The sequence below is a fragment of the Lithobates pipiens genome, unplaced genomic scaffold (genome assembly GCF_037356315.1).
Source record: "Lithobates pipiens isolate NorthernLeopardFrog02 unplaced genomic scaffold, aLitPip1_a1.2 Scaffold_19, whole genome shotgun sequence".
In the NCBI taxonomy this organism is placed as follows: Eukaryota; Metazoa; Chordata; class Amphibia; order Anura; family Ranidae; genus Lithobates; species Lithobates pipiens.
In genome coordinates, this window is record NW_027507764.1 from 472,413,345 (window position 1) to 472,557,523 (window position 144,179).

The 144,179-nt window shown below is 44.0% G+C and overlaps 1 protein-coding gene across 1 annotated transcript; it reads right to left on the reverse strand.

Annotated features, from left to right (window-relative positions):
• Positions 1-10,597: 10,597 nt before the first annotated feature.
• UBE2W (ubiquitin conjugating enzyme E2 W) lies at positions 10,598-80,404 on the reverse strand. The gene is made up of 6 exons (XM_077492881.1): positions 80,321-80,404; positions 57,720-57,811; positions 33,595-33,697; positions 32,119-32,274; positions 23,392-23,467; positions 10,598-16,188 (listed from the first exon to the last, which is right to left on the reverse strand). The coding sequence occupies exons 1-6, from the start codon at positions 80,333-80,335 to the stop codon at positions 16,175-16,177; spliced, it is 456 nt and encodes a 151-aa protein (XP_077349007.1). The 5' UTR covers positions 80,336-80,404; the 3' UTR covers positions 10,598-16,174.
• Between the last annotated feature and the right edge of the window lie 63,775 nt (positions 80,405-144,179).

A 144,179-nucleotide genomic window follows, 5' to 3' on the forward strand; every position in this document is an offset into this window, starting at 1 on the left:
CCATCAACAGTGTTGATGGGGGAATGCCTCCCGCAGGGCTATTACGTTCTACTTTTGGAAAAGACAGTAAAAGGTTAAAATATCAAGAAATTTCTCTCTCTCATATATAAACATAAACATACACACACTCACGGGCCACTGCATTAGGTACACCTGTTCAATTGCTTGGCAAATTGCAAATCAGTCAATCACATGGCAACAACTCAAGTTTAAACTGAGCATCAGAATGCGGAAGAAAGGGGATTTGTGACTAAACATGGCATGGTTGTCGTTTCCAGACAGGCTGGTCTGAGTGGACTATATGTTATGGTTTTTATATTTCTTCCTTGTTATTCCAATAAAGTCTGTATGCAAGTACCTTCCGACTCAAAATATTGTATAAATTTACTATATAATACTACTTGCTTCTATATATTACTGCACATATATTAGTTATATTTATGTTGAAGATAAAGTCATCCAAAGTACATCCCCCCAGATGAAGACAAATATGTACCAATAAAAATTTCCGAAAACATGTCGGGATGTATGCTACAAATCTGTATGGACTGACCTCAGCTCGACTCTGGCAGTGCCTAGATTATCAGCCTTGGGTTTGATGTATATCTATGTATAATTAATTCAATTGGTGTAATTTGCATATACTTTTTAACAAATTACTGTTTTTTGAGGGTAAGACTTACCTTTTTGTATCTCAATAAAAGTAGCACTTGGTTGCCCTTTATATACTTCTCTACCTTTAAAGTCCAAAGGGGCGGCTCCTATTGCACTAGCTGCATATTCTCTTTGTCTATACTCAAAGATGTTGGCAGTCCCTCACATTCAATTCCCTTACCAACTTTTTTCGCTGGTCTGAGTATTTAAAAAAATTGAAGATCTTCTGGGATTTTCATGCAAAATTATCTCTAGGGTTTACAGAGAATGGCCTAAAAAAGAGAAAATATCCAGTGAGCGCCAGTTGCGTGGACAAAAAGTATGTCAGAGGAGAATGGGCAGATGATAAAAAGGCAACAGTAAGGCAAATAACCACTTGTTACAACCAAGGTATGCAGAATACTATCTCTGTATGCACAACACATCGAAACTTGAAGCAGATGGGCTACAGCAACAGAAGACCACACCGGGTGTGACTCCAGTCAGCTAAGAACAGGAAACAGAGGCTACAATTCACACTGGCTCACCAAAATTGGACAAGATTGGAAAAACATTGCCTGGTCAGATGAGTTTCGACCTCAGCTGCGACATTCAGGTGGTAGGGTCAGAATTTCCCATACACATGAAAGCATGGATCCACCCTGCCTTGTATCAATGGTTCAGGCTGGTGATGGTGGTGTAGTGGTGTGGGGGATATTTTCCTGGCACACTTTGGGCCCCTTAGTACCAATTGAGCATTGTTTAAACACCATGTCCTACCTGAGTATTGCTGCTGACCATGTCCATCCCTTTAAGGCTACAGTGTACCCATCTTCTGGAGGCTACTTCCAGCAGGATAATGCACCATGTCACAAAGCTCAAAATCATCTCACCACTGGTTTCTTGAACATGACAATGAGTTCATTGCACTCCAATGTCCTCCACAATCACCAGATCTCAATCCACTAGAGCACCTCTGGGATGTGGTGGGATGGGAGATTTGCATCATGAATGTGCAGCGGACAAATCTGAAGCAACTGCGTGATGCTAAATCTCTGGAAAACAATTTTTCCAACACCTTGTTGAATCTATGCAACAAAGAATTAGGACAGTTCTGAAGGCAAAAGGGGGTCCAACCCAGTACTAGCAAGGTGTAAATAATAAAGTGTCTGGTTAGTGTATATGTATGTATATATACATACATATATACACACACACACATTATACCATTTAAAAGAACTCAATTGTTAAGATTACCATGTTTATCTGTTTTACCTGTAATCTGTATGATAAAAAAATGTGGTTCATAATCATAAAAATGTTTTCAGTAGTAAGTTGGAAAATGTGTACAAAATTTTAAAAGGGAGAATTATTAAAATTTTAAATGGATCGCTGGATAAAAAATAAAAATAAAAATTACCTCTTTAGCCAGGGTTTCATGATTATGATGCATAAAGCCAAAAACACCCCAGTGGGATATAGTTATATACCCTATAAATAAAGTGACATATTTAAATTAATCTAGAGAAAAACTATTTTATCCGCTCTAGATTGAATTAAATAAATCTACTTTGATTCCAAGAAAACCCAATATAGGGATTCTAGTCTTAAGAGTGGCATCTGCTGGATAGGGTATTCGATTGGCTGTGCAAATAATTAATTAGTTAATTGGTATTATAACCCTTCAATCTGAGGTGAGTAAATAGTCCAAACTACACCCTCTGGGATGATCCCTAGTTACAGAGTTATTGGGAATAAAAGGAGATGCTCAGTGAAAATGGATCCCCGGCTTGAACTATCTTGAGGCAGATCATCGTCCATCTTGATTCCTTTGATCTCAAGCTCCATCTTGAATCGTATTCCACATCCTCTTCCTCATCAGCACACTATCCTACAGCTTGCCCCCTTAGTTTAAGACACTCAATCGATTACCTGGAAGGCCCTACCAGGATGTGGCACTTACCTCAACACCAATAACTCCTTGGGTATAGTATAATTTGCTCACTATTTTAGAAATTCCATTTTACTCCTGAATGCAAATATTCTAGATATATTGCCTTATTTGCGTGATAGATTTTGGCGTGTTTGATATGATATTCTACCCACAATATCATAATCTGTAGGGATTATATTTAAACTGTGTTAGCACAGTTTGTAGATAGACTCTGCCCCTTTATTCTGCTGCAGGGAAATAAAGAAGACAGTCTGAAATGCAGACATAGTTGTCATATATGAATATAGTCATTAGAGCCATTGTGCTGACTGGACCGAAGAACACAGTGCAGTACATATGGACAAGGCCAGTGGCGATTAGAAGCCTCTAGTGTAAGATGTATAATTAGATGCAACTCCTCTAAAATTTAGGTGGAGTTCAGCTGGAAGCTGCTGGTGGGAGATGAACTGTCAGACTTCTAGCTAGCATGCAGGCAGCAGCAGTTTTTGGGTATACCAAGATGGCTGCAGCTCCAATCGGCACACTAAATGGCTGAGGACCAAAATATGGCTTGCTAATGGGGTGGTGATCTTTTCGGGCTACCGATGTCAAGTTTTTAACCTCTTTTATTCAGTGAGTGTATTTTGACTGTATTCCACTTCTTATTAAATTTCTACACTGAGCTGGTGGCACCCTCTTGTTTTAACTTTGTATAATTGTCTGCTAGGTTAGTTATATTAATAATACTCGGTTATGATATCCAAGAGCGGAAAGTAAAAATGTTCACCTCACTTTAGTTCCCAGGCATATCTACAGTATATTTTAGCCATGTAAGTTAGGGTATTTCTTTGTGAATTATCAATTTTACATGTCTACATCATACTAATTTTTTACTTGAAAGGTGTTTATTTTAGTTTTCAAAACAAAAGATACAAAGAAAATAGAATCACATTACAGGCACACGTAAGGTACTTATGGGCATACCAAGTCATGTATCCACTGATGTTCGACAAACAGGCAGCACATGCTAAAAACAAAGAAAACCCCAACCAACATTCACATTCATACCTGCACCACATACGACCCCCTATCAAAGCCACATTCTCAAAGACCCCTTACGTATCAGAGTTCCGCGCAAAACAGTACCCGGCCAATGTATAGCCATCCATCAGATCATTGCTACTGAGCTACATTAGTGGAAAGAACTCATTGAGTAAGTTGCGAAGAAAAGACATTCCCCAAGAAATCCTCAGAGACATCCAACCATCGTTGCCATATTTTAGTAAATTTCTTAGGGCATGCCCTACTCATATATCAACTTAAATTTGAGTAGAACCCCATGGACAACATGAAAGAAGGCATGGGCCAAAAGGGGGCCCACATTCTTCCAATACAATAAGATGGTTTTACGTGCATAAAATAACAGTATATGTAACAAAGTCCTAGCATGTGTACAAGGAAAATAATCATTGAGAACCCCTAAAAGTCCAGCTTCCAGTGTATGAGTTATCGGCAGATGAAGCTTGTGTTAAAAAAAGGCAAACAGATCCTTCCAGTAAGTTAAGAGTCCAGGACAGCTCCAAAACATATGAAAAAAAAATTCAGCAATCAAATCACATCTAGAACAAGCAATATCCTGACCCAATCCCATCTGAACCAGCGGGGCTGGTGTGTAGTGTAAATAATGTATAAACTTAAGTTGAATCAATTGGTTGGCAGTGCTGATTATGATCCGAAAGCATATCTCAGTAGTCTCCCAGTCCTCCTCAGAAGGCTCAGTTAGCAATAGCTATTTGCAATGAGAGTTCTGGAAAGGATCATCAAGCTCCAGGCGACCATAAAAGGTCGTCACCAACTTGGCGATTTCTGGAAATGACAAGAAGTTCTCTATAGAGGATTCCAGGAGCTCAATGGTCAATGACTCAAACTGCACCCAAATGGCATGTCGCAGTAATAGAGATTTCAAGAAAAACGTATTTTCAAGGCCATATTTACATTTAAGTGTGTCAGAGGGTACTAAGGTATTGTCCTCAACAATATGAGAGAGGTGAGTAACTCCAATTTGACCCCACCAGGGTGAATACAGGTGACCAAAGAGCTCAGGGAGATGAGGATTCCTCCACAAGGGGTTCTGTGGCAGCATACCCAGAGGGACCTGTGTCAAAATCCCCCCCTTCCAAGTCACAAAACTAACATCAACAGGAGAAAATCTAGAGCCACCAGATCTCTTTGACCTATGTAGCTCATCCCTGAGAGAGGTGGAGGGTCCAAAGAAGGCTGAAAAAAGCACTATGGAGGGAGTCTGGGGGTCAGAGTGTAACCAAGCATTGACATAGCTGTGCTGGGAAGCAATAAAGTAATGCTTTAGGTTTGGATATGTGAGACCTCCCGCGGCCTTGGCCGCCTGCAATGAGAACCTGGCTATACGAGGCTGGCAACCAATCCAGAAAAAGGAGGAGAGGGCAGAGTCCACTTGTACAAAAAATGTCTTTGGTCTACACCATATTATTAATTCTGTCTTAAATGTTTATAACAAAAACCACCGCCCAGTTCTCTTTATAAACACAAGCGCTCACACACCAAAAAAGTATGCATATACTGGGGGCTGTGTAATTTCAGCACAATCTCAATCTATTCCAGCAGCTGCTTTAAATCTATTCAAGCATGAATAAAAAAAAACAATTGTTATCTAAAAGGATCTATAAAACAAATAGTTGTATACAGATATAGCAGCGCTAATCAATTAACAAACTCCAATGTTTGTTGTATATAATAATTTTCATATCAAGCGTGTATAAAAATCCACAGTTTAAAAAGTCCACATCTAATCAATATATTTGTCCATCAATTATATACTGAACGACGAGTCTTTTCGTGTTACAAGATGTGTTTTGCGCCACAGCCCATCAATCCAATTCACCTCCACACGTGCAGAAAAAACACACACAAGGGGATGTGTAATATAGAAGACTCCCCTTTGGTACTGCTCTTACCAGAACCAGCCGGTCAATTAGGCATATCAAAAATTCCTGTGAACTGAACTTTTTAAACTGTGAATTTTTATACACGCTTGATATGAAAATTATTATATACAACAAACATTGGAGTTTATGTTAATTGATTAGCACTGCTAGATCTGTATACAACTATTCATATTATTAATTATGTTGCTATTTATGATTGTTAGTGACTCAATTGTAAAAAAAAAAATGTTTATTGATCTGGTTCCATAGTCCATACTGTCACCTAATTTTATTGTGCTTATAAATATTTAATTTATTTTATATTGGAGACACATGTCAAATTGGAGTCAAATATATTGATAGATTAAATTATTGATATTGCTGACCTAATAATTCATTCAAACTTCCTGATAGAGCACCTACTACTTATTGTGAGGAGAATTTGCCTCTGGACTTTGGAGTTCGGGGCTTACAGTGGAACTTGACTTTGCAAGTCTAAAATAAAAAGGTGCTCTTTTTAGTTTCAGGAATGTGCTTTAGCCATCAGAGTTTTTCTGTTTTCTGGGGCAAAATGGATTCACTGAAAATATATTACAAGGTGAAAGTCATCCTTCAGAGATGAGTCTTGCACTAAATCTCCCCAGCAAGAGTTTGGCAGATGGGCATGGTTGTAGTAGCAGGCTGCATGGCAGGGCTTACAAGGGAGAACAGTTTTAGAAAGGACTTCAAATCATTTATCCACAGGTTCCTCGAATACCAGCATATCCTCAACAGGGACAGTTTTTTTTTTTTCTCTTGAAGAGAAAGGAAATACTAGGTCCACAAAAGGGACAGGTCACACTTTTTAGGAAACCGAGGAGTGCCTCCTAACCAACTAAATAAATCCTAAAACCTGCACCACCATGCTACAACTACATGCATTGTACGTGGTTGCAGGGAAGCACCATTCGGTGGAATTGGTCAAGTTCAGCATCAGAATGTGACAGCGGGGATCAATTTTGCCATGCCGCAATGCAAAGTATCACAGCATGTGTATACCGCCTCCTAACTCTTGCACCCTGTACGTTACATACTTCCGAACTATGTATATTACACATTCCTCACCCCTGCACACTGGTACCTACTGCTGACCCCTGAACTATGTACATTACCCATTCCTGACCTCTGAACTATGTACATTTCACATTCTTGACCACTTCACTCTATGCATAACCCATGCCTGATCCCTAACTATGTACGTTACCCACTTCTGACCCCTGCACACTGTATAGTACATACTCCTGACCCATGTACAATGCTCACTCCTGAACCCAGTACATAACTCTTGCCTGACCCCTTCACGCTATGCATTACCCACTGCTGACCCATGAACTATATGCATTACACATTCATGACCCCTGCATTCTGAGCATTACCCCTACACACTGTAAAGTACATACACCTTACCCCTGAACACTGTACATTAAACAAGCTCTAAATTATGTACGTTAACCAACCCTGGCCCCTGGGGTAGGCTGTACACAGGCTCCATGATTTTTAACGACAGCCTTGGTGGTCATACATGCTTCAATTTCATTATCCAATTGAAGTGTGAGTCAATCAAAATAATTTAAACTGCAAACAACTGAATAATCATAACTTTTTCTTCTGATTGATTTAGATAGGATTCGACCAGTGCAGAAATCTTTTGATTGCGTTGCATCAGCCAGCAGCACTAAGATGCTTTGCCCATGAATTCAATCATATTTCCATTGATCAGATGAGACTACAATATAAAAAAAGGGATGCAATCAAAAATTATCACATCTTCAAACCATCAATCAAAACCCACTTCCTTTAAGCGTGGGGCATACCCCCCTTAGGAATCTTCAGGGATTGGGTTCCACCACATGGCTTTACCTCAGCCCCAGATTTCTAGAGCACCCTGCGGCTAACATATTGCACAACATACCTAAGTACCAAATGCAGGATCGAGTGTCCAGAGGGCGACATTGCAGGCTGGACTTCGTGGCAGGGTCCAGGCATAGTCCCTCAGGGAAAAGCTGTGAAGTAACTGTTCCAGAAGAGGAGCCCCAGTGGCTCTGCAGCAACTGAAGAATCTTTCTAGAAGAAAATGTGTCTTGATTAAAAGTGAAAAGGATTTGATTTATCTTTTCCTGGAGTACAGGGTTTTCTGGAAATTCTTGCACTGCACTTGGTTCTGATCAGATCTGTTCAACAATGGTAAAAACAATGAGGCCCCAAAATGGAACCAGTGTATAGTCAGAAGAGGCATTCATTAACTTGGAAGCACCTTTTTGTTTACAGAGTGCATCTGCTGACACATCATTTTAAGTGGCAAGCACTAGGCCATAGTGAAAAAAATATTTAAAAGTGTCTCAGAAGCCCTGGTACACACTGCTCCATGACTATAGTGCTCTTGCCACTTACACCTTAAAGTCCAGTGTCTAGGCTAGAGGGACACCCCAGACTCACCACACCATGGTACAGGCACCTTCCCATTAAAAAGACCACTAGGTAGAGATTCTCTGTTTTGCCCACTTCGGAAAGGTTTCCTCCACAAGACGGTTTTCAGGGACTGGAACTACCTAGATTTTTAATGGCCACTGTATATGAACATAAACAGCATACTGCAGCTAACTACACCGCATTGCACTGCTGTACTGAGAGTGAGCACTAAATGCAAAGTCCATTGCTGGAGGCAACATTACAGGCCAGCCCCGCATCTACCATGTGGTAGGGTCTGAGTTCAGTCCTCTGAGATGAATGTTGCTGAGGGGTGACTGATCCAAAAGTTGCAATCGTATTACCGCAGTGAGGTTGATGCAGCCAGGGGGACAAGAGATTTCTTTGTGTGAATAACCTAAGGACACTAGCAAAAAACGAGGATTGCTGGCAGTGGGTATATGGGCTACCGTTAAGAACTTTGTTTGACAGTGTCCTTACCTGAAGGTTGCAGCATATAGCCCATTGTCAAGATTTAAAAGAGTCTGTGTCATGTACGCTAGGATTGTGAAATGCTGTTTCTGCCAGAGATATGCTTCATGAAACTAAAAAGCCAGACTTACTGACATCATTACTTACAGCGGCTGGGAGATTGGAGCCTTTGGATTAAGTGATATATACAGAGATAAACAGTACCTAATCATTTATAATTGTGAGTGGGCACTTTATACAAACCGGTTTTATCCAAATATTTTACTATGGAGGTTTCTTTTTTTGCTATACTTTTTTCCAGAGAGGAACAGAGGCTATTCCTATTTCCTAGGTGCAAGGTCCATACACCTTCCGCAGCTTCTTTGACGGCTCATTAGTTGGGAATGAAATATCTTAACCATAGCGGAAAGTTCCTTATTGGATACACCGGATACATTTGCAATTTGCACTAAAACATTACAGTACACTAGGACTGTTTTGAGTGCATTTATCATACCACTTAGAATTGATGGAGTATGAGCAATTGTTCACCTTGAATTATTCCAGTTTCATGAATTTATTTGGATTTTTGAACTGTCACACAGGATTGTACATTTTTAACAACGTGTGCAATTATTGTATAAATTTGCACTTGGTTTTGTAAGCACCTTTTGTTTCTAGTTGTGTTTGGAAAACATTACTTATTTAAAGTGGTTGTAAAGACAGAAGGTATTTTTACTATCTTAAGTGGTTCCCGACCAGGGTTGGCTCCCCTGGGTGAGTTGTCATAGCTGTACGTCAGCCCTTTAAGATGCTGCAGGAGGTGCGAGCGCCCGCATCGTGTCCCCGGAGCCGATGCGAGTGCCTGGCAGGATATTTATTATAGCAAAAAATAAAAGATATTTTTTTCAAAATTGTCACTCTTTTTATAGAGCAAAAAATAAAAACCGCAGAGGTAATCAAAGACCACCAAAAGAAAGCTCTATTTGTGGGGGGAAAAAATGAAATAAATTTTGTTTAGGTACAGCATCGCATGACCGCGCAATTGTCTGTTAACAACGCAGTGCCGTATCGCAAAAAATGGCCTGGTCGGGAAGGGGGTAAATTCTTTTGGGGCAAAAAAATTATAATTTCTGTGTGCAGCAACCCCCCTTAGACCCCATAATAATTACCTGAGCCCCATCGAGGTCCGAGTCTTCAGGAGTGTTTCAGCTGCCCAGGACTCCCCTCCTCATTGGCTGAGACAGCAGCGTGGCACCATTGGCTCCTGCTGCTGTCAAAGTCAGTCAGCCAATGAGGAGAGAAAGGGGCGGGAGGGGGGGTGGGTCCACAGCTCTATGTCTAAATGGACACATGGAGCTCGGCTCGAGTGCCCCCATAGCAAGCTGCATGCTGTGGGGGCACTCAACAGGAGGGAGGGGTCAGGAGCACCAAAGAGGGACCCAAGAAAAGGAGGATCTGGGCTGCTCTGTGCAAAATCAATACACAGGGCAGGTAAGTATAACAGGTTTGTTATTTTTACCTAAAAAAAAAACCAAGACTTTAGTATCACTTTAATATGTGATTAGCACAGCTCTTTGATGGTTTTAAATGTGCAAGGAAAAGCCAATCTGACAGATTGCCTTTAAGGAGATCCTGTCACAAACTTATAATACTGCAGATATCAGCACAGGAAAATTATTTTAAAAGCTGACTTTCAGTGTTTTTTTTTTATGTATTTATTCATTTGCAATGTGCCTTTGGAATTTCTGGATAAATTGACTACTTCAGAATGAGTCAATTTCCTAGCATAGCTCCCCATCTCCTTGGACGTCATTGCCCCCCCACCTCCTCCAGAAGAGTCTATAATTAGTCTTTGTGCTGGCCTAGCTTTTTCTATATACCTTTTATGTAGCTGCCAAGGGAGCAGCAAAGGGGAATACCATAGAGTGTCATTTGAATGACAGCGCTGAGTTTTTTGGGGCTGCTATCACATCCAAGCAGGCTCAGGGATTTTCTGTTTACATAAGGGAGGCTTCCACAGGTAAACAAAGTGCATAAAATGTTAAAAGTGCATAAATAACGTGAATATTTTTGTTGAAATCAATGGTCTGGCAAAAGGGTCTATCTCAGTAGAATTTATACATTTTAGGCAACAATAAACCAATCCCAGTAAGTGTTTGCATTTTTTAATAGAATGTATCACAGATGTAAAAAGCACTTTAACCTATCCATACACAGAGCAAATGATAGCCAGTTCCTGATGAACTGGGCAAAAATCAGACGGTTGTCTGGTCAACAAAAAATTGCTGGCTGAACAACAGTTGCATTCAATCAGATACAGGCACTCTTTGGGCATTCTGAAAGCCGTCAGCGCTGGTGGTCAGAACACAGCCACAGTGGGAGATCTGCGGATGGAGGAACCTCTCTTTTTTTTTATTGTTTAGCCCTCAGGCTGATCAACAAAACTGAGTGTGAGTGCATGTGTGTGCGTGCGCGTGAGTGTGTGCGCGTGAGTGTGTGCGCGTGAGTGTGTGCGCGTGAGTGTGTGCGCGTGAGTGTGTGCGCGTGAGTGTGTGCGCGTGAGTGTGTGCGCGTGAGTGTGTGCGCATGAGTGTGTGCGCATGAGTGTGCAAGTGTTAGTGTGAATGAGTGTGGCCAGCTCTAGCCAAGTTTTAATGAAGCCGGAGCAAGCTATTGTACCAAAAACAAAACCACTGTGACCAATGTATGAAGTCCTGAACCTTTTTGAAGGGGGGGATTCAGGGCGCTCAAAGAAGAATACCGATTGACTGTTCAAAGCTGTACTGCCCTATGGAAAAAAGGCTATTATAGTAAATATTAACAAAACATAAAGCAGTAATAACATATGGAAAATAATTTATTTGACCAAGAATATTCCATAAAACCCAACAATTAGTTGGATTAGAGCAACAGCATTTTCTGGAGACTTTCATAGCTGCCAGCTCTGCTCTGCCTCCTTCATTCAAAGTCTAAACATCACTCAATAGCCTGGACAAGACAATAACTGGTCACAGTGTTTCAATTCAGAGTGTTCTGCATATTGTGTAAAGAAGCAGTACAACTTCTATACTACAGAATCACAGATACAACTGTGTCACATTCAGACGTCTGTGAACAAATATTAATTTATAATAAATATATTTTCATTTTCTTTACATACAAGGAGAATGGAGCCTATATACTACAGAATGAGGGCAGATGTCCAGTGGAGGATGAGTGGTGATACATCTTGCTGTCCCTCAATGGCTTGCCAAGACTCACCTGTGACTACTCTGCTGACAGATAAGTTCCATTTCCATTTTCAACCAAAAGAAAAGCGCAATCAACTAGGAAACTTAACAAAAAATTTGAAATCACAATTATAATAGTGTCCAGTTAGGGAAGGTTTTTTTTATCCCACTTGTACAATCTGATTGTTTCTAACAGATGTACAAATTGGTGGTTTTGTAGTCTTATATTAGGTCGTGCATATCTTAAGCAGGCAGATAGTGATAAAATATACTCCTGATTTTGAGTATCTCCTGTTGGAAAATCTCATGTCAAGTAGGCCCATAGCTAGAAGAGTATTGATGCAAAGTGCACTGTGTGTGGCACTTTAATAGCCAGGGAAGAATTGTACCAGGTCACAGTGCTACACAGATTTGTTTAAGGACAGATAGGGGCCACCTATCATTCTAGAAAACATCCCTGCCAATGCAGATATATTTTTGGTAACTAATTTAAGGAGTACAGAAGAGTAAGACTGCTGTTGTGCAAAACTACAAGTTTTAGCATTATCTAAGCAGAAGTAAGATCAAAGCAGTTCCATTTGAGGGGCTGACTTTGCAAAGGCCAAAAATGCTTAACAGTCATAACCCTTTTTCCTTTCAACAGCCTGTCAACAAAGAGACCTGGTTTAGAATACTTTTTTACTGATAAGTTAGCCAATGAAAAGGCAGCAGTTTAAGGCCACATTTGTGAATGGCTAACATGGTGCAAGACTAGACACTGATGACTAATTATTAGCTAATCTAAATAACTGGAATAAAAGTAGTGTACTGTATTCCTGAAGCCCTACAGCAGGGGTGCCCAACCTTTTGAAGAGCGAGGGACACTTAAGTGACTTGGTAACTGGTCGCGGGCCACAATAAGTGGAGCAGAATGGAAGACCGATCCGTGTCCGCGATGTGGGCCCCCCTATCTGATCCAACCAGATGGAAGGGGATCCCCTTCTGTTTTTTTTTTTTTTGTGGATCGGATTGGAGGTAGGTGGGTGCAAATGGACACAAGCCCGTCCATAGAGGTGAATGGAGGGTCCGCATGGGTTGAACCGATCATGTGAAAGGGGCCTAAGGCTGCTTTCACACTGATGTGTGGCAGTTTACCTGCACAGCGGGTGCAGTACATCCATGCACTTTCTGAAAGCACATCAAACCCGCAGATAATAACAGAAGTCTATGGCTCAGTGCAGGTAACCCAAAAGGTGCAATGTGCTGCACCTGCGGAACAGTTTGAAAGCAGCCCAGTAACCACTGCAGAACAGATATGCCCATATATACACTGCTTTTAGTAATAAACGTACCTTTAATAACAGTCTTCCATTCAGGTATCGCCGGCTGTTGCCGTCACAGGCAGAATGCATTTGGTATCACGCTGCTTGGGACAGGAGCCGTCGCTATACAGGAAGCATCGGCAAATGCGGCTCTGCTCCCTCTGCAGCCGCTTGCTTCCTCTACTGCTGGCTTCATTTAAAACACTGATGCTCTGGGATGGTGGGTCGGCAACCCATGATCAGGGCTTGAGAACCTGCTATTCCAAAGCAGGAGGTTGCGGGCCACATCAGAAGGCTCCGCGGGCCACTGGTTGGGCACCCCTGCCCTACAGTCTCTTTCAGACAATCCACTTTCAATAAAAAGTTGGAAAGTCTAATACAATCTGAACACTTTAATAAATGGTGGTAACGGAGCATGACAGGTTTTCATTGCGTAAGTAAAATTAGTTATTTTACATCCAACCAATAACATTTTATAGGAGCTTGCATCCAGCAACCACAATTGATACGTGGCATCTTCATTAAAGCTGAACTCCAGCTTTTAATACACGTTACATAGTAGGTTTGGGCCAAGCTGGCCCAAACAAACGATGTCCCTCACTAACATGTGAGGCCGCTGGATATGTGGTATATACTGTAAGTAGCTGAAGCTACATACAGCATACGGCGATGTATTCTAGGTTTGGGCTGAGACCTTCTTGTCTTATGGCCCGAACACAATAGAGTGTGTCTGAGCAAAGCTCAGCCATTCATAGAAAGTGATGTATTCAAGCAATAAATACACAGCTTCCTCTGATTGGCTAAGTCAGAGCTTGTGACATCATTTAGGCTCTCTGATTCAGTCAGAGGAAGCTTTGAATACATAGTTTTCTCTGAATGGCTGAGCGCCGATCAGATAGACTAATGTGTTTTGGGTATGAGACAGGAAGGTCTCGGCTCGAACACAGCGGTCTCACCTGTTAGTGAGGGACATAAATCATTTTGGCCTATGTAATGTGTAGCAAAAGCTGGTGTTCAGCTTTAAAGTGACTAAAGAGCCAAAACATTTTTTTTGGATAGAATGTAGAAGGGTTAAAAAGCCCATCAGATTATTTTTTTTTATTTTTTTTGCAGTTTGCGTCTTGCTGGGGATATTCAGTATACCTCAACTTCCTCCAAACACAACAGGAAGTTAAAGAGAATCCTATCTTGAACAACTGTCAATAGAACATTTGTCTCCTTTGGAAGACTTCCCCTCATCTATTGCTTTAATAACTCTGAAATTAAGGATTTCCATTTCGTTTCAGTCACAATGGTCATCAAGACAAATAGGGAGGGGTGAATCGCCACATCATGGACACAGACTGCAATGCAAACTTGGTAGATGGTCTAACGGTTCTTCATTCCATTCAAAGTTAAAACCTTGCCTTTACACACACTACAATTATTTTAAATAATGGCTCTGCAAATATAATCACTAAACATCACTAACAGCCTTGGTATTATATACATCAATGTAAGCCATAGACTGCTTTCTTGCTGTAAGAGCTGAACTAAGTCAGTACTGTATAAAAACATTTTTTTTGTGTGTGAAAACAACTATAAACCGATTTAAAAAATGAGAAAGAGTTGGCTGAATTTCTTAGGTTAAAAAGAAAAAATTCATCTAATTTCTCAAGAAATATACCTCGATTTGACTTTATGGGTTCTACTGTTTTAGGAATGAAGACAAAAAAAATTATATATGACAAGGTTCTCTCTCTAAATAAGATTTTGTATTACATTAATCATGACTTACAACAATGACCAGAAAAAAAAAAGACAAATGTATTTTTTTCCAACAAATACTTGACCGAGCAGGGCTCAAGCTGATGAAAACATAACTAAACATTAACTAAAAGAAAAAGCTAGATTTGGTACGCAGGCCTAGGTAAGTCTGCCAACATTTCTCATATAAAGCCCTGAATAGTGTTACTCTCACCTATATACAATGGTGCCACCTTTTTGTAGGCCCAAATTGTGTATCAAATTGCAGCCTGCCAATTCACCCATGCCTCCTGCTCCCTACTGTGCCGAAAGGCTGAGGGTAAAGAGCAACTCTGCCTAAAATTAATGCTCTGTTTTGGATGGAATGAGACGGGATTAAAAAAAAAAAAAAAAAAAAAAAAAGGTCTATCCATAGCAACCGGAGACATCTTTCCACACTCCCATACTAAAGAGGGAAATAAAATGTTTACTATGGATAACACAGACAATAGCTTCTTCACCAGACACTTTGATAACGGAGGCTCATGACCAAACAGGATGTGAGTGATAACAGTAGCATCACTGGCCCACTACTAGACTCTCCATTGGAGTATATGGAGAAATAGGTGGGCCGAAGTAACAAAGCTGGCTTACAGAAAACAAAATAAGCCTCGTCACACCCACAGTAGAAGTAATGGAGACCTTCCCAGTGGAGTTTTGTGGACTGTTCTGGAACTCAACACTGCCTCTTTCCCCCACCAAAAAAAAAAGGAACCAAGGATCGTGGGTGGTGTCCGAGCCCACAAAATGACTGTGTCAGGTGTGCACAGGCAAGTCGTCCACTTAATGTTATCTAGAACCTAGCATATCTCACACACTATACTCTAAACTGCATCAACAGCTATATACAGTTATATACTTTACTGCATGGGATTGATATTTTTGTACCTGTCCATTCACAAAGCCACCTGACATAAAGGAAACAAGGTAATAAATATACAGAGTTCCTGTTTCGCAGTCCTTGAGGTCAAACATGTTCAACCATGGAGCCATTTTCACAATCACAGTGCAAGGTATCCCGGTGTCATGGATGGCAATGTAATGTTGGAAGCCTTCTTATCCCGATGCATTTGGTAAACATATCCAGTAGTCCCGCTCATGCATTTATCATCGTTATTGCACAATACATGAGGACCTGGGAAATCTTGGAAAGCGTAAGAGAAAGTAAAATGGAATTTTGTCCTGACATCTGCATTTATCCAGTATGACTAACAAAGCATGTCAGCTGCATGTGCTGAGACAGCTATCAACATGCGCCACAATGCACACTAGTAAAAATGCAGTAAAAAGGAAGTAGTCTTCATTTCATTCAGTCACCTTCAGTCAAAGTTTAAAGTTCAAAGACCTGAAGGATCAAAGTGCTCATGTATTCAGTAGGATATCTTCTTCTAGGGGAGCTTGAAACTGGCATCAACATGTGTCATCTTTCAACAAAAAAAAAAACAAGACAATATAATGTGCAGTCATAAAAACCAATGCACAAGCAGAAGTAATACAGTTTTGGCTATAATGTACATATATTAAAAACTGTATGAAATACTGGTTTTGAGTGGATTATAGGAGCAGTATGGAAATTAGGAAAAAATAAAAATAAAATTTAAACTCACCTAGGTGGATGCGGCTTCAATCCAATGCTGCAGTTGTCCTCCGCCGGCTCTGCACTGAGAACTGAGCGATCAAAGACTGCTGATCGTTCTGTCATGTTTCTGTGTTATGTGAGCAGAGAGCCGGGGACTTTCAGTCAGTGGCTCTCTGCTCTGCAGATTGCTGAGAGGCTGAGAAAGTTGCCGATTCAGGCAATTTAGAGCTTGGACCGGCTATGTGACATCAGCCCATTGTTGGCTGAAAACAGATCACAGGAGTGCAGAACAAACTGCACTCCTGTGATCCATTAGAGAATTACAGTCAAAATAGCTTTGGCTATACTTCTCCTTTAATCCTCTTCAATATGAAGCCACTACCCCCTCTACCAGCCAGGTCTGCTAGTTTAAAGCCGAATTCCAAGTATAGCAATTTTTACATAGTTACATTGGTCCAAAAGTATGTATGTGCTATACCTGTAAGATCCCCCAAAAGATGTAAATCACTGCAGTAGGCACCACTACTACAGCAGTTGCTACTAGCTTCCAGGTCCTTGCTGAGCAGCTGCACTGCTGCTTACTGAACAGAGGAGGTGCCATTTCGCAAACACTCTGCATCTTCTCAATAAATGCAAATCATTCCATTTGCATGAGGTGGAGAGGCGGGGTATCACAATTGTTACTTTATACAATCAGAGAACACTTTGCTTCATTGTGGGAATGCAAAAGGTTCTCTGGACGGGGCCTGGGCCGAGCCAGTGACCTCCTGTGCTCACAACGCAGCAGGGAAGCCCCTCGGCACAAGACCCAGAAGCTAGTGGAGAACACTGTAGTAGTGGTGCCTTCTACAGTGTTTTCCAGCTTCCATGGGGATCTCATACGTATGGCACATACATACTTGATTGATCTAATCTTGATCAAGGTAACTATGTAAAAACTGTCATACCTGAAATTCATCTTTAAAGAAAAACAGTTGATCATTTTTTTTATATTTCAATCTGTTTATTAAAAGGAGAACTCGTACAATTTGAGCCAAAGTACACAATCACCATAACATCTGAGAGATATCCAGCAAAAAAGAAAAAAAAATTACCTTCTGAACATATACAACAATCATATACTGTATGTAGTGATAGAAAGTATTATAAAGTATCACAGATAGAATAGAGATAACAGTGTTAACTCACAGAATCCAATGCTAATAACTTAAAGAGGTTGTAAACCTAAAAAAAAATAAAAACAAAAAAAACCTGCAAGACAAAGGGCATAATGAGCTAGTATACATCTTATACTAGGCTTACCTGTAGGTACAATTTAAGAGGAAGACTTTACTTCTTTACTACTCTTTAATGGCTTTGAGTGATACATAGTTCTCGTCTCAGAAGAAGGAATAGGGCAAACTCCTGAAATATTATGGTAAGACCTTCAGGAGAACCGTATGTAATAAAAAATAACCTAATTGTGAACAGCACTTAACATGTCCACTTGGACAGCAAGTATTAAAGAACCATAAAAGGGAAGAGGAAAAAAAAAAAGGTGGACTAGCGGGTTTAACCACCTGTCGACCAGCCGCCGTCATTATACTGCGACAGGATGGCTTGTTCCCGCAAATTGCTGCACTGGTACAGCGTTTCCTTTAACAGCTATAGCAGGTACGCGCCCGCTGCACACCGGGGGAGCTGATGCATGTGGCTGGTGTCCGCTGGCCACCAGAAATCGCTCCACGGAGAGCCATAACGGGGATCTGTCAATGTAAACAAACAGATCCCCGTTCTGACAGAAAAGTGCAGGGTGATCGTCTGTTTCTAGTGATCAGATACAGCGACCTCTCTGTACTCCCAGTCGGTCCCATCCCCCACAGTTAAAAACACCTCCCTAGGGAACACATAACCCACTGGTCGCCCCCTAGTGTTAACTCCATGCCAGTGTCATTTATACAGTAATCAATGCATTTTTATAGCACTGATTGCTGTATAAATGTCACTGGTCCCAAAAAAAGTGTCCAATCTGTCCGCCACAATGTTGCAGTCCTGCTAAAGATCACTGATCACCGCAATTACTAGTAAAAAGACTAAATTTGTATTAAAAATATTCACTATTTTGTAGACAATATAACTTTTAGACAAAACAACCGATATACGCCAATTGCGATTTTTTTTTTTTTTTACCAAAAATAGGTAGAAGAATACATATTGGCCTAAACCGATGAAGAAATTTGTTTTTTTTATTTGTTTTTGGCGATTATAGCAAAAAGTTAAAGATAGGATTTTTATAACAGCTTACCTGTAAAATCCTTTTCTTGGAGTACATCATGGGACACAGAGCCACAGTAATTACTGCATAGGTTCTATGGCAACTTCAGGTGATGGACACTGGCACACTCTAGACAGGAAGTTTGATTCCCCATATAACCCCTCCCCTTACTGGGAGTACTTCAGTTTTGTAGCAAAGCAATACACATGTAACCAAAGAGGGGAGGGACCTCTGTGTCCCGTGATGTACTCCAAAAAAAGGATTTTACAGGTAAGCTCTTATAAAAATCCTATTTTCTTTATCGTACATCACGGGACAGAGCCATAGTAATTACTATATGGGATGTCCTAGAGCAATGCCACCTGAGCGGTGTGGACACAAACAAAAGTAGGGTGCAATCAGACCTATACTGCTGCCTGCAGTACACTGTGCCAAAAGGCGATTTCCTCATGCCTTCTTACATCCACCTGATAGAATCTGGTGAATGTATGGACTGATGACCAAGTTGCGGTCTTGCAGATTTGAGCCATGGAGGCTTGGTGATGCACTGCCCATGAAGCACTAACAGCCCCGGTTGAGTGCGCTTTGATTTGAAAAGGTGGAACTTTCCTCTTCAAACCATAAGCTTGAATAATTACTTGCCAAATCCATATGGCAATAGTGGATTTCGTGGCGGTCTGTCCTTTCCTAGGACCTTCAAGCTACCGTCTATCAAGAGCAGGTCATCTAGGTATGCAATTATCATTATAACTCGGGTCCTTAATCTGGCCAGAGGAAGGGCCAGAAGTTTGCTAAACACCGTACAAGTAGCTAGACCAAAAGGCAACGCTACAAACTGAAAACGTTTTTTCTACTTCGAAACACAGATAATTCTGGTGAGCAGGAAAATAGTTACATGCAGTCATACATCCTTGCTGTCAATTGATGCCAGAAGTTCTCCTCCTTGTAGGGCAGAGACAACTGATCGGATTAACTCCATGCGAAAAGAGCAAATTTTCAGGAACTGGTTAGGATCTTTCAGATCTAGAATAGGCCTGACATCTCCATTTGGTTTTGGCACCATGAAAAGGTTTGAACAAAACCACAACCCCTGCTCTTCCATGGGGACCATCATGATCACTTTTTGTGACAATAGTCGTTCTAAACCTAGAAAGAGAGACCTCTTTTTCTCTGGATCTTTGGGGACATTTGCCCTGAGGAAACAGGGAGACAGGAATTCTCGAAACTCTAGTTTGTAACCTAGAGCTATATGTGGAGACCACCCATCTGTCTTGAAACTCTTCCTGCCGGACCCTTGAGAACTGCAGAAGTCTTCCCCCAACTCGAACGAGCAGGGGCGTCCCTTCATAAAGAGGCTTTAGGGGTTTGTCTTGTGGGTTTCCTCCCCCAGGACTTCTTTTGTCCCTGGAGTTGACCCGAGGTTTACCTTTTGAACCGGACGGTGGAGGCCGTCAAGACTGCCTGGAGGCTGATGCCCCTGTCACTGGAGAAAGAGCGCATTTGATGAGAGATGTTTACTTCTTTTCTTAACTGGCAAATGGGTACTTCTCCCACTTGATATTTTTTGGATATATTTGACCAAATCATCCCCAAAAAGCTTTTCACCAGCCAGCCAAGAGCTTTTTGCATGGTGCTCCGGCTGACCAACTTTTTAACCATAAGATTCTACGCATATGCATCAACCCAAGCGTAAGGCGAGAGGTTTGAAGAATAGAATCTCTGATTGCGTAAATGGCAAAACACAAAGCTATTGGCAGCTCAGCTAACTCCTGGACCTGCTGGTCAGGGAAAACGTTGAGCACCTGTTTCATATGGTCTCTCAAGGATTGACATAACCCAATTGCCACCACTGCAGGTTGAGCCACTGAACCTGCCAAGGAAAAAATATCTTAACAGGAATAAACATTTGCGCATTGTGAACCGGACAAGTCAAACTTTTATTCACAGAGGATATAGCAGCATCAATTGCTGGTATACTCCACATCTTAGTGAATTGTTCCTCCATAGGATAAAGTGTTGAAAACTTTTTAGGAGGGAAAAAATGCTTTTCTGGGTGATCCCACTCAGAATATATAAAAGTTTTTCCAGAAATGAATGTACAGGAAAGGCATGCAAGGCTTGAGGAGGCTTTAGTGAACCCAAACAAGAAGTGGGCTCTTCAACCGACTCAGTTAAGAGGAGCTTAAATGTGGAACAGACCATTTCAGTAAAGCCCCATACACACTATCAGATTGTCTGCTGATTTTTTCCTTCAGATTTACCAAAACCATATAAAATGAGGTCAAACCTTAGGCGTTTCAATTCGTATGCAATCAGGCAGGCCCTTGCACTACATGGTTTTGGCAAATCTGAAGACAAAAATAAGCAGAAAATCTGATAGTGTGTATGGGGCTTAAGACCCCATTCACACCTGAGCGTTTTGTAGCTTGAAGCCCGAAGCTACAAAACGCTGGAGGGGAAAAAATTTATTATTCTCAATGGAGATGGTTTACATCTCCACTCCATGTCGCCTGAAGCCGAACGCCTGAAGCTCAAACAAGTTCCGGACCCTTTTTTGTCACTCGAATTGAGCAGATTTGGGCGTTTCTCTTCTTTTAACATTGGTGACCTTTTGTCCTGCACAAAATCGCGGTAAAAAAGCCGCAAATTGCGGTAAAAAACGTTGCAAAATCGCACGATTTTCTGCTTGAAAACGCTACGCTCAGGTGTGAATGCAGCCTAAGAGAATGCACTATCAACTTCTCAGCATGTGAAGCTGAAGAAGGTTCTTCCCCACTTAATCCATCAGAAGAGGAGTAAATCTCTCCATGGTCCCCTGAGGGGGAATAATTTTCCCCCTCCCACTGTTCCTCTGTTTGAGGATCCTGGGTGGTAGAAGGGGACCTAATGCGCTTTCTTCCACTCTGTGAAGATGCGATTAAAGTCGCTAACTTTTCCTCTAATGCACTGATAGTTGAGGAAAAAAACCTCCTCAGTTACATAGACAGGGGCTGAAGTGTCGAAAGCAATTGCAACCCCTGATGACCCTGATGGCTCCCTGCTGCTGCTATTAAGCTCAACCTGATTCAAAGTAAACGTGTCCTGGGAATGTCTGTGTCAACCAACACTCACATGCGACTCGTCTGCTTTGTGTCCCTCCTTTAGCTGTATGCACCTGAAAAAAGGTGCACTTTATAGTTGCACAGCCTGCGTTGTGGGCGCTGAAGCATGCCGATGCCGCTAAGCCCCGCCCCCTTCCTCCAACCACCCACCGTGCCCCCTCGCTCATCTTTTTCAAAGATACAGCTTTCCCGCGTGAGCGGGCTTCAATCTGCCGGATCGTATATGGAGGGCTGGGGTGGAAAAGAGGAGTAGAGCCGCCAGATGGATGACCGCCGCAATGGCAGCGAGAGCTCTTGACAGCCCCCAGTGGTGACTATAGAACTACCCACAAGAATTGAAATTACTTGGTTCCCCTATTCACACCCCCGATGTGGCTGGGGGTAATCTTCCCTGCTAAGCTACTGTATTTTGACAGCACAGAGACTCCCCCACCATTAGAACACAGCGATCAGCACTGATGGCTATAGCCAGTGGTAGTGGTGTTCCAGTGGACAAAATCCAACAGGCTGGTTGCACAGAAGTTGAGCATGCCCATACATGAATAGAAATTTGGCCTGTCCCTACTGAACCAGCTGAATTTAGATCCATGTATGGCCAGCTTAACTGCATGCAAGCTGGGGAAACGGTTTAAATTAGCAGAGTTTAATCTTAGCTTTATCGTCTTGGCTCTGTAAGAATTTTTCTTCTTCTAAGCAAAGCAGTTAAAGTGTTACTAAAGCCAAGGCACTGCATTCACCATATCTGGTCTCCCACAGAACATGGAAATGCCATTATTTTAGTAAATATAAACTGCTAAATAACCAAATACCTTTTCTCATCAGAAGTATATAGCAGTCTTGTGACTTCTATCAGTGTCTAGTTAAAGCTTGTAGAAGTTTTCATTCTTCTCTGACTGTCCTATGAGGCTGCAGGGTGCCTGACCCTCTGTCTAGACAGTGCTAAAAATGGTCCTCCCAAAAAAACAAAAACTCTTTAGAAATACACACCAAACTGAGCATGTGCAGAGTGTCCCCAAGGCACTGTATTATTACAGATGGATTGGAGACTGTGGAAAAAGGAGGGCATCAGAGAAGACAGGATCAAACAGCCTTTTTACACAATGTGGAGGATTAACCCTTTAGGTTCCACAGTGAGTATAACAAGCATGCGTTACTGCATATACAGAATAATTTTACGGTTGTGGGTTTAGTAACACTTTAAGCTTAAAGAGAATCTTTAGGTTGTATGAAAAAAAAATTAAAAGTCAGCAGCTTCAAATACTGTAGCTGCTGACTTTTAATAAAGGTCTACTTACCTGTCCAAGGATCCAGCTCTGTCCTTACTGGGCCAGTTCTTCACCGGTCTTTGTGTCCCTGGCACCGGCATGTTTACTACTTCACAGCGAGCCACACTGCGCTTTGTACATAGCTCCTATACATACAAAAGGGGTGGGGGCGGTTGGGAGAAAAGCAGAACTTTCCTTTTTGGGTGTTCTGCTTTAACCTGGTAAACATGAGAAAGGGAACCTAGAGTTCCACCTGCTGGCTCAAAAAGCAAAACTCATATGCATTATTGCATGTGTACTAAACAGAAAAAGAAAATATTTATACATTTTCTAAGAAAAATATACCTTAACTTATACATTACATTTAAGCAAAAGGCATTTGTGTTTTTAAATAAAAAGATTATGATGTAAATCACGTATACACTTACCATGGTACCACCATTTTGTTTTCTTTGGATTTTTGTTGCACGTTCTTACATAAAAGGAATTATCTGGAGGTCTTCTCTAAGGAAAAAGGGGGGAAATAATAAAATAGACAAAAATAAAAATGTTTAACACAAGCAAAAAGAGAATCCACCTCTTTTGCCTAATAAATATTAAAAGCATTTAGTTTGTAAGTTCTTACCTATTACCTGTAATGTCTGTTCCTATTGTAAAAACAAAAAAAACTACTAACATTCAAGACGCTTTATAGTTTAATGGATGTGCTTGCACCTGTTATCTATAGATTGCATTCCAGTAATGATCAAGTATCCTGACAGCGCTGGTCTAATACTGCAGATCAGAAAGCACTCTGATTAGCTTTCCATCATGTGGTCATCATAACAACCAATCATAGTGATCACATGGGTTTGCTTACAGTACAAAACTGCCAGCTCAGCTGTCACAGAGCTGTGCCCGTCACAGAGTCACACCGACAGCTGCCTCAAGCATGCTGCAGAATTTTTATCAAAATACACAGTAAAAAATACAATAATAATAAAAAAAAAACTTTAAAACGGTATTACTACTATGTAGGTGTTAAAGTGATTGTAAATAGAAAAAAAAAAAATTTTTTAAGCACTTCCGGACCGTTCGCCGTGGATATACGTCACTACTTTGACATTAAATACTCTTGTTATGACAGCATATAGCTGCCAAAAACCACTGTATCTTTATCCATGGCCGACAATTCTCTTGCACATAAAAGTGGTCTCAGCAGCAGATTTACCACGAGATCACTTTTATGGGCGGGGGGAGAGGTGCCCCCCCCCTTCCGGGCGTCTCCGCCACTTGCCGGTGCCTTTGGAAATGGCGGAAATTATACGATCACCGGCCTTAAAAGGGAAAGAAAAATGTATTTGCCTTTAAGGATAAATTTGAGATCTGAGTTCTTTGTGACCCCAGATCTCACATTAAAGAGGCCCTGTCATGTTTTTTTTTTCTCTATTACAAAGGATGTTCACAATAGTAATAAAAGTAATCCAAAAACATTTTTTTAACCACCTTCAGACCGGACCATTTTGCTGGTAAATGACCAGAGGTCTTTTTACAATTTGGCACTGTGCTGTTTTAACTGGTAATTGCGCGGTCATGCAATGTTGTACCCAAACAAAATTTGCGTCCTTTTCTTCCCACAAATAGAGCTTTCTTTTGATGGTATTTGATTGCCTCTGCGATTTTTATTTTTTGCGATATAAACGTAAAAAGACCGCAAATTTTGAAAAAAAATGATATTTTCTACTTTTTGTTATTAGAAAAATCCAATAAACTCAATTTTAGTCATACATTTAGGCCAAAATGTATTCAGCCACATGTCTTTGGTAAAAAAAAAAGTCAATAATTGTATATTTATTGGTTTGCGCAAAAGTTGTCACATCTACAAACTAAGGTACGTTTTCTGGAATTTACGCAGCTTTTAGTTTACGACTGCCTATCTCATTTCTTGAGGTGCTAAAATGGCAGGGCAGTACAAAACCCCCCCAAATGACCCCATTTTGGAAAGTAGACCCCCTAAGGAAATTGATAAGTGGCATGTTGAGCCCATTGAATATTTTATTTTTTTGCCTCAAGCGATTGAATAATGACAAAAAATATTTTTTTTTTTTTTTTTTTTTACACAAAGTTGTCACTAAATGATATATTGCTCACACATGCTATGTGATATGTGAAATGACACCCCAAAATAAATTCTGCTGCTTCTCCTGAGTACGGGGATACCACATATGTGGGACTTTTTGGGAGCCTAGCCGCGTACGGGGCCCCGAAAACCAAGCACCGCCTTCAGGCTTTCTAAGGGCGTAAATTTTTGATTTCACTTCTCACTACCTATTACAGTTTTGAAGGCCATAAAATGCCAAGATGGCACAAAACCCCCACAAATGACCCCATTTTAGAAAGTAGACACCCCAAGCTATTTGCTGAGAGGCATTTTGAGTCCATGGAATATTTTATATTTTGCCACAAGTTGCGGGAAAATTACAAACTTTTTTTTTTTTTTTTCACAAAGTTGTCACTAAATGATATATTGCTCACGCATGCCATGGGCATATGTGAAATGACACCCCAAAATAAATTCTGCTGCTTCTCCTGAGTACGGGGATACCACATATGTGGGACTTTTTGGGAGCCTAGCCGCGTACGGGGCCCCGAAAACCAAGCACCGCCTTCAGGCTTTCTAAGGGCGTTACAGTTTTGAAGGCCATAAAATGCCAAGATGGCACAAACCCCCCCCCAAATGACCCCATTTTGGAAAGTAGACACCCCTAAATTTAGGGGTACACTAGTGAGACTAGGTAATAAATGGCGGGTGCCCTGAAACTATAAAAAAAATAACTAACCAACCAGCGTCACCTGTAACAGTTATATGGTGATCACTGGTGAAAGGGTTAACTAGGGGGCAATCAGGGGGCTTTATGCGGTAGTATATGGGGGTCCCTGGCGCTATAAAAAGCTGCGGCGAACCTAAATACCTACCTGCCTAACTAGCGTCACCTGTGACACTAATACAGTGATCAGAAAAACGATGGCTTATTAGGCTGGGTTCACACTGGAGCGATGTGGGAACGCCACGAATGCGCGGCGGGTTCCCGCATCGCATGCCTCCCGGCGGCAGTTCACACTGCCCTATGCGAACTGCTGGGAGTGTCAGTGAAATGTTAATGACACCCCCAGATCAGTTCGCATATCGCAGTGCGATCTGCAAACACGGATCGCATGGTGTGAACACCCATGCGATCCGATTCTGCTGCGGACCAAAAAAAGGGTTCCGTGCGAGTTTGCGGCGGGTGCGGCGCGAATTCAGCCATACTATCTGTATGGCTGAATTCGAATCGCACAGAGATCGGATGTGATTTGCACTGCAGTGCGGTGCGAATCACATCCGTTCTCATAAACCGCTGCAATGTGAACCCAGCCTTAGTGACACTGGCGACGGGGGGTGATCACGGGGTTAAACCTTTATTGGGGGGGTTAGGGGGGTACCTTAGAACTAAAGGGGGCTAACCCTAACTGCCCTAACAGTTATTACAGTCACAAATGACACCCGCTGGGTGAACAGGGGGTTAAACCTTTATTAGGTAATAAATGGCGGGTGCCCTGAAACTATAAAAAAATAACTAACCAACCAGCGTCACCTGTAACAGTTATATGGTGATCACTGGTGAAAGGGTTAACTAGGGGGAAATCAGGGGGCTTTATGCGGTAGTATATGGGGGTCCCTGGCGCTATAAAAAGCTGCGGCGAACCTAAATACCTACCTGCCTAACTAGCGTCACCTGTGACACTAATACAGCGATCAGAAAAATGATCGCTTATTAGGCTGGGTTCACACTGGAGCGATGCGGGAACGCCACGAATCCGCGGCGGGTTCCCGCATCGCATGCCTCCCGGCGGCAGTTCAAACTGCCCTATGCGAACTGCTTGGAGTGTCAGTGAAATGTTAATGACACCCCCAGATCAGTTCGCATATCGTAGTGCGATCTGCAAACTCGGATCGCATGGTGTGAACACCCATGCGATCCGATTCTGCTGCGGGCCAAAAAAAGGGTCCCGTGCGAATTTGCGGCGGGTGCGACACGAATTCAGCCATACTATCTGTATGGCTGAACTCGAATCGCACAGAGATCGGATGTGATTTGCACTGCAGTGCGGTGCGAATCACATTCGTTCTCATAAACCGCTGCAATGTGAACCCAGCCTTAGTGATACTGGCAAGGGGGGGTGATCACGGGGTTAAACCTTTATTGGGGGGGTTAGGGGGGCACATTAGAACTAAAGGGGGCTAACCCTAACTGCCCTAACAGTTATTACAGTCACAAATGACACCAATGCAAAAAAAAAAAAAAAAAGCAATTGGTGTCACTGTGACTGGGGGGGCAGGGGTAATTGGGGGGTGATCGGGGGGTAAAGGGGGGGTGTGAGTGTGCCTGGCATGTTCTACTGTGTAGTGTAGTGCTTGTGCAACTCACCGATGCTCTCTCCTCGGTGCCGGAACGAAAAATACCGACACGGAGGAGAGAATACATCACTTCCTCTCCTGTGTTTACATTACAGGAGAGGAAGTGATGTCACGGGACATTTTCATTCGTCGGGAGCGATCGCGAGGGGGTGGCCATGAACGAATGGCCGTCCCCTCGTCCGGGATCGCTCCCGAACTAATACCGACCGCCGCAGGCACCGGCCCGATCGGGCCCCCGACCCGCGGGCAGGCAAGGACGTACATGTAAGCCCTTATGCCTGCCCGTGCCATTCTGTCGACGTACATCGTCGTGCGGCGGTCGGCAAGTGGTTAAAAGGGACATTGTAAAAAAAAAAAAAAAATAAAAAAAAAAAAAATTTAAAGCCTCCCATCCCTCAGAGCTTGAACGCAGAAGCGAACACATACATAAGTTGTAACCACATATGTAAATGGTGTTAAAACTACACGTGAGGTATCACCGCGATTGTTAGATTGAGAGCAATAATTCTAGCCCAAGACCTCCTCCGTAACTCAAAACTGGTAACCTATAGAAATTTTAAACCTCACCTATGGAGATTTTCAAGTGCCAAAGTTTGTCGCCATTCCAAGAACGGGTGCAATTTTGAAGGATGACATGCTAGGTATCAATTTACTCAGCGTAACATTTGCTTATACATTATAGAATTAACTTATGTTTTCTTATGATTCAATAAAAAAAAAAAATATATATATATTTTCTGGAAAAATTGCGTTTGTAAGACCTCTGCGCAAATACGGTGTGACAAAGTATTGCAACGATCTCCATTTTATTCTCTAGGGTGTCTGCTAAAAAAATATATATAATTTTTGGTGATTCTAAGTAATTCTTGCAAAACAACAAGTGTCAAAAATAGACTCGGTCCTTAAAGTGGTTGTAAACCCTTACAAACCACTTTGACCTACAGGTAAGCCTAGATTAAGGCGAATGAAAGGACAGGTTCCCCTTGGGGTTTTCAGGCAGCCTTTGAACTAATAAAATAAATATATTTTTACAAATTTATTTCTGCTTCTTGTCGCTGCCTGAAAACCCCAAGGGGAACCTGTCCTTTCATTCTTTTTAGAATATTTAGCGGTGTGCAGCCAGCTCGTTATTTTATTTCCATGCACTCTCTCTTTTTTCTTACATTTAGCCTAGATTAAGGCTTACCTGTAGGTCCAAGAAATTTCTCCTATACAGTTTAGGAGATATTTCCAAAAAGACAGGCACCGCTGTCTACGGCGCATGCGCCGTAGACAGCGGTGCGCAGGCCGCAGCGATATGCAGCGAGTGTTGACTCCCATGTGCATGCGCGGGAGTGACGTCATCTCTGCTCCGGCGAATCACAGTGCCGGAGCAGCGAGACCCAGAAGTCACTCCAGGATCCATGCAGCGGCAGACATGAAGACAGAGGACCGCTTCGGGGGCTTTGTTCTCAGGTAAGTTATCCATAATGAGCTAGTATGCTATGCATACTAGCTCCTTATGCCTTTGCCTTGCAGGTTGCTTCCCCCCCCCCCCCCATGGGTTTACAACCACTTTAAAGAGGATGTCCAGCCCAAAAATACTGTAGCTGCTGATGTTTAATATTATGGCACTTACATGTCCACGGAGCCTGCAATGTCGGCACCCCAGCCGATCTTCAGGTCGACTCACGGGTGCCGCCGCCACTATTCCTGGTAAGGAAATCAGGCAGTGAAGCCTTTCGGCTTTACTCCTGTTCCCTACTGCGCATGCACGGAGCATGCTTTCTCATTGGCCCGGCGGCAATGGAAGGAGGATGGGGGCTAAACTAGACCTGTCATAAACGGGTCCCCATTCCCCCTCCCCTGGTGCCAAATGTGATGCCGGGGAGGAGGAAGCATATAAGCGGAAGCTGCACTTTTGGGTGGAATTCTGCTTTAAGTGGTTTTGAAGTAACAAACATGTCATACTTACCTGCTCTGTGCAATGGTTTGGTTGCTGGTGAGGGACCTCAGAAGAGGAGGGTTGCACAAGCAGCCCCAATCCTCCTCTTCTGGGGTTCTTCCCCCATACTCCTAGTTCCTTCTCCCTTCTGAATGCCCACATAGTATATGTCTCAGCCTTGCCCCCCTCCTCTCTCCTCACATGCTGTGACTGACAAAGTTTAAATTAGTATTTTGTGTAAAAGGCATGTTTTTAAAATATTTTTGACAATTCAACAGCTTAAAACAAAAAACATAAAATGATTTATTAAAACAGTGTACCAAATAAAATCTGTATATGCCTTTAAAAAAATATATATATCTTCAGTAGGTAAAATTAGTTACATCGTGAAGTTGACTGGCGCATACAGACTTTGTGAAATTTGGTTTAGCATCTAGGTTTCAAAGACCTCTGGTTACAAAAGGGTTAAGTAATATGACCATTAGAGTGGAAAAAAAATATTCTCCTGTACTATAGGATCTTAAACTACAGTATATTCTGGTAGAAATAAGGTAATAAGGTTTGCTGATAAGCAAGCAATGGCTTAGACAACTGTTCTGAGGCTGTGTGGTTAAATCTAGGTTACATTCCTGAGCCAAGAACAAAATGACCTCAATTTGATCTTTATGAAGATAATAAAGCAAACCTGCCTGCATTATACAACGCGGCCACTATAACAAGACTGATATTAAATTGTTATGTAATGAGCCCAGATGCTTCCTGATGTAGGTCTAAAGTAGATAAAGCATTATTCATTTTTTTTCTGCCTAAAAAAGAAACTAAAATGTTTTTTAGGCAGTTTTATTGTTTAAAAGCTTTTATATATTTAACATAACATTTACATAAAAAATTTAACATTCTTAATTTACAAGTAACTAATGCCGTGGAGGCTTTCAAGTCATTTGAGCAGAATTGCAGACTTTCAATAAAGCCCAGCACTAGTTTTGTATTTTTTGAATTTTAATGCAGATAAAGCATCCAGATAGCTTGTGCCTTTGAAAGAAGTGATTTAGATGACATGTACATTTGCAATATTGACCATTTCAATTGTATAGCCTGAAATACAATCCACCATGTGCATAGGGCCGCCACTAGAATGTAGCCACAGCCGCTGGTTTCCCTACTCTCTACCGTAAGGACGTAGATAAAAGGGGGGTTAGGGGGTCGGAAGCCCAAGAGCACCCTGCCCAAATGCTGTTAGTCCCTGCTGCTGCATGGAGCCACGCCGTTCAGCCTCAGTAATCAGATCTGTCAGAATATAGGCTGAGAGGCAGTGTGGTCCCCAGCCTTCCCCCTCCTCCATTCTTGCCTTCCTATTTCTCTGAAAGTCAGGACAAGCACATGATCATCTGGGGAGCCAAAAGAGATGAATTGGGGCTGCTCTGTGCAAACAATTCACTTTAAGAGCATAGGCTTGGGCAATGGTGGGGCAGGAAGCTGTTCCCCTAACAGGGACCAATGGGAACTTCCAAGACAGAGTTGGTCTTTCTAACTGAGAAAGTGGCTGAGATATAAACTCATAACATGAACAACATGCAGGCAGTGAAGGGAAATTTTCTTCTGATATAGACAGAGATGGTATAAAAGAAAATTCTAGTTCAAAAGGAAAAAGAACGAAACCACCTTAAAAAGAAAGGAGGCTCTAAGCCTCAACACCTTATAATTTCTGAAAGATCAAAAAGGAAAAAAGGCAACAAACTACACTTCTATCCTCTGTGGTCTGAATCAACAATCGTATTTACAAGTAACCCAATAAAATCTAGCATTGATGCAGAGAACTCTTCCCTGGATAAAGTGGAAGAGGGGCCACAGAGAGTTATGGTTATCTCCAAGCAGTAAGTTAACGTAAAGGATAAGTTCACCTTTGGAAACATGTTACACACTCCACCTGTTTTTAGGGTGGAACATGTAACGTTCCTGATTCTGCAGCCGCTCAGCGATATCCACACTCTCTGTGACAGCAGTACAGGGAGAAGTTCCCTGTACTAGCTGCCACTTTTTAATAAGCATCCTTTGCAGCTGTCAGCTTGTAGTTTTCAATGAACCACCACTGCTCTGTTCAGCACTGTGGTAGTTAATTGATTTTTCCCATCATTGTAAAGTGGCCTGCCTGTACAATGTACGGGGAAGACAGCTCACACTAAATCTGCAGGAGACCTGCATGGCATCATGCTTCTGCAAAAAAATAATAATAATAAAAGCTAATTTTTTTTACCTGCAAAAAAAACATGCATTTTTTTTTTTTTTAAAGTGAAATTCTCCTTTTAGAAGAGGAGCCAGCCTTAGGAGGAACATTGCAGGCTGCTCTGGAACTGTCAGTATGTTCTGCAATGTAGCATTTAAAAGGGGAATACAGTAAAACACATTCACTTTGAGCTTTGCCATTCAGCAATGTTGCAAAAAAAAACACAAATTGATTGATTTGATCTAATTTTTTTCAGCAGACTTTGTTGAATATATTTTGTGATAAATATGCAAGGGTGAGCAAATTACATAAACATTGTGCTTGCAAACAAAGAAAAATACTTATTTTCAAATTTACTATTTAAAAATAAATAACTATATATGTATACAAATTTTCTATAAAATTAAAAACCTCCCCCCTCCCCCCCCCAAAAAAAAATTCTCCGGAATTAATGGGGAGAAAATGATTCGGGAACTCAAGTGGTTTATCAAATTAAATGAAGTTTGAAGAATTTAAACAAAGGAAAACCAAAATATCTATAAAAACTAAAACTTGTTTGTGGCTTTTACCTTCTCTTTGCAGCTAGATAGCATGCTGATTATGCTAAGACACACGGATTGCACTGATAGTGCAGGAGACCAGTCCTCCGTTAAAATTGATAAACAGATATGACCATTGCTATAAACATGAGGATGGACAGGGATATTATCACCGGTGAACATAACCTGAAAGAAGAAAACAACTAAATTTAGGATCTCAGCAACAGTTTACAAATTCTATTTATCATCAGCCGTGCGGTTGCTAGTGGGAGCTACAGAACTGCATTACTCACAAATTTCTTGCAATTCCTAGAGACTCCAGTGGCAGACAGAGCCCTGCTGGTCAAAATCTGCAGCCCAAATCAAAATGTTGCAGCCGCTGTATGTAAACAGCCCCATGCAGCTGTTATTTTACAGTTGGGGTGGGTGGCAACACCACAGCTCAGTTGCCCATTTTTATCCCCCCCCACCCAAATGCCCATTTGAAAGTGACCTACTTCATGAGCAGTTGTACTCATTATTCCTAGTGCCAGACATTTGTTTTATATATGTTTATGTACTTAAAGACCTTCCCAGGTCCAAATATTATTATAATTATATCTCAAGGACACAGTGGTGACATTGTGGCTGGTGGGTAAAACTGTTCATGGTGGGGGATGCAGACATTGAATACACATGGAAATGCCAGCCAAATGCTGAAGATTCTGCCACCGCCTACAGCCTTGCAAGAGAGGGAAGACCAAGGCACAAGGGGCAGGACAGGTGACAGCTAAGTATTTTCTTCTTTGGCAAAGTGTTTTTTTTTTTAAATCATTTTAAATTCAGCAGAGTTGCTTTAAACAGGTTGCCGCCTCTTTCATGGTGTTACAAAATTCCTCGTGCATTCTCCTCTGACGCAAAACAAGCAAAACTGCAATGGGAAAATGAGACTCCCTTGAAACTGCCACGTCATAGGCTGACCTGGAAAATTAGGTGCAGAAATCTTACCGGTGAAGTAAGGTCGTATGTAATTCAGTCCACAGACCTTCTAACTTTACATGACAACAAAACAAACTTACTTTCACATAAATTACAATCTGAAGGAATCCGCAGCAATGCCACATCACCTCCTGAACTGTGGCCTGATTCATTTAGCATGGCCTAGGGAACACCAAGATTCTCTGTCATTTATGGAGCTTAGAGAGTAATCAATGATCCCGTCTCGCTAATCAGCACTCATATGCTACCGCACCACACCCTCCAACAGTTGCTCTACAAACTATTACCCATAATTATTATTATAGATACATCTACTTTGGCTTCAAGCCCAATTCAAGCCCAACTTAACTTTAGCATAGAATGAGAATGTTTTTATTGCCATCTGCCTGTATCTGTCCAGTTTGACACCCCCACCTATGTTAACTACACAGACCAAAGGCAATTCAGTTTTATGACAGCCAAGATAACATTTAGGGAGAATTTTTTTGTATTGTTTGTGGTGTTGTTTTTTTGAATTTTTAACATTACCTGAGGAGAATCAAAGGGATATCGACTGCTGAACTTAAATAAAAGTTGAAACTTCTCTCCTTCATATAATGTTCCTGGTGCCCCTTCCATATCTACGATCCACCTGTCAAAATAAAGGGAGATGAGTGAGACATGATTCAAGCATGCAGCAGAGCCAACGATATTCTTCTTCTAGATTGCATATGGGGTGGATCTGGTGGAATCCGCCTGCTCAGTGGGGGGGGGGGGGGGAGATCTCTCCACTGACCAACACTGAGCAGGCAGATGACAGGTCCGTGTCTGCCCTGTTATGCAGAGCACACAAGGACATAGCCTGCTCTCCTCTATGAGGCTGTTGGATGGAAACGGACTGCATGTCCATTTCCATCCGATTGTCATCCGATCTGACCATTGGATGGAAGGGGAACATATCGCCATATGTCTGTTTTCAGCGGATTCTGTCAGATCGGATACCCGGCAGGTGTCAGCAGACATCCGCCGCCCCATAGAGGACAATGGGTAGTCTGATTGGGTCCACCTGAAAAACGGACAGGCGGACCGATCCGTCCGCTGGTGTGAAAGGGACCTTAGGTAGTCACTTTACTGGAGCTCAGGACCACTTACTACAAGGAAGATCATTTATTATATATATATATATATATATATATATATATATATATATATATATATATACACATATACATACACACACACACATATATATACTGTTGTAGTATAGTGTGACACATCATTTAGGCTGGGTCCACACTATTGCCAATTGGATGTGGGTTTACCCGCATCCAATTTGCATAGCAGGAGATTGTGACCGGCTGTCTATGAAGCTGATTCGCACATCCCTGAAGCAAATTGTACAGGAGTCCTGTGCGTCTTTTGGTCCGTTTCAGGTACGAATTCAGCCCAAAATTTGTACTGAAATCGGACCTGAAACGGTGAATGGGGATGCACCGGACTCCTACTGTGAGCTTCTGCGTGCTGAAGTGTGAACCCGGCCTTAGTCGTGTAAAGTTAGTGATAGGTCTTTTTACATTGGGACTCCGAAGTAAGCAACCCCCCCCCCCCCCCAAAAAGGTTTCTGGATGAGAAAAGCCTAGTCACATGATGTCAAACTCCTAAGACCAACCTCTCCAAGCATATAGCACAGCGTTGTGCGGAGAACCCTCCAACAGGCGCATTTAATGAATGGCGTGAAAAATGCAGAATGTGGTGTGGCATAAATACTGAGGTGTCCATTGTAGAGTGGATAGCTGCATCTGCACTCCATTATAAATAGGGTGCCTTGTGCAATGAAAGAATGCTCTTTTCTTGTATTGCTTTATTTAGGAAACCATAAGTAAAATTGTAAAAATTCACAAGACTCGCTTCCTCTAGAAAGTGTTAGCTGTCATTTGACCCCATGACTTCCATTACTCACAGACTTAAAACAAATATGGAGATCAAATTTAAAACTTGTTCCAGGTCAGTGACCAGGGCTGTATTCACACCTGAGCGTTGCATTTTCGGGCGTTTTCATGGGCATTTTTGTACTGCATTTTTGAACTTTGTTTTTTGTTTTTTTTATTAGCCAATAGAGAAAGATATAAACTGTTTCATCATCTGTTGCTGTTATTTAGCGTTTCATCCACTATTTATTATTAATGTATTCATTTTTGTAAGGGGTTAGGCTTTAAAGGTACTGGTTAGGGATATATTTATTTTTTATTTACTGATTATTTTGTTAAGTTAGGATTAGGTTTTAATATTAGGGTTACGGGTTAATATTAAAGGGTCAATGGTTGTGGCTAGGGTTTTTTTTTTTTATTATTATTTATATTTATTATTTTTATATTTATTATTGCTTTAGGATTATTAATGTTTATGCATTTTATTTATTTCAATATTATCAATAATTTTTTTTTTTGCATTTTAGCAGAAAAACTCTCGGAAACGTGCATCAAAACACTTAAGACCGTGCAAATCAAGCATTTCTATGGAACAAAAAGCGCTTAAAAAAATGCACCAATCTGCCGATTCGAGCTACAAAAAAAGCTCCAGAACTTTGAGCTTCAGGCAAATTGTAGTTGAGACGTGAACCATTCCCTATAGAGAATAATTGATTTATTTTTTTTCTTCTCCAGCGTTTTAGAGCTTCGAACTTTAAGCCAGGGGTTGACAAATTTGCTTGGAATCTAGGAGCCAGCTAAAAAAGTTAGGAGCCGGGTCCGTGATGGCGATCCGGACCTGTCCCTGGCCTGACATGGAGACAAGTGAGGGGAAGATAGCCCCAAGCCCCCCACCTGTCTCCAAGTCATTGCCCCCCATAGCTCTTAGAGGGACATTTTTTTTTTTTTTTTCAAATGACAATTTTTTTTTTTAAATTGCATTTTAGTGTAAATATGAGATGTGAGGTCTCTCTGACCCCAGATCTCATATACAAGAGGACCTGTCATGCTTTTTTCTATTACAAGGGATTTTTACATTCCTTGTAATAGGAACAAAAGTGACACACATTTTTTTTTTTTTTTTTTAAAGAACAGTGAAAAAAATAAAAATAAAAGTTAAAATAAAAAAAAAATATTTTAAACGCGCCCTGTCCCGCCAAGCTTGCGTGCAGAAGCGAACGCATATATGAAAGCGGTGTTCAAACCACACATGTGAGGTATCGCTGCGATCGGTAGAGTGAGAGCAATAATTCTAGCCCCAGACCTCCTCTGTAACTTAAAAAGTGCAACCTGTAGAATTTTTTAAATGTCGCCTATGGAGATTTTAAAGGGTAAAAGTTTGTCGCCATTCGATGAGCGGGCGCAATTTTGAAGCATGACATGTTTGGTATCGATTTACTCGACGCAACATTATCTTTCACAATATTAAAAAAAATTGGGCTAACTTTACTGTCTTATTTTTTTTTTGTTTTTATTAAATACATTTTCCCCAAAAAAGTGCGCTTGTAAGTCCGCTGTGCAAATACGGTGTGACAAACAGTATTGCAACGACCACCATTTTATTCTCTAGGGTGTTAGAATAAAATATATATATAATTTTTAGGGGTTCTGAGTAAAGGGAAGAAAGATAGGCTGGCAGACAGGGAAAATTAGCATTACATCCATTAGCATTGCTGGTTGTAATTCCAACGGCCACCACAAGAGGGCGCCAGATTACAGAAGGAACCATAGGATCGTAGAAGGCCTCAAAGCCGGGGGCTAAATTACCGGCCGGCGGCGGCGCGGCCCGACGCGATCGCGCCGGGGGGGGCCACGGAGACAGCATACCCCCAGCTGTGCTGCCCCAGGCGCCAGGTCTGGAATTCTAGTCGCAAATGCGACCGGGCGCCCGGGTTTTGTCGAGCCCTGCTTTAAGCTACAAAAGACTGAGGTGTTAATAGGGCCTAGGTATTTTATCAAGATGGTCAGCATAAAGGCAAATATGCAAATGCAAATAGCATTTTCAGGAGGGTCTGGCAGTTGCAGCGCTCAGGATTCTTTTAATGATACTGGTGTGATTCTTCATACAGTGATGACAACATGCATTGCTCTTCCACAAATAATTTCTGGAAAAATGCTCCAATTACTGTATCTCCAGTCACAAGAATGGCTGCATGCTTTGTTCTGGGTCCTGGTCCTCCGAGTACAAAGCTCAAAGTAACTGGAGCACATAATCTTTCAACAGGCATGACATACATATCATGTGTTCATAGAAGACTGAGTAACTGGGATGGATGTGTGTTCTCAGGTCTCCAACATGAATGTGATACACAGGAACTGATGTGTGCTATGTACATTACAGCAATGCAGTGCGAGTGTGGACTGCCTACAATTGTTAACACTATACCCCTATAAATAAGAATATATGCCACATGACATTGGCAGGATTTCTGCTGGGCCCAGCCAAACCTCCAAACAACTGGAAAATATCATCTGCAGCCCTGCTCCAAACATTTCCACTAGATATTAAAGCAGGGGTTGACAAATTTGCTTTGAATTTAGGAGCCAGTTTTTTTTTTTTAAGGCCACTCATTTTCACCCCCTATCCCTAACTCACAATGGAGCACCCAGTCAATAACTCCAATGAAACGCTGTTACATCAGGGTTATGGGCTGACCAGAAAAAGTAAGGCTGGCAACAGATGGAACTGGCTGGCACTGGCAGGTGGCACTGGTTTGGAACTGGCAGGTGGCACTGGTTTGGAACTGGCAGGTGGCACTGGTTTGCAACTGGCAGGTGGCACTGGTTTGCAACTGGCAGGTGGCACTGGTTTGCAACTGGCAGGTGGCACTGGTTTGCAACTGGCAGGTGGCACTGGTTTGCAACTGGCAGGTGGCACTGGTTTGCAACTGGCAGGTGGCACTGGTTTGCAACTGGCAGGTGGCACTGGTTTGCAACTGGCAGGTGGCACTGGTTTGCAACTGGCAGGTGGCACTGGTTTGCAACTGGCAGGTGGCACTGGTTTGCAACTGGCAGGTGGCACTGGTTTGGAACTGGCAGGTGGCACTGGTTTGGAACTGGCAGGTGGCACTGGTTTGGAACTGGCAAGTGGCACTGGTTTGGAACTGGCAAGTGGCACTGGTTTGGAACTGGCAAGTGGCACTGGTTTGGAACTGGCAAGTGGCACTGGTTTGGAACTGGCAAGTGGCACTGGTTTGGAACTGGCAAGTGGCACTGGTTTGGAACTGGCAAGTGGCACTGGTTTGGAACTGGCAAGTGGCACTGGTTTGGAACTGGCAAGTGGCACTGGTTTGGAACTGGCAAGTGGCACTGGTTTGGAACTGGCAAGTGGCACTGGTTTGGAACTGGCAAGTGGCACTGGTTTGGAACTGGCAAGTGGCACTGGTTTGGAACTGGCAAGTGGCACTGGTTTGGAACTGGCAAGTGGCACTGGTTTGGAACTGGCAAGTGGCACTGGTTTGGAACTGGCAAGTGGCACTGGTTTGGAACTGGCAAGTGGCACTGGTTTGGAACTGGCAAGTGGCACTGGTTTGGAACTGGCAAGTGGCACTGGTTTGGAACTGGCAAGTGGCACTGGTTTGGAACTGGCAAGTGGCACTGGTTTGGAACTGGCAAGTGGCACTGGTTTGGAACTGGCAAGTGGCACTGGTTTGGAACTGGCAAGTGGCACTGGTTTGGAACTGGCAAGTGGCACTGGTTTGGAACTGGCAAGTGGCACTGGTTTGGAACTGGCAAGTGGCACTGGTTTGGAACTGGCAGGTGGCACTGGTTTGGAACTGGCAGGTGGCACTGGTTTGGAACTGGCAGGTGGCACTGGTTTGGAACTGGCAGGTGGCACTGGTTTGGAACTGGCAGGTGGCACTGGTTTGGAACTGGCAGGTGGCACTGGTTTGGAACTGGCAGGTGGCACTGGTTTGGAACTGGCAGGTGGCACTGGTTTGGAACTGGCAGGTGGCACTGGTTTGGAACTGGCAGGTGGCACTGGTTTGGAACTGGCAGGTGGCACTGGTTTGGAACTGGCAGGTGGCACTGGTTTGGAACTGGCAGGTGGCACTGGTTTGGAACTGGCAGGTGGCACTGGTTTGGAACTGGCAGGTGGCACTGGTTTGGAACTGGCAGGTGGCACTGGTTTGGAACTGGCAGGTGGTACTGGTTTGGAACTGGCAGGTGGCACTGATTGGCAGGTGGCACTGGTTTGGAAGTGGCAGGTAGCCCTGGTTGGTGATGGCAGGTGGCCCTGGTTGGCGATGGCACTAGTTGTCACTGGCAGATGGCACTGATTGGTGTTGGCAGGTGGCACTGGTTGGCGGTGGCACTAGTTGGCACTGATTAGCAGAGGCACTGGCAGGTGGCACTGATTGGTGGTGGCACTGGCTGGTGGCACGTTGCACTGATTGGTAGTGGCACTGGTTGGCACTGTCAGGTGGCACTGATAGGCGGTGGCAGGTGGCACTGGCTGGCGGTGGCAGGCACGTGGAACTGCCAGATGGCATTGGCAGGTGACACTGGTTTGAAACTGGCAGGTGGCACTGGCGGTGGCACTGGTTGTCACTGGCAGATGGCACTGGTTGGCGGTGGCGCTGGTTGGCGGTGGCGCTGGTTGGCACTGACTGGCGGTGGCACTGATTGGTGGTGGCAGGTGGCACTGGTTGGTGGTGGCACTGGTAGGTTGCACTGATTAGCGGTGGCAAGTGGCACTGGTTGGCGGTGGCACTGGCAGGTGGCACTGATTGGTAGTGGCAGGTGGCACTGGTTTGCACTGGTAGGTGGCCCTGATTGGTAGTGGCAGGTGGCACTGATTGTCACTATATATGTCTCATCCATGAAATTTTTGTGACTGGACTATGGGTAATGGTGGGTACCTAATGCTGTATAGGCCCCCACCATAATATTACGGTCATTTTTTCTTCCTTTGGATGGTAACCTACACGTATGTATTATGTATATATATATATTTTTTGAACCAAGCCACCCATTTTTGGGACATACATGCAGTTAGACAGCCATCATCAATGCATGTGGCCATTTGTCAAATAAAGGGGGGGATTTATCATAGGATTTAATGTTTGTATTTTTCATTGGTTATTTTTCATTAGTTATTTTTACATTTGAGTTCCACCATTATGTTATGATGGAACTCCAATTTTATTTTAACAAACTGGTCGTTGACCGTCTTTGTCCTTCTTCATCCTTTCTATTATGTGGTAATCAATCCGAAGGGACTGGTCATTTGTGGGTTAAACCGATTATGTACGGACGTTTTGGTCTGCACCTATGGCAGGGCTCCCTACCTCACCCATAGGCTATTTAAATCTTTAGCATGAGGGTGTGGGCGTACCCCTGATGACGTCAATTTGTGACGAAACGATCGTCGGGTAGATACGTCTACATCTCGTGCTATTTTTATCTGCTTGATTTTATATTTTTGCTAGCATTTTTCTTCGTTCAATTTTATGCGACTCGATCGAGTCATTTGTAGCTTTCAACGTCTATCTGGTTGAAAAATAAAGTTCACGTGTTTTAGACTTTATCACACGATTGGGCGTTTTTTTTCCTTTTTCATCCATTTGGTGACACGCCAACTTGAAATTTTCGAACTGACCGGAACGGACGACGTTCAAGGAACATCCGAAGGTGTGGGTCAGTTTTCACCTTCCTGCCCCCAAAGGTGATTCGAATCATCCATTTATACGAGGAGTGTCGGAGGAACGATCTTGTCCGATCCTACTCGTTTGGGAGTTCGTATCTGCGCACACTAATGGTTGCTCTGGTAAGCCTTTACTACTTACTTAAATTGTACAGCGAAAGAATTTACGTGGTCAAGCACCTACACCAGTGATACCTGGGACCAACTTTAAAGTTTTATTCACTTACGTTTCACTTAATGAACTTTTATCTTCACATATATGGGGCCTTGTAAATCATTTCACTCATCCAAGGCATGGGACTTGTTTTGATTTGTTTTTCAATCTTGTTGTTTATTTTTTTCACTTAATTATAAGTTTGTGCTTCATAGCAATAAGCTGTAATTTAAACAACTATTTGCCTTTTTTAAAAGAAATTTTAGATCTTTTTGGTTTAATAACCAATTTTAATTTATTGCTTCTTTGTTTATTGCACAATATGCACATTTATATTTTTTACTATTGATGTTTTACTTTTTGGAAACATTATCTTTGAAGTTTTTTCCTGATCTATTGCTTCACTGTATTCAGTCACGTGTTATATCTATACACATCAAGCGCTGCACTGTTTTTCACATTTCTGTTATTTAGACCTAGTATCTGTTTTTTTGTGCTTAGCTGCTATTTCTCTTAAATTGATTTCTTCCATATCAACTAATTTTTTACCAAGCGCAAGTTTTACTTTTTGTTTTTTACTGATTGTCACTGGCAGGTGGCACTGATTGGCGGTTGCAGGTGGTATTGATTGGCGGTGGCACTGGTTGGCACTAGCAGGTTGTACTGATTGGTGTTGGCACTGACACTGGCAGGTGGCACTGGCAGGTTTCACACGGAGCACTCTGTTACTAAAATGTAACAGAGGAGCTGTCAGAATTGAGCTTAATGTCGGAATGGGGGGGACCCGGCCGGGTGGGCGGGACTCAGCAGCTATCAAACACCAGCCAACAATTGGGCTGCTTAAGAAAAGGGGCGGGGCCACATACACGTAGCGGCCCGCCCAGATCCCATTGGCTGGTGTTTGATAGCTGCTGGGTCCCGCCCACACCGACATCAAGCTGAAATCTGACAGATCCTCCTCTCTCCGTTGCTTGTCAGTTTCACAAACTTAGCGTGGCGCCGCCGAGTGTGGAGGAGGGAGGAGGACGGCAGTCAGTGTTCATGCGCTGCATGTCTGGGGCATCAATAGTGAGTGGGCTGGTGGCAGATTAGGTGCCAGGTTGCGATTTCTGGTCGCATTGGCGACCTGGTGCCTGGGGTTTGTCGAACTCTGTATTAAAGGAACCTGTATTAAGATATATAAGCAGAAAATTTTGAAAAAGGATTCAGACTGAGAATTCCCAAGTTATTGGCTAAAAGCTTGTTCCAGGATTAGAGAAAATAGAACCTTGAAGAAAAAATTGGGAAGGAAGAAGGAAATCGCAAAGGCAACTTTTGTAAAGTTACCAATACAGGTTTTCTTTAAAGGGGTTGTAAACCCTCTGGATTTTTAACCTCAATGCATTCTATGAGTAAAGGTGAAGAACCTCTTGTAGTGCACCAGCCCCCCAGAGCCCCCCCTTTTTCTTACCTGAACCCGATCGTTCCATTGACGGGGACGAGCACAGCAGCTCCAGCCGCTGTCTCAGGTCCTCATTGGATAGATTGATAGCAGAGCAGCCACTGGCTCCCCTTACTGTCAATCAAATCCAGTGACATGGGAGTCGGGGAGTGGGGCCGAGTCCAGCTGTCAGTATCAATGGACGCAGCAGCAGGACTTGGGAGCTTGCCTGCATGGGTGCCCCCTTAGAATGCGAGTCTCTGGAGGGGCACTTGACGCGGGGAGGAGCCAGGAGCGCCATTGGGGGACACCGGAAGAGGAGAATTAGGGCCGCTGTGTGCAAAACCCTTGCACAGAGGAGGTAAGTATACCATGTTTGTCATTAAAAAAACAAACAAAAACCTTTACAACCCCTTTAAGGTAGAACTCTGGTCGCTGCGGAATAATAAATTGTCAAAATTTTGGAGAAGCTGTTTCTTGGTAACACTCACTCCCAGCCCCCCTTCCACCAGATCACACGGATGCCTTATACACACACAATGCTCCAGTTCTCTGCCCCCCACCCCACTCTGCATCATACTGCTGCCTTACACAAACTCCTCATTGTATCTCACCTCCTTATCCAGCAATGTGCTAGAGCTCCGTGCTTCCTCCCAAAGTCTGACAAGCTGCCCTTGCAAGTCGCCTCCTTCACCTCCTGCTTTCTGCACTACACCCGGCATCTCCCTCTGAGCTCAAAGAAGCCGGAACTACAGAGTATGTATTGGGTATGAATGTGTGCTGACAGTATTGACCATCAGTATGCATTGAGAACAATACTGGAAACATTGGGCGGTATTGCATCCGCCAAAATGTTGATTTGTGTCAGAACCACCAAAAGTTTCTTGTGGTCCACAGACCACTGGTTGGTGACCACTGCTCTAGAGTTCATAAAGTACAGAGGTTATTGAAGATTAGTCTAAAAACCTATATACTGCCTGTTAAAGTAGAACTATAGGCAAAACTTTTATTTCATTTTGTATTTAGTAAAGGAGGGTTATAAAAAGTCAAATTTCTTTTTTCTTTTCAGCTGTGTCCAATTGGGGAGATTTACCTTCACTTCTTGTCCCATAACTACAACAGAAAGTGGGAGGAAATCCCTGAAAATTAAGGGAAATGCCTTGGGAACCCCCAGGTCTCCAGAACTAGTCTCTCCTCTGGAAGATTTCCCCTCTATTCATTTTCTACCGACAACCCATTATCTGGCATTTTCTTTTACTTTCAAAGATAATGGTAAACAAGACAAATGTTAAAGTGTTTGTTACCCTAACCTGTTCTTTTAAAGCATTTTATACAGCACAGTGCCTGTGCTGTGTAATTTGCCCCCCTGTATTACCTGGCTAATCATGCCTGGCTATGCCCTCTCCTATGCAAACTGACTATGGTATATCATGGCTGCTCAGTCCTGACACCGTGGTCAGTTTACGTGCCTCCATCAGCCGCAGCTCTCCACTCCCTCTCCTGTCTTCTCCTCCCCCTCCCCTCCTTGCCTGTCAGCTCCCCTAATCCACTTCTCCTCGGTGCTCACATAACTGCCCTTTGGTCTCCTCCTCTCCTCATCCCAGCTGATGCCAACAGGGGGATACCCAGCACCCCCCCTGCAGCTCGGGAGAGGAGACCAGTGGGCAGTCACATGAGCAGCGCTCGTAAATAAGGTATTATACAGCATATTTTTATAAATGACATTCACTGGGAAGCTTAATGTTATCTAATAAATGAAACTATAAAAAGAGAAAAAGTGGCTCTACCACTTTAAGGATTCATCTCCCTAAAAGGGTCACAGACAGCAATAAAAACCTAATAGTTTGTCCAAAACTAAAAGCATGTTTTTCTATTAGTTATACTTTAAGAATGTGTAAATATCTGAATGTTTATAGCTTGAGCAGGGTTCTGCTTAAGGCCCCTTTCACACTGGGGCGGTGCGGGCGTCGGCGGTAAAGCGCCGCTATTTTTAGCGGCGCTTTACCGTCGTTTTAGCGGCGGTCTGCGGGCGCTAGCGGGGTGGTTTTAACCCCCGCTAGCGTCCGAAAAAGGGTTAAAACAGCCCGCAAAGCGCCGCTGCAGCGGTGCTTTGCCGGCGGTATTGCCGCGCTGTCCCATTGATTTCAATGGGTAGGAGCGGTTTAGGAGCAGTGAATACACCGATCCTTCACCGCTCCAAAGATGCGGCTAGCAGGACTTTTTTCACTGTCCTGCCAGCGCACCGCTCCAGTGTGAAAGCCCTCCGGCTTTCACACTGGAGTGAAAGGGGCCGGTTTTTTTCAGGCGCTACACAGGCGCTATTTTTAGTGCTGTAACGCATGAAAACCACCCCAGTGTGAAAGGGGCCTTAAGAAAAGTTCACTAGATGAGCATTTTCAAATCATGCCAAGTGCCCATCAACTACGGGGAATAAAACTCTAACCAGCTAAAAAGGACAGCATGAAACTCTGTGTTCTCCGGACACAACTGCATGCAAAGTTTGGGTGAAAGCAAGCAATTCCTAATTTGAAATTACAGAGAAGCACAAATCCTGAAAAAGCAAAGCAGCTTTTTGTAATGAAAAACTCGAATGAGGAACAATCAGTTTTCAAATATCATCATTGGAGAACAAGTCTTTAAAACGGTATTAAAGGATCTGCGTTTAAAAAAAAAAAAAAAAAAAAACAAGACAAAAAACAAACGAGTCATACTTACCCACGATGTGCAGTCACTTTGCCCCAATCCTCCTCTTCGAGTTCCCAGCCGGAATTTCTGGCTCCTCCCCTTGACCAGTGCCGCCAATAGCAATCCATTCACTATGGAGCACTGGTGCGCGTTCGCTGCCATGCCCTGCTCTATGTTTCTATAAGATACAGAACAGTGGCTGCCGCCCCCCCCTCACTCTCTCCTTATTGGCTCACTGGCTGTGTTTGACAGCAGTGGGAGCCAATGGCTCCCGATGCGGTCTCAGCCAACGAGGGGCGGGAGTACTGATAATATATATATATATATATATATATATATATATATATATATATATATATATATATATATATAGACACACACACCGACCACTTTATTAGGTACACAGGTAGGCATCTAGACAAGTTGAAGACGACTTGCTGAAATTCAAACAGAGCTTCAGAATGGGGAAGAATGTAGATTTAAGTGACTTTGAGCATGGCATGGTTGTTGGTGCCAGATGGTGCTGATCAAAGTATTTCAAAAACTGCCGATTTACTGGAATTTTCACACACAACCATCTCCAGGGTTTACAGAGAATGGTCGGAAAAGAGAAAATATCCAGTGAGTGGCAGTTGTGTGGATGAAAGGCCTTGTTGATGTCAGAGGTCAGAGAATAGGCAGACTGGCTCAAGATGATAGAAAGGCAACAGTAACTCAAATAACCACTTGTTTCAACCAAGGTATGCAGAATACAATTTCTGAATGCACAACACATCAAACCTTGAAGCCAATGGGCTACAGCAACAGAAGACCACACCGAGTGCCACTCCTAACACCTAAGAACAGGAAACAGGAGGCTACAATTCACACAGGCTCACCAAAATTGGACAACAGAAGATTGGAAAAACATTGCCTGGTCTGATGGGTCTCGATTTCAGCTGCAACATTCAGATGGTATGATCAGAATTTGCCATAAACAACCTGAAAGCATGAATGCACCTTTGGGATGCGGTGGAACAGGAGATTCGCATTATGGATGTGCAGCTGACAAATCTGCAGCAACTGCATGATGCTATCATGTCACTATGGACCAAACGCTCGAAGGAATGTTTCCAACACCTGGCCGGTGAGTGTATATATTATATATATATATATATATATATATATATATATATACATATATACACACACACACACACACACACACACACACATATATATATATATAGATATATACACACACACACACATTATATTTGTATGACAATTTAAAACTGTTTTTTTTTCCCTTAATTTATAGAAGCTCCTCCTGCTCATGTTTCCCTGCAGACAGGCTGGGAAAGAGCTGGGTCATGTGACCGCTGTATATGACATTGGAAAAAGGTACTTAGATTATTATTTTTTATTAAAGTGGTTGTAAACCATTACAAACCACTTTGACCTACAGGTAAGCCTAGATTAAGGCTTACCTGTAGGTCCAAGCAATATCTCCTAAACCTATATGGTTTAGGAGATATTTGCCCGAAAACGGGCACCGCTGTCTACGGCACATGCGCCGTAGACAGCGGTGCGCAGGCGCACTGAGCGCGGCAGTTCCAAGAATGGAGCTGCGGCATTTGTCGACTCCCTGCACATGCGCGGGAGTGACGTCATCGCGGCTTCGCCGAATGACAGCGGCGGAGCTGCGAGACGCCACCAGCAAGATGGATGCGGCGGACTATAGGGGACAGCGGCGACTTCGCTGGCTCCTGTGTCAGGTAAGTGACACATAATGGGCTACTATGCGATGCATAGTAGTCCATTATGCTTTACCTTTGCAGGGAAAAAAAGAGGAAGTAAACTCATCAGGGTTTACTTCCTCTTTAAATCAATAACAGTACCGTCATCCACATACAGAAATGGAAGGGACCATGTAAAGTAAGCAATGTGTGTTAGTATCACTTTAAGCAGGCAAAATAGGGTTTTCCCACAATCCCCTCAATTTAATTTTATCAGGGCCTCTCTGTTTATTTTTTGGAATGCCCCTGTCTAGAATTGCAGAAATCAGCTGGTATACTCCGCTTTTTTTCCTAAGTATGAAGAATCAATAAATACTGTATAAGAGTACGTCCCAGTAATGAATCGTGATGGATAATACGCCCAGTTTGCCCGTGCTCTTTGCGCAGTAATATATATTTCACATTGACAATCAAAAACTGAACAGATCATATAGATCATTTCATGGAATTGAAACATATCACACGGCTGAGAATGAAAAACGAACAAAGCTTCGATTATCAGAACAAACCCTGGCTGAAAATTCCAGCTTCTAGCGATGTCAGCTATAATTATTTTGTAAGAGCGTTGCGTCACTGAGTAAATGGAAGATGTTCTCTGGTGTCTGACATGTAATTAGGAGTTCCCGAGAAACCCGAATATCACTGCTACAAAACTAGCTCTGTTGTTTTTATGGACGGAAACAGTTTAATTGTGAACACGATACCCGGGCAACTCCTTTCTTGTGTTTGTTTAGGCAACCAGCAATTTGGAGCAAAGATGACTGCCGTGCATATGCACCAACGTTTGACATATTTACACTTGAAGCAATTGATTTTCTACTAGCTTTTAAAAAATGACCTAAGGCTGCGGCCTGCCAGCTCACATCAATGAGTTAAGACTGACTATTACTGGATTATACTGGGTTACAAAACTATTAGATGATGTAAAAATAAGAAGTGAACAAATGTGAAATATTAGAAAATGCCATAACAGTTTATTCCCATCATGTTAAGGCCCCATGCACACTGGGTGCTTAGTCCTATTTAATGGAGGTCTGCCATTTAACAGCGGGCACAGGTGATCTGTTCAGCCCCGTTGCTGTAGCCTGTCAAACTCTATGAGAGGATGACAGCTGCTGGTGCTGTATGGGGCTAGACTGTACACCAAGCAAGATGAAGATTTAGGGCAGTATGCCCCTAAGACAAATGCCCTGAACACAAGCAGTCTGACCACGGTGTGCATGGAGCCTAAAAGGGAAGATAATATTTCCCCTATTACTAACTTACCATGTCTTGGCCTGTACTGTGTCCCTATGTGAAGGCAGACATCCTAGTAGAGGCAGGGTTTTTCTTCCTCATGTCAGACCCTCCATCAAGGAGAACAGTGAGCAGCACAGTAGTGACGACCCCTTTCACATTGGAGGCATTGCCTCATCTGCAATCCCAGTGTGAAAGCCTGAGTGCTTTCACACTGGGGCAGTGCGCTGGCAGGATGTTAAAAAAAGTCCTGCAAGCAGCATTTTTTAGGCGCTTTTAGGAGTGGTGTATAGTCTTAGCGCCACATTACCATTGTTTTAGAGGTGCTTTTCGGTTAAAAGCACCCCAGCTAGCAGTCAAAGGGTTAAAAGTGCCGCTGCTGAGGCACTTTTCAAGTGCTGCCCATTGATTTCAATGGCCAGGGGTGCTTTAGGAGCGGTGTATACATTGCTCCTAAAGCGCCCCAAAGATGCTGCTTGCAGGACTTTTTTTCAACATCCTGCCAGCGCAGTGCCCCAGTGTGAGGGCACTTGGGCTTGCACACTGGGATTGCAGATGAGGCATTTTTTTAGGCGCTTTACATACGCTATTTTTAGCGGCCTCCGGTCTGTGCCGCCCATGGAGGAGTGTCCTCCTCCTCCTTTCTGCCAGCAAGCAAGGAGTGCCGGCAGGGGACCAAAAAAGAAGAGGAACAGGGCTGCTATGTGCAGAGCAAGTATAACACATTCAATATTAAATTAAAAAAATGTTAAAAAAACAACCTTTACAATCACTTTAGGGTACAAAGTACCTTGGTGCAGTCTCATACCAGGACCCTGCTATTGTTAAAGAAGAATTTAAAGCAAGAGTATTTTTATCTGTGTATTGACTAGACATGATTATCATATCCAAATGTTATCCAAGTTATCCTGAAACCAGTCCTAGCACCAGACATATATTCATGACTTTTAACACTTACAGGTGTTACCTCTCCAAAAGGTCATGGAACTTCTAAAACTGCCTTGCCTTCCTTGCTCCCCATAAGCTGGAACCTACAGACATCAGACAGGGCCGGCTGCTGATTTCAGGAGTGAAAGCCTCACCCCCCTTGGAATACACAGTGATGTCAATTCTGTTGCCTGTGCAAGGGTCCTATTGTTATGGGCCGTGTACAAGTTGACTCATGCAGATCAGACCCCTGCTGCTGCCAATCACCTTGTGACTTGCTGGAGTGTTACAGTGTTATGTAAGTGAAAATGTACATTAAAAGGTAGAACTCCGGCCAAAATTTTTTCCATGTCCTTGTTGCTGATCTCCTACCTTTACCAAGTTTGCCATCCATGTTCTTCTGAGCTCTGTAGTTCCTCTGTAATTGGCTGCTGAACTTGCTGAAAAACAGTTATTGCCTGGGGATTTCCTGTTTGTAAGACCGCTGGCTTCTATCCCTCTCCTCAGCTCAGCCAGCGGTCTGACAAGCCCCCTTGTAGTCCTCTGAAAGAACAACGGGGATGTCCCGCTGTGTCAGGTATAGTATACGACAGAGATATGCAATTAGTGGACCTCCAGCTGTTGCAAAACTACAAGTCCCATCATGCCTCTGCCTCTGGGTGTCATGCTTGTGGCTGTCAGAGTCTTGCTAAGCCTCAAGGGACTTGTAGTTCTGCAACAGCTGGAGGTCCGCTAATTGCATATCTCTGGTATACGAGAACGCTGCTTGCTGACGCCCCACCTCCTGCCAGTATAGAAAGAGTGCGCTTCAATCAATACCGGGGGGGGGGCTAGGCATCAGAGAGCTGCGTTCTTGTATACTATACTTGACACAGAGGGAGATCACTGCTGTTTATATACAAGTAATTACGGATGATAATCCCGCTCTGCACTGGTGATGGTCCCTGAAATTCAGCACTGGTGGTCCCTGACACGTTGTACTGCTTTGCCTTTATAAGGCTGTAACCTATCATACTGTGTGTTATCTTGGGGTGGCTGGCTGCAGAATGAGGGGTGTGATTTATGTTGAAGTGGGCGAGGTCATATTTACATGTACAAGCCTAGTGTACCTCCCACATTCACTCCCATCTCAAGGATTCATTGAAAATGTAGGCTGATTACAGTTAGAGAGAGAGAGAAGAGGATATGATGTAATCACCGTTCTTAGACCCCTTTCACACTGGGGCGCTTTGCAGGCGCCACAGCGCTAAAAATAGCGCCTGCAAAGTGCCCTGAAAGAGCCGCTGCTGTGTCTCTAGTGTGAAAGCCGAACGGTGCGCTGGCAGGGCGGTAAAAAAAGTACTGCTAGCAACATCTTTGGAGTGATGTATACACCGTTCCTGCCCATTGAAATCAATGGGGCAGCGTGGCTATACCGCTGCTGCAGCAGCACTTTGCAGTGGTTTTAACCCTTTCTCGGGAGCTAGCGGGTGGTAGAAGTGCCCCGATATCGGCCGAACAGCGGCGCAAAATTGGCGGTAAAGCTGTTTTACCACAGACGCCACCCCCACGTGAAAGGGGTCTAAGAGATCCTCCCTGTCAGAAGAGATGATGCATTTTTTAAATCAGAAAACTGACTTCCTGAAAATTCAGTCATATCTCTTAAAGTGGGAGTCCGCCGGGAGTTCCACCGTTTTTTTTTTTTTTTTTAAAGCCAGCAGCTACAAATACTGCAGCTGCTGACTTTTAAAATAAGGACACTTACCCGTCCAGCGCGCCCGCGATGTCGGCACCCGAAGCTGATCTCTCGATCGTCTCTCGGGTGCTGCCGCCGCCATCTTGGGTATGGGAATCAGGAAGTGGAGCCTTTCGGCTTCATTTCCCGGTTCCCTACTGCGCATGCGCGAGTCGCGCTGCGCAATAAGGATGGTCCCCGCTGTCTCTGGGATCTGTGTGTTTCCCAGCAGGCAGCGGGGGACTTTCGGAAAGGGGCATAGATTCTGCGGAAAGGGGCGTTCCTTTCTGCAGAATCTACGCCGTTAGTGGGTGCAGATACCTGTACAGTACAGGTATCTGCACCCCCCTCCCCCCTGAAAGGTGCCAATTGTGGTGCCTGAGGGGGGAGGATTCCAATGAGCGGAAGGTCCACTTTAGGGTGGACCTCCGCTTTAAATAGTAAGAAATTTCACAAATGTAATAACTGTTTAGTTTTTTGTGTGCATGGGGGGTGTACTAATGGGGGATTTTTTGAAAATCCCAGAGTTCTGCTTTAAGTCAAAAACTGGTTTCTAGTTTTAGAGAGAGAGGAAGGATTACATCTACCGTGGGATTTTTTTACTGCTATCCAAGGCTCCATTAGAGAGACTTTCATATTCTGAACTGCTTACCCAGATAGGAAGTGAGCTAAAAATCTGCAAAAAGAGACAAAGCGTAAAATAAAAATCTTAGGCTTCATGTACACTGTGGCAGCTCTCAGCAGCTCCTAAACCTGAGTTTAGGAGCTTTTGTCGTTTTTTGCCAAAGCTCCTAACTGAATGCCATAAAAGCCTATGTGTGTACACACAGGCTGTTAGAGTTTAGGAGCTGGCGTGTTTAAGTGATGTTAAACCTCCCTGTCCTGAATAAGGAAGAATCGTGTTCCGGATAGGAACGTTTTGACTGCGGGAAATCGCAAAATGCTTCAAAATTGCAGTAAAATCGCAGCAAAAACTTGGCCACAGTCAGGAGCTGGCAGTGTACATGAAGCCTTACAGTGGTTCTAACCAACTCTACCACAGACATTCTCTTTTATTTCTGTTGCTGTTGGAGAGTGACTCTCACTTCCTGTCCAATAAATGTTGTCGCTCTAACAAAGCCCTGATAGCAGGAAAAAACTGACAAGGGTTTTAGCCCTTCCTCACACTATCCAACAATAAAGAAATTCAATTTGGCTGGACACACACTTTTAACTTTCTGTCTAGTGCACTGCAGCTAAGCACTTGTTCTTTAGCTTCTCGTCAATTAGAGCAGTGTTTCTCAACTCCAGTCCTCCATGCGCCCCAACAGGTCATGTTTTAAGTTCTTCCATTATTTTGCACAGATGATTTGCTATACTGCAGCAGCGCTTTGCGGTGGTTTTAAACCTTTCTCGCCCGCTAGCGAGGGTGTAAGTGTCCCACTATTGGCCGAATAGTGCTGCAAAATGATGGTAAAGCGCCACTAAAATAGCGTTGTTTTATCGCTGACAGTGTGAAAGGTGCCTTTGTAATTACCACAGCAGTTTCATCTGATGGAAATCCTGAAAACATGACCTGATTCGGCACTTTAAAAACTGGAGTTGAGAAACACTGAATTGGGGGGACAAGCTAACTTGCCCCATAATGCCCCAGACTTCTATTTGCAGCAATAAATAGTCTATTCCTATTGTTATGTTCACATTCCAAACACCCTATTGAATTAACCCCTGTAGCTCTGTAGGGAATACACGGTCCTGAGTGGATAAAATCTGGGCCCCATCTAGCACCTTACAAGATTCCCCAATTCAGTTTCATTAGGACTGTTTAAATGCCAAAAAGTGAATTGAAGCAGGGAGAATCCAATGTCTTCTAGTCATTACAATATTCCTGAAGCAGTAAGGATTGTGGACTCTCTATATAGCGCAGTTTTAGCAACACCATTGGGGTTGATTTACTAAAAACTAGAGTGTGTTAAATCTGCTGAAGCTCTGCATAGAAACCAATCAGCTTCCAGGTTTTATTGTCAAAGCTTATTTGAACAAGCTGAAGTTAGAAGCTGATTGGCTACCATGCAGAGCTGCACCAGATTTTGCACTCTCCAGTTTTAGTAAATCAACCCCCTTGCCTCATATTATGAGTGTTTGGCAGTTTTGACCTTACCAATATAGTGATATCGGAGTTCAATTTTACTTCAGGACATTAACTAATGAACTGAAAATCATTTTATGAAAAATGTTAAAGCTATATTTACAACTACAAGTAATTGGTCCCAGGCTAAACATACTTAGATCAGGAAATAGATGCTTTCAGTCCTTACTGAACATGGCAACATGCCAGAGTTTCTTGAAAGTAGAATGGATGGTAACATGTCTGCAGCTGACCAATATGTAAATACAAGCTGTGAGACTACAGTATATTTGTGTACACTGGGGATATGGAATCATCATTTCAGGTTTTACCAGATTAACCAGCTCTAAAATTATTTACACGACAACAAAAGTGAAATAAAAAATAAAAAAATAAAAAACTTTAAGGAGGCCCTATGGTTTAACACAAAAGAAACGTATGTACTTTACGTTCTTATATGGACTCCCAGACGTGGTGTGAGTGCTATCTTATCCTGAATAATCCAGATAGCAATACTGGGCTACTTGAACCAATGAACCAACCTAGCTGGCCTGACCTGTAAAGCTGGCCATGGAGTAGAAGAATTTTGTTTACATTATTTTCATTTTTAGGAACGTTTGTCGGATTTTCCAATCATTATTGGGGTTGAAGCAATGTTTGCTTTCGACCACAGTGATGAGCAAATTCTAAAGGAGCAAGATGCAAATAAATTGTAGAACAAATTCATTTCTAAGCGTTTGTGGCTTTTCTTCAAAGCCTCAGTTTACATATATGCGGTGTGGGTAACGCAGCGAATCATGTGCGTTTCCCACACCGCATTGAAATCGCACAGTATTCATGCAATCTGCTGCAGGCATTAATGTTAAATTAATGACAACCCAAAAGAGCTTGCAAAACGCAGTGCGATTACCTGAATTGGATCGCACAGGTGTGAACACCTATGTGATTTGAGTCCAGTGTGGCAAAAAAAGGGTCCTGTACTATTTTGGTGCACATGCAGTACGATTTTAGCCATACAAAATAATTGCCTCAAATCGCACCACACAGGCATTGAATGTGATTTGCACAGGAATGCAGTGCGATTCTTGTGAGAATCACATGCAATGTGCCGCATAGCGGTAGTATGAACCTAGGTTGAGTGGTAAAAGCAAAAAAAATAAAAATTGAGGTACAGTACTTTCAAACATTTGTCAAGTCACTGAACCCACTGAGAATTTTCGAACATTTGCTTATAACTCTTCGTTTATGGGCAGCTTTACATAGTGACCTATTTTTACTATTACTTGCATGGAGCCACTGTGCCAACTTCAGGATCAAGCAGGGGAAAAAAATAGGAATCAAACAAGGACTGCATACATGTTAATGTGATCATGAAATCATCATGTCATCTATATTAGCTGTCCATTAGAACTACTAGTATAAGGTGGTTTAGGACATATTCACCTTGCTTGCAGCCGCTGAGGTCAGCGACATATGCGCTGTGAAGGTCCGGTGGATGCTGCCGGAAATTCCCACGTGCATGAGCCCAGAAGAAACATAGGGGAAAATGTCAGCTCCCTGGGCGTTGACTGGGATGCGATGCCGTCGCTTTGTTCTAAAGTAAGCATTTCATAATGAGCTAGCATGCAGCGCATACTAGCTCATTATGCCTTTAACTTACAGGGGGTTTTTTTGTAGGTATACAACCAGACACTGACAGAAGTCACAAGACTGCTTTATAATGCTGATGAGAAAAGATATTTAGCAGTTTATATTTACTATAAGGTCATTTGGAGACAGAATAATTGCAGCCACACAAATTTAACAAGTGATGCAGCAACAGTCACAAAAGTCAATATGAAAACTGAAGGCACCCAGTGGGTAGGATGCATCAGCTATATCTAATACAGGACCACAGTGGAATGTAAAACGGATACAATGCATGAATTGCTTTTACAGCTTCACTCCATTCTGCTATATTGAGCTAATAGAGGGCCTTTTATTTACATCTTTAAAGCTTTTGCAGAAAGCTGCAATATAATCACAATTTAAATACCAAATGTTCATAGTGGGTGTGTACCTTTAAGGGCGACTGCAAAATTGCACTCGACTGCTTTGAACAAAGATAGCTAAGCAGAAGTTCTTGGTTAGCTCCGGGAATGGTATTTTCTTGCACATAATTAGCTAGAAAATTTTATAGTATGGCTACTCTTTACTGTATTTTCTATTTGTGTACCATCTGGAATGGAGTTTAATCTACTATCCTGGCATCTGCCTAATCCAGGGAGCTCTAAAAATGGCTGTGATTTCTATTTTCAGAATCCATGCAGACACAGAAGGTTATTGTGCATTTAAAGGCCACACAGGCTCCCTATAAAGCACACCCTTACCTATTATGTTCTACCACTAACCCCTCCAGACAGGACACCTTCTCCTATTGTTTCTTGGCATTACTTAGCCTTGCTGAACAACCTTTTGAACTAGTCTTTAAAATATCTTATGTATTATGTTATATGTACAATTCTTCTTTGTTGTATCTATAACACTGTACAGGAGATAAGAGCGCTATATAAATAATAGGTATGCCAGCAGTAGGTAAAGAATATAGAAAAGGACAGCCAAATGAACACAGGAATAGCATATGGCCCCAGAGATAACATTGTATTAGACATGAAACCACAACTCCTAAAAAGGATTTGATTGGCAGCAGCAGGAGCCAATGGTTCTGCCCTGTGAGGAGGGAGAGTGGAGAGAGCTGCTGCTCTGGATCGGGCTCAAGTATAGGGGGAGGGGGGATGAATTAAACCGGTTGAAAGCCTAAGGACCCTTTCACACGTGGCTGTCTGCATTGAGCCCACAAAAAGCTCAGCGGGGATCACTCAGTTGATCCCTGCTGAGCCGGCGGATGACAAGCCCGCCTCTGCACTCTGTGCAGGGACGGACCTGTCCGAGCCCCGCCCTCCCCTATGGGGGATTGGATGATTACGGACCGCCTGTCCATTTTCATCCCATCCGATCCACCAAATGGATGAAGAATAGGGTTTGCATCCATCTGGTTTTAGCGGAGAGGATCGGATCGGGGCTGATCGGATGTCAGTGGACATGTCTCCGCTGACATTCGACGCTCCATAGAGATACATAAAAAACTGACAGGCAGATCTGAACGGTCCGCAAATGTGAAAGGGGCCTTAAGGTTTTTCACCTTAATGCAATCTATGCATTAAAGCGGGGTTCCACTTGGGTAAAGAAAAAACTGAAAGCCAGCTGCGGACTTAATTTAAGGTCACTTACCTGTCCGGGGAGCCCGTGATGTCAGCACCTCAAGGCGACCCGTCCCTCGGCTCAGAGTTCAGGCGCCAGCATCAATACTAAGGGAAACAGGAAGTGAAGCCATGGGGCGGGGGGACATTACGGAAGTGGAAGCAAATACCTGGATTTCACAGGTATCTGTTCCCCCCTGGAAGGTGTCAAATGTGGCACCTGAGGGGGGGAAGAAATCCAATCAGCGGAAGTTAAATTTATGGGTGGAACTCTGCTTTAAGGTAAAAAAAAACTTTTGTGCTGCAGATCCCCACAGAACCCCCTTATTCTTACCTTAGCCTGATCCAATCTAGCATTGTGCATGAGTCTAGTGGGCTCCCGCCGCTGTCTCCCTTCTCATTAGACAGATTGATAGCAGCGGAGCCAGTGGCTCAGGCTCCTGTCAATCAAACGCTGTGACACAGGAGAGGGGGGGCAGGACTGATTCTCGCTGTCTGCATCAATGGACGCAACAGCGGGACTCGGGAGCGAGCATGCATGGGTGCCCCTATGGAAAATGGCTTTCCGTGGTGGTACCCGCCGAAGAGAGGCCTGAAGCGCCAGAAGGGGGACCCCAGAAGAGGATCGGGGCTGTTGGGTGAAAAACCATTGCACAGAGCAGGTAAGTACAACATGTTTGTTATTAAAGCCTCTTTTTTGTGTGGTTGTATAGTCAATTGTGGGACTTTTACCTACAGGAAAGCCTATAATGAGGCTTACCTTTAGGTAAAAAAAAAATCTCCTAAACCTGAACGGTTTAGGAGATATTCCCCTCGCAATGCGTCGCTGACTGCAGTGGAGCATGCGCACAGAGGATTCTCAGCTGAAAGTCCGGCAGACGCCGGGCCCTGCCGGGAAGAAATCTCCTGTGCGCGTGCGTGACGATATCGTGGCTCCGGCCACTCACAGCGCCGGAGCCACGATACCCGGAAGAAACGCTGAGGGAACATGTCAGCTCCCTTGGCGTGGATCGGGCCAGATGTCGGGGCCTCGTTCTAAGGTATTTCATAATGAGCTAGTATGCGGTGCATACTAGCTCATTATGCCTTTTTCTTTGTGCAGGTGAGTAAAAAAAAAAAAAAAAAAACCTTCAGCGGGTTTACAACCGCTTTAAAGGTAAAAAAAAAAAAAAAAATCCTTCTGCCTGTAGAACCACTTTAAACATTTGTTTGCAGGATGGAGATAAATGCAAAACTGTATGAAGATTGAAGCAGGGTGTAGGACTGCTGATAGTAAAATCAGTGATTTAAATAGATTGAATTGGTTAAAGTATATGTAATATGTCCTATGTATACAACTGAAAGTGTTCTTTTATAGTTGTTTGTCTACATACGCAGAGCTCCCTCCAGCCTCTCTTGCCGATGATCGGCGGGTGCCGGCAACATCTGTTGGCCAGCACCGGCTGATCAGCTTCTGCTGTGACTAATCACTGCAGAAGCAGCGCGCTGGCAGTAATCATGTGTCCCCTAGGCGGATATACGCGATTCTTCACAGAACTCCCACCCTGTAGCAGTAAATCTGTTATTAAGTGCTTACATTTAAAAAAAAATTCTATTAAGTGATTTCCATTAAAACCTATTTCTCAAGTTCCTATTTCAGAGTAGATTACATTGGACACAATTTACCAGGAATGCACTTTAATGGTTTCATGACACGTGTCTCTCCCAGTCACATCAGACGTACCATTAATTTGTTACACTGTAAACTCTTTACGAATGTTTTGGTAAAAGCTCAACTTGAATTGATTTCATTTTACTCACTGCGTAATAGAATTCTGAACACTCTTTTCATTTAATGTCATTCCGGGTGGCGGCTCATTTTGTAAAGCCAACAATTCCTTCTGGAGCCGTTTCTAAAAAAAAAAAAAAAAAAAAAAAATATTAGGTGTTATTCATACATTAATATTGTGTTTTTGGTTTACAGTGCATTAGCTTTTCACCAAAATAATATCAATTCGTATCGTATATATTACTATATTATGAGAGCTTATAAACAAAATGACAATTTTCAGGCAATTTCAAACATTTATACAAGGCCATCCACAACATCGCCCTCAGCTACATCTCCAACCTCATCTGCAGATATTACCCAAATCGTCCTGATCTCGTCTCGCCCCAGTAGGTCCCAGTCAGCCCCTACCCAGTCCGCCTTTAGACAATCCCTGAAAACTCACTTATTCAGGGAAACCTACCCCACCTCCACCCAAGAACTGTACCCGAATCACCTCCATCAGATCATCCCCCGCAGCGATTACCTTTTGTACCACCTCCCCCTCCCTTTAGATTGTAAGCTCCACAAGCAGGGCACTCCCGTCCCTTCTGTATTGAACTGTATTGTAATGGTATTCCCACCACCTCTACACTGTAAAGCACAGCATAAACTGTTGGTGCTATATAACTCCAGCTTTCTATCACAGAAATGAACCACGGCAACTTATCGGAAACATTTTCTACCAATGCAATCCAAACTGCTAGTGGTGCGTTCCTTGGATACATTTAGTTACATAGTTACATAGGTTGAATAAAGACACCAGTCCATCCAGTTTAACCTGAGTGAGTGTCTACAATTGTCCCTATCCCTGTACATTGTACACTCACATCCATCCCTACCCTCAAGGAGCCCACATCGGTCCCTACCCTCAAGGAGCCCACATCGGTCCCTACCCTCAAGGAGCCCACATCGGTCCCTACCCTCAAGGAGCCCACATCGGTCCCTACCCTCAAGGAGCCCACATCGGTCCCTACCCTCAAGGAGCCCACATCGGTCCCTACCCTCAAGGAGCCCACATCAGTCCCTACCCTCAAGGAGCCCACATCAGTCCCTACCCTCAAGGAGCCCACATCGGTCCCTACCCTCAAGGAGCCCACAATCCAAAGTTCATATACTAGGGCCAGTTTAGACAGAAGCCAATTAACATACCAGCATGTCTTTGGAGTGTGGGAGGAAACCGGAGTACCCGGAGGAAACCCACATAGGCACAGGGAGAACATGCAAACTCCCAGGCAGGTAGTGAAGGGGTTGGGATTTGAACCAGTGACCCCTTTTACTGCTAGGTGAGAGAGTGCTAACCACTACACCACTGTGCCACCCATTTGCTTGTTTTTGCATTTAAAAGTTGGGTGAAAGTTCACAAAAAAGTGACTTAAGTGAGGAAAGACACAAATCAGCCCGAAAGAATCACAATACTCATTAAAGTCTTACATACGGGAGGTACAAACAATGTCAAAGTTGACAGCAAAGCAAACAGCCACAGTACACACAGAGCACTTTATACTCCTAATGGCATAGCATTATTCGCTGGCATCAGTTCAATGAATTGCACGATGGCATGTACAAGAGAAGGGTCTTATCCTAATGTAAAATATTCTAGTGAGACGAATCAGACTCTCTTTTGCTTTATTATGTCCCGCGGTAATCATACAATACTTCTTATTACACACGGGGAAGTAAGTTAGCTAAATTATTATTGATGTAACGTCTTGCAATAATGACCCCTTTGTAGCATCTGGCAATACACAGCAATATGTATAAATGAATAAAATCATCTGAGGACACAGTATGCAAATATTTCATCAGGTCATCTGAAAAGGGGCCTCTCTTCTTCACAGCTGGGAGAATGAACTGCCTATCTGGGGATTTCATCTGGTGCTCAACCTTTTCCATTCACCGGCTTTGCCATGCTGTGTAAGTTACAGGATAATTAAAGAAGTGTGCATGCAATGTAGTACAGACACTTCACATCCAAATCACAGCCTAGAAGGCTATGACTGATGGCCTAAAATAGAAATAACCTGACATTAGCTAAGAAATGACACACAGATCACATAGTATAGACAATGAAACCACGTATAACAGCAACAGAGCAACTCAACCACAATCCAATGATCACCAAGACCAGCCATTATGTACTTCACACAATGTAAGCATCAGAATGAAATCTTGGACTGTAAAGTAACACTAGCGGGCCTATGACCATCCATGTGCATTACTAGAAGAGGAAAAAAGGAGGTCATTAGAGAAGGCCTCAAAATAAAGCAGGACCCTCTTGCTTACCCTTTTAATGCTTCAAATGTAGTACTTAAAGCGCAGTTCCACCCAAAAGTGTAACTTCCATTTATTTGTCTCCTCTCCCCCTCCGGTGCTACAATTGCCACCTTTCAGGGGGAGGGGGGACTATTCCCACTTCCAGGAGTCTGAGCCACGGCCCATGACGTCACCGCAGGACTCCCTCCTCTTCCCCCTGCCGCCTTACCAGTAGGAGAGAGGAGCAGGGCCTCGCGCATGCGCAGTAGGGTTACGGGCATGAAGATGTAAGGTTACACTGCCAGGTTTCCTTACCCGCAAAGGCGGCGGCAGCACCCAACAGCTGATGGAAACATCAGCTGCGGTGCCGATATTGCTGGACTCCAGGACAGGTAAGTTTCCTATTATTAAAAGCCAGCAGCTGCAGTATGTGTAGCTGTTGGCTTTTAATTTTTTTTTTTTTTTTTTGGGGCGGACCTCCCCTTTAAAGCAGAGTCCCCCTCCCCTCAGCTTTAAACCCAACCCCAAATTTAATAGATCCACCCTTGAATTGCCACCCCCCCCCCCCCGACACCACGCACAGTAAGAGTTAAAGGCTTGTTTTGTACGCTGCTGCGAGGGCAAAGTCATGTGACTTTGCCTGCGACTTACTTCTGACTTGATCTGACTGGGATGCTATTTAGGAGCCTGTACAAGGGCTGAAATCGCACCAAAGTCAAATCTAAATAGTGCAGAAACCGTTTCTGAAGTTGGAGAGACTTGTGTAGTATCAGTGAAGACAGCTCTTATTGAGATACATTGAATTTGACATGTCATGCGACTTGGGGTCTCACAAGCCGGATCCCATTTTGGCAGCAGTGGTTGAAGGGTTTGTAACCCTTCTAAAACGGTCACTGCCAACCCCTCTTATGTAGCCATAACATACAGTTTAAATACTTGTGGAAATCAAAGCCTCTAAATACAGTTTTTTTAGATGTTTTCAGGCCAGTCACGTCACTCCTGGATGCTCTCCTAGGTATGGGCTAGAGCGGGAAGAGCCAAGCTCTCCCTCTGACATCAGCCGGGGAGGTCACGTGACCACTGTTCTGGCTGCTCAGCACCTCCCGGTGTATCCCGTAGATAGGGGAGGAGGTATGGGCGGGAGTCACGTGACTGGCCTGAGGAGCTACGAAAAACGGCATTTACAGGTTTAGTTTTGCATAAATATTTACAGCGTGTGTAATGGCTACATGAAAGCGGGACTGGCAGTGACAGTTTTTTAATACTTACTTTATAACAAACTCGCAGACACAGGAGCTGACAGGCAGGCAGGTAGGTAGGGAGGGGAGAGGGGGGAGAACACAAAGCTGTGGATGACAGAGGCATGTAAACTGACCATGGTGTCAGGGCTCAGCAAACATAACACACCGTGGTCAATTTACAGAGGGGAGGGTAGAACCAGGCAGGATCAGGTACATCAGGTGATACAGGGAGGTAAAATAGAAAGCACAAGCACTGTGCTGTATAACATGCTTTAAAGGAATTTAAAGATATGGGGAAGAGGCAAGCAGAGGACTGGAGGGTAACCAACCCCCGGGATTTTTAAGACGGTACCCAATTGTCACAAATAAAGTATAAAATCAATATAATTTTATTGAATATACAAATGTATAAAACATTTCCAGAAAGGAGAAAATTTGTGTGAACATAATATAACAAATCCAGATATACAAAAACTGGTGCAGAATCATACAAAACTCCACGTTACCACATTTGTATATTATATGTGCTGCATTTTTCTTTCTACATGTTTCGCTCTTCTGAGCTTCTTCAGGACATTGCAGCATGCACAGATGTACAGAAAGACCGTTGGGTCTGTAAGTTCATACTTTTCAGCTCAATAATTAGATCAATTGTTGATAAATGAAGAAGATCACAACATACACAGAAGATATAAGAACGCTATTGAGGAGCCTCGATGTTCCCCGGCAGTCTGAGAAATATCCCGGAAATAAGTGTGTTAGAGCCAATTTCCCAAACATCAAAGGACAAAAGTGTCTCAAAGTCACCCAAATATTGTCAGATGCAGTTGAAAATGAAATACCTTGACAGAGAACATTCACCTGTTCTCAGAGATATGTTTGAACCAGTTAGTTTAGTTCCAGTTTTCTCAAAGTGTCCGGAGGATCCCTCTCCGTCAATTGCCAGGTTTAAAGGAACAGGATCCATTTTTTTTTTTTTTTTTTAACACAAACACTTTAAGGTACAGGCTGTAGTACTTACCTTACACCAGCTGTACAGTGAGCAGGCTGGAGTGCGATCAATATTGGCCACAGCTTACAGAGGAGGCTGCTGGGGACCAATTGTAATGCTGGAGGAATCCCAAAGGAGCTAGGAATAAGGTTAGCATTTAGGGCCAGTTCACATGACTACATGCAGACCAGTGTGTTTTTTTTCCTGCCTCAGAAATGCATGGATAGTAGATCATATGATTTCCAATGGCATAGTTCACACTAGGGGTTCATAGCGGATATCAGGTGCTGATATTCTGTAGATTTAAAGTTTTAATTTTTACCCTGTCCTGTTTTTTTTTTTTTATCACTTATCGCTGTCACAAAAAATGTACACGTCTCTGGTGACTGTAATAGGCAGTAACAGGTACTCTTTATGGAGCGATCTAGGGTCTATAAAGCCCCAAACCCCTCCACTGCACTTAAAAGTCTTCAAAATGCCAAGATCTGTGTTTTTGAATACTTTCTATTTTTTTTAAACTGGCGTCTTTAGGATGAGAGTAATCCGGAAGTGATGTTATGACAGCACTTCCGGGTTACTAGATCCTAGATAGTGGATTGCTTTGTTCGAGTCTCATACCAGCTGGTCTCTCAGGCCTACCGATGGGATGGAAGACCCAGGCTGAGCGGTGGAAGATTCTCCCACTACTTGTGATAACGGGCCAAGCGGCTGCTTAGCCACATCGGTTGTTATTACAAGAAAGCCGACCGTCCGCTCTAAAGGATGGTACCGGAGTGATGCCTGCAGGTGCAAGCATCCCCCTGGTACAACCACTTGAAGCAATACCTGCAATATTGGAGTGGTCAGTTCTAGTGTGTGCCAGTAAAAAATGTAGAACATGCTGCATTTTTCCTGCACTGAACTGCAATGGAACAAAGTAAAAGACATAAAAAAAAAAAAATACAAACACACTGGAAAGCACCTAAATGCACATGTCCCCAATCTGTCACGGATTACACCCGCCCACGGTGACTAGCTAACCACGACGTGTGTTCTGTGACTGGGGTATATGAGGAACTATGGGAATAAGGGGGAACTTATACTGAGCATGTAAGACTGGCTGTGGTACTTTCACAGCCGGCACTACCTTTTGGCCACCACTAGAGGGAGACTCCACTCCAATCCAGCTAGCTGACCACACACACAGGCAGATGCGAATCTTACATACAATCTGGTGCACTCTAAGGGTTGGGGAGCAGTCTAGCCATTACTACACACTTCTAGGGTTCCACCAGCTATCCTGCAAGCTTAAACCCCAGTGTTAATCACTCTTCCAACTGTCCCCACACACCAGACACACAATAAACAATAGCCTGCCACCACCCAACAATTTGTCCGCAGACTGGGCTGCTGAGCCACCACACACACAGATCTCTGTCTGGAAGATCTGCTAGCTTATAATCTGCATGCAATCTGCCAACACGCAGTGCAATTGCATACCGATTGGCACGTAACTTAGACCGAGTACTTAACCCCCCTAGCGGTAATCCCGAATCTGGCTCGGGTTGGGAATTTACTAGCAGGAGCGGTAACCCAGAGCCAGACTCGGGATCGCTTCACTGGATGCAGGGGAGGACATAGGGAGAGGTTACTTACCTTGTCCCCTGGATCCAGCAATGTCCTCCGCGCTGTGTGATCGAGCTGTCCTCCGCTCGATTCACAGTGCCGAATGCCGCCGAGCTCCGTTCCCTGCGACGTTACGGCGCACGGGAGCGGAGAACGGCGGCAAATTCAAAAAAGTAAAGTCACAAAACACACACAGCACTGTAATCTTACAGATTACAGTACTGTATTAAAAAATTACACATCCCCTTTGTCCCTAGTGGTCTGTGCAGTGCCCTGCATGCACTTTTATATTATAAATACCTTTTTTATTTCTGCCTGAAACTTGGAGATTGTCCATAGCAACCAAAAACTGTCCCTTTTTCAGTGTTTTAAGATTTGATTACATTATTGAATAATTTTTATTATTCTTTATTATATTATAAACTTTATCATACCCGGGATGTCTGCTAGACTCTGGTTTGAACAGATTTAAGAGAGTTATTCCTAAGAATTACAGGACTACAAAATAAAACGCCAGATTTCCATGCATAATAATTGTACCGCTTTCAGCACCTAAAACCGGACTGAATCATTCCGCCAGGGAGGTTACGCACTAATATACAACAACCTATCCAGAGATATGAGTCCTAGCTTAGTACACAGAAGTAACTGAAATAAAATAAATTTAAGGTGAAGAAAAAAAAAAAAAGGAGGGAGGAAAAAAATGCACGGAAAAGCATCAGAAATACACATGCAGAAATACACGCGGACTACGTTTCTATGGTGTGAACTGGCTCTTATACCTTATTCATGCACTCCTAGTCAGAGCAATCATTTAACCCTTGTAGAGTTGAGACGGTAGGGGATAGTCAAAATTGACTCTCCTGAATGTAATTTTAGGACATTCAGAAAAAACATGCAAAAAACTCCCCTGTTTTTTTTTTAATTATGAAAGCTTTTTTTATTCAATTTTTTTTTTTAATACCCATTTCATAGTTTTTCATTTTCTATGCAGATGTTAGCATGTGCTATAAATCAGTGACAAGCTGAAGTGTCCATCAAAGGCAAGGTGGGGGAGAGGAGAGCCTCTCACAAATTCCCTTATGCCCCGTACACACGTTCCGATTATCGTAAGACAGATCGTTCACATTTTGTTGCATACAACTAAGATCGAATACAACAGTGCAAAATGTGTGTAAGATTTTTGTCCTACGATTCTGGAAAAATCTTACGTTGTGCATAGCTACGTATTTTAAACGATGTCAAATACGTGTGACCCATGTGTCCGTTTGGTTGATTTTCGCGTTTCCGACTTTTATCGGATGCATACTGTACTGACTACACGATTGTCGTACGCTGGGCTGTTTAACCCGACCAAAGTTTTCCTGTTTGTCCCTTCGGATTTGGTTGGACGGAATGTCGTGATCAGCTGTCGAAAGCTGCTTACTAACAATCACATTATCGAACGATCTGTCCGAAAGCGACTTTTGTGGCCCAATAATCGGAACGTGTGTACGGGGCATTGATCTCCTGCACTCATCTGTGTAATCTTGGGGGGACCCAACTAGCGATAGAAGCCACTACAAATACATAAGTCAGAGTGTGTTGTAAAACAAAAAACAATTGTGTGTTGGAAGGAAGAGACAGTCCACAAAATGAAAGTACAGGCAGAACAAAATGGAAGTGTATCTACACAATAACTTTTTTGATGGGTTTAGTAACACTATAAACTGCTACTGAAGCAAAAATAAATATACAATGATCCTGTTCCAGAAGCTGCAAAAAGGTTGTCCTTGTAAAGTAAATGATACAAGCGAAGATAACGAGCCTGTTGCTGTTAAAAAAAAAAATGATGAATCACCCTGGATACACAAACACTGTGCAAAATCCACAGTGACGCCAGATCCTCATGTTTGTTGTAGCCAGGCTAGAATTACGTAAATTGAAGACTGCCACATTAATAGGCTAATTTTTCATTTTGCAAAAAAAAAGAAAAGCAAAGTCCGATGAGTGGACAAAGGTCGCAGAACAGCTACCTTAAACTGGGTAGTACAAATTGAATCAATGTTCATATATTTATTTCTCTTGCTATCTGATCAATTTCTGTACTACAGTGTTCTGAACACTTCCAGCTGTGATCCAAAAAAAGGCATTTCCAGTAACAAAATAAACAAATAAAATCACCACATACTTGCATTGTGCAGCACCGCAAAGGGGGCGGCAGAATCTGCATATGTAATAAGTAAATATGCTAGCTCCCATGTACATATTTAATTACAAAACTACACAATGAAATGGCTCTTTGTCTAGGAACAATTTTGATTATAATGCCAGGCGTAAATGGAAAGCCAAAACAGCACGGCTTCCTATTGGTTCTTTTTTACACAGGCAGGATGCATGGAACCTTGCTGCCCCGTATGTGATTGCAATATACAGTGACTATAAAAAATCTACACACCCCTGTTAAAATGTCAGGCTTCTGTGATGTAAAAAAAAAATGAGACACAGATAAATCATTTCAGAACATTTTCCCACCTTTAATGTGACCTATAAAACTGTACAACTCAGATGAACAACAAACGGAAATCTTTTAGGTGGAGGGAATTTAAAGCGGGAGTCCGCCGGGACTCCGCGTTTTTTTTTTTTAAAAGCCAGCAGCTACAAATACTGCAGCTGCTGACTTTTAAAATAGTGACACTTACCTGTCCAGCGCGCCCGCGATGTCGGCACCCGAAGCCAATCTCTAGATCGTCTGTCGGGTGCTGCCGCCGCCATCTTGGGTATGGGAATCAGGAAATGGAGCCTTTCGGCTTCATTTCCCGGTTCCCTACTGCACATGCGCGAATCGCGCTGCGCAATAAGGACGGTCCCCGCTGCCTCTGGGATCTGTGTGTTTCCCAGCAGGCAGCGGGGCACTTGCGGAAAGGGGCGGGCACTTGCGGAAAGGGGCGTAATCTACGCCCCTTTCCGCAGAGAGCTATCCCGGAAGTGGGTGCAGAATACCTGTACTGTACAGGTATCTGCACCCCCCTCCCCCCTGAAAGGTGCCAATTGTGGCGCCGGAGGGGGGGAGGGTTCCGACGAGCGGAGGTCCACTTTAGGGTGGACCTCCGCTTTAAAATAAAAAGATAAAATAATATGGTTGCATAAGTGTGCACATCCTTACACTAATACTTTGTTGAAGCACCTTTTGATTTTATTACAGCACTCAGTGTTTTGGGGTATGAGTATCAGTATGGCACATCTTGACTTGGCAATATTTGCCCACTCCTCTTTGCAAAAACACTCCAAATCTGTCAGATTGTGGGGGCATCTCCTGTGCACTGCCCTCTCCAGATCACCCCACAGATTTTCAATGGGATTCAGGTCTGGGCCATTCCAAAACTTTAATCTTCTTCTGGTGAGGGCATTCCTTTGTTGATTTGAATGTATGCTTTGGGTCGTTGTCATGCCGAATGATGAAGTTCCCCTTCATGTTCAGCTTTCTAGCAGAAGCCTGAAGGTGTTGTGCCAGTATTTGGAACTGTTCATAATTCCCTCTACCTTGACTAAGGCCCCTGTCCCAGCTGCAGAAAATCAGCCCCAAAGTATGATGTTGCCACCACCATGCTTCACTGTGGGTATGGTGTTCTTTTGGTGGTGTGCAGTGAAGTTTTATTGCCAAACATATCTTTTGGAATAATGGGCAAAAGGTTCAACCTTGGTATCATCAGACCAGAACACATGCATATGGGAGACTTTGGATGTGTTTTTGCAAAATGTAGCCGTGATTGGATGTTTTCGTTTGTAAGAAAAGTCTTCCATCTTGCCACTCTACCCCATAGCCCAGACATATGAAGAATATGGGAGATTGTTGTTACATGTACCACAAAGCCAATACTTGCCAGATATTCCTGCAGCTCCTTTAATGTTGCTTTAGGCCTCTTGGCATCCTCTCTGACTAGTTTACTTCCTGTCTTTTAATACATTTTGGAGGGACGTCCAGTTCTTGGTGATGTCACTGGTGTGTGATATTTTCTCCACTTGATGATGACTGTCTTCACTGTGTTCCATGGTATATCTAATGCCTTGGAAATTTCTTTGTACCCTTCTCCTCATACCTTTTAACAATGAGAATCCTCTGATGCTTTGGAATCTCTCTGCAGACCATGGCTTTTGCTGTAGGATGCGACTAAGAAAATGTCAGGAAAGACCTACTAGAACAACTGAACTTTATTTGGGGTTAATCAGAGGCACTTTAAATGATGGCAAGTGTGTACTGACTCCCATTTAACATGCTTGAATGTGATTGCTTAACCACTTCTGGACCGCCTGCCGTCGTTTTACTTCGCTATTTTGAAGAGGAATACTGTTGTTATGGCAGCAGCTAGCTGCCATATCCCCGGTATCCTCTTCCTAAGCGGGCGGTCTGCTTCAAGATAAAAGTGGTTCACCGCAAGATCACTTTTATTGACGGCTGCTCTCCGATGCCCTCCGCCGCTTACCGGAGCCGTCGGCAGCAGCAATGGTGTCCTGTCCCTGGCTTGGCATGGAGATGAGTGAGGGGAAGATGGCCCCCACCCATCTACATACCACTGCAGGGTGAAAGCGACGACAAAACATCACTTCTACCCATAGCTCTTAAAAAGGAACTTTTTTTTTTATAGAATTTTAGTGTAAATATGAGATCTGAGGTCTTTTTGAACCCAGAGCTCATATTTAAGAGGTCCTGTCATGCTTTTTTTTCTATTACAAGGGATGTTTACACTCCTTGTAATAGGAATAAAAGGGACTTTTTTTTTTTTTAAAGAACAGTGAAAAAAAAAAAAAAAAAAAAAAAAAAAGGTAAAATAAATTAGAAAAAAAAAAAAAAAAAAATGTAAAACGCACCCCGTCCCGCCGAGTTTGCGTGCAGAAGAGAACGCATACTTGAGCAGCGCCTGCATATGAAAACGGTGTTCAAACCACACGTGAGGTATTGCCATGATCGGTAGAGCAAGATCAATAATTCTACCCCTAGACCTCCTCTAAGTCTAAACATGCAACCTGTAGAATTTTTTAAACGTCGCCTATGGAAATTTTTAATTGTAAAGTTTGTCGTCATTCCACGAGCGGGTGCAATTTTGAAGTGTGACATGTTGGGTATCAATTTACTCGGTGTAACATTATCTCTCACTACATAAGAAAAAAAATTGTGCTAACATTACTGTTGTCTTATTTTTTACATTAAAAAAACTTCCAAAAAAAAAACAAAAGTGCGATTGTAAGACCGCTGCGCAAATACGGTGTGACAAAGTATTGCAACGACCGCCATTTTATTCTCTAGGGCAGTGATGGCGAACCTTGGCACCCCAGATGTTTTGGAACTACATTTCCCATGATGCTCCACTACACTGCAGAGTGCATGAGCATCATGGGAAATGTAGTTCCAAAACATCTGGGGTGCCAAGGTTCGCCATCACTGCTCTAGGGTGTTATTAAAAAAATATATATATACCCCGTACACACGAGCGGAATTTCCGCCGGAAAAATCTTGGATGTTTTTTCCGACGGAATTCCGCTCAATTTTGGCTTGCATACACACGGTCACACAAAATTTATCTGAACTTTCGACTGTCAAGAACGCGGTGACGTACAACACTACGACGAGCCGAGAAAATGAAGTTCAATGCTTCCGAGCATGTGTGTTTTTTTTGCGCATCGGAATTGCATACAGATGAACGGAATTTCTGATAGGAACTTTTTCCGACAGAGAAATAGAGAACCTGCTCTCAATCTTTTGCTGCCGAAACAAACATTTTAATCTAAGTACAACAAACTGAAAAAACTGATGTTTAAAGAGGAAGTAAACCCTTCCAAACAACTTGGACCTATAGGTAAGCCTAGATTAAGGCTTACCTGTAGGTCCAAGCAATATCTCCTAAACCAGGGCTCGACAAAACCCGGGCGCCAGGTCGCATTTGCGACTAGAAATAGTGGGCTGGCGCCTGGGGCATCACAGCTGGGGGTATCCTGTCACCGCGGACCCCCCCCGGCGTGATCGCGTCGGGCCGCGCCGCCGGCGGCCGGGAATTGAGGCCCCGGCTTTGAGGCCTTCTACGATCCTATGGTTCCTTCTGGAATCTGGCGCCCTCTTGTGGTGGCCGTTGGAATTACAACCAGCAATGCTAATAGGCTGGCAGGCAGGGGAAGCTCCATCTCCTTCCCTTTACTCAGAACCCCCTAAACATTATATATATATTTTACTCTAACACCCTAGAGAATAAAATGGTGGTCGTTGCAATACTGTCTGTCACACTGTATTTGCACAGCGGACTTACAAGCGCACTTTTTTGGGGAAAATGTATTTAATAACAAAAAAAATAAGACAACAGTAAAGTTAGCCCAATTTTTTATATATTGTGAAACAATGTTACGTCGAGTAAATCGATACCCAACATGACATACTTCAAAATTGCGCCCGCTCATGGAATGGCGACAAACTTTTACCCTTAAAAATCTCCATAGGCGACGTTTAAAAAATTCTACAGGTTGCACGTTTTAAGTTACAGAGGAGGTCTGGGGCTAGAATTATTGCTCTCACTCTACCGATCGCAGCGATACCTCACATGTGTGGTTTGAACACCGCTTTCATATATGCGTTCGCTTCTGCACGCAAGCTTGGTGGGACAGGGCGTGTTTAAAATATTTTTTTTTTTCTTATTTTAACTTTTATTTTTATTTTTTTCAATGTTCTTAAAAAAAAAAAAAAAAAAAAGTGTGTCACTTTTATTCCCATTACAAGGAATGTAAAAATCCCTTGTAATAGAAAAAAGCATGACAGGTCCTCTTATATATGAGATCTGGGGTCAGAGACCTCACATCTCATATTTACACTAAAATGCAATTTAAAAAAAATTTGTCATTTGAAAAAAATAAAATGTCCCTCTAAGAGCTATGGGCAATGACTTGGAGACAGGTGGGGGGCTGGGGGCTATCTTCCCCTCACTCGTCTCCATGTCAGGCCAGGGACAGGTCCGAATCGCCGTCACGGACCTGGCTCCTAACTTTTTTAGCTGGCTCCTAGATTCCAAGCAAATTTGTCAACCCCTGTCCTAAACCTATATGGTTTAGGAGATATTTGCCCGAAAATGGGCACCGCTGTCTACGGCGCATGCGCCGTAGACAGCGGCGCGCAGGCGCACTAAATGCGGCAAATCCAAGAATGGATTTGCCTAATTTGTCGACTCCCGTGCGCATGCGCGGGAGTGACGTCATCGCGGCTTCGCCGTATGGCAGCGGCGGAGCTGCGAGACGCAACTCCTGTGCGCATGCGCGGGAGTGACGTCATCGCGGTTGCGCCGTTGTGATTCGTCGGAGCTGCGAGACGCCACAAGCAACATGGATGCGGCGGACTACAGGGGACAGCGGCGACTTCGCTGGCTCCTGTGTCAGGTAAGTGACACATAATGAGCTACTATGCGATGCATAGTAGTCCATTATGCTTTACCTTTGCAGGGAAAAAAAGAGGAAGTAAACCCATCAGGGTTTACTTCCTCTTTAATATTCAAAGAAAACTCACCCATCTATCCTTTATTTTGCTGAGAAATCACTTTAAGAACCCCAAGTAAATATAATATACCTTTCTATCTATTTTTACTACTGCTAGCAGCATAAAGTTTATACATAACTGACACAGAGAGAGGCTTCACACTGCACAGTGTTATTGGTCCATTAGCCTCCTGCAGAAAAGTGGAACTTTCACTTTTGGGTGGAGTTCCGCTATAAGTCATAAGCTTTACCCAGGCATATAGAAAGAAAAAAAAAAAACCTTAAAACTACAAAAAGTATCTGAATTCATCCACGTATCAGCCACTTATGACGTCCTGCAGACCAGCAGAGTGTTTAAAGATCAACTCCAAGCAGAAATTTTACAGCATCTTTACAAGTCACATTGCTCACCATAAACAACTATGGTGTCCTTTATTACAGGGCAATTGCCCCATATTACATCTGTGTTTAAGATGTAACGGTGCAAATGTCCCCCCACCCCACACAGCTTGCAGAGGTTCCTCTGCCCTGCAAAGGTTTGAACTTTTAAAAATTGTCGCAACTATGCAGAGAAACAAAATCTATGAATGGAAGAGGGTGTGTCTTTCAATCATCCAACAGTCGTTGATTGGGTTTCATTCATAGAAGCTGTAGGAACGGCTTCCACAAATGGAGAAGCGGAGCGGAAAGTGCGGGCATAGTCGGGCACTCTTGATATGAGCCTGTGACAGCACCTCAGTTCTATTAACCCCTGCCACACCAGGAGGATTACAGTAGTGGGGCGGATGGCACCGAAGGAGAAAGATTGCTACTGAACTAGAAGGCAGAAGAACATGGAATCCCTCCCTTGTGCTTATTTTGTATTGTTTTAAAGGTAAATTTAGGCTTTAAAAGAAAACAATGGATTCCTGTGGAAAAGTTCTGCCCTGTAACATTACACTGGAGGGTGATTGTTCTGTGAATGTAGGCACACTAGGGCTCTGTTCATATCTGTGCAGGTCTGTGTTCTGCGTGTAGGCAGCCTATTCATTTCAATGGACTTCCCTACCCACAGAAACACAGGGAAAAAAGACCCCAACCTTTTTTTTTTTTCTTTAAATCGCATCACACTGAATAGCTATATAAATCTTGTAGATTATTAATGGTGGTGTAACGACACATTCGGCGACCCATCACAGTTTGCTACCGAAGTGACGTTCCGCCGCTGCCATCTTGCCACAGTAAGGATACAGTAAGAAGGGGTAAAGCGGACATGTTGCTACACCCACTGGAGTTTTGAATTTTACGCGTATTAATAACAGTAAAGTGTGTTTTAGAACTCCGTCTGACTACTTAGATCTTGAACTTTAAAAGCAACAGCAACCCTGCTTATCTCACAGAAGCTTGCTGCTTTTAAAATTTAACATCTAAGTAGTCAGATGGAGTTGTAAGTCCTGTATTTCACTATATAAACTAACTTTACTGTAATAAATATGTCTAAAATGCAAAACTACGGTGGGTGTAACATGCCCGCTTTACCCCTCCTTAGTATATCCTTACTGTGGATGAGTGTGGAGTGTAGCAAGATGGCGGCGACAGAACGTCACTTCCGTAGCACACTGTGATGGGTCACCAAATATGTTGTTACACCGGTGTGGCACCATGTGGTTTAGCATGTGCGAAAATGCGCCATGGTTTCCGATGTGGGGGGTTAGATTAAGACATAATGGTACCCCCCAGTGCAGCGTGTTTTTCTGTGGGTTAGTAATGCACACAATTTTGTGTGCATTCCCCAGCCACAGACGTATGAACCTAGCCTAAAAAAATTTTCTTTAGATTGCAGTTTCTTTAAACCCCCCCCCCCCCCCCAAAAAAAGCTCAAAAACACTTGGTATTGGTAGCATTGAGGACCATTTCCTCTGGAAAAAAATGCTAATAGCTGCTTCTAGGAGCTTAATAAAACGCTAGTGTGCATGGAGCCTTAGGCTCGGTTCACACCAGACGCGGCAAGACTGACTGACAAGTCGCCCCCGTTCTGTACTACGGAACCGTTCTAATAGGAGCGACTCGAGTCGCTCCGACTTAGAAAAAAGGTTCACTACTTTTGCGGCGACCTCGGGCAACTTGCATTGACTTCTATACAGAAGTCGTTTTGCTAGTCGCCGCTGAGGTCGCGGCGCGGCAAGTTGTGCCGCGTCTGGTGTGAACCGAGCCTAAGGGCCGGTTCACACAGCGGGCGATGCGAGGCGACACGACTCGCCTCGCCTCGCTCCCGCAAGGCGCCCCCGTTCTGTACAATGGAACCGTTCTGAGAGGAGCGACTCGAGTCGCTCCGACTCAGAAAAAAGGTTCCTGTACTACTTCTGGGCGACTTCGGGGGTGACTTGCATTGACTTCTATACAGAAGTCATCTGCAAGTCGCCGCCGAGGCCGCCGCAGGTCGCGGCGAGGCAAGTCGGAGACGCCTCGCCGCGCCTGCAGTGTGAACCGGCCCTTACAATGCTAGGTCCCTTTATTTACACAACAAACTCCCCACCAGTGCAATTAGCTTGTGAAAAAAAAAATAAAACACCAAATTTTAGTGCTGAACATCACACAAAATAAATATTTTGTTAATTGGTTATATATTACGTTTTTGAGTTTTTTTAGTTTTCACATACGATCTTCAGAGTAGTTGTATATTGTCACCACCGTACTATTCTGGGAAGGGCATCAGGGCCCGATCCCAAGCACCCCAACGGCGCAGATTGTGCGGTTGCATGCTCCAGCGGGTGTGCACAGTGCCACGAATAGAGCAACGTACGGGTAAAATGTACAGGTACATCGCCGTGCCTTCTTAAGCTGCTGGCCAGGAGCAAAATTCAGTTTTGGCAAGTTGGTAAGTGTTTAAAGTAAAATTCATACAGTATTCATCTCTTTGTGAAATGACCCCAGGGTCTCTAAGACAATGTCATAGATTTCTGCTAGAGCACCAAGTCCTCTAACCTCAGAACCACAGACAATCCCAAATCTTCAGTGTAGCGTGTGAAAAGAGTATACCGTCTAAAAATATGCAGCGCAGAGACCTGATTTCTGCAGAGAACAGGAAAAAGCCTAGGTGCACCTTACACATGGATTGTCCTACTTACAGTACGGTTTCACTATAGTAATGAAGATCACGGTGTGAAGGACATTAGTGAAGACAGTTATGAAGGTTATTGTGTATTTTATAGTATTACGTCCTACTTTAGACCCCCCCACTGTGTGGCGGCTACACCTTAAACAGCTAAAACTGTGCACGGGTCACAGTAGATGTTTTTCCCCATGGATAGCAATCTTTTCACATTATTTTTAATGCGCCAGCATTCTTACTTAACCAGCCGCTAATTCTCAGTCCCAGTCTGGGTAACCGTACCCATGGGCTGTGGTAGCAACAATGCAGAATGGAACAGGAGCGATTCTGCTATTCCCGCTGGCATTACAGCTCAGAGTGTGCAGGGTGGTGGAACCCTCCAGTGACATCAGCTCCTCTACACTATTCCCTCTGTCCATAAAAGGGACGCACAGTATTTATCTCCTCCTATAAAGCCTGCTATGTTTGTGCAAGGCAAATCTCCGTCATGTCATGCAGGTACATCACATGCTACCAAATGAATCCTCTACTGTAATCTCTTCCCAGGCTGGTTTCTTTAGAAATAGGGAGGAGACGAGCAAGGCCATGAGCCTGAATGGTAGGGGATCATTTTACGTACATCATTTTAAAAGTGGTTTTTATTGCATGTAATGTAGGTTTCTCTTCTGAACTTTGTCCTGATGGCTCCTTCAGATGCAGTTAAATTCCACATCCACCTACATGCTGCATATAAACTGAACAATCGGCTGTATCCAGTTTGTGTGTGGCCTTTTGCAAACTTGTACATCATACCACCCACACAAGCCTGATATAACCCATCAATAGGGGTGGGTGCTTGCCTAGACGGTGACACCATGCAGATAAAAACATAGAAAAATATCCAGCACTCCAACTGAACTCTTTACCGAAGTCCCATATTCATCGTCACACCATAAACAATCATCTTGGAAGTTCCGTTTAAAATGCTGGCTTGTTTCTATGCCTGGATGCAAACTTTCCAGGGCCGGCCAAAGCCCTAATCGCATATAACCACTCAAATGAGAAGTTATTTGTGAACAATGGCGACACTGGACATAGATTTGTGCATGGTATAAATCTAGCTGCATGACTGCTGGCCAAGCCGTGCACACACATACTGCACATGGAGGAAGATTCTTGGCAGCAGCCATCTGTGCGAGTGGGCCCTTGTTTTGGTGTCTTGATCTTCAACTTAAAGCAGAACTGGAGTTACACCGAAGCCCCAAGTTCACTTTCCATAATGCCCATTATAGTTGCACAATATGGCAAACGGATCTCCTAGTGTGGAGTTATCAAGCAGGGACAGGTCTATGCATCCCATGGTCATTGTCCCCTTCTAGGATCATCCTTCTCCTTTCAAAGTTCTTTCTTTGGACATTGATAAAATCCTATGTGTGTGCTGAAGATACATTGACCTGCCACCTGGCTGCACTCTCAGCAAGCCCTATGTGCCATAGGCAGTGGGCACGAAAAAAAAAAAAAAAGACACATGCAAGTTGCTTCTACCAAAAAAATCTCTACCTCCTAGTATATTTTCCCCTTCACTTCTGCTTGAGATCTAAGAGTCACAATTGTTCATTTGGATGGGGTGTCAAACTCAATTTCATTGTGGGCCGCATTGGCAGTATGGTTACCCTTAAAGGGATGGTTGTATCTGGGGTGCACAACATACAGAATGCAGGGTTTAGGAGTGCACTATGTACAGAATGCACATTTCAGGGGTGTGCTATGTACAGAATACAGGGTTCAGAAGTGTATTATGTGCAGAGTGCAGGGGTATGCTATTTGCAGGGTTCAGGAGTGCATTATGTGCAAAGTACAGGGGTATGCTGTGTACAGGGTTCAGGAGTGCATTATGTACAGAGTAGAGGGGTGCATTATGTACAGAGTACAGGGGTGTGCTGTGCAGGGTTCAGGGGTGCATTATGTACATAGTATAGGGGTGTGTTGTGTGCCAGGTACAGGGGTACATTATGAGCAGAGTACAGGGGTGCATTATGTACAGAGTTCAGAGTATAGGGGCGGTCAGGGGTGTATTATGTGCAGAGTACAGGGGTGTACTGTGTACAGGGTTCAGGAGTGTATTATGTACAGAGTGAAGAGTACAGGGGTGTGCTGTGTGCAAGGTTCGGGGGTGCAATATGCATGTATGGTATGGGTGTCAGTGTATGAGATGGTGTCAGACCGTGTACGGTACGGCTGCCATGGTGCTGGGCAGTGTACGGTACAGGTGTCATGGTGTCGGGCAGTGTATGGTATGGGTGTCATGGTGCTGGGCAGTGTACGGTATCGGTGTCATGCAGTGTATGGCCCTTGTGTAAGTGGTTCGGCCTCGCCTTACAGGGAGATGGTTCTCTCTCTTGGATTCTGTCCCTGCTGCAAGTGCATACAGGGATATGTCAGCTCTGGGAGCTGCTTAAAGCAAAGCCATCCCTGATAAACACAGGTGGTTTCCGTGTTTACAAGTGACAGCAAGGAATGGGACCGGAGGGTGAGAGCCAGGAGGTGGGAGCTTCAAAACATCACTGCACCAGATTTCTCCACACCTGAAAACTGTTGTTTGCAGAATGGGTTAAATGTTACAGCCCCTACAAAATACCGTAAAGGTATTCTTTATTAATTTAAAACATGATTTTATAGAGACCAACACTGATAACTATGCAAGGGGCACTTTGCTGGAAACTGCAACAAAGCAGCAGCTAAAAGAATTATTAGTAAAGCACAGAGGTGTACATATAGCCGGAAAGTTTTATAACTATAAAGCAGCACTGTGCCCTCCTTCCCCGCCTGCCTGTCACCAGCATTCTTTTCTCCAAGACTCAGCTACACCAACCAGACTCCCCCATAGAGGAATGGTCTCTGCTGGCAGCTCTTACACACCGCACCCCGGAGGTGCTGGATGTGGAGGACGTTGGGTAATGCCGCGTACACACGGCCGGACTTTGAGGGACTAGGTCCGACGGACTTTCATCTGAGTTCTGACAGAGTTCTGACAGACTTTCCGAATGAACGGACTTGGCCAAACACAATCACACCAAAATCCAACAGATTCGAACGTGATGACGTATGCCCAAACTAGAATAAGGAAGTTCATAGCCAGTAGCCAATAGCTGCCCTCGCAACGTTTTTTGTCCGTCGGACTAACATACACACGAGCGGATTTCTCGGGGAGGAACTGGGTCCAGCGGAGTTCCGGCGGAAAAATTTGAAACATGTTCCATTTCTAAAGTCTAACGGATTTTTGCAAATCAAAAGTCCGCTGCAGCCCACACACGATCGAATGGTCTGCCAGAATCGCTCCGTCAGACCTTTGATGTCGAAAAGTCCGGTCGTGTGTACGCGGCATTACAGTCCAGCAAATACAAGTTCCAAGCAGGACCACACCAAGCTAATATCACAGTATCTGCATCAGAATACATGACTATTCACCCACAGGGAAAACAACATGTGCAGGCAGCACCTGTGAGGAGCGTCAGGGGTGCAGGCTGTGTACGGAGTGGGTGTCATGGGGTGCAGGCTGTGTACGGAGTGGGTGTCCTGGGGTGCAGGCAGCGTACGGTGATGGGGTGCAGGCTGTGTACAGAGTGGGTGTCATGGTGTCGGGCGGTGTATGGTGATGGGGTCGGGCAGTGTATGGTGATGGGGTGCAGGCTGTGTACAGAGTGTGCGGCGATGGGGGTCGGGCAGTGTGCGGCGATGGGGGTCGGGCAGTGTGCGGCGATGGGGGTCGGGCAGTGTGCGGCGACGGGGGTCGGGCAGTGTGCGGCGATGGGGGTCGGGCAGTGTGCGGCGATGGGGGTCATGGGGTGAAGGCTGTGTACGGAGTGGGTGTCATGGGTGTCATGGTGTCAGGCAGTGTACGGAGTGGGCGTCATGGTGTCAGGCAGTGTACGGTGATGGGGTTGGGCGGTGTATGGTGATGGGGTGCAGGCTGTGTACAGAGTGGGTGTCATGGGGTCGGGCAGCGTGCGGCGATGGGGGTCGGGCAGCGTGCGGCGATGGGGGTCGGGCAGTGTGCGGCGATGGGGGTCGGGCAGTGTGCGGTGAAGGGGTCGGGCAGTGTGCGGTGAAGGGGTCGGGCAGTGTGCGGTGAAGGGGTCGGGCAGTGTGCGGCAATGGGGGTCGGGCAGTGTGCGGCAATGGGGTCAGGGTCGGGCAGTGTGCGGTGAAGGGGTCGGGCAGTGTGCGGCAATGGGGTCAGGGTCGGGCAGTGTGCGGTGAAGGGGGTCGGGCAGTGTGCGGTGAAGGGGGTCGGGCAGTGTGCGGTGAAGGGGGTCGGGCAGTGTGCGGTGAAGGGGGGGTCGGGCAGTGTGCGGTGAAGGGGGGGTCGGGCAGTGTGCGGTGAAGGGGGGGTCGGGCAGTGTGCGGTGAAGGGGGGGGGTCGGGCAGTGTGCGGTGAAGGGGGGGGGGTCGGGCAGTGTGCGGTGAAGGGGGGGGGTCGGGCAGTGTGCGGTGAAGGGGGGGGGGGTCGGGCAGTGTGCGGTGAAGGGGGGGGGGGTCGGGCAGTGTGCGGTGAAGGGGGGGGGGTCGGGCAGTGTGCGGTGAAGGGGGGGGTCGGGCAGTGTGCGGTGAAGGGGGGGGGGTCGGGCAGTGTGCGGTGAAGGGGGGGGGGTCGGGCAGTGTGCGGTGAAGGGGGGGGTCGGGCAGTGTGCGGTGAAGGGGGGGGGGGGGGGGTCGGGCAGTGTGCGGTGAAGGGGGGGGGGGGGGGGTCGGGCAGTGTGCGGTGAGGGGGGGGGTCGGGCAGTGTGCGGTGAGGGGGGGGTCGGGCAGTGTGCGGTGAAGGGGGGGTCGGGCAGTGTGCGGTGAAGGGGGGGGGGTCGGGCAGTGTGCGGTGAGAGGGGGGGGTCGGGCAGTGTGCGGTGAGGGGGGGGTCGGGCAGTGTGCGGTGAAGGGGGGGTCGGGCAGTGTGCGGTGAAGGGGGGGGTCGGGCAGTGTGCGGTGAAGGGGGGGGGTCGGGCAGTGTGCGGTGAAGGGGGGGGTCGGGCAGTGTGCGGTGAAGGGGGGGGTCGGGCAGTGTGCGGTGAAGGGGGGGGTCGGGCAGTGTGCGGTGAAGGGGGGTCGGGCAGTGTGCGGTGAAGGGGGGTCGGGCAGTGTGCGGTGAAGGGGGGTCGGGCAGTGTGCGGTGAAGGGGGGGTCGGGCAGTGTGCGGTGAAGGGGGGGTCGGGCAGTGTGCGGTGAAGGGGGGTCGGGCAGTGTGCGGTGAAGGGGGGTCGGGCAGTGTGCGGTGAAGGGGGGGTCGGGCAGTGTGCGGTGAAGGGGGGTCGGGCAGTGTGCGGTGAAGGGGGGTCGGGCAGTGTGCGGTGAAGGGGGGTCGGGCAGTGTGCGGTGAAGGGGGTCGGGCAGTGTGCGGCGATGGGGGTCGGGCAGTGTGCGGCGAAGGGGGTCGGGCAGTGTGCGGCGAAGGGGGTCGGGCAGTGTGCGGCGAAGGGGTCGGGCAGTGTGCGGCGAAGGGGGTCGGGCAGTGTGCGGCGATGGGGGGGGTCGGGCAGTGTGCGGCGATGGGGGGGGTCGGGCAGTGTGCGGCGATGGGGGGGGTCGGGCAGTGTGCGGCGATGGGGGGGTCGGGCAGTGTGCGGCGATGGGGGTCGGTCACTTTACGGTGATGGGGTCGGGCAGTTTACGGTGATGGGGTCGGTCAGTGTAGGGTGATGGGGTCGGTCAGTGTAGGGTGATGGGGTTGGGCAGTTGAGATGGGGTCAGTGAGTAGCACAGAGATGATGAAGTGACAGCACGCACTCCTCCAGTATGAGGCTGTTGGAGATATAAACTCTGAGGAAACTAATAAAAGCCGCTCCCCTGACCCCCCCGCTGTACGCCCCCCGCACCCGCTCCCTGCTCCCTGCCCCCCGCTGTATTACAAGGCTCCATACGGGTCATCCGGATATACATTCGCGCAGCACTCACCTGCATTGACGCCATGATGGGAACCCGCCCCCTCCCTCCAGGGGTGACGTCACCTGTCACATGACAGAAACGAAGCCTTTCCGGGCACGCTTGCGCTCAGGCTGTGTGCGGTGTTGTGCTGCGCATGTGCCGGAGAAAAAGGAGAGGGGAGAGAGGATGGGGATGAGTGAATGTGGAGGGGATGGAGATGAGTGAATGTAGAGGATAGAGATGAGTGAATGTGGAGGGGAGGGGATGGAGATGAGTGAATGTGGAGGGGATGGGTGAATGTGGAGGAAAGAGGATGGAGATGAGTGAATGTAGAGGATGGAGATGAGTGAATGTGGAGGGGATGGAGATGAGTGAATGTGGAGGGGATGGGTGAATGTGGAGGAAAGAGGATGGAGATGAGTGAATGTAGAGGATGGAGATGAGTGAATGTGGAGGGGATGGGTGAATGTGGAGGAAAGAGGATGGAGATGAGTGAATGTAGAGGATGGAGATGAGTGAATGTGGAGGGGATGGAGATGAGTGAATGTGGAGGGGATGGGTGAACGTGGAGGGGAGAGGGTTGAATGAGGAGGGGATGGAGATGAGTGAATATGGAGATGAGTGAATCAGGATAGAATGGGGATTAGAGAGTTGTTCCCTGTGTCCCGGTGTTCACTGTCTACTTCCTTGTTCTGTCCTAATGCTGTAGACCAGTCTTAGAGACTTATTAAATCTGACCTCTGGGATAAGCACAGATTGTCTACATACAAGAGACGGGTCCTTTTAGTGTCTTTTGTGTATTACAGTCCTAAAGTTTTCCTCTGATCAGAATCTTCCTGTAATAAAGACCAGTCACTGATGCCCTCTCTCCTTGTGCAGGGTGACTGGTCTGGTCTCCGCCTCCTTCTGTAGTGGGTGGGGCCTGCTGGGTCCCTCCCACAGCTCTGTTCCGTGCACGAGATAAGTGCAGCCCAGTGATGATGTCACTGCTTCTCTTACAAAGTAATACCTAGATTTGCAAAAGCATTTTATTGCAGGCAAAGTGGATTGATGTCCTTTGTGGCTATTGAAGAATACATTAAAATGAAAGTATTTGCACCCGCAATTCAGCTTTAAAGGTGTCTGGTATGAACACAAAAGCATTCTATTGGTAGACTTAAAGTGAACCTGTCTTTTTCTATGTAGGGCAGAGCAACATGGTTCATTTATTTCACAAAACATTTTTTTTTCTTTATTAACCACTTATTAAGACCACCCCACAGAGATATGCTGCGACCCTCCTGCGCTAAATCACATACCTGTATGTGATTTCGTGCACGCGTCTGGTGCGCGCTGCTGGCAACCCGCTGTGATTGGACACAGCAGGAGCCAATCAGCCTGCCCGGTTTCCGTTGGGACATGTCAATCGTTCTGCCAGAGGGAAAAATTGAAATCTTGTATTTCTGCTAAGCAGAAACATGGATCTCTGTTTTGATTGCCCCTGATGTTAACCCCTTCCCTGCCAGTGTCGTTAGTACAATGACAGTGCATTTACTTTAGCACTGATCACTGTAATAATGTCACTCGTACTCAAAAAGTATCAGGTGTCCGATTTGTCCACCTCAATTTTGCAGTCCCGCTAAAAATCACTGATCGCCGCCATTACTAGTAATAAAAACTAAAAATTCAATAAACTATCCCATAGTTGTAGATGCTATAACTTTTAAACAACCAATCAATATACGCTTATTGGGATTTTTTTTTTACCAAAAATTTGTAGCAGAATACATATTGGCCTAAACTGATGAATACATTTGTTTATTTACATTTTTTCTATTGGATGTGTTTTCTAGCAGAAAGTAAAAAATATATTAAAAAAAATATATAGCTAGAAACTGAATTTAAAGATATGAATTTGAAGGATTATTCACGATTATTATACTGACTTAATGTATTTATCAAAAATGCATTTGCTATACTATGTAACTTTAACAGTGTGAATTCTGTTTTCTTAATGTCTTTATTTGTTATTTTATGTTCTGATAAATAAATAAAAAATTGAATGTTAAAAAATATATATTTTTTTCAAGAATGTTGGTCTTTTTTTTGTTTATAGCGCAAAAAATAAAAACCGCAGAGGTGATCAAATACCACCAAAAGAAAGCTTTATTTGTGGGGAAAAAAGAACATCAATTTTATTTGGGTACAGTATCGCACGACCGCGCAATTCTGTTAAAGTAACGCAGTGTCTCATCGCAAAAAATGGCCTGGTCAGGAAGGGGGGTGAACCTTCTGGGGCTGAAGTGGTTAAAGCAGGTCTTCTTTATAGTTCCTTTACAGGTTAATTGTCCTGGTACTGCGTGCTTTACAATCCTGTGGGGGGATGATGTCACTTTCTCTCTCTTGCCACCTTGAGTGACTCTCTTCAGTATTTATTTTAAATGATATTAATCTCTTGGATGTACCCATCTCCCACCACCATCTCTCCGCTAGGTTATCATAGAGCTGACCTAGAACGGGGTCCCCAAACCTTATAAACGAAGGGTAAGTTTACTGTCCTTCAAACTTTAGGGGGGTCAGACTGTGGTCAGTGAGAGAAAAAAATATCTTGGTGTCAGTGGTAGTAAACAGTGCCCCGCCATTGGTATTAAGGGAAGTAATACTGCCCTATCATTGGTATCAGCGGGAGATATAGTACTCCATCGTTGGTGTCAGTGGGAGGAATAGTGTCACAACGTTGATGTCAGTAATCGTTCCCCATTATTGGTATCGAAAAGAGGAATAGTGCTCCATCGTTGGTGTCAGTGGGAAAAATAGTGCCGCATTGTCAGTGTCAGTGGGAAGAATAGTGGCCCATTGTTGGTGGGAAGAATAGTGCCCCATTGTCGGTGACAGCGGGATGATAAGTGCCCCATTGTCTGTGTCAGTGAGAGAAATCGTGCCCCTTTGTCAGTGTGAGTGGGAAGAACAGTGCCCCATTGTCAGTGGGAAGAATAGTGCCCCATTGTCAGTGTCAGTAACTGTGCCCCACTGCTGACAGTTGGGGGAATAATGCCCCAAGGACCAGATAAAAGCAAGCAAATCCAGCCTCCCGGCCATAATTTGGCGACCTTTGATCTAGGAGGCTGGACGGAATGTCATTGCATTACTTTCAGTTAGGACAAATGTAGGCACTGCCATTTTTTTGGAATGCATGAGATAAAAAAAATTTTTAAATGTTTTCCAGGGTAAAGGAGAGAATCTGGGGTCTTATAGACCCTCAATGTCTCCATTAAGAGGACCTGTCATGCCTTATATCTATCACAAGCAATGTTTACATTTCTTGTAATATAAAAAAAAAAAAAAAAAGGGGACAGTGTAAAAATAAAACAAATTTAATAATATAGATTATAACAATTTTTTTTTTTGTAAAGTGCCCCGCTGTCCCTCCATGCTTGTATGCAGAAGCAAACGCATGTGTAGGTTGCTCATGCATATGTGAATGGTGTTCGCACTATACATGTAAACTATCCCCGCAAACGTTATAGCGAGAGCAATCTTTTTGCACTAGACTGTAACTGTAAACTGATAACCTGTAAAGCGTCACCTATGGGTATTTTTAAGTATAGTGGCTTGTCGCCATTCCAGGAGCGTGCGCATTTTTAAAGGTAGGTATCTATTTGCTCAGCGTAACATCATCTTTTAAATGTTAACAAAAAATTGGGTTATACATTGTGTTTTTCAAATTCATTAAATTGAAAAAACGCTGCGCAAATACTGTGCGTCATAAAAAATTGCAACGATCATCATCTTATTCTGCTAAAAAAAAGAAATATATAAAGTGACCATCAATGAAATAAAATGTGCAATAAAAGTCCCCCTGCAAAGAACTTCTCCTGCTGTCTGCATGGCACAGCACTTTAACTGTATTGTTACTTTTATGTTAGTGTTACTTTTAGGATAGAATTAAACGTGTGTCTAAATCTCCCTTTAGGCCTGGTTCACACCTATGCATTTTTTTAGTGCGTTTTCAGTTTTGCAGAAACACACTACAGTCCATTTAACATGGTTTCCTTTGGATGTAGTTCACATCTATGCATTTTATGGAAAGGGCCAGGGTTTTTGGTTCCATGGATCAAAAGCATGTATCGAAGAACACATAATGCATCTGGAATATGAAAACTGCAACCTGCATAGGTGTGAATCAGGCCTAACTCTGAAGCCTGATCTGCATTCAGATTGTGCTTCAGAGGTTACTAACGGGTAGTGGGGACACAATATGATGCCTTCTCACAACCTGTTTAACCCCATTTTTGCTGACAAATGCGCTGCAACCACATGCATTGCACGCGTTTGTGACACGTCCTTATTTGCTTGAGTGTGTGGTGTTCGCTACATGTTGGGTAAACTTTGCTGTGGAGTCATATCATGTAAACACCCCTGTCCGCTGTCTAGTGCAGCCTAAGGAGTTGTCGTTGGCGGTTGCAAAAACACGGCTCAACTGTGCATTTTTGCCACCTCCCAACTGCATATCTAAACGAAGCCTAACGTGTTTGCAAAGCACAATTGTAACCCGTATTTAAGGTGTTATGTAACATGGTACTGTGCACCTCTCCCCCTGATTCCCTGATCCCCCAACCCTCTCTCCTGTCTGTCAGACTTTTAAAACGGTACAGCTGTACTAGCAAGCGTACAGTTTTTTCTTTGGAAGACACCCCAGAGACTGGAGAAAGCAGCCAGGGATTAATTAATGATGACCTGCAACCTAGCCAGGCAGACAGGATTCAGGTGTCTATCCTCATGGCAAGGGTCAAAACAGTGGGTGGATCAGTTATTACTGAGATACAGTACTGTGCAAAAGTTTTAGGCAGGTGTAAAGAAATGCAGCGAACAGAAGAAAAATCTAAATCAAATTAATATTTGGTGTGACTACACTTTGACTTCAAACCAGCATCACTTCTTAAGCCGCGTACACACGGGCGGATTGTATGGCCTACTTAGTCCGTCATACAATCCGACGGACAGTCCGTCATACTTTCGAATGAACGGACTTGACCACACACGGATGCACAAACAGTCCGTCGAAAGCTTGCGCGATGACGTGTACAGCACGTACGACGGGACTAGAAATAGGAAGTCCAATACACAGCAATGCAACCTTCCGCCGTGTAAATCCTTTCTGAGCATGCGCCATACTTAGTCCGTCCAACTAGCCTACTCACGAGCGGATTGTCCGCTGAAACCAAAGTATGACGGACAAAATTCCGAAATACTTAGTACGCCAGACTGCACGCTGAAAAAGTCAGCTGAAGCCCACACACGAGCGGACTGTCCGCTGAAATGTGTTTCGGCGGACTAAGTAGGCCATACAGTCCGCCCGTGTGTACGCGGCTTTACACTTGCACACTGTGTACACTTGCGCAATGTCAGCTATTTTGTAGGATTAGAGTCAGGTGTATGATTTATCAATTATACCAGGCAGGTGCTCATGATCATCAATTTCATAAGTAGGTTGAAACACAGTCAATAACTGTGTAGCGGCCATAACCCTTGGCAGGGCGGTCTTAACTTTTGGGCTTACCGGTTACCTCCGCTCGGCTTGTTTTTCCATGTCTAGGGGTTCCCAGGGCTAGTAGCCAACAACTTTGGACATTGACACCATAAAAGTCCTTTAGAAAGGTTTTTATTTGCAGGGGTAACATCCAACAAACACAGTCTCGTATGGGAACAGAGGACAAGGGTGAAGAAACTCAGGCACCTTGAACTGCTAATATCAGAAAGTCTCTAGTACCACCCAGAGAGTAGCCACTCGCATTTGGGCTCTTCAAAGCTGAACAAATCTCTAGCCAGAGATTATGGCAATCAGCACTTTGATCCAGAACTTGTGAAATTTCTGACCTTGAACAAGTTGTAACTGAAGTGAACAGGAACCTTTTTCCTCTGTACCTGGAACGTTCTCTGTCTCCTTGGTAGTGCTGGAAAAAGCGTGGATTGATTAATGTCCTTCACAACCCAGCAACCAGGCACTTCTTAGGATGCCAGCTCGTTGGCCTTCCTCCAAAGAGTCCTCCCCCGGTCGCTTATACGAGCTGCGGTGCCCCTCCAAGCCGAGAGCACACCCGGACGCCTTGAATCCTCCCTCAGTTACTGTTCCGAGACTTGGGAACGAATGGATCCTCACCCCAGACCAGGCGGGTCTATCGGGCTGACCAACCGAAGCATGTTGCGGAGCGAAACACGCTCCCGTGACCGGGACCCCTCGCAGGGCTACCCCGGTCCAGAATCAGGAACAGGCCACTATGGCCTCAGGAACTCACTACAACACGTGACTTCAACATCTTACGTACCCTTCCCCAGACTCCTCAGCGGGGCCAGGCACACCCACTGATTGGTTCCCGAGGAACACTGATACCTAAAGCGTCCAACCAGACCTGGTTCTGAGCCTGTCATGTGCACTTAACTGTAGACATGACCAGGCAGAACTAACACAGCCCAGCCAAACTGATATCAAAGTTAAACCTACATAATTAACACTCAGAACACCATTACTGTTCTGAGGCAAAAAACTAAATTAGTACATGACAGACACTTTATCCAAAGTGTCATCGCTACAACTGAAACATAAACAACTGTGTAGGAGGCTTAAATTGGCTGAGGAACAGCCAAACTCTGCTACTAAGGTGAGGCTGTGGAAGAGAGTTTCATGTGACAGATCATACACCATGGCAAGACTGAGCACAAATGTGAGACATCAGAGGTTTTTTTTAGACCCTGATATTCCACCAAAGTCCCCCCAACAAGGCTGTTAGAAAATTGGAAAACAAAAAAAAGGAGGGGGCCCTGTCAGGTAGGCTGTATGGGGCCCCATGATTTCTAACAGGAGCCCTGGCAACAATACACAAGGTTTACTGTAACAGAAACATCTCTCTCAGGCAAAGATTTCAAGGCAGACTGGGGTGTACTGTTTAACCACTTGCTTACTGGGCACTTAAACCCCCCTCAGTCCCAGACCAATTTTCAGCTTTCAGCGCTGATGCACTTTGAATGACAATTGCGCGGGCATACAACACTGTACCCAAATGAAATTTTTATCATTTTTTTCCCACAAATAGAGCTTTCTTTTGGTGGTATTTAGTTACAGCTCGGAGTTTTATTTTTTGCTAAACAAACAAAAAAAGATGCAAAAAAATCATGTTTTAATAGTTTGTTATACAATTTTGCAAACGGGTCATTTTTCTCCTTCATTGAAGTGCGCTGATTAGGCGGCACTGATAGGCTGCACTGGTGGGCACTGATGGGCTGCATTGGTGGGCACTGATAGGCTGCATTGGTGGGCACTGATAGGCTGCACTGGTGGGCACTGATAGGCATAGTTAAGGCAGCACTAATAGGCACAGATAAGGCGGCACCGATGGGCACAGATAAGGCGGCACTGATGGGCAAAGATGGGCACAGATAAGATGGCACGGATGGGTGGCACGGATGGGCACTGATAGGTACCACTGATAGATGGGACTGATGGGCACTGATAGGTGGCACTGATAGGTGGCACTGCTGGGCACTGATGGGCGGCACTGCTGGGCACTGGTAGATGACACTGATGGGCACGGATATGTGGCACTGGGGTGCAGCACCTTTGAGGCAGATTGTGGGCACTGCTGGGTGGCACTGTGGGTGGCACTGTGGGCACTGCTGGGTGGCACTGTGGGCACTGCTGGGTGGCACTATGGGCACTGCTGGGTGGCACTAACGGGGGGCACTTACTTTTAGTACATGTGGCACTGCAGGGGGCAGTTGGGCACTGGCAGGGGGCAGGTGGGCACTAGCAGGGCTGGCCGTGATCGGGACTAATGTCCCGATCACAGCCACCGGTGATCGGCTTTTTTTTTTTCTCCTTGCGCTGTCAGCGCGAGGAGGAATAATAGCCGATTTCCGGCTCCGTTATATCACATGATCAGCTGTCATTGGCTGACAGCTGATTACGTGATAAGGGGTCGGGATCGACCCCTTGCACGGATCGGTGATCAGGCGAGTCTCATGGACTCGCCGATCACAGAGCGCGCCGCGCGTGCCCCTCAGGGGGCGCGCAGGCCGCTCGTACACGGGACTACGTCTATTGACGTCATCCCGGAAAAGGAGATCCGCGCTTTAGCCGTCATTTGGCTATAGCGCGGATCTCAAGTGGTTAAGCTCTTTTGAGCAAGCACAAAGAAACAGACAACAATGTTTGACCAAGGAAACTTAATGCAGCAGATAAAAGACACATCATGCTTACTTCCCTTTGACATCAGAAGATGTCCAGCAGTGCCCTCTTCACAGAATTGGCAGAAACCAGAGAAGTCTGGCCAGAGATGGTCTTCATGGAAGAAATGCGGCCAAAAAGCCTTACCTCTGATGTGGAAACAAGGCTAAGCAACTCAACTATGCACAAAAACATAGGAACTGGGGAGCAGGAAAATGGCAGAAGGTGCTCTGGACTGATAATTCAAAATGTAAAAAATATTTGGATGTGGCAGGTGGCAGTTTGTTCACGGAAGGACTGGAAAGCAGTGCAATAATGAATGTCTGCAGGCAACAGTGAAGCATTATGGAAGCTCCTTGCAAGCTTGGGGCTGCATTTCTGCAAATAGAGTTGGGGATTTGGTCAGAAATCAGGATCAATAGTGTCCTCAATGCTGAGAAATACAGGCAGATATTCAGGGCCGGACTGGGAATAAAAACCAGCCCTGGAAAAATGTCATACCAGCAGGGCAAGACTTAGGGTGGTGGGGGCCCCTGGGCTTGATTCACTTTCGGGCCCTACCTTCTATACATTACCGTATTTATCGGTGTATAACACGCGCTGGCGTATAACACGCACACCCAAGTTTAGGCAGGGAATTTTAAGGAAAAAATCTTTTAGGAGGGAAGTTTATGGAAAAAACTTATATTTAAATGCCCATCAATGCAGCCTTATCAGTGTCCATCTGCAGCCTTGCCCTTCTATCTGCAGCCTTGTCCAGTGTCATTGCAGCCTTGTCAGTGTAGCCTTGTCATTTGTAGCCTTGCCCCAGTGTTATTTGCAGCCTTGTCATTGTCATTTGCAGCCTTGTCAGTGTAGCCTTGACATTTGCAGCCTTGTCATTGCAGTCTTGAAGTTTAAAAATGGCGCCACCGAGATACAGAGTCCTGTGTATCTCTCGGCGCTGTAACAACATATTCGGCGACCCATCCCATCTTGCTGCACCCCACACTCGTCCACAGTAAGGATACACTAAGGGGGAAAGAAGACATGTTGTTACACCCACTGGAGTTTTGCATTTTACACGTATTTATAACAGTAAAGTCAGTTTATATAGGGAAATACAGGACTTACAACTCCGTCTGACTACTTAGATCTTGAATTTTAAAAGCAGCGGCATCCCTGCTCATCTCACAGGTTTGCTAATCTGACAGAAGTTCGCTGCTTTTAAAATTCAACATCTAAGCAGTCAAACGGAGTTGTAACGTGGGGGGGGGGGGGGTTACTCCCCCTCCTTTAGACTGGCGTGACGGCACTGTCACTGACCTCCTCTCAGGTGCACCGTGCAGGGCTCAGTCAGTGGGTTCCAGCTTGGTGGCTCTGATTTTATCCTATAGTCTTCTCTCCACAGTCTACACACGTCTCACTTCGCCCATGACCCCATCCGAGAGGCACTCCCACTCTTGGCTCCTCTCTATCATAACAGCCTTACTGTGCCCATCAATACGGCCTCACTGTGTCCATGAATGCAGTCTCACTGTGCCCATCAAATGCATCTTTACCGTGCCCATGAATGCAGCCCCACTGTGCCAATGAATATAGCCTCACCGTGCCCATGAATGCAGCCTCACTGCCCATCATTGCAGCCTCACTGTGCCCATCAATGCAGTCTCACTGTGCCCATCATCGCAGCCTCACTGTGCCCATCAATGTGGCTTCACTGTGCCCATCAATGCAGTCTCACTGTGCCCATCATCACAGCCCCACTGTGCCATCAATGTGGCTTCACTGTGCCTATCAATGCAGTCTTACTGTGCCCATGAATGCAGTCTCAATGTGCACATCAATGCAATCTCACTGTGCCCATTAATGCGGCTTCACTGTGCCCATGAATGCAGCCTTTACGGCCCATCAATGCAGCTTCACTGTGTCCATCAAATGCAGCCTCATCATTGCCTGCCGTGGATCACACACACAGTGAGCATCTCCCATTGTGTGTCATGGAGCTGGGTCTGTGTGTGTTGTAGGCGGTGCTGTAACAAGGTCCCGCCCCCAGACTGTCTCGCGTGATAGGCGGTCAGCGCTGCCAACAACACACACAGACCCAGCTCCGTGACACACAGCACTCCCGCTGTGTGTGATAAACAAGAGGAGGAGGTGGGAGGGGAGCGCTGCAGCCACAGATCAAAGCGGCCTAACGGGAAATTTCCCGGTAGGCCAGTCTGGCCCTGCAGATACTTATCCATCATGCCATACCATCAGGGAGGCATGTGATTGGCCCCAAATGTATTCTTCAGCAGGACAACGACCCCAAACGTACAGCCAATATCATTAAGAAATATCTTCAGTGTAAAGAAGTACAAGGAGACCTGGAAGTGATGGTTTGGCACCCACATCAACGAGTCTGTCTGGGATTACATTAAGAGACAGAAGGATTTTAGGCAGCCTACATCCACAGAAGATCTGTGGTTAGCTATCCAAGATGTTTGGAACAACCTACTGTATCTGCTGAGTTCCTGAGTTCAAAAACTGCACCTAGAAGAAATGATGCCTTATTGAAGGCAAAGGGTGGTAACACCAAATATTGATTAGATTCAGATTTCTGTTCTGTTGATTTAGGCAGGCCATAGACTAGATGAAAACTGCATGAAAATTCCTGGTCGTTCATTTTTCGCATCATTAATGTGCCAGCTGTGACACGTGTTTTTCATGTCACCATTGAAAGTGCCTGATCCAACATGCTGGACTTTGTTTAGAAAAAACTAAACAAATGATGGCACAATTGTATGCACCATTTTTGTTTTTTGATCGATAGAATGTTTGGTTTTCAACTTGCCTATGGCCTGCCTTACTTTCCATTTTAATAAACTATTATTTATTTCTGAAAGCATTCTTATTTAAAACATTTTTCATGCCTTCCTAAAACCTTTGCACAGTGCTGTATACACTATATTACCAAAAGTTTTGGGACACCTGCCTTTACATGCACATGAACGTTATTGGCATCCTGGTCTTAGTTCATAGGGTTTAATATTGAGTTGGCCTACCCTATTGCAGCTATAACAGCTTCAACTTCTCTGGGAAGGGTGTTCATAAGTTTAATGAGTGTGTCTTTGGGAAAATTTGACTATTCTTCCAGAAGCACATTTGTGATTTGGACAAGAAGGTCTGAATCACAGTCTTTGCTCTAATTCATCCTGGGCTTGAACCTGGGACCTTTTTTGTGTCTGGTATTGACTCTTCCCACTCAGCTATATTCTGGTATGCTGGACAGCTCCCTGCCTGATCTATTGGACAATCTTATCTGATCTATTGGCCAAATCTGTGTTGATTGACCCTGTCTTGATTGCTGTTGAACTTTGAACTCCTTACTCCTCCCATGAACTTCCTATATAAGCCTTGTCTCAGCACTTCCTTTTTACCAGGTTATTGTGCCTTCTCAGCCAGTGCCTTGCTCTTGTCTGCCCTGCTGCCGTCTCTATTTTGCTACCACTTGTGATTGACCCTTGGCTTGTTCCTTGACTACTCTACTGCCTGATCCCAACCTGCAACTACTCGTTACTGACCTTTTGGCTTGTTTACTGACCACGCTGCTGTTTGATCCTTATCTGCTCATGTGCTACCGGACCCCGGCTTGCTCACACCTGTTAGGTGTGACCACTGCAAGTCACCTATTCATAAGTTATGTTACCGTTTCCCAATTATTATTAGAGTCTTATCTAAGCAAGGAGACACGGAAAAAGTTCTCAGTATGTCTGCTCAGACGGTCGCACTCACTCACTCTGAGGTCCTTTATTATCACACAGGTCTTATATACACAAAGGAAAGACAGGCGTTAAAAAATGTTGAAACAAAACAACTTCTATAAAAGGCAATTTCTAAGTGTCTTCTGCTTTTTGAGCTGATGCAGCAGTTGACCCTTATGACATGGCTTCCTCTTTGTGTGTACGTGACTGCACCCATCCGGCCTTTAAGAATGATGTCTTTAAAACAACTGAAAACAGACGAGATAAGCATTTTAAAGAAATATACTGTCAACCATTTTTATTCTTATACCTTGATCCTCACAACTTCCCCCTTTGACATCACCCCTCCCTCTTACCCTGGGTCCACCTGAACAAGTTCTAGTCGGCCTATGTCCAAAGTACTCTCCCTGACCGCGAGTTGTCAGAGGGGTATACACCCATCCCCCTGGATAGTACCAACATCTAAAATTCAGGAAGAGTGGCCTTTCTGAAAGATGGGTGATGTCAAGAAACTAAATCCACCTATCTTATCCAACTTATCAACTTACAAAAGTTCCATCTTTTCTACAGCATTTACCTTGGCTTTCTTGCAAAAGCACATAAACAACTTAAAACACAAATAAATGAGAAATATGAATATAAGCACTACTATAATCGTCATTGCTGCCTTCTTGAACCAAGAAAATAACCCTGAGAAACTAAAAGTTCCACCAAAAGGATCCCAGTCACGGCCAATATTACGGGCCTTCTCCTGTAGATCCTTTACTTCCGTGCGGTGTCGTGCAATGATGTCATAATAGTCGGGTATCTCGATGCTGGTGTTATGTATCCAAGTACAACATTCATAGTCTTCTGTAGCCTCACAGAGTCCTGTTAATGCTGCACTCATACTTTCAATCGCTAACTCATGTAATTCTATTTGTTTTGTGATGGCTCTGGTCTCTAGATTTAACTTAGTAATGTCATCAGAGTTTTTCTCCAAAATATCATTAATTATTCCAGTATAGTTATTTAGTCGCTTCATTAAGTCTATACCCCATCCTGTCCAGGACGGGAACCAAGCCCATGCCATGTCCTGCTCTAAGAATATTTCTCTCTTGCTACGATATCTGAGGGGATATCTGGGGTGTATACTAGCTTCTAGTAGGTGATCACCTCGTTCATCACCCACTACTCCCATTACTGGTACCAAACTTGCGAGGTAGCACCATCCCTGAGCCCTTCTAGGTATCCAGGTATAACACTTATCCCCACAACAGATGTATATATTGTTTCCTAGAGCTACTGATCTTGAACTGATATCATTTCTATAACGAGAGGTGTATCCATAGAGGGATAAGTTGGATACTAACCACCTAACATTATTATCCACAATGTTAGTGAGGAAGTCAGATAATGTCTGGTGTGTGCTGGAATTACTGGGGTAGAAGCTTCCATTTAATACGACAATGGACAAATTAAACTTGCTGTCTTGGCATTCTCTATTTCCTCCCGTTGTGTTCCCTAAGTTGAAACACCAGGCAGGGGGAAAGGCGAGACCATTTGATTTAAACATTACTGTCTTGCTGGTATTTGTTCCAGTTATGTTAATGCTACTGTTAGCAAGGTCAGTATAATTTATAGGAACTGCCATCAGTGGTATGTTTGCTGTACTGGGGTGTAATTTACTGCAAATCCAACATTTCTCATATCCTGACTTCCGAGCATAAGCATATTTAAACTTCAGTAATAACATTTTTTTAGAAAATCCTTCATCCTTGTGAATTTCATTCTGTGAGGTAACCAAACTATTGGTCAGGATTACTGAAACAAAAAAAAATAAAAAGATACATGTTGTCATTTGCCAACTGGCTCCTTTTTACAGTGTGAAGCGTGGATCCAGGCTGCTTTACCCTCCAACTTGACCGATGTGGGAGTGGTCAGCAGTACTTGATATGGTCCTTCAAACCGTGGCTCTAAAGCTTTTCTGGTATGTTTCTTTACATAGACCCAATCTCCGGGGCTCAGCGAATGAGTACCTGCTATTGAGTTAGGGTCTGGAAGAGAAGAATACCGTATATACTCGAGTATAAGCCGAGATTTTCAGCCTCTTTTTTGAGGCTGAAAGTGCCCCCCTCGGCTTATACTCGAGTCATCGCTGTCTGCCCGCTCGATCAGCGTGTCGAGCAGACAGACAGCGGCCATTCTATAATTCAAAAGCCGCGCCTCCGGCTCCGCCTTCGCCTGTGATAGGCGGAACACTGAATTTCCCAGCAGCCTGTGTTCCGCCTATCACGGACATCGTATCATCCTCGTACTACGGACGAGGATGATACGATGTACGTGATAGGCGGAACACAGGCTGCTGGGAAATTCAGTGTTCCGCCTATCACAGGCGAAGGCGGCGGCGCAGCTTTTGAATTTTACAATGGCCGCCGAGGCGCCGACGAAGAGGGCACGGGACGGAGGCAAGGCAAGGCACGGCACGGGACGGGACGGAGGCAAGGCACGGCGGCAAGGCACGGAGGCAAGGAGGCAAGGCACGGGACGGAGGCTCGGGACAAAGGCTCGGGACACAGGTAGGCTGGACACACACACACACACACACACACACACACACACACACACACACACACACGGATGGATACACACACACACAGGGATGGATGGATGGATGGAGACACACACACACAGGGATGGATGGATGGATGGATGGAGACACACACACACAGGGATGGATGGATGGATGGACACACACACACACAGGGATGGATGGACGGACACACAGGGATGGACGGACACACAGGGATGGACGGACACACAGGGATGGACGGACACACACACAGGGATGGACAGGCATGTCTCACCCTCGGCTTATACACGAGTCAATAAGTTTGCCAGTTTTTTTGGGGGTAAATTGGGGGCCTCGGCTTATATTCGGGTCGGCCTATACTCGAGTATATACGGTACACACTTTTGTGGATCTTAGTTAGATGCTGTTGTAATTGTATCACATATGCAGTCAAACTATCACATTGCAATTGCATACTCTGTGGAAAGTATAAACCTAGTCTGGGTGCATTCCCAAAAAGTATTTCATATGGGGATAACCCTGTTTTTCCCGTTGGAGTATACCTTATGGAGAACAAAGCTAAAGGCAGACATTCTGGCCAAGGTTTATTTAACTCTTGCATAGCTTTTTGTATTTTTAACTTTATTGTCCCATTTACTCTTTCTACTGATCCTGAACTCTGTGGGTGGTAAGGGGTGTGGAAACTTTGTTGAACCCCTAACATAGCCATTACATTCTGCATGATTTCTCCTGTAAAGTGTGTTCCCCTATCTGATTCTATGGTTTCAGGAAGACCAAACCTAGGTATTAACTCTGTGATCAGTTTCTTCGCTGTGGCTTTTGCTGTAGCTGATTTCACTGGATAACTTTCTGGCCAGCCTGAAAATAAGCAGATGCACACGAGACAAAATTCAAATGGGCCGCTCTTAGGCATTTGGATATAGTCAATTTGCAGTCTCTGAAAGGGATACTGGGCCCGAACCTGATGTTTACGTGGGGTTTTCACTCTCTGTCCTGGGTTATTTAACAGACAGATTTGGCATGCAGCACAGTAGTTCCTTGCAGTACTACTGAATCCAGGGGCTAGCCATCCTTGGCTTACAATCCTATACATAGAATTGGAGCTGACATGAGTGGGCAAGTGGACAGCCGCTGCCATTGCTGGGTATAGAGAGGCAGGTAGGCATATTCTGCCTCCTTCCCTCCATATATTGTCAAGGCCTGGTGCTGCTCCCATTTTTACCCATCTATCTTTCTCGCTCTCTCCTGCTTGCTCCTGTAGTTTACTCATCTGCTGCTATGTTGGTTCTGGGATGCTCACCTTTACCGTAGCTAAGGTCTCAGGGCTTACTTCCCCTAGAGCTGCTTGTTTTGCAGTTAAATCTGCAAATGCATTTCCTTTTGCCTCAATTGTTTTTGCGCTCGTGTGTGCCGCTATCTTCATAATGGCTACTCTTCTAACTTTTTGAAGATTGTTCAGGACTCTTTTGATTCCTTCACCATGTTTAACAGGTGTGCCTGCTGCTGTAAGGTAACCTCTAGCTTTCCATATGTGGCCATAATCATGTGCAACACCATAAGCATAGGCAGAGTCAGTGTAAATGTTCCCTTCTTGTCCCTCTAAGTGTTCTAAGGCTTTTTCTAAGGCCGTTAGTTCCGCTTCTTGTGCCGACATGTGTGCTGGTAATGACTTTGCCTCAATTACCTGTGTGTCCGTTACCACAGCATAACCTGTGTGATATTTACCTTTGTCATCGGCAAATCTACTACCATCTATGTACAGTGTGTGTTCTGCATTTGCAATGGGTGTGTCTGTGACATGTGGGAACCCCGTGATCTCTTGTTCCATAAGTTGAAAACAATCGTGTTCATCAGATGTTATGTCATGAAATGAAAGTGTGTCAGAATCCTGAGTTTCTTGTGCTGTGCCTTCACCATTACTCCCCCCTGTCAAATCTGTCTGTAAGGGTAGAAGTTGTGCTAAGTTAAAGGAAGTGCATCGCTGGAAGGTAACATTGGGAGGTAGGAGCAAGGTGCATTGCAGACGCAGCTGCCTCGCCATTGATATGTGCTTTGGCTGAACTTGTGACAAGATGGCGTGTATGTCATGTGTGGTATGTACCACTACAGGATTGTCTAAGACAATTTCTGAGGATTTGTCAATGATAATTGACACTGCTGCGACTGCTCGTACACAGGACGGTGATCCTCTAGAGACAGGATCGAGAGCCGCTGAGAAATATGCTACCGGCCTTTGTTTGATGTGTTGTTGTGTCAACACCCCTGTTGCGTGTCCCGTGATTTCAGCAATGTACAAATGAAATGTTTTGGTATAGTCAGGGATCCCGATCGCAGGTGCCAAAATTAGTAACTTTCTTAAGGTGCTAAAAGACTTATGACCTGCTTCTGTGAGTACATAGGGTACTATTTTCAAGCAATCATATAATGGCTGCATCAGAGAACTGGCATGTGGTATCCATTGTCTACAATATGATACCATTCCCAGAAACATACGAAGTTGCTTAAAGTTGCGTGGGACATTCATTTGTCTTATGGCCTGGACTCGTTCTTCAGTGAGGTGTCGAGTACCCTGGGATATACAGTGGCCCAAAAAGACAACCTTTTTCTGGCATACCTGTAACTTAGTTCTATTCACTTTGCACCCTTTTTCAGCCAGGAATTGTAACAATGATAGAGTGGCTTTTAAACAAGTATCGTTATCCGGACAACATAACAATAGGTCATCTACATATTGCAACAATACACAAGTGTCAGGTGGTTGCCATTCCCCCAACACTGTCTGTAGGGCTTGCGAGTATAGAGTTGGCGAATGCGCCATTCCTTGCGGTAGGCGTGTCCAGGTCAACTGGCGGTTTTTGAGACGGAACGCAAACCACGGTTGACATTCCTCCGCCAGGGGTACAGAAAAGAAAGCATTAGCCAAGTCTATAACAGTAAATGAGGAGCTATCTGATGGTACTTCTGAAAGTAAAGTATGCGGGTTTGGTACTAGTGGCGTTATTGGGACCAATATTTTGTTTACCGCCCTTAGGTCTTGTACCATTCTATACTTTACTGGGCCATCCCCCAATGTCTTTTTCTTGACCGGATACAATGGGGTATTGGCTGGTGACTGTATTTCTTTTAATGCTCCACTTTTGAGTAGAGCCTCCACTTGTAGTTCTATAGCTGCTTCCTGGGGCGCACTGAGTGGGTACTGTTTCTGCTGGGGGAGAACTGCTCCTGGAATCAGCTGTAGAGTAACCGGGGGTATGGGCAAAAGCCCAACGTCTGCTGGATGTGTTTCCCATAGCCCTTCCGGAAGGCTAGACAGAATTTGATCTATTTCCGGCGAGGGTGTATTGGACAGTTCTGGTTCTACTTCCAAACATTGTATTTTATTACAGATTTCTATACCCTCTGGGTCATCTCCTATTGCTAAGGTGACCATACCATCTGGATGATAAGTAATGTTTGCTCCTATTTTCTGAAGAATATCTGCTCCTAATAAATTAGTAGGGGCTCCTCTGGAAATCAAAAAGCGTGACAAAAACATGTGATTCCCTATTTTTACTTTTAAAGGTTTAGTCAGTGGGGCATCGGACAAAAGACCGTCATAACCACTTATGGGTATGGTGTCACGGGATGTCATGTGTGGAGGGACTACTGAATCAGATAATAAGCTGCGTGATGCTCCCGTGTCAACTAAACAAGGAATATGTTTACCTTCCACCTTCATCAACATGTGGAGCATTTTATTCTCTGATTCAGCTAGGACTGGGGCAAGTCATGCGGTCGGATTGTCCCTATCGTTGGTACGCCTCTGTCTGTAGTCCCTCGTGTCTCTGTCCGTGTTTCCTTCCTGTTCGTCTTTTATTCTTTTCCTACAGTCTCTTTTTATATGTCCCACCTTGTTGCAGTAATAACAGGTAAGAGGTTTACGGGAGGAATTCCCTCCTTCATTGACCCGGGCAACAGTGTTAACTCCCGGTGTCCTTCTGGGTTTAGCTTCTGCTAAATCAGCCTCTATGCCTTGTGCTTTCTGCAACAATGTTCCTCTGTCCCGTATGGCTCTCCATTCGGGAGTACATGCCTTCAATTTGTCACCTATTTGGGGTACTAGTCCTTCCATAAACTGTCGATTGAAAGCCCTAATGGTGACGGGTAAGGCTAAATCTAGACCTTCGTCAGCCATCATGCTTTCCATGTTGAGGTAAAATTCTGTAACAGTCTGACCTGGGGCCTGTTTTATGGGCGCTGTCGAACCCCTTTCCTGCTGTTTCCCTTGGCAAAATTCTCGTAACTGATTAATAAACAGGGGTCTAGAGTCTATATGACGGGGGTGTATTCCTGGTGGATCTGCCGCTGGATCCCCTTGTGGTCTATGTGGAGCAATTTCATTCATAAATTGATTAAACATCGTCAGTGTCATTTTATGTCTACACAGATCTTCCCCATCTTGCCAAGCTGCTTCATGTGTGTCTAGTAATTGTGTCACGAATCTACAGAATGCGGCAGGTTTTGCTACGGGATCAGGAGCATTCTGTATTAATGCCATAAGAGTGTCAGCCGACCAAGGTGTCCATGTCCTCAGAACGACTTGTCGAGTCACTGTAGGTGGCTGTCCTGCTTGACCCGCATTTGGATTATTTACTTGTATTACCCTAGTCCGACTGTGGACTGGAGCTACGGACTCTGGTCTTTGAGCTCCGCAATGTACACATTCCTGTGCCCAGTCTGTATTCTGGGTACCGCATACTCGGCATACCCATCCTCTTCCTCTTAAGGAAGGATAAAGTTTTGGTCTTTCGCTACCTGGTGTGGTAGTGGTATAAGGAGGTGGAGTACCTTCCGTTTTTACTCCATCCTCGGGAGCAGAAGGGAGACTCTTGCGTCGGACTTTCATATCCCATCCACCCTGTTCATGACAATACTTCCATCCCTCCTCTTTAGCCCTGTTGGAAACCTTAATTAAACATTGTATTTGTGATACCCATCTGTTCTGCAGGACCTCCCCCTGTCTGTCTCTCTTTATATTCTCCCAACCTTCTACACTTAGCCCATTTTCTCCATCCATTCCAAATTTCTTGAGAACCCTATTCGTGCCCTGTGCCTTGTCCTTCCCATACAACATTGTAATTATGTCTTTAACAGCATAACATTTCTGAGATTCCTCCTGGGGTTTACCATGTGTCTGGCCCATTTTGACAGTCCTGCCTAGGTGGCGTTTGGATCACTTACTAAGTGTCTCGTTGCCTTCTCCTCCTAGGGTGCCAACATACTAAAAACCTCTCCTGGATGAGATTTCTGAAATCGAATTACTTTATATGCTAGCCAACTGACAAATATTATGACCAGACTGACGGCTACAACATATACAAGCATTCCTTTTGGTGGCCAAACACATATAACTAGATCTCCGGACTTTGTGGAGACCTTATTCCCTTCCCATTACCATGGAATCTCTCAGCAATCGTTTCTTATTCCTGCTTTATTGAGGCAGTCAGGACTTATACTTTCAACCCGTTTTTAGGCTCATGAATCAAAAAGCGTATATCAAACTTAAGTGTCGGACCCCCAAGTACTCTTACGAGTTAAGGGCGCATTCCGTTACCCATTGGGATGATATATGTTTCAATTCACACCATACAAACAGGGCTTATCTCAGTCACAACAGACAGATGACAAGGAGACAGACAAGAAACAACGGTAACATAAGTCAAATATTAAATTCAAGACTCGCTTACTACAGAGGTTGGTTTTACCTGAAGAACAATACAGACAGATCGGGTGGGCACAAATCTAAGAAGCACAGAGTTTATAAGAAAATAAAGCTTTTCTTACCTGCGCAGGATTTGTCTGTGGTTCCTGATGTGCCCGACCTCTTTGTTCCGTCCTTATGTTCGTTCGCCTCTTGTAGTTTCTTTAGCGAAGTCCCTGTTCGGGCGCCAAAAATGTTAGGTGTGACCACTGCAAGTCACCTATTCATAAGTTATGTTACCGTTTCCCAATTATTATTAGAGTCTTATCTAAGCAAGGAGACACGGAAAAAGTTCTCAGTATGTCTGCTCAGACGGTCGCACTCACTCACTCTGAGGTCCTTTATTATCACACAGGTCTTATATACACAAAGGAAAGACAGGCGTTAAAAAATGTTGAAACAAAACAACTTCTCTTATACCTTGATCCTCACACACCCTTGTGGGGCAAACCTGAGGACTGTGACCTGGTACTAGTATGCAGCTAAACCCATCTCCACCATCAGGAGCTCTGGTGAACACCAGTTAGTACTTAAACTCCACACCTCAGGTGAGCCTGTGTCACCTGCCAGGGTGACTGCCTGTGTACCTATCCTGCTGGTCAGTGGTAGTCCTGCAACTGCTATAGCAACAGGTCTTCAAGCCTGACAACTGATCGTAAAACATCAGGTCTATCAGGTCAAGACTCAGTCAAGACTCTGTGCAGACCAGTCAAGTTCCTCCAACCCAAACTTGCTCATCCATTTCTTTATGGACCTTGCTTTGTGCACTGTTGTTCATAGTCATGTTGGAACAGGAAGGGGCCATCCCCAAATGGTTCCCACAAAGTTGGGAGCATGAAATTGTTCAAAATGTCTTGGTATACTGATGCCTTAAGAGTTCCCTTCACTGAACCTAAGGGGCCAAGCCCAACCCCTGAAAAACAACCCCACACCATAATCCCCCCTACACCAAATGATTTGGACCAGTGCACAAAGCAAGGTCCATAAAGACATGGATGAGAAAGTTTGGGGTGGAGGAACTTGACTGGCCGGCACAGAGTCTTGAACTCAACCTGATAGACCTAAATGGGATGAATTAGAGTGGAGACTGCGAGTCAGACCTCCTCGTCCAATATCAGTGCCTGACTTCACAAATTCACTTCTGGAAGAATGGTCAAACATTCCCATAGACTCTTAAACCTTGTTAACAGTCTTCCCAGAAGAGTTTAAACAACAAAAAAGAGTCATTGGCGCACAAACGAATATTTCCTTTGTTCAGAACGGTTATCCATGTATTAAGATACTCGTTATTTAAGACGATGTCCAATTGTTGGTATCAATGTGCAGCTGTTAAACCACTTTGGACTTGGTGGAATGCGATAAAAAATCAAAAATCAAAAAACAGCGCAACAAAGAGACTTGTGATATGGTGTAAGAAAACACATAAAAAACATTTATTAAATATGAAGAAAACAATAGCAAAGACATCTGATCCTCCTCGGATCTTAAAAGCATAAAAATCATCAGACATCAATCATAAAAAGATATATAAACTGACAGATGTTTTGTGACGAATCACCCCTGGGGTCTTTTGTTTGTGACTTTAAGATGATAGAAAATCTGCACTGCCACCAATCAGCTGGAATATGGGGACTTGGTAATTGTGAACAATTCTCCAGAAAGGGGAGAGGAAAAAGTTAATGAAGTGCAGGTAAATGGAACTATGTTCCTGGAGTCACTCACTGTTAGTGAATGGACTGCGGCGCCGCCGCTCTGAGCCTGTGTAGTGGAGGGGAGAAGTACAATCCTGCTCCGTGTGTTGATGCAGACTCTGGGACGGAGGTGCGGTGCACGCTGAGTGGTGTAAACTAAAGTTGGGTGCGAGGTGGCGTCCGCCTGGCGTGACAGAAGACCTGGAGCGCAATGCACAGGTCTGACGTGTCGTACCGTCTGTCCGAATGGCTGGGTGTCACGTGGAGAGCTCCGTAGTGAGGAAGGTTGCCATGCCGACTGCCTGCTTACATGTTTCGCGCACATGCGCTTTTTCAAAGTTCCCAGAAGAGTTGAAGCTGTTATAGGTGCAAAAGGTGGGCCAACTCAATATTGAACCCTATGGACTAAGACTGGGATGCCATTAACGTTCATGTGTGTGTAAAGGTAGGCGTCCCAATACCTTTGGTAATATAGTGTATATAAAATCTAAAAATGGCATAATTTGGAAGTTCAGGCGCTATAGGTTATAATAAAACGTGTCTTCTATAATCATTTGAATTTCAGCCTGCCATAGAGAGAGCTGTAGAAGCCCCCTTTACTCTGATACCCCTAACTAAAATCTAGTGGAACCAATTGCCTTCCGAAGTCATCTAATTAGTAAATATAGTCCACCTGTGTGTAACTTAATCTTGGTATAAATACAGCTGTTCTGTAAAGCCCTCAAAGGTTTGTTAGAGAACTTTAGTGAACTAACAGCATCGTGAAGGCCAAGAAACACACCAGACAGGTCAGGGATAAAGTTGTGCATAAGTTTAAAGCAGGGTTAGATTATAAAAAAAATCCCAAGCTTTGAACATCTCATATTTTTGTGCAATGCGGACTGCGGATGCAATGCACATATGTGAACCAGACCCATTGAAAAGAACAGATTTTCAAATGTTCTGCGAATTGGATGTGCAGTGTAGTTCACATTCAATTTGCATATGTGTGAATCCAGCCTTATTCTATCACATATTCCAAAAATAAGATGAATATTCCTAATTTCAGGTTTAGGAGTAGGGCTTTAGTCCATAACCTGTATGGGTATACTGTCACATTACACCTGTAAATAAACACACATTTGATGTAACTTTACAAGGTGCTAGCAGGCAAGTGGGCTACAGTATTTGACCCCCATTCAAGTTCAACCTCCTTTCATTCTGAGCGTAATGTAACCTAAAATATTTTCCATTTGAGGTTTGTGAACTCCTGAATGCACAAATTTCACACGGGAGAAACAGGATGACCGAGAGAAAAAAAAAACATCTCTTGGAATGCACTGTTGGTGACCTGAACTGTAGACAACTTTCTCAGCGAATCAGGAGTAATACAGCTAAGCTATTCAGTAAGTGAAAACTGATAGGGCATTGGGATGAAGCCAGAATCGGTTACACTGCTAGAAGCAGCTAAGGTTTGATGCACTGAAAACCACCCATTCAACTTTTTCCTAATGGTGTTAGAACTATGTTCATAGGTTTTTAGCTTGTAAACATGAATGTAGTCAGGGCCGGTGATACTACTAGGCGAACTAGGCAGCCACCTAGGGCGCACAGTGCCTCATAGGGGAGCAGCCACAGCCACAGGTTTGTACTGTTTGACCTTGACCTACAGTAGTCCCTATCGTATGTTTTTTTTTTCAGATGCCTGGGGCTCGGGGTAGTGTGGACAGGTTGTCCCGCTTTCCCTGTTGGCTCCCATGCCTGGAAATGCATGATCAGGTGTGGTTGAACTGTGGGTCTGGGACTGGGCAAGCGATGCGTGTGAGTGGTGTATTCTCTCCCATGGGGTGTATATAGGGAAACTTGGCAGGTCATCTAGCCTCTTGCGGAGGCACTGGTGGTACTATTCTTTAGTTCTTTTCCTAGATGGGGAAGTTGGACCGGGAAGCCTGTCACAGCCCTGTGTTCATTCAGGGGCTGCATTTTGCTGCGAACTATCTCTGTTAATGTGAGGTTTTTGCACTAGTAATTTTTCTTTATAGATTTTGGCCAAAATTTATACTAATACATATCTTTGGTAAAAATAAGTACAAATTGGTGGATATTATTTGGTCTTTGTGAAAGTTATAGAGTCCACAAGCTATGGTGCCAATATCTGAAAATTGATCACACCTGAAGTACTGACAGCCTATCTAATTTCTTGAGACCCTAAGGCCGCGTACACACGGGCGGACTGTTCGCCCAACTTTGTCCGCTGAACAGTGTTTGGGCGGACAGTCCGCTCGTGTGTGGGCTTTCAGCGGACAGTTTCAGCGGACAGTTGGACGAACAAGGTTTTTCGGAAATTCCGTAAAACTGTCCGCTGAAACCTTGTTTCAGCGAACAGTCCGCTCGTGTGTAGGCTTGTTCGTCAAACAAAGTTGCGCGCATGCTCAGAAAGGATTTTCACGCCGAAAGCTATAATGCAGTGTATAGGACGTCGTATTTTTCGTCCCGTCGTACGTGCCGTTCACGTCATCGCGCATGGTTTCAGCAAACTGTTCGTCCGTCGTGTGTGGCCATGTCCGTCCATGCTAAGTTTGAGCGGACTGTTTGCCGAACTGTTGGACGGACAAAGTTGGGCGAACAGTCCGCGCGTGTGTACGCGGCCTAAGAGTCAGTTCACACAGGGGCGACTCAGATCCGACTTCAGGTCGCCCCTAGTCACCTTAACATGTAAAAATCAATGTAAGTGAATGAGAGCCGTCTTAATGCACACTACTGAAGTCGCTCCGACTTCAGAAAAGGTTCCTGTACTACTTTTATTCGACTTGTAGGCAACTGGTACCCATTGATTTCAATGGAGGTCGCCTCCAAGTCGGATCTCCGTCTATACGGAGGTGACTCTCACAGAATTATCAGCTCTCGAGAGGGAACTCCACGCCAAATTTATTTAAAAAAATTGGCGTGGGTTCCCCCTCCGAGAGCATACCAGGCCCTTAGGTCTGGTATGGATTTTAAGGGGAACCCCCTACGCCGAAAAAATAGCATGGGGTCCCCCCCAGATCCTTATCCGAGCACACTACCCAGCCGTCCAGGAAAGGGGGTGGGGACGAGCGAGCGCCCCCCTCCTGAGCCGTACCAGGCCACGTGCCCTCAACATGGGGGGTGCCTTGGGGAAGGGGGGGGCCGTGCAGCCCCCACCCCAAAGCACCTTGTCCCCATGTTGATGAGGACAAGGGCCTCTTCCCGACAACTCTGGTCGTTGGTTGCCAGGGTCTGCGGGCTGGGGGCTTATCTGAATCCGTGAGCCCCCTTTAATAAGGGGGCCCCCGGATACCGGCCCCCCACCCTATGTGAATGAGTATGGGGTACAATGTACCCTACCCATTCACCTGTGAAAAAAATGTAAAAAAAAAAAACGGGGGTTTTGCTGGGACTGTGGATGCTGGGACTGTGACATCATAATGGACGGGGACATCATCCGGTGATGTCCCTATATAAGTCGCCGCACGCCGCTTGTCCTGTCATTGTGACTGGAGACAGCGACGAGGCAACATCTCCAGAAGAGTAGAACAGAGGAACAGAAGACGGCGGCAGCGGCGACAGAAGACCGGGCCACCGCTTGCAAAAGAGCTAGAAGAAGGTGCGGTGGCCCAGCAAGAAGAACTGAAGAGGGGGACAAGACCCCCGAAGTCGGAAGAAGAGGGCGGCGGCAAAGAAGAAAGCCGGGCTCCTCCGCTAGTGAAAGAGCTAGCAAAAGAGCAGAAGATAGCGGAAAGAGACCGGCGAGAATACCCCCGAAGACGGAAGAAGACCCCCGGAGCTGTGCAATAAACTATTTTAACTCTTGTGTGTTGTGGTTTTTTTTACATTTTTTTCACAGGTGAATGGGTAGGGGTACATTGTACCCCATACTCATTCACATAGGGTGGGGGCCGGTATCCGGGGGCCCCCTTATTAAAGGGGGCTCACGGATTCCGATAAGCCCCCCGCCCACAGACCCACGACAACCAACGGCCAGGGTTGTCGGGAAGAGGCCCTTGTCCTCATCAACATGGGGACAAGGTGCTTTGGGGTGGGGGGGGCGCATGGCCCCCCTTCCCCAAGGCACCCCCATGTTGAGGACACGCGGCCTGGTACGGCTCAGGAGGGGGCCCTCGCTTGTCCCCACCCCCTTTCCTGGCCGGCCGGGTAGCGTGCTCGGATAAGGGTCTGGTATGGATCTGGGGGGGCCCCCACATTGTTTTTTTGGCGTAGGGGGTTCCCCTTAAAATCCACACCAGACCTAAGGGCCTGGTATGCTCTCGGAGGGGGAACCCACGCCAAATTTTTTAAATAAATAAATTTGGCGGGGAGTTCCCCCTTGAGAGCTGATAATTCTCTGAGAGTCGCCTCCGTATAGACGGAGATCCGACTTGGAGGCGACCTCCATTGAAATCAATGGGTACCAATCGCCTACAAGTTGGATAGAAGTAGTACAGGAACCTTTTCTGAATCGGAGCAACTTCAGTAGTGTGCATTAAGACGGCTTTCATTCACTTACATTGATTTTTACATGTAGTGCGACTTAAGGCGACTAGGGGTGACCTAAAGTCGGATCTGAGTCACCCCTGTGTGAACCAGCTCTAACATGCCAGAAAAGTACAAATACCCCCCAAATGACCCCTTTTTGTAAAGAAGACATTCCAAGGTATTTAGTAAGAGGCATGGTGAGTTTCTTGAAGTTGTCATTTTTGCCCACAATTCTTTGCAAAATCAAGATTTTTTTTCCATTTTTTTTTCACAAAATTGTCATATTATCAGTATATTTCTCACACACAGCATATGCATACCCCAAATTACACCCAAAACACATTCTGCTATTACTCCCGAGTACGGCGATACCACATGTGTGAGACTTTTACACAGCGTGGCCACATACAGAGGCCCAACATGCAGGGAGCACCATCAGGCGTTCTGGAGCACCCAGGCCAATTCTGACATTTCTCTCCTGCATGTAAAAATCATCATTTATTTGCTAGAAAATTACATAGAACCCCAAAACATTATATATGTTTTTTAGCAAAGACCCTAGATAATACAATGGTGGTCATTGCAACGAAAGGGGACGTCCCCTCTCGCCTCCTGTAAGAACGATCAAGCATATTACGGCCGGCGAGCGGGAAGTGGTTAAAATGCTTTTTTATTTTTTTAACACAAAGTTGTCCATTTATACAATATTTCTAACACATAGCATGTACATACCAAAAATGACACCCCAAAATAGATTCTCCTACTCCTCTTGAGTACGGCGATATCACATGTGTGAGACTTCCACAGCCTGGCCACATACAGAGGCCGAGTACAGCCAAGCATGGCCGAGCATGGCTGGGTATCACCGAGTATGGCTGGGTATTGCAGGGTATCACAGAGTATGGCTGAGCATGGCCGAGTATGGCTGGGTATTGCAGAGTATCACTGGGTATGGCTGGGTATTACCAACTATGGCTGGGTATTGCAGAGTATGGCTGGGTATTGCAGTGTATCACTGAGTATTGCTGGGTATGGAAATTTATGGCAGAGTATTGCAGATTATTTCTGGGTATTGCAGAGTATTGGCAGAGCATTGCTGGGTATTAGAGTATTGGCAGGGAATTGCAGAGTATTGGCAGGGCATTGCAGAGTATTGGCAGGGTATTGCAGAGTATTGGCAGGGCATTGCTGGGTATTGCAGAGTATTGGCAGGGCATTGCAGAGTATTGGCAGGGCATTGCAGAGTATTGGCAGGGCATTGCTGGGTATAACAGAGTATTGGCAGGGCATTACAGAGTATTGGCAGGGCATTGCTGGGTATTGCAGAGTATTGACAGGGCATTGTGGGGTTAATTGTCGGTGAGCAGCGCTATGGGCACTGCAGATCCAGCCCACAGCGCTGCTGACACCGGTCTCTCACCTCTCACTGTACCGATCGGTACAGAGAGGCGAGGGAGGAACCAGCGTCATAACATGACGCCGGTTTGTTTACAAGTGATCGCTCCATCATTTGACGGAGTAATCACGTGGTAATCGGCCGCAATGAGCAGCCATTTACCGAGATCCGTGATGTGGTCACGGATGCTCTCGAGTGCGCGCCCCAGGGGGTGCGCAAGAGTGGAATTCTGGGAGGAGGTCATATGACGGCCTCCCAGAGTTAAGTAACTACCCTGTAGCCGTCATTTGTCTATGGGCCGGTTGTTAACTGGTTAATATTTATTATTGTAAAAAAAAAATCTAGGGATTTCACGTGAGCATGACGTAACCCGCAGGGCAAGAGGAGATATTGACTCAGCCGAAAGTGATGTGGTAGGACGTTTGGGAGTGTTTGGTTTGATTTATAAGCGTGGTTTTATATCTTTTTAAATGTGAGTTCATAACAACCTAATAAATGGATGCTGGTTTTTAATATACTACCCTATGGGAACCATGTATTTTCGCTTCCTCTGTTGAGAGCTATGCAGAATGGACAAATAGAGCGTCTTTCTGTCAGACGCAATAGAGGAAAAGCCTATACATGGCTTTTCCTGTTTACACCGTGATCAGCTATGATTCTACACAGCTGATCACGTGGTAAAGAGACACCATCAGAGGCTCTTTCCAATATCAGTGTTGCGGTGTGTCAGACTGACACACCGCACTACCGATCGCCACGCTGTGTGCCCCCACGGGGGCTCGCCGGCTCATTATCCTGAAAGATATCATATGACGTCCAGTCAGGATAATGGAACTACAGCCCGGCCGTCATTTTGGTATATTCAAGAAATATATAAAAAATTAAACTTAAATGAAGAGTCCATTTTCTATATATAGCAGCGCATCAACACTTTCAACCAAAGTGCATCATCATTAGTCTCATCAGGTGTTCAGAAAAAGATGGTGCTCAATAAACCAGTTCTTATTGTGATTTAGGGTAGAGGGACAGCTTCCACCGCATAATACACCACTTGTGGTTCAAACGATCCCCCTTTGGGGATGCACTCACTGAATGCCTGAAATAATAAGCCTTCAAAATACCATTAACCAACTCTTCTTTGGCCACTTGATGTCTCTGCTATTGGCATGGGAATCCCGTTTGTCATATAAAAGGAACAAAACGTGCAGACATAACGTGATACTGCTTTTCACCATTTATTATAAAAAAGATCCCAATACAAATATGCGTACCAAATAAAAGTATTACAACAGCGTTAAAAAGTGTACTGTGCCTTATTTGTGGGTCCTAGTTTGCCAGAGGAGAAACGATCGTCTGCTGTATACAGCGGTTCACTTCCTACTTCCTCGGCTTGTTGGAATGCAGAGTTTGAGGTGCACACGTCACTTCCGGTATGATTACGCCCTGACGTGTTTCGTCATTTACGACTACGTCTGAGGGCGTAATCCTCAATACCGGAAGTGTTCTTTTATCTATGTCATGGTCCAATCAGCACCAACCACAGCATGACAGACAGGGCATCCCCCAAATCGTGACAGATGCCTACGAACGTCTGTATTCAATACACCACAGCGGTTGTAAACAATGCGGATCATACCATAACCCATGAAGCTATACAGGATGCGACATGTTATATATGATCCATGCGAATATGTTTTATATTTATATCGCTATTTTACAATGTACGAGAGTTTCCATCACCTATTTCATTACAAAAACGAAGATGATAAAAACAATTCAATACAATGAAGACATTATTCCCTACAATAAAAACTAAAAAAACGAGGCAAGTCTCAATCTTTTATAGTGCCTTGAAAAAATGTATTTCTAATTTATTATGTGTATGTATTATCATTAACCGCTGAAAGATTAACCGTTGAGATATTAATTTCCCTGGTTTGCCATGATTTTTAATCTCAATGATAATGTTAGATCGGCCGATTTAATCGTTCGTCTGTAGGTCAACTAACGAATATTTTTATTCTTATTTTTGTAAAAGACATTACTATATTTAAAAGCATGTTTCATGCAGCAATTTAAAATCTAAAATGATCGAGCTATTTAATATACAGGGAATGATTTTAAAATTAAAAATTAAATCATGAACTAAATCATGCACTATAATAGATAAATCTATCATTAAGCGATCGGGCGCTCCTTTAAAATTAATCATTAATTATCTATTTATTGTTTATGAAAAATATATATAAGAACCTAATCTGTATATGAATTTTAAATATATATCTATATATTATTTAAATATATATTTATATATTGCACAAGTAGATGTATATAAAGGACCTATGGAAAATATAAAAAGTATATATATTGAAAATTATGGAGTTTTATTATTAAAATTGTTTTAAGATTATTTTTATTTTTTATTTTTTTTGAAGCCCAGCATCAGCTTAAGATTATTTAAAAAAAAAAATTTTTTAATTATTTTAAAATATTCATATATACACACACATACATGCTGTATGGACACCAAATTAGAACCAACAACATAACCCATATGTATTCTTATCATAAAATTAGGTGTCGCTTATAAAGCAATTTATGTCCAGCTCTATATTTAGGCCTTTAGGGCTTAAAACATCAACAGAGTATATCCACTGAGTTTCGTGTTTTGATAGCTCACGTACCAAGTTGATGCCTCTCCAATGAGGTTTAATTTGTTCTATTCCCCAAAATTGAAGACCCGTGGTATCCATATTGTGTTGTGTTGAGTTTGAAATGCAATGACACGTTATGATCCTTATATCCAATTTTAATGTTGTGTATATGTTCCACAATTCTTACTCTTAGTTTTCTTTTTGTTCTTCCAATATACATCAAGCCGCAGCGACATGTTAAAGCATATACTACGTGAGTGCTGTTACACGTAATAAACTGTTTAATGGTGAACACGCGATTATTCAATGGTGAAGAAAAATGATCCAAGAATCTAACAGGTCTCGTTACTTCATGGCATGCTTTACATTTGCAGCAAGCAAAAAAACATTTCGATCCCAAAAAGTGGGTAGGGGCCCCGGGGGATCAATAACTTTTTTTATGATTTTATCACCAAAGCTTGGTGCTTTTCTGTAAATAAATTGAGGTTGAGATGGTAATTTCGGATTTAGCTTTCTATCAAGTAACAGGATGGACCAATGTCGTTTGAAAATCTCTTCCACCTCCTTATATTGTGAATGAAAGTCGGAGATGAATCCCCATTCCTTGTCCCGTTTGGTCACACCTTGTTTCTCTGATGTTGTACTGATTTTTTTTATGCTTTTTATCTTGTAAGCATACTGATCTGGACACATCCTCAATCACCTTTTTCAGTTCCTGATGATTATACCCTCTAGCAGAGAATCTCTCTACTAGAATATTAGCCTGCATGATGTAATTGTCAAATTCTGAACAATTTCTTCGTACTCGTGTCATTTGACCTTTTGGGATATTCCGTAACCAATGAGGATGATGTCCACTTGATATAGGTAAGTAACTATTGCGGTGAGTTTTTAAAAAAAATACTTTTGTTTCCAATTTGTCCCCTTTTCTGTAAACAGTTACATCTAAGAAATTAATTTCCTCATTATTCCATTCTGAGGATAAACTGATATTGCGATCATTCTTATTCAATTTTTTAATGAAAAATTCTAATTGTTCTACATTTCCACCCCAAATAAAAAACAAATCATCAATGAACCGTTTGTAAAATACCAATTCAGGGGGAGAATTGCTATAAATAACCTTGTCCTCCCATTCGGCCATGAATAGGTTGGCTATACTGGGTGCAAATTTTGCACCCATTGCCACGCCTCTTTTTTGCAGGTAAAATACTCCGTCATACCAAAAATAGCTGTGACCGAGACAAAAATCCAATACATCCCTCAGGAATACTTTTTGACCATGGAGGAGATCTTCTCTTTGGTTGAGTGCCCAATTTAATGCTAAAAGGGCATCTTCATGTAGGATAATTGAGTAGAGTGATGCTACATCCGATGTAACCAAGAGGACTTCTCTTTTTTCTTTCAAGTCTACTTCTTGTAGAAAGTTTAAAAAGCTTTTTGTATCCCTTAAATATGATCTTGTGTTTAATACACTTTTTTGCAAAAAAGTATCTAAGTATTGGCCCAATCTTGATGATACTGAACCAATACTATTCACAATTGGTCTAGCTGGTGGATTTTTTGAATCTTTATGTATTTTGGGTAAAGTATACAGTGTAGGTACACGGTTGCTCAAAGGAAGGAGATACCTTTCCTCCTTATTCATGAGCACCCTTTTCTTTACCCCAAATTCCACCAATTTCTGCAATTGATTTTGCTATATTCGAGTAGGATCTGCTTCCAATTTTGCATACGTTTTGAGTATCTGATAACATTCCTATGGTTTGATTATGGTAAAAATCTTTCGTAAGAATGACCACTCCTCCTCCTTTGTCCGCTGGACGTATTACAATGTCTTTCCGTTTCTCCAGCATCTCAATCCCATCATTTATATGTCTATATTGTGGTCATTTTGGTATAGGCTGGGTGGGAAGTGGTTAAAGCTGCATTGAGTATTTTCAGATTATCCGCAAGAGGAAGCTACTGGTACTTCAATATAATTACTGTGTCTGTGAGTATGTAGTCTAAAGCCTCTTACACATGGTTCAATTGCTGGCAGCGGATTGTCTGTTGACAGACTGTTGTCCTGAAATCTTACCGTTAGTACGCTCCTTTTGACAATTGTTGTCCAACTTTCAGCCAACAAATGTTGGATGAAGGGCTGGTAAATTTTCGGTAGACAAGATTTTCGTATGGTCAGTACACAAATCCATCACACAAAAGTCAAAAAGTACCAACGTGCATGCTCGGAATCAATGCTCACCAAACATGAAATTAGCAGAAAGGGTCCAAAGGGTGGCGCTTAAGAGCTGAAATTCCTTGTAGTACGTCACTACGTTTGTGTTTGTGGCAAGACAATTGTGTAACGTTAATATGCAAGACAAGATCCAGGCACACATCCTTTTGACAAAAATCTGATGCTCGGTTGGCCAACAATCGTATCGTGTGTACGAGGCTTTAGGCTTCATTCACACAGCCAAACATTTTTGTTCACGTAATGATCAGTAAAATACTTGTGTATTTAATAAAAAGATTTGAAAAAAAAATACTTGTGTATAGATGCAGATAAACAAATAACGACGCCAAGCATATATAATTTATTTTCCCCCTTTGTTTAGAATTCATTTACACACGTACAATCACATGCATAAGTGGATAAAGAACATGTTCTTAGACACAGATTTTTGGATTCTGTGTTAGCCCTTGTACACACGGTCGGACATTCCGATGGAAAATGTCCGATCGGACCGTGTTGTCGGATAATCCACTGATATCTTCTACTCCAGAGCTATGGATGGTCGGATTGGGTCTGCCTGTGTGAAAGAGGCCTTAAAGGTTTGTTTATATGAACATGTGAATAAGATTAGGGTGATGTAATAAATGTTACGAATATGCATTACAGTGCAACCAAACCCTCCAGTAGTAAAGCTTCTATGAAGTGACTCACATAAAATAGTATGTGTATTTTGTGTAATAAAAAAGCAATAAAAGCAAATTTATTCACTATTAAATCAGTTAGATTTTTGACTAGTTGACTGTTTTTGACTGTTTTGACTATTTTTGACTGTTGACTAGTATTTATGATTATGTGCATACACCTCAATCATTGTAGTAGTATGGACATATATGTATCTAGATCTGAGAGATCTTGTACAAAAGAGGTAGTTCAATCAGCAATACACATTTATTTATAGGGTTACATAATATATACAAATTACACATCAGAGAATATTTACAACACAATGTACAGTGTAGGTCCCCTGGCTTACATGATATTTACAAATTACTCACAGAACCATATTTACAATACAATATAAGGTGCAAGTTTAGAGTTGGATTACCTGTTAACTTCAGGTCAGCCCATGGTGACTGCCGTGGGCTCCCACACCCGAGTGAGTTGGCTTGCTCACAAAGCATTATATCCCCCCCCTACTTTCTGTAGTGTGGCTAATCTAATTCTCCCTAATTGGTCACTGTACCTAGTAAATGTATATTGGGAACAGCCTGATTGGATGAGTCAAAGAAAGCTGTTGTTTACTTTCCAGGTGAGATGTTATCAGGGAAAACAAAAGGCCAAGCTTTGAAGTTGAACTAATTACAGTAACACCAACACAACACTCAATACTTTAAATATATATTTAAATCTAACGGAAATATATTTCTAATTACAATATTGTACAGGTATTAATGGAGATTTCACATAAACTCATAAGGCTACAGATGGCCCCTTGTGGCCAGTTGAGAATATGAGACTCGGCCACACATAGAATAATGGTTTATGTGCAATCTTCTTTAATATTTTGAACGTTTGGCTTTGCCCTCTGAAATGAAATAAAACTCTTTGAGAAGAAAAATAACTTTTAAACTCCCCATCTCTACAGTTCACATTTCTGGATCCCAGTATCGGTAGTCCTCACTTGTTCTGAATGTAATAAGTCCATAATAAAATCATAGGATACAAAACACAATAAAAAAACAAGAGGGATAAAAAAAAAAACATGAGGATCCTTGTTCTCAACCGTCCAATAATAATAGTGCGAAAGTCAATAATGTCAATCTGGTCATGTTGCCCTTGCTTCTGGGACAGCCTTCCATGGTGATTCCCGTTGGATACCGCATACAGTAATGGCCTTTGGACCAGCTTTCCCGGCTAAGATTATACTTTGTTAATGTGGACAGAGGTAGAGAAAGAACACCACAAGTACATTTGAGACACATGCATTCAAATTAATGCTTGTCTGGTAAGTCTGAGCAGTTAGGACCTTTTATTAGAATTACCATAGATATACTGCGACATACTAATAAGATCCCTTTCTCAGTGACATGTGTAACAATTTGGTTACGCCCTTCAGCCAGGTGTCTGATTTCCACCCCCCATCTTTCTTCCTCCATGGTCATATGCCTGCAAGTAACTCTGCTCTGCCTTCTGCTGAATACCACTGTGTGTCTGTGTATGACCCTTCAAGTGTCCAGGGGGATCTTGTTGCCATCGCAACTCACCACTAACTCCTGTTACTGAAGCTGTGTTCAGTGCAATATTTGGTCATATCGCTCCATCCTTGGCTACCTTTAGCAGGCTACGGAAGAGGTCATCACTTTAAGAGTTCTCATTGCAGATTAGGCAGTGTCGCCTACGCAGACAAAAATCACTTGATTTCAGAATACAGATAGGTGTGATGTCACCAGTCACTAGTGGCTTCAGGAAAAATCTAAAATACTCTTAAGTACAAATGTACTATACTCCCTGCTATTTGCCAATCACTATGAGTCTCATAAGTCCCAGTATATCTATATGATATTCATGCAATGCTCTTTGAACTTATTATGGCACAAAAAGGAAGAAATGAACAACAACAAAAAAAAAAAAATCAATGATCACATCTGATGACTACCCGATATTAGAACTGTAGAGAGGATTGTATGTCACATATACACAGAAAATAGTCACATGGTTGTAGCTAAACCCTAATGTTACTATTGTCATGATAATAGCTACAATGACCTAAATTCATATAAAACAATTATCCAATGTCATAAGAGAAAAACAAAAACTGTCGGATACTCGCCTCATCCCCAAAATGCTAAAGGGAAGCTTTTAATATTCTATATCAACATTTAAAATTGCTTTAAATGTTCTCCATATAATGTTCCCCATACTCCCCTCTTTTTTTTTTTTTATTTCACCATAGGCAAGCCAAACTGAAGAATCACCAAAAAAAAAAAAAAATACGGTGATATAGGAAAGAAAGAAAAAAAAATAGTTTTCCTTAAGAGAAAAAGGAGAAGAAAAAAAAAATAAATAATAAAAAAACTATTCAGATTGAATGCTGCCCCAACCTTTAATTTGTTAAAGAGCCTTGAATCTGTAATTGTGTTAAACAAAATGATTGAATCTGCCTTCAAACATTATGCAACACCCTCTCTTGGTGGTGATTAACATATTAATTGACTCTCAGTGCAAAACAATTTGCAGGTCAAGCAGGCCACAAAAAGTTGTATTAGAGAGAGCAGGACCTCTGTTTATTGACACAGACCACCCCCAAAACTTTTATTTGGAATTTAGTTAGGCCTGACTGTAATTAATTCCATTCAAGGCTTCTCCTTAAAACCAACATGAAATTATGTTTTAAGGTCCTCATCTGTGTTTCACAATACTTTGCCCCATCTGGGTCCAATCATCCATCCTTGTTTGGGCAGTTACCCTAAAATACAAAACTTAAAAATCATTAATAACACCTCACTGTACCTCTCTGAGAGGTTCATAATGGTCTACAATAGTAGTGGATGCTTGGAACAGACTTCCAGCCAAGGTAATGAGTCCAACCGTAAGTACAGTCAAAAATGTCCAGGACCCACCCCCATATCTATACTCTGACAGACCAAAAATTATGGAAAAACTGGGAGGGTTTGTAAATACTTAAATTCTAAAATGACAACATGTTGATCTATAACCTTCACACATATTAGCATCACATGAGTTAATTTGGAAGGAAAAACAAAACAAAACATAAGACCTACTGAATCCATAAGATGCCACAAGGTGCAAAGTAATGTATCATGTAGTTTCCGAGTGTCAGAGTGAATGAACCTTCACTCTAAGCCACAGGAAAGGAGAAAAAAAAATCAACACAACATCCCTACAGTTCCTCATAGTTATAGGGATTGAGATTTCATATTTGTGCACAGGTTATTTATTCGCAAGTACATTTAAACTTGTAAAAAAAAAATTATAAATTTAAACTGGTACCAGTATTGAGCTCATTTCCAATGAAAAAAAAAAGAAATTATAAAATAATCATAAACAGTACAACGCATGCGCATTAGTATGATCACACTTATTTATGGCCATAAAGCAATGTTGAGTACACCCCAAAAAAAATCTTTGTTTACACATGGACAGTTCATACCCATGCATTCCATCACTCAAACATGCACATTCATTTCGATTGCATCCCATACATCCTGGATAGCACTTTGGTAATTGCAAATTAATTGTTATGTGTTTCTGCAAACGGGAGAGAGAGAAAAAAAAAACAACAACCAAGAACACCAACCCAAAACAAAAAATAAAAATAAACTGAAGCAAGAGTAAGTTTCTGTACTAAGCAACACTTGTACCCTATACCTTTGAATATTTATGGCAGTCTTCTGATCCTTTGGGGAAGATAAACACCTATTACTAATAACCAAGTTTGAATACCTAGCCTAATATACATTACCTTAGGTGTATGTATTTATGTATATACATCTATATTGATACACCTGCTTAACATGTAAAAACTTTTTCATGAGCTCCCTGCACCTGGAAAATATAACTTACACAAAAGTTATTACCCTTTTCCCTTTCTTTGGCACAAAGAAAGCAAACACTACCACATTGTTACATTTACATATTTACATTGGTATATGTTCACTGACATCTGCACTTGGATCTGGTGAAAATAAATTACTCAGATCATAGACATCTGAATGACACATTGGATCTGGTATTTCTTTCACTGTTTCTACATTGCTTATATTTAAAGCGGAGGTCCACCCTAAAATGGACCTTCCGCTCATCGGATTCCTCCCCCCCCTCCGGCGCTACAATTGGCACCTTTCAGGGGGGAGGGGGGTGCAGTTACCTGGATAATCCAGGTAACTGCACCCACTTCCGGGCTAGCTCTCTGCGGAAAGGGGCGTACGTTACGCCCCTTTCCGCAAGCGCCCGCCCCCTTCAGCAAGAGCCCCGCTGCCTGCTGGGAAACACACAGCTCCCAGAGGCAGCGGGGACCATCCTCATTGGGCAGCGCGGCTCGCGCATGCGCAGTAGGGAACCGGGAAATGAAGCCAAAAGGCTCCATTTCCTGATTCCCATACCCAAGATGGCGGCGGCAGGACACGACAGACGACCTAGCGATCGGCTTCGGGTGCCGACATCGCGGGTGCGCTGGACAGGTAAGTGTCACTATTTTAAAACCCAGCAGCTGCAGTATTTGTAGCTGCTGGCTTTTAAAAAAAAAAAAAAACGCGGAGTCCCGGTGGACTCCCGCTTTAAGTTTTGTTCCCCGTAAGGGGAAGTCCTAGCAGATAATATAGATAGGTTGGGCCTCCCTCCTGTATTTTCTGTTTGAATGGAATAGACGGTTTTCTGTGGGGTCTTAACAATTTGATCAAAAGATTGTTTTATTTCTTTCAGTTCTTTATTACACTGTACCACATCTGCATGGCATGCTTCATATTTTTCCTTAAGAACATGTTGTGATGTTTCCATTATTTTATTGGTATTTTCCCAATTATGAATATGTGACTTCAGTAGTTCAATCTCATTTTCAAGACAGGTAATTGTGGTTTTTAATTTAAGTTCTTTCAGAACTGATCTCCTGTGCTGTAATCTGAGATTGCTTTCCATGGTATTTACATTCAAAGGGGAGCATGAGGCTATTTGCCTTTGACTAGTAACTGTGGAGCTATGCCTATAGATCTTATCTTTGGAGGCATTGTAATTGTAATGATGTCTCTTTCTGTTTGAAAAGGTGGCCAATTCTCCTGTAGTGTGACTTGCTAAATAGGTATTTTTGTTTGTACGCTGGTGATAAATCTTTGATTTCACAGAATTAGACCATCTGGCTACATGAAAATAATTGTGCATACAATCCATGATACTTTGATATGAATCTTTAAGAGGATTTCTAAAAAATCCACATTGAATTTTAAATTTTGGATGGGCATTAGATATTAGGAGGGTTTTGTACTCTAGCTGTGTGAAGTTGGCACCCCATGTTTGTAAAACCTGAATAAAAATATACCATTCCTTTGTGCCGCGTTTGTGCTGATTTGTGCCGCAAAAATTAGCGTTTGTGCCGGTTCGGTTTCTGAGATATTAAACATTCAATTTAATGCAAGCCCCGCCCACTTTGCACCCCACGTTGCTGAATTTGAAAAACAAACGCGCCATTTGTTTGTGCCGTGTTTGTGCTGGTTTGTGCTGCAAAAATAAACGTTTGTGCTGCTTTGGTTGCGGAGATATTGTGCGGTATAGTTGCTGAAACCCCGCCCACTTTGCACCCCACGTTACCGAATTTGAAAAACAAACGCGCCATTCGTTTGTGCCGCGTTTGTGCTGGTTTGTGCTGCAAAAATAAACGTTTGTGCCACTTTGGTTGCGGAGATATTGTGCGTTATAGTTGCTGAAACCCCGCCCACTTTGCACCCCACGTTACCGAATTTGAAAAACGAACGCGCCATTCGTTTGTGCCGCGTTTGTGCTGCAAAAATATACGTTTGTGCCGCTTTGGTTGCAGAGATATTGTGCGTTATATGTTGTGAAACCCCGCCCACTTTGCACCCCACGTTACCGAATTTGAAAAACAAACGCGCCATTCGTTTGTGCCGCGTTTGTGCTGGTTTGTGCTGCAAAAATAAACGTTTGTGCCGCTTTGGTTGCGGAGATATTGTGTGTTATATGTTGTGAAACCCCGCCCACTTTACACCCCACGTTACCGAATTTGAAAAACAAACGCGCCATTCGTTTGTGCCACGTTTGTGCTGGTTTGTGCTGCAAAAATAAATGTTTGTGCCGCTTTGGTTGCGGAGATATTGTGCGTTATATGTTGTGAAACCCCGCCCACTTTACACTCCACGTTACCGAATTTGAAAAACAAACGCGCCATTCGTTTGTGCCGCGTTTGTACTGGTTTGTGCTGCAAAAATAAACGTTTGTGCCGCTTTGGTTGCGGAGATATTGTGCGTTATATGTTGTGAAACCCCACCCACTTTACACCCCACATTACCGAATGTGAAAAACAAACGCGCCATTCGTTTGTGCCACATTTGTGCTGCAAAAATAAACGTTTGTGCCGCTTTGGTTGCGGAGATATTGTGCGTTATATGTTGTGAAATCGCCCACTTTGTACCCCATGTTACCGAATTTGGAAAAAAAATGCGCCATTCGTTTGTGCCGCGTTTGTGCTGGTTTGTGCTGCAAAAATAAACGTTTGTGCCGCTTTGGTTGCGGAGATATTGTGTGTTATATGTTGTGAAACCCCGCCCACTTTGCACCCCACGTTACCGAATTTGAAAAACAAACGCGCCATTCGTTTGTGCCGCGTTTGTGCTGGTTTGTGCTGCAAAAATAAACGTTTGTGCCGCTTTGGTTGCGGAGATATTGTGTGTTATATGTTGTGAAACCCCGCCCACTTTACACCCCACGTTACCGAATTTGAAAAACAAACGCACCATTCTTTTGTGCCGCGTTTGTGCTGGTTTGTGCTGCAAAAATAAACGTTTGTGCCGCTTTGGTTGCGGAGATATTGTGCGTTATATGTTGTGAAACCCCGCCCACTTTGTACCCCACGTTACCGAATTTGAAAAACAAACGCGCCATTCGTTTGTGCCGCGTTTGTGCTGCAAAAATAAACGTTTGTGCCGCTTTGGTTGCGGAGATATTGTGTGTTATATGTTGTGAAACCCCGCCCACTTTGCACCCCACGTTACTGAATTTGAAAAACAAACGCGCCATTCGTTTGTGCCGCGTTTGTGCTGGTTTGTGCTGCAAAAATAAACGTTTGTGCCGCTTTGGTTGTGGAGATATTGTGCGTTATATGTAGTGAAACCCCGCCCACTTTGCACCCCACGTTACCGAATTTGAAAAACAAACGCGCCATTAGTTTGTGCCACGTTTGTGCTGGTTTGTGCTGCAAAAATAAACGTTTGTGCCGCTTTGGTTGCGGAGATATTGTGCGTTACAGTTGCTGAAACCCCGCCCACTTTGCACCCCATATTACCGAATTTGAAAAACAAATGCGCCATTCGTTTGTGCCGCGTTTGTGCTGGTTTGTGCTGCAAAAATAAACATTTGTGCCGCTTTGGTTGCGGAGATATTGTGTGTTATATGTTGTGAAACCACACTGACTTTACACCTTGTTACTACATCTTACATACAGAACTTACAGAACCTATACTCAGCTTGGGTTTCCTTAATGTAAAGCTCCTCCCACTGTGCCGAGCACTGCACTTCATACTGTACCCTGGAAAAGGCAGCATTGGAGCTCAAACAACTTTTTGCTTGATGGTTTCATTCTAGCTCAGGGAATCCAGGGTAAATTAATTTTTAACATCTTTAATTTTACTTATTATTAATAATTATGCAATGTATTCAATTGCAGTGAAAATAATACATTTGGAATAGGTGATCGTGTGTTTGCTGTGCGTATACAAACTATTTTTTTTGCAATACTAGCACATCAACCTAATATAGTGGTCAGGTGGCAACACTAGTTGTGTTAATAACTGATGCCCCTATGTACTGTATACATCCTTTGTTCAGGGGTAGCCAGAATGTGAAATCATTGTAGTAACATACAGAAATGCTTTAAACCTTTACTGTCTACACACAGGGTAATCAAAGGCATTAGGGTACATTAAACAGCTTTTATTCTAGGTATGCACTCAGCAAAATGTGTTTAGAAAATAATGGTGATCTCCAGTGCTCTAGGGTGGGGTCTTTTCAGAATGTGTCACACATGACAGTGAACATTTCTGCCTTCTCACACCAATATGTTCAAGTGACTGTAGTCACTATTTTTTTTTTTTTTTTTTTCAATGCACCAACAGCATGAGGCCTAAATTCAACACAAAATGCATAAGCAGAATTTGCAATATACGAATTTACAAAGGTGCACAAAATATGCATCTTTGTAAATGTGTATATGCACTTACTGTCTGTTTGTACATAATCCGTTTCATGCCTAAACCTATTTCTGACATTTGTTGCTTACAAGTTAAAATCAGTATTTTTTGCTAGACAATTACGTAGAACCCCCAAACATTATATATATATATATATATATATATATATATATATATATATATATATATATATATATATATATATATATATAAAATATATATATATATATATATATATATATTTATATATATATATATATTAGCAGAGAATCTAGAGAATAAAATGGCGATCGTTGCAATATTTTATGTCACATTTGCACAGCGGTCTTTCAAACACATTTGTTTTAGGAAAAAAGACAATTTTATGAATTCAAAAAATAAAATAAACAGTAAAGTTAGCTAATTTTTTGGCACAATGTGAAATATAATGTTACGCTGAGTAGATAGATACCCAACATGTCACACTTTAAAATTGCGCTCACTCGTGGAATGGCGACAAACTATGGTACCTAAAAATCTCCAAATAAATAACGGTTACCAGGTTAGAGTTACAGAGGAGGTCTTTTGCTACAATTATTGCTCTCACTCGACGATTGCGGTAATACCTCCACATGTGTGATTTGAATACCATTTACATATGCGGGCGCGACTTACGTGTGCGTTTTTTGTTGCGCAAGCTTGCAGGGACGGGTGGGCACCTTCAAAAAAATATGTTTTTTATTATTTATTTTATAAATTTTTTTACATTGTCACTTTAAAAAAATCTGTTTTTATCACTTTTATTGCTGTCACAAGGAATGCAAACATCCCTTGCGATGGTAATAGGTGATGACAGATACTCTTTATGAAGAGATCAGGGGTCTAAAAGACCCCAAATCTCTCCTTTGCACTTCAAAGTATTCAAATCGTCAAAAACGGCCATTCTGAATACTGTCACTTTTTTTTAAACGGCACGATTGGCAGCCAAGTAAACCGGAAGTGACGTTGTGACGTCGCTTCCATGTTTACACATAGGAGACTAGTATGAAGCTATTTATGGCTTTCTTCCAGTCTCACTCTAGCCGGCGGAAGTGACGAATCGTGGCTTGGATCTCCTGGTGGGACAGGAGACCCGGGAAGAGCGGCGAAAGGTGACGGGAGGGGGGTAGTCTCCTCCCGATTCTCCAGATAACAGCCAAGTGGCTTTTAGTCACATTGGTTGCTAACCATGAAGGGCCGACAGCCCGCTCTAAAAAATGGTACTGGGGTGATGCATGCGCCTGCGGGCATCATCCCGGTATAACCCCCTAAAGCCATATGTGCGTATGGTAAGCGCTAAGGAGATAATCATTCTAACACTATGCAGACCCAGAATAGCAAACTTTAAATGCATATGTGTGTTTAGGCACATGTTTAGGCAAATACACATGCATACATGTGTAAAACATGCATGATTTGCAGACCCAGATTTTTCTGTGCACATTTGTTAGCAATGCAAAAACACAGTCCTATATGCAGCTGTGTGCATGGGGCCATGTATTTGCATGTGCAGCATACCGATGCACACAGAAATTAACACTACACAAATTAGTACAGAATTTTTTTTATGCCTGTGTGAATGAGGCCTTAAACAAGGTCTACAATAAATAAATATAAGTGTCTTTTCATAAAATATTGCACAGTTTACACTACATTGATTGAATTTAATTTCAACTATTATTCCTATGGTAGGACGTGTAAAATTTGAGATTTAAACATGCCTGCGACAGGCTGCAGCATTGTAGATTTTAATGCACTTGCCACATCTGAGCCTCTATTGGCACGCTATATGTTGCAATTTATAAGTGCATGCTTGTGAGTGTGGTAAGCCAAGTTTCAAGAAAAAAGAACAGCCAATTACAAAAAAAAATAGAATTAGATCTAAACTGCAGTGTTGTTTAAAGTGGTTGTACACCATGTACAACCACTTTTACCTACAGGTAAGCCTATATTAAGGCTTACCTGTAGGTGCTGGAAATATCTCCTAAACCTCCACAGTTTAGGAGATATTTACAAAAGAGACGTGCGCATGTGGCGTAGACAACGGCGCAAGCACACTTTAGAAACGGCGATCGTGCCGTTTCAAAAGGAGGCCATGCCGTGACTGGCGGCTCCCGAATGCGGGAGTGACATCATCGTGGCTCTGGCCAATCACAGCATCGGAGCCGCGATACCCGGAAGTAACTTCAGGACGACATGTCGCCGGCCGGTGCTGTGTACAGGCACCGCAGTGGGAGCTTTGATACCAGGTGAGTATTACATAATGTGTTAGTATGCTATGCATACCAGCTCATTATGCCTTTGTCTTGCAGGTGTTAGTTTTTGAATTTTTTTCCAAAGTGGGTTTACAACCACTTTACCAATGACACTTAGGGGGTTATTCACTAAGCAGCCAAAGGATGAGCCAAAGGCTCAGCTAAATCTTTCGGAACGCTGAGTTTGATTAAACCCTGAATGGTTTCTGTATGTGCTATGCCAAACAGCACCTACAGCAGTCAAAGGCAACCAAAGAAACGACCGCATGTAGCTGGGGCGAACGAACATGCTCCAAAAACAACACAACACAGGTTTTTGAAAAATCCTTTATTTCAAAAAAAAATTTCCACCAATGTAATCTACACGTCAATTACGTCCTCCAGTGATAAAAATTCACGTCAATCACGATGGAAGACAACCACCAACTTGGCAAAAGAAAAAATTCCCAACGTCTGCCGACACAATCGATCCTGTCGGAGCTCTAGTTAGGGCCTTCACCTCTTACCCAGACTTGAAGACATATATAAATGAGTGTTTTGGAGTGCTGACCAGAAATAACTCCTCAAACCTGCCTCATTGCTTCATTAGAATTGATGTCGCACACTGTATCAAGCTCATTAGTCGATGGGAATGCTTAAGACAAAAAGGAAACAGAGTGAGAGAATTTTACCTCAGAGCAATGGCACAACTTCTCCAATCAAATTCACTGGATGATGCAAGGGAGCTCATTCATTCAATTTCAATTGTTGCATTTAGCGAATCAGAAGGGATTGATGACAGAGGCATACCTGTTATATCTGAGACATGCAAAACTCAACTGAAGAGACGTATCGCAGAGGGATGTCTCTTGCCTGGTGTCAGTGAAGATGATGATTTAGTGGAGATGAGCAAACAGGAAAATGAGACAATTCAAACAGACCTGAAAATATGGGTAACAGAAATTTGTGAAAGGAGTAAGATGCTTGCTGCAAATCATGGTGACCGAGATAACTTACATTTCCTTCCAGAGCTTGTCCCTAATGTTATAAGAATGGCATGTTACCTTCCGCTTTGGACAGCTGTGATGGTCCCACACTTCAAAAGTGTGAACATAACAGCAAGCTCTGCAAGTGTTGAGGCTGAATTTAAAAATATAAAACATGGTCTCTTTAAACATGAATGCCTGCCTATCAGAATGGACCGTTTTGTGATTCGTCACCTTGAATTCATGGAAGGCAAAATGAGGCTTTCTTCTGTACCAATAAGGAAAACAGATTGCAGTGTGTATTAAGGGGTTAAATCGCATGTTTCATTTAACCCTAGGTTCATTCATATATTTAACCTTTCAGATATGTGGTCAGTAAATGCAAGGATTAAAACACAACAACACACAAAGAATGTAATAAAAAGATTTACTTAGCTTTGATTAAAGATGTATACAGATGATACGATACAGGAATAAATACAGCATATTCAATCCAGGGGAGTCACTAGCTCATTTTATAAATGAGCTACCTAGATTAGACAGTCAGGCTTCCGCCTTCCTCAAACTCGAACCTAGTCTCCCAGTCATATTTATATGGTAGTGAAGACAATAGCTACAACTGATGAAAAGAAAAGGTCAAAGGTTCCCAACTTCCCATAGCATAATGAAGCAGATGCCTCATGCATTAAACATGTTGTATATAGATATAAGTAATCACTCTTAACTATTCTTGTAATTCAATAACTAAAGTTATATATGAATATAGACCCATACTACATTCCACCCCTTGATTTACAAGATTCTCAGTTTATAATACTCAAGATTACCTATAGATATATCAAGATGTTCTACTCAAGGTAGTCTTTTCGCTTGTATTTTAATATAAATATTTCTGGCTTCATTAATTTCATCCTTCACATTTCCAGTATTATGAATATGTATGTAAAAGACTCTTCATTATTAAATATGGTCCATCTCCCATATATCCCACTCCTTGGGTATTTTCCACATGTAAATTAATGTATAAAAGTTGTACATCCTTCCACCCCTCGTCTTATCTATCTAAACTTTTATCTCTTTACCCATTTTCTCTGTCTGATTTACCTGTCCAGGAAATCTCATTCTGCTATGTTAGGGCTGAAAAATATAAAAAATATCCAAACTTCCAAAAATATAAAAAACAACTATATGTTGGACTAACAGAATAACACCAAACTTCCTTTCCAAGAGTTTAAACGCATAGATACTTGACAAAATCCTCCATATCTGGTGATGGACAGCAGAGTCTTAGACATCCGGTTACCAGATCACAGCTGCAGCATAGCACTTGCAACACTGTAGAACTGAAAGAACTGTAGTATACATAGTCCATATCCTTCGGACTATTGCAGCTCACAAGTCATAGACGTGCAGGCACATACTTCTGGCACATGACCATTAGAGCACATAAAACAGTTCAAGTACTTCACCATCAGATTCAGGTACTTAACCATGATAGCAGGTGGAACAGTTCACGTACTCGACCCTCAGAAGAGGTACCAAAAGTTTAGCTGCTGATCATTGGTAAAGACTTTATAGACCGTTGCTGCTGTCAAAAGTGTTTGTCTCCTTTCTTCAATATGCTTCTAGTTGACGTCATGGCAGGTGTGTTACCAAATATGTCAGTCCAACATTCCATAATTAACAACAATGCCCATATAGCCCATTATAGATTTCTGAACAGGCAAATAGATGATCATTAATGATCCGGCTAAACACTGAAAAACTCAGCTTTCTACATTAAAGGTGAAATAATATTACAAGTATGTTACTCATCCCCCACCTGAACTATACACTACTGTCTCAAACTATAGGCGCAACTTTAAATTACTTCATGCGTGTTTCCTCTATGCACTTTGATCTCCTTCCACACTCTAAAGACATTCTGGCAGGCTAACCGGCTCTTGTCTATACTGATCCCAATATGTGCATATAATATGCCCATGCATATGTGTCACTCTACATGTCAGTCCCACCCCAAGCAATCAAGGAGAATTGAGGAAAAGCAAACCTGAGAACCTATTTTATAACTTTTTTTTTCTTTACCAAGAAAATTTTATGAAAACTCAATCAGGTGTATAGAACAGGGTGATCAAAGAATCACTGAGTGTCAGATATAACTGACTGTATATATATATATATATATATATATATATATATATATATATATATATATATATACCAATAGAACACCTCATTTTGAAAAACTTAAAAATTGTGTTCATTGCAATAATATTAACCTAAATGCATAATTGTAAGTAGACATAAAAGTACCATTTTTTTTCTTGATACACAAAATGATTACTTTAAATTTAAACTGTCAATCTTATAGGAAAATATACTTTATATGTAAAACCCCAGGCACACTCCCACAGTAGTAATGCCTTATAGTTCCACCAAAATAATTATGGCAGAATATACAGAAGTAGATGCTGCCATAATTTAGCTTACATAAACACAGAAAGGAACAATGTGTAAAAGTTTGGGTATTCTTACACCCTCCAAATCATTACAAGTATTATATAATTCCAGATATCAAAACAATCTTGCTGTCAATATTCACAAATTATTTGTTCTATATCATTTTAGATTCAACTCAATCAGAGCAAACCCATAGAAATCTATCATGCAGCATCAAGATTATTAGCTGCTCTGGTTTACAATCAGTTCCAATGAAAACTTTCAGTACATTTGCATATTACATAAAAATAACAACAAAAACAACATAAATTATTCAGTTTGACTGTAATCTTCATCTTTAGTTCTTGGACATCAAACCATATTAGACAGGTGGATTGATGCTGTTTAATATTGTCTATGAACTAAACAAAATGAAAGGTTTTAGTGTGATATTATTACAGTTCACTCCTAGAAAGTAACAAATAGTTAGCAACAAACACATTTAACCAACACTTTCCACAAATTACAAAACATATGGCCATTATTTCTGTTATTCCGAGTGCACTTTTTATTACCCATATTAATTGAGCTCATTTCTTATCACCACGTGGATTTTCATTAAAGGACGTCCATTCAAAGTTATCATTAATTCACCATGGTTGAAATAACATTCACAATAACATTATATGGTGTTCATCACATTTGTGCACAAACATTATACATCACCAAACTCATATTGATGTTTCTATTGCAACCTCTTCTTCAATACCATACAGATCTATGAAACTTCTAGGAATAGATCTGGTTCCTTCTGTATTAACGAAAACAAAACTTAAAAAAAAAACATTAGTGTTGTATCCTAGAACATGACACTTTATTACATTCACCAATAAAATTATAATAATCATGACTGCTATTCAGGATTTTAAATGGTGTTAACATCAAACAGACATTTTCTTTCTTTGTTTCAAATAATCCTAGATTTGCGTAATAAAAACTAACAATTTCAACTAGGATGTTATTTTTATCAACATAATTAAACATTTCTTAGATGTTCAGCAATGTCCAGCTTCATGGACACAATCTTTAAAGGGGGGAGGGGGGGGGGTTATCTCCCTCTCTTAAAGGAGAAAGAAGTCATCTTCATTCAAGCAGGCTCTCACAAATACAGCTGCAGGTGTCCCTTTTATAAAATGCAGGACTATTGTCCATTGTCTGGGGGGAGGGAAAGAGGGGGATCCTGCAGACTGCAAACATTCCTGCTAACTAATGATCTTTTCATTTAAACATACAAAGACTCGCTTTTCTCAAAACTTTTACCTTAGTTTCACTACTTAACCATTCTAATGTTAAACATACTCACTTAAACATCAGTAGTCAAATGCATTTTTACATATCATCCATACAAGCAACTTTTTCTCACCAATAGCACTAGCTAAACAACCAACAGAAGAGCTCAACATTTAAATTCAACACATATATTACTGCAGTGATCACAATCTAAGCATCAACACAGGTCATATTTTTCCTTTTCCTACCTGCTTTCTGCTCATCGTTTTCAAACCTCAAAGAACAACTATATGAGCACCAGCGAAAGGGCCACTCGTCCACCTAACGCGGTCATCAGCTCATCTGTTCTAGATCTCCAAAAATCGAAAGCTTGCCGGGGGTCTGCTAAGCACACAATGAGTGGAAACATTTGACTATCTACCCCCTTTGCTATATTTATCCAATTTAAATCAAACATATCTGCCACTAACTGCCACCAAAGCAAGGCTAGCAACAAACCTCCCATCACAGGGCACACTAATAATACAGTTTCAAAAAACATTACACTTCACGAGAGTATTAATATGCTTAATCACTGCACTTCAAACCAGCACTGAAAGGGTTAAATATCCTGATCACAGCACCATTATGTATTAAGGGGTTAAATCTCATGTTTCATTTAACCCTAGGTTCATTCATATATTTAACCTTTCAGATATGTGGTCAGTAAATGCAAGGATTAAAACACAACAACACACAAAGAATGTAATAAAAAGATTTACTTAGCTTTGATTAAAGAAGTGTACAGATGATACGATACAGGAATAAATACAGCATATTCAATCCAGGGGAGTCACTAGCTCATTTTATAAATGAGCTACCTAGATTAGACAGTCAGGCTTCCGCCTTCCTCAAACTCGAACCTAGTCTCCCAGTCATATTTATATGGTAGTGAAGACAATAGCTACAACTGATGAAAAGAAAAGATCAAAGGTTCCCAAATTCCCATAGCATAATGAAGAAGATGCCTCATGCATTAAACATGTTGTATATAGATATAAGTAATCACTCTTAACTATTCTTGTAATTCAATAACTAAAGTCATATATGAATATCCACTTTCAGACCGGACCAATTTTCTGGTCAAAGACCAGACCACTTTTTGCGATTCGGCACTGCGTCGCTTTAATTGACAATTGCGCGGTCGTGCGACGTGGCTCCCAAACAAAATTGACGTCCTTTTTTTCCCACAAATAGAGCTTTCTTTTGGTGGTATTTGATCACCCCTGCGGTTTTTATTTTTTGCACTATAAAGAAAAATAGAGCGACAATTTTGAAAAAAACACATTATTTTTTACTTTTTGTTATAATAAATATCCCCCAAAAATATATAAAAAAACATTTTTTTCCCTCAGTTTAGGCCGATACGTATTCTTCTACATATTTTTGGTAAAAAAATCGCAATAAGCGATTATTGATTGGTTTGCGCAAAAGTTATAGCGTTTACAAAATAGGGATAGTTTTATAGCATTTTTATTAATAATTTTTTATTATTTTTTTTTTACTAGTAATGGCGGCGATCAGCGATTTTTATTGTGACTGTGACATTGTGGGGGACCCATCGGACATTTTTGACACATTTTTGGGACCATTGTCATTTATACAGTAATCACTGCTATATAAATGCAGTGATTCCTGTGTAAATAACACTGGCAGTGAAGGGGTTAACCAGTGGCTGGCAGTGTAGGGGTTAAGTGTTCCTAGGGGTGTGTTACTAACTGTGGGGGGGTTGGGCTTTCATTTAGTGAACACTGATCTCTGCTCCAATCACATGGAGCAGAGATCAGCGTCACTAGTTGCTAGGCAGAATGGAGAAATGCTGTTTACTCTGCATTTCCTCCATTCGGCTGCTCCGTGAGACGATCGCGGGGATGCCCGCGGCGATCGAGTCCGCGGGTCCCGCGACCGGACTCACGGGGGTCCCGACCAGCGCGGGAGCGCGCCGCCGGTGGCGCGCTCCCGATGGCAGGGCGGCATTGAATATTGGACGTACCTGTACGCCAATATGCCTGCCCGTGCCATTCTGTCGACGTACATCGTCGCGCGCTGGTCGGGAAGTGGATATAGACCCATACTACACAGTGAAGAAAAGAACGATAAAAGAAATAACAACTGTGAGGAGAATCCACATTTTAATGTAAAAGTAAAAGAAGAAAGTAGAATGCAAGAGGAGCATGTTGAGAACTGGAAAGGCCTTAGTGTTCCTCCAAAAAAGAGACTATCCTACCTCACTCCTTGCTCTGAGTTGTTGCATATGGACACAAAACTGAAAAGAAAAAGAAAGGTAAAAGTTTTGAAAAATGGCAACCACTTAGCTAAAGTACCTATAAAAATAAACAAAATGCTTGTAAGTGTCATTGTCACGTACCTAGTAGGCGAGCCCGGAATGCAGGAAGCGGCCCCTCGTAGCCCCTGGCTAAAGAACCCCTGGAGATGGTAACAGAAGCTCAACAGTTCAGGGGGCACAAGTGCCTGGCGGGTAGATGCTGGTCCGGATGGGCAGCAGGACACCAACAGCGAGCAGATGAAGCTGAAGACAAGAGACTGGTGTAGGCAGGCACAAGTGGTAGACTGGCTGGCAGACGGACGTCAGCGGGTACAGCAGTCACAGGATATCCAACCAGGTAGGTAGGAACAGCGGAGTCGGGTACAGGCCGGGTCAGCAGGTAGCGGTCAACGTGGTACAAGAGGGATGAGGCAGAGGCGTAGTCAGGCAAGCAGGAGGTCGTAGGCAGGCAGCAATGGATCAGGGTCAAGGTCAAGCCGGGTAACAGGAACTAAGGTAGCAGATACAGGTATAGGGTAGTAGGATCTCCGAACGCACTGTAGACTGGTCAGCACGAGTGGAAGGGAGCAAGTGCCTTAAGAAGACTGTAGGGCGCCAAACGGTCGCACGACGGGTCAGCGTGCGCGAGTGGACGTGCGTCCGTTCATGCCCCCACGTGCACGCGTGCGTTCGTTCACGGCGACGCGAGTGCGTCCGATCGCTCTAGCGCGCGTTAACGGAGCACGACGGGTCCTTGACAACAAACTTCTATGGGTAAGTCTCTCGTGCGCAAACGAGGCGCCAGGACGATCGTGACACTGCCCCCCCCCCCAAAGGGCAGCCTCCGGATGCCCAACCGAGCCATCTTACTCGGATGGGAGTTCTTAAAGGCACGGATGAGTCTTTTAGCATGAATATTAGATTCTGGCTCCCAGGAATTCTCCTCCGGGCCGTACCCTTTCCACTTGACCAGAAATTGGGTCTGGTTTCGCCTTTTCCTGCAATCCAGTATGGATTCGATCTCAAATTCAATTTCTCCATTGATCATCACGGGTTCTGGAGGGCCGGTCATCCTGTCAACGAAGGGGTCCGGGACTGCGGGTTTGAGTAGTGACACGTGAAAAACTGGATGGATCCGGAAGGACTCGGGAAGCTTAAGTTCGAAAGCCACGTTATTCAGTTTCCTTTTGATCGGAAAGGGGCCCACAAATTTCGGACCCAACTTCTTAGAGGGGCAGGACAATCTGAGGTTCAAGGTAGACAACCAGACCTGGTCCCCAATCTTGAGATCCAGCTCCCCCCTCCTTTTCCTGTCAAAAACTTCCTTGTTGTGCTCTTGGGACTTTGTCAGGGTCTCTTGTAGAAGCTTGTTGTTTGATTCAAGGAAGTTAAGACGATCCTGTACTGCTGGTACCGAACATTCAGGGAAGGTGCCAGGCAAGAATACTGGGTGGAAGCCGAAGTTCGCGTAGAAGGGGGACTGTTTGGTGGCAGAGTGGACCGTGTTGTTGTAGGCGAATTCGGCCATAGGCAGGAGAGAGGCCCAGTCGTCCTGGGAGAAGGAGGAGAAACAACGGAGGTACTGCTCCAGGGTCTGGTTCGTCCTCTCAGTCTGGCCGTTGGTCTGTGGATGGTAGGCTGAGGACAGACAAAGATCGATCTTTAAGGCTCCGCAGAGCGCTCTCCAAAATCTCGAGGTGAATTGCACCCCCCTGTCTGACGTGATGTTAACGGGAATGCCGTGGAGTCTTACGATTTCTTTGATAAAGGTGTTGGCTGTCTCTGTAGCTGAGGGAGTGCCCTTCATGGGCAGGAAGTGAGCCATTTTGGTAAGTCTATCGACTATAACGAAAATCGTAGAATAGTTCTCTGACGGGGGGAGTTCAACGATGAAATCCATGGAGATCATCCTCCATGGTCTATCAGGAACAGGCAGCGGTCTTAGCAGGCCCCAGGCTCTTGACTTGCTGCCTTTGCTTCGGGTGCAGATGACACAGGTTTCCACGTACCTCTTACAGTCGTCCTTCATGCGAGGCCACCAGAATGTGCGTTGGAGTAGTTCCAGAGTCTTGAATACCCCAAAGTGGCCGGCCAGTGGGTGATCGTGACAGGCGGCCAGGACTGGGGTCCGAACTTCTTGGGGAACAAAGATCTGATTCCCATGCCACAAAAGGTCATCGCTGGAGGACAACGGGATACCGGGTGGAGGTGTTAGGCCTACGGAAGCCTGCTTAATTTGGGAAAGCACATCCCCCTGGAGCAGAAGGAAGTTCCCCGTAGAGAGGATAGTATCTGTGGATGGCGAGCTTTCCGATTGGTTGTACATGCGGGAGAGAGCGTCTGGTTTGGTATTCTTGGATCCGGGACGGTAGGTAATGTGAAATGAAAATCTGGAGAAGAAGAGTGCCCACCTGGCTTGACGGGGCCTCAATCTCTTTGCGGTTTTCAGGTACTCCAAATTTTTGTGGTCCGTATAGACCAGGATCGGGTGGGTGGCTCCCTCCAGCAGGTAGCGCCACTCTTCGAGTGCGGATTTTATCGCCAGTAACTCACGATCCCCGACGTCGTAGTTTCTCTCCGCCTCCGACAACTTACGGGAAAAAAAGGCAACTGGGTGGAGTAAGGACTTGGCCCCCTGCCTCTGGGAAAGTATCGCTCCTACTGCAATCTCTGAAGCGTCGACCTCGAGGATGTATGGAAGAGCAGGATTGGGATGTTTCAGGACAGAAGCGGATATGAACAAATCTTTTAGGGTTTTAAAGGCCTCTTGTGCTTCAGGAGTCCAATGAAACTTCCGAGACTGCTTCGTTAGTCCGGTGATGGGGGCGATAATTGCAGAGAAGCCCTTAATGAACTTGCGGTAGAAGTTCGCAAACCCCACAAATCGCTGAACTCCTTTCTTATCGGAGGGGGCAGGCCAGTCCTGAATTGCGGAGATTTTCTGGGGATCCATCTCAATTCCCTTTACCGAGATAATCAGGCCGAGGAACTGGATGCTCGATTGTTCGAAAACACATTTCTCGGGCTTAGCGTATAGACCGTGAAGACGGAGACGGGTCAGGACCTTTTTAACGTGTACCCGGTGATCTGTTAGAGAGGGGGAGAAAATCAGAATGTCATCAAGGTAGACAATTACAAACAGGTCAAGGTAATCCCTAAAAATGTCATTGTCAAAGTGCTGGAACGTGGCAGGAGCGTTACACAGCCCGAACGGCATCACTCGGTATTCAAAGTGCCCGAAACGGGTACGAAAGGCAGTCTTCCACTCGTCCCCTTTCCTAATGCGGACGAGGTTGTAAGCCCCCCGAAGATCCAGCTTAGAGAATATTTTAGCGGAACCTAGTCTCTGAAACAGTTCGGGAACCAATGGCAAAGGGTAGCGATTCTTGATCGTGATTTTGTTCAACGCCCGATAGTCCACACATGGCCGTAGAGAGTGGTCTTTTTTTTCCACAAAGAAAATCCCCGCTCCAGCTGGGGAAGTAGAGGGCCGGATAAATCCCTTTTCAAGATTTTCATCCAGGTAGGTTTTCAGAGTGCTAAGTTCCGATTCAGACAGAGGGAAAATTCTTCCAAAGGGAATCTCGGCCCCCGGGAGTAGTTCGATAGGGCAGTCATAGGTCCTATGAGGTGGTAGGGTTTCAGCCCCTTTTTTACTGAACACGTCTAGGAAGTCGTGATATTCTCTAGGCACAGCTTGCCGGGTGTCATCATCTGCTTCCAAACAGAGGAGGGCCGGAGAGTCCCCGTTAATTGCTGGGTAGCAATGCTGGAGGCAGTAGTCCGAAGGGAATTCAATCTTTCCGGTGGCCCAGTTGATACGTGGATTATGTGCCTTCAACCAAGGCATGCCTAGAATGATGGGGAACAGGGGAGATTTGATGACGTCTAGGCACAGAAATTCTTGGTGGGTCCCGGCGATGACAGCAGAGAGGGGACTAGTCTCCTGAGTCACCGGTCCTGATTCTAGAGCGGACCCATCGGCCAGGTATACCGAGAGTCCCTTCTCTCTCGGTCTAAGGGGAATCTTGTTCTTCAGGGCAAAGGATATGTCCATAAACCCACTGCATGCCCCCGAATCAATAACTGCGTGGGTTGAAATAGTCCTTCCTGGAAGCTGCAAGAGAACAGGAACAGCCAGGTGAGAGGAGTTTTCAGACAGCACTGACGAAGGAACAGGTGGAACAGGTAGGCACTTACGTATCTTGGCTGGGCAGGAGCGAACAAAGTGTCCTGATTCTCCACAGTACATACAGAGGTTGTTGACCCGGCGTCGTTGGCGTTCCTCTGGGGTCAGTGATGGACGGAGTAGCCCTAGCTGCATCGGTTCTGGGGGATCCAGCGTGGCTGTGGCAGGAACTGAAGGAGCTGGGTGAGCGGAACTAGGTACCCGTGGCAACATCCAGACAGGGCGTGCGGCTGAAGAGGAACGTTCTTGGCGGCGTTCCCTCAAGCGCCTATCAATTTGAACGGAAATGTCTATCAGGCCCTCCAGGGTTTCGGGGATGCCAACACGTGCCAACTCATCCTTCAAAGGCTCGGACAGGCCCATGCGGAACTGATATCGCAGGGCGGCGTTGTTCCAGTCCGTGTCAGCGCTCCACCGACGGAACTCCGACACGTAGTCCTCCACAGGCCTGCAACCTTGCTGCAGAACGTGTAGGGCTGCCTCTGCAGTTGCTGCAAGTTGGGGATCCTCATAGAGTCTTGACATGGCCATAAAGAAGGTGTCTAAGGTGTCTAAGGATGGATCCTTGCGTTCCAGTAGGCGATGTGCCCAGGCTTGGGGTTCGCTCGTTAGGAGGGAGATAACGAACCCCACCTTGGTCGCCTCAAGGGAGAAGGTCCTCGGTTGCAGGGCGAAGTAGAGCTCACAAGAGTTACGGAAGGCTCTAAACTTGTTCCGGTCGCCAGTGAACCGCTCGGGGGTTGGTACTCTGGGTTCAGGTGGCATCATCACCACTGAAGGCGGGGTGTGGCCCCCTGGAACAACGGGCGGAGAAGCAGATAGTGCTTGGACTTGCTCTTCCAGTCTGCCGTAGCCTTCCTGTAGGCTCTTTACTGCCTGGGTAAGGCCGGCCAAATGGCGGCACAGTTCGTCCATGGGGGAGGCTCCCTGCGCAGGCTCGGACATGGCTGACCAGTACTGTCACGTACCTAGTAGGCGAGCCCGGAATGCAGGAAGCGGCCCCTCGTAGCCCCTGGCTAAAGAACCCCTGGAGATGGTAACAGAAGCTCAACAGTTCAGGGGGCACAAGTGCCTGGCGGGTAGATGCTGGTCCGGATGGGCAGCAGGACACCAACAGCGAGCAGATGAAGCTGAAGACAAGAGACTGGTGTAGGCAGGCACAAGTGGTAGACTGGCTGGCAGACGGACGTCAGCGGGTACAGCAGTCACAGGATATCCAACCAGGTAGGTAGGAACAGCGGAGTCGGGTACAGGCCGGGTCAGCAGGTAGCGGTCAACGTGGTACAAGAGGGATGAGGCAGAGGCGTAGTCAGGCAAGCAGGAGGTCGTAGGCAGGCAGCAATGGATCAGGGTCAAGGTCAAGCCGGGTAACAGGAACTAAGGTAGCAGATACAGGTATAGGGTAGTAGGATCTCCGAACGCGCTGTAGACTGGTCAGCACGAGTGGAAGGGAGCAAGTGCCTTAAGAAGACTGTAGGGCGCCAAACGGTCGCACGACGGGTCAGCGTGCGCGAGTGGACGTGCGCCCGTTCATGCCCCCACGTGCACGCGTGCGTTCGTTCACGGCGACGCGAGTGCGTCCGATCGCTCTAGCGCGCGTTAACGGAGCACGACGGGTCCTTGACAACAAACTTCTATGGGTAAGTCTCTCGTGCGCAAACGAGGCGCCAGGACGATCGTGACAGTCATTAATACCTGTGCGTTTGATTCCCTTTGCCAATGTCTTTGCTGTGCATTCTGTGACAGTGTTTCATTCTGCAATTATGTTAACAAAGAGCACAAAAATATTGAAATTTTTGAATTGGTGATGACCATTGTGACTAAGGGAGTGGGAAAGGACACGTATACAATGAGGGCGAAGATACTGTCAGAAAAATTTGAATGTGATCAGCTGAAGTCAGGTGTAAGGCAGGTGAGTGCTGAGTGCAATGTTGCGTACATAATCACATCAACAATGAATCTGGTACCAAGTGCAACAATTACCTCCAAGTGTTCTTCTGAGTATTGTGAGAGAAATACAAGTTCTTCAAGGGTCATCCCTCTCCTGCCAGTCAATGAAGATATTTTAAAAACTGATGGAATGAGTAAACTTCAGATAGCACTGGAAGATGGGCTACATCTAAATCTGTCCAAATGTCTGAAGCCGTTGTTGTCACCTCAAGAGTCCCCAGAGAATTTCAAAACCAAGGATGTAACATCATTGAAATATCTTTGCAATGGCTCAGTCACACATAAATGCACTACTGGACAGCTGATTTGTGTTGAAATAAGTGCAGAAACACATTATCCATTATCTGAAATACCGTTCACCATGCACCTTGATGGTCACTTATTCACATTACGAGGGGTTGTTGCCTTTACTCCAGGAATCAGCAGAAATTCACTTGGTCATTATGTGGCCTATTGTAGGAGAAGGTCAGCTGATTGGGAAAAATATGATGACCTGTGTGAATCTGTTATGATAGCGTCTGCAAAAACCAAGATACAACCCCATGTTGTGTTATTCACAAAGGAGGAGTAAAACATATAACAGAATATGAAAATGTTAAGGTGAACTTTTTCATTTATTTTTTATTTTTTATTATGTTTAAACAGTTCTATGATTATATGAACAGTTCTGTTGACTTTGGAAATTCCTCCCTGTCTTTCTTCATTTATTTGTGTTTATTAGGGATGTGCCGAACACCCCCCGGTTCGGTTCGCACCAGAACTTTCGAACGGACCCCAAATTCGAACGAACTTTAGAACCCCATTGAAGTCTATGGGACTCGAATGTTCGAAATAAAAAGTGCTAATTTTAACGGCTAATATGCAAGATATTGTCCTAAAAAGGGTTTGGGGACCTGGCTCCTGCCCCAGGGGACATGGGTCAATGCCTAAAATGTTTTTAAAAATGTCCGTTTTGGCGGGAGCACTGATTTTAATGACGATTAAAGTGAAAAAAGGTGAAATATTCCTTTAAATATGGTGCCTGGGGGGTGTCTGTAGTATGCCTGTGAAGTGCCACGTGTTTCCCGTGTTTAGAACAGTCCCTGCACAAAATGACATTAAACGGAAATAACACCATTTAAAACTGCTTGCGGTTTTAATGTTATATCTGGTTCCTGCAATATGGTTGAAAATCATTGAGAAAAATGGCATGGGTAGCCCTCCCTGCCCATTACCAGCCTATTTGGGTCTTGTACGCATATTAAGGGGAACCCTGTACCCATATTAAAAAAAGGAAATGCGTGTGGCCCCCAGGCCCTATATACTCAGAACAGCAGTATACAGGCGGTGCAAACAAGACAGGGACTGTGTAGGTTTGTTGTGTTAAGTTGAATCTGTTTGTAATTTTCAACTGGTACATTTTTAAAGTGTAGCTCCAGTCAAAAAAACTATTTCCTGGTGCCTCCATGGCAGCATACCTGTGACAAGCTCCGCCTTGGCTCCTCCCTCAGGACTAGTGAATATTATAAAAGAAAAGGTTAGTACAGCCCCCGCATTCTCCTTTTTTTCCTCATACCTCATGGCAGTGAATCCTGGTCGGCGTCCTTACCTTCTGCATTCGGCAGCGTCCGTCAAGCCTCTCCCGGACGCAGTTCCTTCTCTTGGGCAGCTAAACGCGCTTATAAGGTTGGAAGTCCCTTCTGTAGGATCTTTTGGGACAAGCAGTTTGTCTCTTAAGTAAGAGCTTTATCTGCAAATTGATCAGGCACCAGCTCATTCATGGTAACGGAGGCAGCAGCTATTTCTACATTTCTTTGTTTTTTCCCCTTCTCTCTTTTCTTCCTTTTCTTCCTTCCTTTCCTTTCCCTTTTTTTTAGGTTTTATATCTTTATCTTTTCCCTTTTCTCTTCCCTCTCTCTTTTGCTCTCTTCCCCTCCCCAACCTTCCATTTCTTTCTTTGTTTCTTTTCTTTTGACCTCCCATTTGTTTGTTTCTCTCAGACAATCTCCCTCTTAGCCCCTGTCGCCATTCCCGGCTCCATAGGAGCCGCGCGCGCTCAGCGCCGGCGTTTTATTTAACTTTCGGCATTCCCCGCCGTGCTCTGCGCATGCGCCGGCGGCGTGAGGCTTCTAGCTTACTGTTCCGCCGATCGGCGCATGCGCAGTGGATTCGGAGGCCGCGGCGGCCATCTTTGATAAGGGCACAGTGACGTCTGTGCCCTCAAAATCTCAAAGACAGGATAGAGGCGTGCCCTGCCTCTCCTGTTCTACTGTTTATCTCCCTGATGGCCTCAGTGGAACGCCTGTGGCTGCAGGGAGAACTGCAACTCTGAGTTAAAAAAAAAAAAAAAAGAGAAGATGGATTAATTAATTAAATAGTATAAAATTAAATAAACATTAAATTATTAAATAAAATTAATAAAAAATAATTAAATTAATTATTTTATTTACAAAAATAAATAAATAAATAATAATAATAATTAAATAAGTTATTTTATTTACAAAAATAAATAAATAAATAAATAAATAAAAAATTTAAAATATATATATATAATTTAACCCCCCCCCCCCCCCCAAAAAAAAAAAAAAAAAGGACAGGAGGACAAAATGTAGATTTAGACGTATTTTAGATGTATTTATTAAAGTCCCTTTTTTCCAGTCAAGGACACGGTTGGTTGATTTTTCTCCTCTAAAACTCTTTTCTTAGCTGCTGCTTCTGCTAATCCGTCTAGTATGAGCCATTCGCCACCCGCACAAGATCCTACTCTACACCTGAGGTAAGGACCTACGTCCAGGTAAGTTGATACACTTTAAAAAAAAAAAAAAGAGTGCACTCAGGCTGGTACTTTATGTATTTCAGTCCTGTACGCCAGAAGATGTCTAAGAGGACCTCAAGGCGACATGAAGGCGATGATGACTCTAGTCACAGCAGAGACAGGTCGTCCTGGCATGGGGATTATAGAAGTGGCAGAAAGCATCGGCCAAAAAGGCGCCATCACTCATGCTCCCCGAGACCTAGATCTCCAAGATGTCAGGCGTGTGGAGCTGCCCCACTTTCAGACAAACTGATCTGTTTGAGATTGCCTCAGGGACGATGCAGCTGAAGGTCTGCAAATGGCGGACCTACTTAAGAAAGCAGTAAAGGACTCCCTTGCGGAATTGGTAGCCACAATGACGACGCAACAACCAGCGTCTCCTCCTCAGGAGCAAACGGCTGAGGCTGAGGCTTCCATCCCGGGGATGTCCACAAGTGGAATTTTTCGTCTGTCGCCGGCATCCTCCTCTAAACATCAGGAAGAGAATGCCATCTCAGAGGAATCATCTGATGACCTAGATGCCTCTGGCTTTGCTTTCGCTATGGTCCAGCCTTATGTACAGGCAGCTAAACAAGCGATCGGCTGGGAGAGACCAACACAAAGGTTTAAGAAGTCTAAATCGTACTTCCCCTTTCTCAAACATCGGATCTCCGATTTTTCCTCTCATGGACGAGATCAGGGATGTGATTGAGGAAGAGTGGGAAAAGACAGAGAAAATGTTCTCTATTAATCGGTTGGGAAAGTTATTCCCTCTCTCATAGCCTGATTCCGCAATGCTGAAGGGTTCTCCAGTGGTCGATGCAGCAGTGGTAAGGTTGGCAAAGAATGTCACATTGCCCCCGGAAGACTCAACTTCTTTTAAGACTCCAGATGGCAGACAACGCCTGTAAACCTGTCATAGCCCTGACATCAGTGTCCAATGCGCTACGCGTCTGGACAGATAATATAGAGTCAGCAGTCCAACAGGACATCCCAGAGGAGGATATAATCAAGGCCTTGGATGAGCTGAAGTTCTCAGCAGACTTTATTGGTGAAGCCGTCATCGATTCAATTCGTTGCTCCGCAAGGGCAATGCTCCACACAGTTATGGCCAAATGGGCCTTGTGGCTGAAACCGTGGGCAGCAGATATCGCCTCCAAACAGAACTGGTGCAAGATACCATTTGATGGTGAAGCCTTGTTTGGGGGAAAAAACTGGACAAGGACATCTCTCGAGTCACTGGTGGAAAATCAGGCCTGCTACCCCAAGACAGGTGATCTAGGCGCTCCAGGACAATCGCACCTATATTCCAATACTCCAAGAATAAGGATTACCGATAGTCCAGGCAGGGAAAAGGCTTCAGGCATAATTGGGAAAGCACACAGTCCACGTTCCTCAAAACCCGAAGACAGAGACCAATGCCTAACCCACAGGATTCTACTATATCCTTTCGACGCCTGGCCAGCCCAAGCGATTCCTGTGTGGGCCAAGCTAAAACACTTCTCAAAGATCTGGGAGCAAAAGTGCAGGGATTCTTGGGTAGTCTCCACAGTCAAATATGGCCATTTTGGGCCGTTCCTAGACAAACCTCCCAAGGTCCTCTTCTCCCTGACAAGGGTGTCAAGGTTCCCCCCTAAAAAACGGAAGTGCTACAGCAATTTCTTCTCTCCTTGCAGTAACAGCAAGCGGTAGTTCCAGTGCCTCCATCAGAGAGATTTTCGGGTTTTTACTCAACCCTGTTTCCAGTCCCCAAGAGAAATGGAGGGTGGAGACCCGTGATAGACCTAAAAAGTCTAAATCGTTATTTCTTCCTAGTAAGATTCAAAATGGAGTCACTACGAACGATTATTTGTGTAGACCAACCAGGGGGCTGGATGTTGTCAATAGACTTGCAGGACACTTACCTGCATATACCCATACTCCCTCCTTTCCAGAAGTATCTGAGATTGGCGGTGGGGCAGGTACATCTCTAATTCCAGAGTCTTCCATTGGGCCTCTGCACATCGCCAAGAGTCTTCACAAAGACCCCAATTGCCATCATAGCCCCTCTGAGAGAATTGGGGCTTCGGGTATGCCACTACTTGGACGACCTTCTACTGCTGGCAAAAGACTGTGGAACAGGTGGTATCTATCCCAACCCATACACTTGACGACCTTGATGCTCAGGAGTCTGCATTGGTAGATGAAGAAACAGACACTTCTGAAATCACGCCCGTTAGGGCATGTCGACTGGATCACAGTTAATACCAATGCCAGTGCAGCAGGTTGGGGAGCACACTGCAACCGGATCTCAGTGCAGCGTAGATGGTCCTTCCATACAACAGGCCTGGTGTCGAATGTCCTGCAGGTCAGAGCGGCCTACCTTGCGTTACTAGCCCTAAGGTTCGAGATTACAGGGAAACCTGTTCTCCTCCGAATGGACAACAGGGCTGCGGTATCCTATGTACACCGGTAAGGGGGGACACGCAGCAGGTCCCTCCTGAAGGAGGTGGAACCCATAATACTCTGGGCAGAAAGGAATCTAAAGGACCTGAGGGCAGTTTATCTGCCCGGCCATCTCAACTTGAGGGCCGACCGCCTTTCCCGCAAGTTTGCGGATGCCAACGAATGGTCTCTACACCCGGAGATTTTCGACTGGATAGTGAACCAGTGGGGTCCCCTCGAGATAGACCTATTTGCAACAGCACTCAATACCAAGCTTCCAAGGTGCATCTCAAGGCTTCCTCAACCCCAAGCGGAGGTATTAGATGCCCTCTCAGCCCCCTGGGCATGCAATCGGGCCTATGCCTTCCCTCCACGGCCTTTCATTCCAAGATTCCTGTCAAGGCTTATGATTATGAAACCTCGACAGTGATAACGGTCCTACTGTACTGGCCAACACGCCCTTGGTTCCCCACAGCAATGTATCTAAGTACCCGACTTCCAGTCAAGGTTCCAATAATACCTCTTCGCCTCTCGCAAGGATGTCACACCCTTCCAGATCCCCGCAGGCTGGATCTTCACATCTGACAGCTGAAAGGGAAAGGTTCCAATCTCTAGGGTGTTCCAACAAAGTGATCGCAACCCCGCTCAAGGCAAGAAAACCATCCACAAACAAAAGTTCAGGGCCTTCATGATTGGCAGAAGCTGTGATCCAGATTCCCCATCATCCTCTCAAATTCTTGAGTTTTTGCAGGCAGGCCTAGACCTAGGTCTTGCACTAGGTACACTAAAAGTACAGGTATCAGCATTTTCATTGGCAAACCAGTAGAAGATGGGCCGAGGACTCATTAATAATACAATTCTTCAAAGCTGTCAAAAAGATCTGACCGCCAACTAAACAATCTTTTCCCACTTGGGACCTTGCTATTATCCTAGAGTCCTTAGCCAGTCCACCTTTTTGCCCCTTCGGAGTCAGCATCGCTTTGGAATCTAGCCTAGAAGCTAGCCTTCCTGATAGCTATAACCTCTGGCAGACGGATTTCAGAGCTCCAAGCTTTAGGAGCAGATCATAATCATATCATATTCTATCCGGACAGAGTAGAACTCAGAACAGTGCGAGGATTTATTCCCAAAGTCGCATCATCCTTAAACATGTCAGAACCTTGGGCACTCCCAACATTTTCAGAACAGGACTCTGGTTCTCTTCATGAGCTAGACATTGCCTCCACTTTGAAATGCTATCTGCAGGCCACAGCATCATTCAGGGATTCCATCAGGCTGTTTATAATTCCCTGGGGCAAACACCAAGGCAAGGAGGCGTCAGCAAGAACGATTGCCTCATGGATCGTTAGACTCATTCACAAGGTGTACAGGACAAAGGGGCTGGAACCCCCTTTGGCGGTCAGGGCGCTCTCCACCAGAGCAGTTTCTGCCTTTTGGGCGGCAAGAGCGAATGTGTTAATTGAAACTATTTGTGGGGCAGCGACTTGGTCGTCCCGACATACGTTTCTGAAACATTGCAGGGTGGACCCAGGAGCTTTTGCATCGGTGGAGTTTGGCAGACAGGCAGTCACATCAGCCCTCGCTTCTTCTAAATAATAATTTCTTTAAAATAGACTTCTAAGCATCCCACCCATCTCAGCTAGTTATTTGTCACAGGTATGCTGCCATGGAGGCACCAG

Bases quoted from the DNA above. Each gene is read 5' to 3' on its own strand.
- UBE2W (XM_077492881.1), bottom strand. The intron at 33,698-57,719 runs GTGAGTAAAATG...TTATTTTGACAG, and splicing joins GTTCAGAATTCTATTACGCA to GTGGATCGTAGATATGGAAG. The intron at 23,468-32,118 runs GTAAAAGCCACA...CTTTTTCCTTAG, and splicing joins TATCTAGCTGCAAAGAGAAG to AGAAGACCTCCAGATAATTC.